This window comes from Durio zibethinus, chromosome 20, assembly GCF_047325235.1.
Source record: "Durio zibethinus cultivar Kanyao isolate XHJ-2024 chromosome 20, ASM4732523v1, whole genome shotgun sequence".
Classification (NCBI taxonomy): Eukaryota; Viridiplantae; Streptophyta; class Magnoliopsida; order Malvales; family Malvaceae; genus Durio; species Durio zibethinus.
The window spans coordinates 3,182,341-3,293,683 of record NC_143181.1 but is presented as its reverse complement, the minus strand read 5'-3'; the positions used below and the strand labels follow the sequence as shown (position 1 = coordinate 3,293,683).

Sequence of the window (111,343 nt, the reverse complement as noted above, 5' to 3'; positions counted from 1 at the left end):
TGGGCAGACAAATGGACAATTGGAAGAAAAATAATTGTCTTTCCCACACTTCTCCGTCCATCATTCCCTTTTTCTACTCTATCAAGGCAGATAATTTTTCAGTGATTATCCTAACTTGGTTAAAAAGGCATTAAGGGTCAAGCAGGGCATCATAGAGGATGGTTCTTTCTTTGTTCCTAGGAGCACGTAACATCAAAGTTCATTCAATGATCTAATAATTCCTAAAACCCTATGAACTATGGAAACATTTCGAACTGGAAATCTGAAATCTATATAATCAACAAATACTGCCAATTTCTACCAAATGGTTCCTTGATCTATTTATTAACCATTGCTATCCGGATTGTGTAAAATCATTGTTTCATATTAATTCAGAATTGAATAGTCAATGTCTATAGTTTGAACTCAAATTACTGGAGGACATATAAAATTATTATTAAAGCTATGAAAGTCAGTGAAAGCTCTTCCCCCTACCTGATTTTGCACGTATTAAAAAACATTTGTTTTGAAATCAAAGACTCGTAAAACAAGCTCTGAACATTAAAATCAATGATTAGAACAAAGGATTTTCTTCGACGTAAGGCAACAAATATAATAATATAGAAGTAATATATCGTAATAAATTTATAACAATAAATAACAATTAATTATATAGAAAAAATAAATCACATCAAAATTTTCGTAAAAAACCTTTAAATGTATGAGAAAAAAATCACATACCATCATAAAAAATTTTATTATTAAATAATAAATATACAAAAAAAATTTCTAATTAAAACTAAAATTAATCGATAATTAAAAAAATAATTAAAAAGATCTCAACAAATAATTAACTCAATAAATATTTTTTTAATTTATTTTTAAAAATTTTAAATACGATCTTCATCTTTTAAAATATAAAATTTTAAATTATAAAATTATCGATAAAATTTTAATTCAATCAAATCATAAATCGATTTTCGATCAAACATCTCTTCTTTTTTCTTTTCTCTTCATTTTCTAACTTTTTTTTCCCTTTACAGCGCACTCTTTCACTTTCTCTTCACGCTAAAACTGTCACACCCTTTATATGTAAGGCTTTATTTCATAGTCAAGGCAACTAAGGCTTAGGGCTTTTAATTGGTTAATCAATTCGGGCTGGACCCACAGTGCTAACACACTCCCCATCCTTTAAACCGTCTAATCCAATTCAAGCATACAAATGCAAATTGGGAAGTTACGAGGTTTCCCCATTCTGCAAGACAAAGCAATGGCAAATAAAATACCCATTAGAGAACCATTTCTTCTAAGAAAATGAAAAAACCAAGAAAACAGGACAAAACATTGGGATTAGAAGTAAAGAGATGGTCTTATTTGGATTAAACCCCGACAAAACTGAAGTGGGTCAGAGTGTTCACTGGCTTTTTTTAAGCCTGAAGAGTGAAGAGGTTTGATTGGTTGGTTGAGTTAGTTAGGTCCCGCGCTTTTCTTAGACTCCACGTTTAAAACGCTCCCCAAAAGGGTTCGCCTGCGTCTTATAAATGAGGAGGCTCTCCATTTGCTGCTTCACAAGTCGAAAGCATAAGCATCCTTCTCAGGTTCTCTAGTTACCCTTCTTCTTTGTTTCTTTACAAAACGTGAGAAGTTCAATGTTTTATTTGATTGCCATTTTGGTCTCTGTCTTTGTTGATGGTTTTCTTTTATTTTTTTGGTGTTTATTCTTAGAGATCCTGAGAAACTATGGAGAGCCCACAAATGAAGTCTGACAATGGCAAGGCTGAGGTTTGAGCTCTTCACTTTTGGAATGTTTAATTATAATTTGCACCGCATTGGGTGTCTTTTGTTCTTTCTCTTTGGCTTTAATGGGTATCTATTTTCCTATTATCCCCTCCATTTTGATTGTTTCTGTTTAGCCTCCTTCCTCTTCCACAATTTTTTTGGGATGATTCTCCCCTCTTTTTCATAATATAATATCAGCGAATTTGAATTTTGTTGTTAATATAAGATATTACTTGTTTTCGGATGTACATTTCGTTTGTTTAGCGTTGGAGTTGGAGTTCATTTTGGGTTATGAACTGTTTAAGGTCATATAAAATCTATGCCTCTAAATAGGGATGCACAATTAATGATTAAATGGTGAAAAAATTAGAGTAGTTGGGTTGTCGAATTGTGATTGAGGTATTTTCATCTCCTAAGTTTAGATTATATTGTTAGATTTCAGTCTTAGTGAATATTTTTATCCATTGCCCTTTCTTGATCTTTGCTGTTTTAAGCTTAACCAATACAACTTCCATGGCCGCTTCTTTTCCTGGCAGAACTTGAACCAAAAGATGATCAGTCCAAGTGGCAATCCAGCTGCTAATATCATAGTCAATTATGACTTCTCCAATGGGCTGCATTCTTGGCATCCCAACGGCTGCAATGGCTTTGTAGCATCAGCTGATTCTTACAATCCAGGTGGATTGTCATCAAAGTCAGGTGGTAATTATGCAGTTGTTACAAATCGAACGGAATGCTGGCAGGGTCTTGAGCAAGATATCACAGGAAGAATTTCCTCAGGTTCTACATACTCATTTTCTGCCTGTGTTGGAGTATCAGGGCCTCTTTCAGGGTCGACTGATGTCCTGGCAACTTTGAAGCTAGAAAACCACGGCTCAGCAACTAGCTATCTCTGCATTGGAAAGTAATGGTGTTTTTTAATTGCGTTAGATTTCTCTGAATATAAGACTTGACTTTATGAGGAAATTTTTGTTGATGACATTTGTCACTGCAGAAGCTCTGTGTCAAAGGAGAGGTGGGAAATGGTGGAAGGTACATTCTCATTATCAACCATGCCTGAACGGCTTGTGTTTTATTTGGAAGGGCCTTCTCCTGGTGTTGAGCTGCTTATTGATTTAGTGGTTATTAGCTGCTCCAGTTCAAGCAAGTCTGAGGTAACATCGCCTGACAAGTCTTTATCCATTTCTTAACTGAATATTATATTATGTTCGTTTTATCATGTCAAAGAGGTCTATGAGTTATTTAATTTATTTTGTTAACTACTCCACCTTCCGGCTAAGAGGAAGAAAAAAAGAAAGAAAGAAGCCAGTTTCCGTAGTCTTACACTGGTTGTTTTGGAATTTTTTGCATCCTCTTTATTATGAAAGAGTATAAGCACAAGATGCGACATTACTGGAGATGAGAACATCATCATAAACCCTCAATTTGAAGATGGTCTCAATAACTGGTCTGGAAGAGGCTGCAAGGTTGTTTTACATGATTCTATGGCAGATGGGAAGATAGTCCCACAATCTGGAAAAGTTTTTGCAGCTGCAACGGAGCGCACGCAGAGCTGGAATGGAATCCAGCAGGAGATCACTGGAAGAGTACAGCGAAAGCTTGCTTATAATGTAGCAGCTGTAGTACGGATATTTGGTAACAATGTCACAACTGCTACTGTACAGGCCACATTATGGGTCCAAACACCAGATCTCCGAGAACAGTACATTGGAGTTGCCAAGTAAGTTCTTTATATGTTTTACTGTCTTCAGAACTAGTGTTTTTTAATGTGGAATCTCTGAGCCTTTACACATTGGTTTTCCATGGCTTTATTTGGCTTATGAAGATCCCATCTTTACATGTGGTGTTGGCATCTTGATCCTTGTTTTTTCATCTAAAAGTGTGCAGGCAACCGACAAGGATTGGGTGCAATTGCAGGGAAAGTTCCTTCTAAATGGTTCCCCATCAAGAGTAGTCATCTATTTAGAAGGTCCACCTCCCGGCACTGACATTCTTATCAATTCCTTAGTCGTAAAGCATGCCGAGAAAATCCCACCTTCAACTCCACCAGTTATTGAGGTGAGTTGAATAATTCTAATTTGGAATTTGGTATTGTTTTTCATATGCTTTAGAGAAGATATTGGATGCTTGGATTTGCTGCATGCTTTAAGCATAAAAATTTTAGAGTCAATAGTTACAATTAACCAATTAAGGGATGGTTCCCTGATGTGTTTTTACTTTTTGTAGAATCCTGATTTCGGAGTTAATATAATTACAAACAGCCAACTAAATGACGGCACCAATGGATGGTTTCCTCTTGGTAACTGCAATTTGAGTGTTGGATCAGGCTCACCGCATATACTCCCCCCAATGGCAAGAGCTTCCCTTGGTGCCTATGAACCTCTAAGTGGCCGCTATATCCTTGCGAAAAGTCGCACACAAACTTGGATGGGCCCAGCTCAGATGATCACTGATAAACTGCAACTTTTCTTGACATACCAAGTATCTGCTTGGGTTCGAATTGGTTCTGGAGCTAGTGGTCCTCAAAATGTGAATGTTGCTCTTGGTGTGGACAGTCAGTGGGTCAATGGTGGACAAGTTGAGATTAATGATGATAGATGGCATGAAATTGGTGGTTCCTTTAGAATTGAGAAGCAACCATCCAAGGTTATGGTTTATGTCCAGGGTCCAGCTGCAGGTATTGATCTGATGGTTGCTGGACTTCAGATTTTCCCAGTTGATCGTGAGGCCAGGTTTAAACATTTGAGGAGGCAGACTGATAAGGTAATATCTAGTTGTGATATCTGTAGTATTTGCTTTATCAAGGCCATGAAGACATTATGATTTCAAACAGAGAAAATGGAGATTGAAATTTTTGTAACCCTATATAAGTGGGAATTCGTTGCCTTTTATCATACAAAAGGTCAGAAAATTACAGATAAAAACTGCAAATCTTTTCCCTCTTACAGCATAGGCTGCATTTGACCATAGAAACAAATTTGGAAACAAATAGTTCCTATTTACCTTTGAAGCATTAGAAATTTCCAATTATAAATTCTCTATTTCACCGATTTCTCTGGAATTTTGATTTACTGAAATTTCTGTTTTTCTTTTCCTCAGTTAGTATGAAACATTGGGAATGGTTTGGTTGGTTTCTCTCTTAAGTTAATTGGATGAGTTGTTTTCCTTCAAACATTGGGATTCTTTTAAGTCATGATATTCCTAGCCCCAGCTCACTTCTTAGTTGTAATGATTTTTATTTGGCTCAAATACAGATTCGAAAGCGTGATGTCATCCTCAAATTCTCAGGAGCTGGTTCAAGCCTTTTATTCGGCACCTATGTGAAAGTTGTACAAACACAAAATAGTTTCCCTATAGGCTCTTGCATTAACAGAACAAATATAGACAATGAAGACTTTGTTGATTTCTTTGTGAAAAATTTCAACTGGGCAGTGTTTGGAAATGAATTGAAGTGGTATTGGACAGAACCGCAACAAGGAAATTTCAACTACAAAGACGCTGATGACATGTTGGCTTTATGTCAAAACCACAAAATAGAAACCCGAGGCCATTGTATTTTCTGGGAAGTACAGGCCACAGTCCAGCAGTGGATTCAAGCATTGAACAAAAATGACTTAATGAAAGCTGTTCAAAATCGTCTAACAGTCCTTCTTACTCGGTACAAGGGAAAGTTCAGACACTATGATGTGAACAATGAGATGTTGCATGGATCATTTTATCAAGACAGATTGGGCAAAGATATCAGAGCAAACATGTTTAAGACTGCAAATCAGCTTGATCCATCTGCCATCTTATTTGTGAATGATTACCATATTGAAGACGGATGTGATACCAGATCATCTCCTGAAAAGTATATCGAACACATTCTTAGTTTGCAGGAGCAAGGTGCACCTGTTGGAGGAATTGGAATTCAAGGACATATAGATAATCCAGTGGGAACAATTGTGTGTGCTGCTCTGGATAAATTAGGTATCCTCGGTCTTCCAATCTGGTTTACAGAGCTTGATGTGTCTTCTGTCAATGAATACGTTAGAGGGGAGGATTTGGAAGTTATGCTTAGAGAAGCCTTTGCCCATCCTGCTGTGGAAGGTGTAATGCTGTGGGGCTTCTGGGAATTGTTCATGAGCCGGGACAATGCACATTTGGTCAACGCAGAAGGGGACATCAATGAAACTGGTAAAAGATTTCTTGCTCTTAAACATGAGTGGTTGTCTCATGCTCGGGGACATTTAGATGAACAAGGACAATTCGAATTTAGAGGCTTTCATGGGACATATGTTGTTGAAGTCCTTACCGTCTCCAAGAAGGTTTCCAAAACTTTTGTTGTCGACAAGGGTGACTCCCCACTGGTTGTGTCCATAGATTTGTAAATTCTCCATGGCTGCTATAAACCTAATAAAGGAGTTACCATCTCCTTTTCTTGGATCATCCATCATTTCTGTAAAACCAAAAATATACATTATACAAAGGCTTGTGATTATCAGTTACATGTGATGTTTGCATTGTAACATACTGGGAAAGAAATAAAAGTGTAATTTTGTATATGGAAAATTTAGCTGCTCTACGCATATTCGAGCGGTAAAAGTCGGGCCAAGGAAGAATTTCAGGCTGTAATCTGAGTGGTTTACGGAAGGCCCAAAGGTTCAGACAAACAAAATACTTGATTTTTTTTTAACCTTCCTGCCTTCATATTTATATGATTAAAAAAAGTTACTTGCATAAAATCATTCAAACTCGTAATTTAGTGACCTAAAAAGATGAGAAAATGACTGAATGTATGTAGCATCGAAGTCAAGGAGGTAAACATTTTTTCTATGTATAAAATAATGAAAGGAAGAAAAGGAAAATTCTTGTGAGGTGGCCAGCAGCCGAGAAGTAAGGTGCAAAGGAACAAGAATTGGATTTAGACAAGTTCTCCAATTAGGTTGAACTTGAGAGAAAAAAAAAAAAAAAGTTAGGTGGGAGATATGGAAGTTCTTGCCTTCTTGGCCTAAATGGGGACCCATTCTTGATTTTGCATTAGATTCCACCATCATTTCAGTTAAGATCCATTGGTCGTCTCCTTCAAATTTGATGTGAAAAACCAATAAAACTCTTTGCCCCTCAAATCAAAAATACAGTTTCAAAACTATAATATTAATGGCAGCATATCTTCTTACATTGAAATGATAAATTTAAAATTTTAATATCAAAACATTGTCGATAAATTTAATTTTTTTTTAAAGGTTGAAGTTCTGACCACAAGAAGTAGCATATTACTATCTTATTCAAAGAATTGCAATGTAAACTGTAGCTGCAATTACCATCATGCCCCCACAAATGTTTCACATCAATTTGATAGACTCTCATCATCAACTCCTACTAGACCACCACTAGTTGACGTTATTGTACAACACTTTGTTTCCACCTTTTTTCTCTTCGATAAGTGATTTTTGTTGATTTCGTACAGAGTATAAACTTAGTGTACATATTTGTCATCATTGTTGTGACATTTTCGATCGTATATAAATAGTAATATTCATTCGGTTAATTTTAAATTAAATTATGTAAAATTAAATTAATTATTTTATTTTATTTTTATTAATTTAATCAAATTTTTTAATTTTAAAAATTATTCGATAGAAATTAATTTAATTAATTTTTTAAATTAAACAAATAATAAAATATATTAAATTATTTTTTTATTTTTTATTTTTCATAAGTGAAATAAATTAAATAAAATCATCAAAAAAAATTTAAATATCAAAGTATTAAATTAAAAACTCTAATAACTTAAAAAATAATAATTTCATATAATTTTAGTTTTATATATAAATTCTATAATATTTTGATTAAAATTTTGATTAATTTAATTTTCAAAGCAAATTAATCAAAAATAAATTATTTTAAATTATTTTTTATAATTAATTAAAATTAATTTAATTATTGATCTATTAATCAAATTAAATCAATTTGATTAATTAATTCAAATAAAATCAAATTATAAACATCTTTATATATAAACATAGCCGGGAACCATCGATTCACATCAAACAAAATTTTAAATTAGGCCGCAAACTTAGTTTCGTGGCTTCCCATGACATTTATTTATTATTGAGATTGAAATTTTGTTAAAACGGAATGAAAGAACAAGGACAATTACAAATTTTTACGTTATAAAAACGAACAAATTAAAAAAATAAAAAATATATAAGTATTTATGTTTTTTACCAGTTAACTCTATATGTAATCAACATTATATGAAAAGAGTTAGTTTATAAAAATCTAATTAAATCTAAACACTTAGTTTGTACAGGTAAGAAGGAAGAATAAGTTTGCTAAATCCAAACACAACTGAGATGGAAAAGAATGTATATGAGTTTGGTGAGCGATTGCAAGTAGCGTCGGTGTTGGCTTCTGCGTTGCTGAGAGATTCATGATAGGTTTGGTGTGTGTTTGATTGGACCGAAATACAGTCGCATCCATGTCCCAGGTTCCAATGGACCCCATTTCCCACATGGGTGTATACTGTAGGTTAGTGGCTTCCCTCCACAAAGCGCACGTTAGCCTCAATCACTGTAAAAACCCTCTTTGCTTCTTCGAAGAAGAGATGGAAATGGGTGTCTCTGTCAATTATCGAAAAGGAGATAACATTTGATGTGATCGGCAACAGACACCACAAAGTTAATAAAAAGAAAAAAGAAAAAGAAATTCTTGCGATGGGAGAGAAAGAGTGGGGACTGGCATGCAGTTATGATGTCTACTGCATCGGGAAACAGCTCCCGCGCTGTTTTCGCGCGCCTCTCACTGAAACGACACCTCGGAAATGGGACCCATGAAGCCAGAGCCAGGGCTGTGGGGGTGGAGTGAAGTTATGAGACTGAGCAATCTAATCCCACCCATATGGCTAGCAGAAGGAGTGTAAGTGATATTCCTAGTCTTCTCTTACAGACAACTGCACCTGGTTGTGTGGGTTAAGAGTGTCACGTTCAAAAAAATACAGTGAGAGTGAAAGAGAGACAGTGATTGAGTCAGTCAGGCAGTGGACCTGAGTACTGTTGTTTTAATATGGTAACTTTTCAGGCGTAGTATTTCTGTCTTGCCTATAATGTCCAATCTTTGTTATTTGGGGTTCCCAGCCTTTTTGTGTTTTACATATCAAACTTCAAAGATGATCTATAATTCTATGTGTAAAAGAAGTATTCAAGCATTTCAACAAAATATTAGAAGGAATGATGTCTTACTAATTGGTCTTTATAAGAGTAAAAGGCTACAATATTAAGCTGTCTTTCAACTTTTTTTTTTTTTAAGAAACTATTATTTACAAGTTTAATTTCTTATCATCTTTGAAAAAAATAAAGATCAAAAACAAGATCTTGATATGGTTACTAGAAATTATTTTTTTGGTGATCAAAGCAAAATGAGGTGTAAGCTGTTTCCTTTGTTTGAGAAAAAAAAATTTTAAAATCCATTTGAACTGAAGTTGGCACTAATTAAGGTTTGATTTATGTTGTTTCCAGATTGGGGTTTTAATGATTTAATCCCCAAATGGGACAAAATTAGATAAATGGCCAAATCAGAAAAGCTCCTATATAGCCATAGCTCTAGTCCCATAGAACATCACTACGTACAAAAATATTATGCAAAAGTTTTTCAACATGCAACAGTGTTATACACCTACATCACAATGACATTTTTTCTTTTCATCCATAAAATTTCATTTTGGTTTTTAGTATTTATTCTCTTGAACTCCTTTCTACATTCATTTGAATCAACGAACTTATCCCCATTATATTTAGGATTGCCATTTGCACCAAAGGCAAAGCATATTAAAAAAGGATTAGAGAAAAATATGAAGATTGAGTGGGTACCACTATATATAGAATAGGAATATTATTTTTGCATAGATAAAAGTATATATGAATATGTGTACATTTGCTGTGACTAATGGCTACTGACATCACTGATTAATTATTGTTTATTATGATGACGATGTGCATTCAAAAAATTTTCAAAGTGCAAATTAAAAAAAGGAAGATGATTCCCACCCTCTCTTCCTTTTTATTAACCTTTTCTTATATTAGTAATTCTTTTTATTTTACTACTATAATCTCTATCATGTTTTATGCATGGGAGAGACTACCTACAAAACTTTTAAGGCCCATACAAATTTAATATTTAAAGATTTACTTTCCCTCGATCTAAGGGATTAAATAAAAAAAAAAAAAAAACTCATACTTTTCTTTTTTTTTTATAAAAAAAATATTATAACTTTAAAATATCATAATGAATTATAAATATATTAAATATTATTTTTTAAATAATTATATAAATTAATTAAATTAAATCTCAAACAATAGTTATCATTTTTACAATAATACAATTAATCAATCATAATAAAAAATTATATAAAAATTTATCATTTAAAAGCATATGCTTTATATAATTTTTTGATGAACCTTATATAATAATAAATTATGATTAATTAATTACATTACACTCTTATATATGTCTCTATATATATATATTTTCTTTTCATAATAAAAAAAAAACCTTTCATTAGCAAAAGTTGATTTGCAACCCTAATCCCATTTCTTTTAAAAGGGATCCCAATTAGTTTCATTAAAGACATAAAGGTGCGGAATATTTACCTACTAAAGCAAAAATGCCAATATTAAATTAAATGCTAAGCAGCTGGCAGGCGGATCACAGACAAAAATTAATGATCCTATTTTGCTATCTCTACCGGTCGAATCTAAGTATATGTGTTCCTTATGATTCCACGTGAGACAATTTAAACTTGTTGATTAAGAATCACAAATCAATAAACCCAATTGCCAAATCGTATCACCTTGGATTCTTGTAGTCGCATGAATCTGATATTTAATTTAATTAATTTATATAATTATTTTAAAAAATATTTAATAGGTTTACACTTTAAATATTAATATTTGTAATATTTTTTCTATTCTCAATGGTCTCTTTTATATAAAAAATTTATTAACCACTTCACTCACCTTAAATTTAATGATTATATATATGATTTGATATGCAATTCTAAAAAAAAATAATAATAATTCAAAATTGTTAGGAATTTTGTTACTACTTATTGGATTAATAACGAGAAAAATTTATAATTAATAAATAGAAACATATATAGAAGATTAGTATAAAATTCATAAAAAAAAGTAAAGTACTGTTTTAGTTTGATCAATATTATTGAAATTTTCCATTTGCAATTATTCATTTCTTTTAATGTTCATGGATTGTTTGGTCAGTCATCTTGGAGACTTCAATATTTTGGATGATGTTAAAAATGTTATGTACTACTGCCTCTATCTTTTTTATTTTTTTTTTTTTAATATCTCAAAATTATATTTTTTTAAATATCTGAGACTCTTATTTTTTTATATTTAAAATTATTTTTACTTTTTAACATTAAAAATCATAAAATTTTAATTTAATAAAAAATTTTAATTTTGCTATTAAATAGATTAAAATCAAAATATTTTTCTTAAATTTCATAAAAATCAATATATGACAAGTAAATCGAAACGGAAAGAGTAATTAAAATATATATATAATAACGCAAAAGAAAAAAAATTAAGTAATGTATTGAATCAAAATAGTAATCTTTTTTTTCTATTTGATTGGATAATTCATATATATTTTACTTATTAAGTATTAACTTTCTCTCTCTTTTATATATAATATTTTTCATGGTTATTAAACTATGAAATTTGTATTACGATATTTATTTTTTAAAATAAATAAAAAATCCATTCAATTTTCGTCAAGCTTTAATTCTATATCAAAATCCAGTGGGACATGCAGCAACAATGGAAGGGGTCTCTCTCTTTCAAGATCGTCAATTAAACATTTTTGCTTGATTTCCAGAGGCAAACATAGGCATGTTAGTTTTGGCAATGATAACTCTCAGAAATGTTGGAGGTTGATTGTGTCACTTCATTCGTTTAATCAAAAGACATACATATATATATTTATTTATATGTCGATGAACAATCCTTTTGACTATTTCATTAACTATATTTTAGCTTTCTACAGCTTAAAAAAATGGTACGTAAAGATTAAATATTTTAACATTGTTAAATGGGTTACCATGATGCTTTTGTATTACGGGAACTAGTAGGAGTATTTTGGTTCTCTCACGGTAACCTTGCTTCTGGGTGACATGACAGGAACAGCTAGCTCATTCAAAAGATGATTGAAGATGATGATTTGACGGGCAAAAGGCAAACACCAATAATAGACATATACACTGTAGATGATGAACGCAACAGACACCAGCCTGTGTTTGAAGAACTAAGTCTAGTTTATGTATCAAAATAATGATAACTGATCAAAGTCTTAAGCCAATAATGAAACAATTAAACTTTCAAAATTGCCATGAAAACTGATGAGACAAAAGTAATCCATGACAAATCCCACTCCTAATTAATTTTTTAAACATATCAATCCATGACGGAGTAGCATTTTTGCTGTGGCATTGGCAACCAAGTGAGTGCATAGGGAAGAGGCGAGGAACTGCACCGTGACTGGATTCGGTGAATGACAAATGAAGATTGGGGGGGGGGGAGGGGCATACGTTAAGTACCCTTTCCCTGCAAGCAAGGTTTCTGTTGAGTTTAGACATGTCCAATCCACTTCAGAATCCTTTTACAATATTACTAAAAAAACAAGAAGAAAGGGCAAGCAAGGCAAGCAGAAACCAAATTGACAGCTCTCTCGATGATTTTTGGCCCCCACCCTTTATTTGTAGCGCGCAACTCTCGGGGGGGGGGGGGGGGGAGGCTGTGTTATGGCCTGTGGGTCTCTCTTTGTCACTCTAACTCTTTTATATTTGTAATTTTGTAGACTACATACATTTATGTAACTTAAATTAAATTTGTAATGTAAGAAAATAGGGGATGGGGGGGAGCGGGCATCAGCTATTTGCCTCGTTGCAGAGAGCCATAGGAGGAGGTCAGGCCAGGCCACTATAACAAAGCTCTTTTCAATTTTGCTCTCTGGGTTTACGTAACATACCTCACACGTTCTTTGCTGCCTAAATGGTCATAAAAAACAGTACAATCTTGGTCAGACTGAAGCCATTGGGAAGCTGCCTTTCACTGTTTACCGTTGAATAAACTTTATTTCGTACCATTAACAAAGATACGGATCTTCCGTCTTCTAATCTTCTTTTCGAAAGCTACCCACGACCCTTTCTGTGCTTCCAATTGGATAAAACCAACGACCTTTTTCAATAAATTTTAATTCACTTTGGTGGTTGGGGAAGAAGGATTGGAGGTGGATATGCTTGATGCAATTGCTATCCTTAAAAAAAAAATTTCATGATATTAAGTTAATATTTTATTCGAAAATAAAAAATTTCAAGTTTTGCTTTTTAAATAAAGGTATGGCAAATATTTGAGTTCACTTTTTTTATTTTTTTTAATGTTAGTTATAAAAAGAATTATATTTAGAAATGGAAACAAGAAATATAAATGCATACTGCTATTTTGTTATGTTTCTATAGTGATTGAGTGGTTGATATTTGAAAAATGAAATGGCATACTGCTTGTTCCACATTTAGTATACATAAAGCATGATAGATTTGCTATAGCATATGAATATAAAATAATAAAAAATTAAAGAAAATTTTTTTCATAATATATGATTTTAGTTGTTACTTTGTCCTATTGACTGATAATTAAAACTTTCAAAAAAAAAAAAAAAGCTGGATTATGATATGTGCTATGCAGAGAATATTATTTGTTTTATATGTATATATATAAATTAATATTTTTTTAAAATTAAATTCAAATTTTTAAATTTTATAACATATATAAAATTTTATATCTGACTAACTTGTTATAAAAAATAAGATAGTGTTTAGTTTCAAAAAATAGAGTCTTTTTCATTTTCATTTTTTAATAAAATAAAAAATATGAATGAAAACATGTTTGATAATTAAAAATAAAAATAAATTTTTAGAAAACAAAAATAAAAATGAGTTAAAATATGAAAACAAAAAAATATATATGTTTTCAATTGTGAAAACAAATGATTTATATTACTTTTTTCTTTACGTTTTGCAAGTTATCATATTTAAACATTTTTTAATATCATTAATTAATAAATATATATTATATTTATAATTAAATGACATTAATAATAATATTATTGAATATTTTATTTATTTTTGCATTTAGAAAATCATTTTTATTTTCGCTTACCAAATATATTTTTTAGAAAATAAAAACTATTTTATAGAAAACAAAAATAAAAACAAAAAACATTTTCTCAAACCAAACCGAGCGAATTAAATAATAAAAAAAGTATAGACATACTTTCATTTTTGAAATCTTATTCAAATTATTATACATAATATGAAAAATATTAAGAGATGTATGAAAAAAAAGAAAATTTAATTGAAAAAAATTAATTTTTATAAGAATAAATTTGCAATAGTAATAGAATATATATTGGAAAAAGAAAAATGCAAATGAAAAAAATAAATTGAAATAGCCATAGGATTTCAAAGAATTAGTATAAAAAATGATATAACACATTACATTATTTATAATCTTTAATTTGTAGAATAACTCTTGTATGATATTTATGATTGAATAGATAATTTTCAAATTGATATTTAAAAAAATTAAAAAGATATAATAAGTGATAAAAATTAAATCAAATTTCTTATTTTTTAAATATAAAATTGATAGTTAGAGTTGAGATGAATATAGGTCCTATTATTTAAGAGATTTAATATGAAAATATTATTTGAATTTTTAATATTTTATGTAAATTTTGTAAAAATAATTTTTGTTTGATACAAATTAATATAAAAGAATTTAGTGAGTTCTGAAAGATTCGGAAAACTTAATATTTCTAGTTTTAAAAATGATGAAATATTTTTATAATTAAATAATTTATAAAATAAAGTTATATAGTAAAAAATTAAAATTGTTAAGATAAAATCCATATATCAAAATTTAAATTTTATAACATATATTTCAAGATTAATTTGATTTGTAATTATAACTTAAATAAATTTGATATTTGAATAAATTTAAGATTATCCAATTTATAATTTAAAGAAGCAATACTATTCAAAAAAATTATCCTACATGCCATTCAAATAAATTATCCATGAAAAAGTTTATATGATATATTTTATTATATATTTATTTATGTCATAATATATGATGAGTGATACATCAAGTCAAATAAAAACAAATTAAAGCTCCTGAAAATTTCTGTTTAATCTTTGGAGCTGCTAATAATAAGTAATCAGATGTCTTTTATATTGCTTTGAATTTTCCCCATTTTGGATAGAAATTTTTCTAGCCAATGAATATTGTTCCATATCCCTATTTAAAAAAACAGCTTATCAGTAATTAAAGAAAACAAATAGTAATACCTGCAATTATGAAGAAATTATCTACAATATATATAAAGGGTTGTCAATTGATCAGGTCGAAATAAGTTTTTGTTCGTTTCGAACTCAATCAGATTTGAAATATGTTATTATTTTTTATATTCAAATTCGATCTAATCTGATTTTGTATAAATCGTATCTGATTTAACTCGAAATTAATAAAATATTATTTTAAAATATAAAATATTATTATTTTTAATATAAATATATAAATCTATAATTATATATAAATAAAAATTTAAAAATAATTAAAAAATAATTTTAAATACAAAATAACGGATCGAGTCAAGTTTGCCTAAAATTTGAACTCTACCCGACCTAGATTTTTTTGTTAATAATACCCAATCCAAAATTTGATTTTCAAAAAAAAAAATTGACTCTACGAGATCGAGTCAGATTGAAACCTGTTGAATTCGAGTTGGACTACCAACTCTATATATATAATATGCTTTTATTGTGAATACCTTTTTTGCTATAACTTTATAATATAACTTAAATAATTAAACAAATAAACACTTTTTTGGGGGAATATGATGGAAAAATTAACAGTTTTTTTTTTTTTAATCAACAAAGAATTTTGGTTATAAACTCTGTAAATAAAAGTTGAAAATGGGTTCAGTAGGTGTTTCCTGCTGGCATTGCGGTTTATATCTCAACATCCCAAATAAGTATACCTGTAAACAGCATTAAATTTATTAATACAACAACTAATGTTAGTTGTCCTAATAACTAATGAATTAAAAGAAGTTATTTTATTTACTTTGAATCAAAATTTTTATACTTTATAAACGAAATTAATAGGATGATATATATATGTTAAAAAAAATAAAATAGGGTTAATATATTAATTTTCTTAGGAAATTTACAAATTCATTGATAATATATAAAAATAAAATTTTAAAAAATAATTAGATTTTAGAAAAAATTTATTTACATAAATTTATTGATCTTAATAATCTTTTGATAAATAAAAACAAAATCTTGTTGAAATAATTACAAAATAGATCCATGCTTTAGGGTTTGTTTTTTTTTTTTTTTTCTAAAATGAGATTAAATAGGTTATCAGTCTCATGTTCTTCCCAAAGAGAAAAAGAAAAGAAAATAAGATTTACTGACAAAAGAATAATTCCATGCCGAAATGACTAATATATAAGTGATCAATGTTGCTAAATTTCATCAAATTGGTTTAGAGATAATCTATCTATTTAACAAATACCTTTTTTTATGTATTTTTAAAGGTATAAAATAATTAATTAAAATTTGAAAAAAACTTTAAGGGGATGTATGGTTCAAGAGAATATATACATTTTTCTCTGAACTCTTACTGTTGGATATTTGATTCCAACGTTTAATTCAAGATAATTTGATTTTGAGGGAAAGTGACAAATTTTCAATAGTATCCAAAGTCCTGAAATTAAAAACAAATCTCTTCACGTGATATTTTAAGATTTCGGGATGAAAAATTACGTTATTTTCAAATTTAATATGAATAAAAAATTATGAAATAGTTATTATTATTTTAAAAAATATATCCGAAAGTGACTGCAAATCAATTATAGATTTCAACTACTAATTTTTTTTTATATTGCAATTAATAGTGTTTGGCATGAAAATCGCATTAAATAATCTTGTTCAATTTTCTTTAGTATTATTTAAGGTATTTTTTTTTGGCTAAAAATGTCTTAACTAATCCTCTAAAAAAATTGAATGCAATTATTTAAAGCGTTTTCTGACTAAAAATACCTTAAGTAATATTTTAAAAAATTGATTAGCATTATTTTTATGGTGCTTTTTGGCTATAAAACACCTTAAATGATGTTGATCAAAAATTTGTTAGTTAATATGTTTTTTTGGTAAAAAACACTTTAAATAATTAAAAAAAAGTAATCTAAAAAAAATATACGCTAAAGGAAAAGATTAAACCTACAATCTTATGATTAATAACTCTATATTTTAATCAATTGAGAGCTATTCTAATTTTTTTATATTTTATCTCTTAAATCTTATAAGTAATGAAATTGATTATTTAATATATTTTTAGAAAAAAAGTCATAAATAATATGGTTCAAAAAAATAAAAGGGTATTATTTAATGTATTTTTTTAAAGGTCTTAAATAATCCCATTTAAAAATATTAGAGATTATTTAAGGTATTTTTTTTTATAAAAAACGTCTTAAATAATATCTTCTAAAAAAATTAGAGATTATTTATGATATTTTTTGGACAAAAAAACCTTAAATAATTTCTTTATATTTTTTAAATAATATTTATTTAAGGTATTTTTGAACAAAAAATACCTTAAATAATATATTTAAAAAAATAAAAAAAGATTATTTAATAATCCCTAACATTTTTTATTGATGATATTTTATAAATAGAAATAATAATTAAATAAAATATTTGTATTTTTTTGTTGTTAAAGGCATCATTTGTAATTTATATATTTATTATTAATAAAAATTAATAAAAAGCTATCATTATATATGTTAAATAGATTATAATAATTATTTAAAAATTAATATATGTGAATTTTTTAACCAAATAAATAAATTTAAATACAAAATATCTTAAAAATAAAAAAATCCTAAATATCATATTTTTTTAAAGAATATATTTTTTTCAACATTCAATATTTCACGAATCGTACACCCTTAAAAAAGAACTAACAATGATGAAATTATAGGTGTAATCGAGTCGAGTCGAGTCGATATAATGATAAGCTCGAGTTCGAGCTCAACTCTCAACTCGTGACTCGATACTTGGCTCGAACTCGATCAAGTTTCATTTTCCTAGCTCGAGTTCGATTCGTGATCGAAATCGAACTATTCGAACTCGTTTGATTAAGCTTGATTAATATGTAAAATAAACTCGATTCTTATACTTGATAAGAGCTCGATTATTTATGCTCAAACTCGAACTCGAATTTGAGATATTTTATTAATTAAAATAATTAAAAATATTTAAATATAAAAGCTCGATTAGGCTCCCGAGCTACTCGAATCAAGTGTAAGAATACTCGAACTCGGTTCGATCGATGAATCGAGCTACTTGAGCTCGACTCAATAATAATCGAACCGAATTCGAGTTTTATTCGAATTAAATCCGAATAGCTTGCAAGTACTAATATATCATTTACACCTCTAGATGAAATAAAAGATAGCAGAGTGAATTAGTTTGTCTACTTTGTTGTGATGTAAATATTATTACATTAATATAAGTTAAATTAATTAATATTAATTTTAATAAAATTTAATTTATTTAATAAAAACATAAAAATTCATTTATATTAATATAAAATTTAATGTTACATATATATTTTTAATTTTTTTTAATTAAAATTAAATTTATAATACTTACATTTAATCATTTTGATTTAACAATAAAAAATATAATACTTATACTGATATAAGTAAATTATTCTAAAAAATATGAAATTATAATTAAGTTAATAAAATAATTAATTGATGTAATTAATGATTACGATATTTATATAGATAGGGTGAAGAATTCAAATTTTTTAATAATTATAAGTGTCACAGACAATGCTTATAAATGTTTTACTATCATTATTTCTATTATAGTTTTTTATTAGTTTTTTTAAATAAAGTGTATTTAAATTTGATTATTTTTTTAATAAAATCATAAATTAAAAAACTTTTAAAAGCAAAATTGATAAAGTTTGAATTTTATAAATTTCAGAATATATTTTTTAAATTCTAATTTAATATAATACTCTAAAAAATTATTAAAATTAAAATTATTTATTAAAAAATTAAACATGAAATTATAAAATTAGACGAAAAAAATGACAACAATTCATGATTCAAATCTGCTGAGAGAAGCATTTAGAAATTCTTATAATTATGTATGCAAGGCCTATATTTAGGCTTATTTTGACCAACTATCTTTAAAAAATTCTATATCTGCAATGATGACATCCAAATTAAATAATTACTACTTGAATTAAATATATAAATTTTTATTATAAAAAAAGACCTCCAATCTGATTGATGGAACATGTTTCTTTTAAGTAAAAAAAATTCAATACTATAAAACTTTTTAGACATTGATGAATACTAAATTGAGTGAATAGTTTTCCTTTTCAGTATAAAAAAAAGCAAACAGATGAAAGGATGTGAAAGAAGAAACCCAAAAAGCAACTAAAAATATATAGAGCGAAAGAATTGGTACTTCCTTCTCACAATAATAGAAAGAGAGAGAAAGGAAAGGAAAAATCTACGAATTCAATTGCATTATCTCTTGGCCATCCTTTGCCTTTATTTAATTGTCAAATATATATTTCTTTATCTTTCACCAAAGAACGTCTTGTCAACGACCCAAAGTCACGCAGTTACTTGCCGGTTCCGGCATGAGCTCACCCTTGCTCTCATAGTCTCGTTTCCTTCATCGTTCAACCTGTTGTCAGATCACCTCAAAATTCTCAGTTTATGTCTTGCTTTTTTCGGATTTTTTTTTGGCTATCCTTTTTTGAACATCTTTGACCATGTGCAAGGCTGGGTGCAATTTCACTTCAATGCCACCTTGACATAAAACTGCAAAGAATTTCTATTTTCCCCTTAATCCAAAGTTCGAGTCTACTCGATTTGATGTGAAAATGAATTTTTTTGCAGTAAATAAGTAGGTCTTTAGCTCTACTCTTTAGGGTTTCTATTCCTTTAACTACTTTCTTTAGGGTTTTACGTTTTCTTTGTCTTGGCTTAGTTTCTATCTAGAGAATTATTTTTTAGCTGGTTTTCTCACTTGGGTTTTGTTGAAAAAGAGAAAAAAAAAATGGAAGAATATAATCAGCTAAACGAGAACAGTCCTCCGAGGGGAAATTTCTTGTACGCATCTCATGTTCTTGCAACAAATTCTTCTCCATATGGGAGAGCAAGTAGTGGTTCTAACGTGAGTAATCAGCAGACCCAGATGCCTTTATCTTCCTTTCATCTTCAATCAAGCGAGTGGTATCAATCCGAGGCACACCCAATTGTGAAAACTGAAGCCAGCACCTCACAACAAGGCAAAAAATTTCACTACCCTTTATTCAGAGGGCATCAAGCAATTCATCACCAACAAGAAGGCAATGAAAGCTCCAGTGAAGTGGAAGCTATCAAAGCCAAGATCATTGCTCATCCTCAGTACTCTGACCTCTTGGAAGCTTACATGGATTGCCAAAAGGTAAATTACCCACAAAAGTATATTCGATGAAGACAAAACTTACTTCAAGCTCAAGGGAATTCGATTAGCTCATTGACTCCCTCTCTCGCACAATTTTTTTTTTTTTTTCATGTTGTCATATAGGTAGGAGCCCCGCCTGAGGTAGTAGCTCGGCTAGCAGCTGCTCGACAAGAGTTTGAGGCAAGGCAGCGATCTTCAGTGACATCGAAAGACACGGCAAAAGACCCGGAACTCGATCAGTTTATGGTGATTTTGTCTCTCTTTGCCCTACTTCAATTTTGGACTCCTTTGTTTCTCTTGAATCTCTTCTCTTTGGCTTCTGATCACTTTTGGGGTTTAATGACAACTCCTTGTTCCGCTCAAGTCCTTTTTTCTGACTCAAAAATTGTGGATCCACAACCCAGGAAGCTTACTATGACATGTTGGTGAAATATCGAGAGGAGCTAACAAGGCCAATACAAGAAGCATTGGATTTCATGCGGAAGATCGAAGCTCAACTTAACATGCTCAGCGATGGCCCCGTGCGGATCTTCAATTCTGGTACCTTTTTCTCTTTTTTGTTTCCATTTCCCGCACGCTTTTGTACATATTCACACACTTCATGAAGATGATGATGCTTTGGCGGTTTGCTTACCTTTGCCTAATGCTTAGCAAGAGAAGGGAAACAGAAGAATGGAACAAGAATTATGTCGACCTTTGCAGAGATAGGATTAACTGTGCCGTTTTGTACTGTCACTGTAAAAACTGATAGTCTAATTTGCTCCTTAGGAAATTGTCGAGCTGAGTCTATATCTTTCTCATTCATTTATTTGCCATTGCTTCTCTTTTCCTGTGGAGATAAAGAAAGGTACTTTGACCCAAATCACGCCTTCCAATAATGAAGAGGAAAAAAAAAACCCACAAAAAATAGATCCATAAAAACGGAGAAGACCCAACAGTGAAGAAAACAGCTACATCATTTATTTATTTAGCTCGGCAAAACCCTAGCTAATCACGAGTCTGTCCATATTTGAAAGAATAAAGACAAAACGCACTTGGGTCTAAAGCTATTGCTGGCTGTAAACAATAATGATGAAAGCAATAAACTTCACACCTTGGCTTTTCTTTAATGTGGTTACCTTTTCTCTTATATCCTGAACGATCTCTGACAAAGCTATTGGTTTTTTTTCTTCCCGAAATCTGGATTCTCTATTCTATTTAGTTCTTCTGCTAAATCTGATTCTGTTTCTGTGGGTTTTTGTACATAAATACATACCTCGAGAGATGAATGTGTCATTGTTGTCGTCTTTTCTCGAGTTGCTCTTCGTTTAAACCATTAGTTGTATCTTTTTTTCCGAGAAAAAAATTAGGAAAAATTGGAGAACATAGGATGCTATTCAAATCAGTGCTACCCTATGTAGCCTGTACGACTTTGGCCGAAAAATATATTTCTTTATTTGTTTTGGGTTTTGTCACTCACAGTTGTCTTTTTTCTTTTCTTTTTTTTTTCTAATTTTTTAAAGCTGCCTCAACCTTTGAAGGAATATTAATTAAATCAGCTTCATTGCTACTAGTATGAAGCTTAGGTGGAATTTTGCGTTTAGCATTTGTTTTTCTTTGGGGGAAGTGTGGGAGGATTCTGATTTCTGGCGAAGCCTGAGCCATTGTAGCATGTTTTACTCGAATTTAACCTTATAGATGATGAATCAGTAAGATGCTTCAAAGCAAGTACAGGTTTTGGTGAGAGAAAATAAGTCTCAGAATGGTGCACAAGGGATCTCCATTTATGGTAAAACTTGTGTCAACATTTGTTAATGAACTATGATTATGGTCTATGTGAGTGACAGCATTTGTTAATTGCCTATGAATTATTTTGCAATTGTTGATCATTAAAGATATGTATGAATTTCTGTTGAATTTAGATGGATAGCGATGTTTTCTCTCTGGATTCTTAGTGTTAATTTATGGTCTTTAAACATTTGCCTGTCATACATTCTAAATTCATTGTTTCTTGGTTAATCTTTATTATGAAACTTTTCAAATCTTTTGGCGAGTTAGTAGTGTAGATTATGTTTTGGATTATGTTTGTTAGTGCCAGATTTTGCCTGGTAAAAGTTTTTGACTCTATTTTTCCCAATTTGAGAAGCCTGAGAAGATTAAAACCTTGAATGCACTATGGGTTCAAAAGTACTGCTAACATTTCCTAATATTTGCATGATAGCTTTGAGCCTTTGATGACTATTGAAATTTGAGTTTGAATGCTGGTGATGGTGTTAAAGCTTATAAGATTTTGAACAAGATATGAAGTGATTCATGAGAAGGGCAAAGATGTTTGTGCATCTTTGCAAGTCTCTCAAATTTGATAGCATAAATACTTCATGTTCATTCAATTTGCGAGCATCAACGCACTAAACTTTTTTAATCATCATCATCCCAACTATTCTATGATTTTCCTTATTTTTTTTTCTTCATGCTTTAGAATTCAGAAATTTGATGTGAAATCTGATCTTTATGTCTGCACTTGAATAGAAATTTGAGTTGGTTTACTTCGCTTCTGCTAATGGAAACATCTGTGCATGCTTAGATTGGTGAGAGTACCTTGTCATCTTAAGAATGGGATGGACTTGGAAGCAACTTGAGTTGGTTAATTCAGATATTATCTAGCTCTTTCTCTAACAGCATTCATAAACCTTCCTCTCCTTCTTCACTTTTGCAATGTCAGACGGTTCTTTTATTAAGTTTACTGTTGTAGATATCTTGGTCTAAGTTTCACTTCACTATAAGTTTGGTGACCTATAATCTTATTTGTTAAACTTTCACTAAATTGAATAGGCAATGCATTCGTTCTCCTTTACCTTCTTTCCACTATCCTACAGTAAGTCTGACTTCTCTATTTGTGGTTCCTGACATTTGTGCAAATTGAGCGACTGTGGATTTACATGTGCCATCTCTCTAGTAGCTATCTTTTGCAGGACTTCTGTTTGAACTGGTCACTATCCTTGTCCAAAAGAAATGGCAAAATGAAGTAACATAAGCCATGAATTTTAACCGATGGAGTTTATTTATGAGAAATAGATTTAGACATCTTTGCCCAAATTCAAAAGGATGATGATGTTTTTGAAGATAGTTATACTTGGACAGAGAATATTTTTGTTATGAAAATTCCCTAGGCAAGTGCTCATTTTTAGGTCAATGTACTTTTCTTATTAAAAATTGAACAGATGAGAAGTGTGAAGGTGTTGGTTCATCTGAGGAGGATCAAGACAATAGTGGTGGAGAAACTGGACTACCCGAAATTGATCCACGTGCTGAAGATCGAGAATTGAAGAACCACCTTTTGAGGAAATATAGTGGGTACTTAAGTAGTCTCAAGCAAGAACTCTCCAAGAAAAAGAAGAAAGGGAAACTACCCAAAGAAGCTAGACAGAAATTGCTTAGTTGGTGGGAGTTACACTACAAATGGCCATACCCTTCAGTATGTATCTGTATATCCTCTTTTTAAGTTAAATTCTTGACTTTCTACTACCTGCTGTAAATTGGTATCTTATTGGAATTTCCACTTGATTTTTTAGTTTTTATATTTTGGCATGCTAAAAATCAAGAGTGCTAATTAATCCCACAGGAGACAGAGAAGTTGGCGTTGGCTGAATCAACTGGTTTGGACCAGAAACAAATTAATAATTGGTTTATAAATCAAAGGAAGCGTCACTGGAAACCTTCTGAAGACATGCAATTTATGGTGATGGATGGTCTGCATCCACAGAATGCTGCTCTTTATATGGATGGTCACTACATGGGTGATGGTCCTTTCCGTTTGGGGCCATGATGTGCAATACAGCATATTATAGATCACCTGCCTCTGCAGGAATTTGTATCTTTCAGTGTTTGTTTAGATACATTGCAGTCATAGTATATGAGATCTACTAGGCTTCCGATGATTTTTTATTTTCATTTGATAGAAATCAGCAAACCCCCTATAACATAATATAGTATATTTGAATAACATTCTTATAATTTTGTTGTGATGATCATTGAGATTGGCTATTTTCGTCGGTGTCATTACATCAGATGCACTGATTCAGGATGCTTGCCCTGTTTCTTTTGTTAGAAGGTATGCTGTCGCGCTTCATAACTTTAATGCTGTCTGTTAAATGAGGGGTATTTAAGGTGCTAGTGCTGCAAGAGATCAGTTGTAATCGTGTAATCTTAAAGTTCTGTCTGTATGGGGGCATTACTAACCTGAATCATCCAAATGCTACATTATTCTTCTCTCATATATATATCAATATATATTACACGGAAAAACCGGTTGCAGTTTGCATTTTACTTCACTATTTTCAATATTGTACCCTAACAACATGCTTTCAACAAGCATAATCAGCGGCCTTCTCTTGTTTCTAGCTTCTCCAAAAATAGAAACCTACTACTATAATCGAAGCAGTGAAGGGTCATTTGAGACTTCCTTCAAGTATTTCCAATGGAACAGTGATGGAAGGGATTGACGAAGAATGAACCATTTCTGGACCCTGGTGCTCCGTCTGAAGAGTTTTTCAGAGAAAGCAACATTAAACGTCTTAAACGATGACCCATTCCTGTACCAAGTATGAGGCCCGTTAAAACTGGGTTTCAGGTTTGATTAATTATCAATCAAATACCAATTTGAATCTTATTATTATTATTATTATTATTATTTGGTAATATGACGATGAGCATTTCTCAAATTTTGTTTGCGCCTGATTCCTTTCAGGACGATTTTAAAAGTACAATCTCTCACATTAACATAACATATTCAAGATTTTACTTTCAGAATGTTTCTTGTAATTACACTAGTTGGTACTTTTTTTTACAAGTAGGAATTTATTTGAATTATTATTCAAAATTATTGCTTCCTTTTGGGGTCTTTACAAAATTAAAAAACAATATCCCACACTACAAATCATCCTACATATCATGGTCATGTCAACCCATTAAGTGTGAGAGATTGTGGAATATTGATTTCTTTATAGAAATTTCGTCATTGCCTTTTATGTCTTTCAAAATTCTAGTGCAAAAAGTGTGAGAACATTCTATATCTTAAAATCGACCAAATTATTGAAGGAATTTCAAATGGTTTTAGATGTTTATCCACCGCAAAAATTTAAAGCCCCACGACCCGCATGTTACTTCAGTCTCCGCCTATAGCAAAAGTTTTTGCCTTTTTTTTTTCCCTGAATGTCTCAAATTATTAAAAATATTTTAATTTTGAAAATTCAATACTTTTTTTTTTTTACTTTTGATATTAAAAATTATTGAACGAAATATTTTAATAATATTTTGAATATTATTAAAATAATTTATATAAAGTACTCTAAAATAGTTAAAGTTCCTTATTTTTGTGCCAAGTGTAACATGGTCTGAAACCTTGAGATGGTGAAGTATGAAACATAGAAGATTTAAGATGGAGTCAGTACATTCTTAATGAAAACGAAACTTAAAAATGGAAGTCTGTAATCTAATATATTTTATTGAATAGATCAACAATATATGATGGTATGTAAACACAGAATTTAGTCATTTGATGTTGAATAGTTAAATAAATAGTTATCATTTTAGCTAAAATGCCCTTTTAAAAATAAACTATCAAAAAGTTTATGAAATTACTTGAATATATATACATAGATTTTGCTCAAAAAATCTATCAATGTTTAGATTTTTTTTTTTTTGAGAGCTTTAGCAAAATTTACTTAAACAACTGCAGTGCTATTGGAGTCGACAATCAAATTAAAAGTTATCAATTTTTAAAGATATTGGAGTTGATTTTAAAATTAAAAATCTCGAGTTCAAATCTCAATTATAATTTAAAAGACAAAAAGAGGTATACCTTTAATTGGCTAATTATTAAACATTTTATATGTGGAGACTTATACCTAATTTATGATATATTATCTGTTTTAATCCAAAAATCTCATGATTTTATATCATAAAAAGTATTTGAATTTAAGCTTCTAATTATATATTACTAGTTGATGCCCCTTGCTTCGCCGAGGAATTTCATTTATATTGATATTAATATAATCATATTTTATTAATTAAAAAGTTAAATATATAAAAAATAATTATTTATAAATTATATAATACAAATGCATTGGCTTAAAAGTAAATATCAATTATTATTATTATTGAAATTTTATTTAAACTTTTCTCTCATTTGAGTTAAATTTAGAAAAAAAATTTACATAAAAATTTTCTAAGAAAAATCAATCATTTGTAATTTTTAAGAATTTCATCATTTGAATAATTATCATTTACTTTTAAATTTATCATTTAGTCTCTCTTCCTTGTTTTCTCTTCATTCTCTCTAAAATATGATGAATTTCAGGTCAAAAACATCAAACATTTTCAAATCCTTATGATATTTTCCATATTTTGGCAAACATTTGTCGAGGATTTTCATTTTTAAATTCCTAACATTAGTTTAGGAATCATTAGGAAATGGATTTATTAACTCTAGGTTGATGTTTCAACCTAGATATTTCTACAAACATTAGTTTAGGACTCAAATTAAATCAAATTATTTAATTAATATTTAAAAATAATTTAAATTAAATCAAATTTAACGTTAATTGTTTATTTAAATAATATTTTATTTTTATATGTTTTAATATTATTAATATTAGTTATTATAAATTACATAATAAATATGATCACATGATAATTATTTTTTCATAAAACTCTTTCCTTTTTAAATTTTTAATGTAAAAAAAAAAAAACTAAAAAGCATAAAAACAATAACAAAGTCAAATTCAACTATATTCATATAATTCTATACCTTAATTAACCCTCAAACCTCAAATCATTATTTATGGTAAGTGTTAATTGTTTAAAAATTAAAGCTCAAAAATCCAAATGAAAGTTTTAGATTCAAAACGGATAAATTTAATATAATGGTATTGATGATATTGGTTCTATCTTTGTTACTATTAAAGTAACATATAAAATAAATATATGTAAAAAAAAGATAAAAAAAAATATTTCGAATGAATTCAAAATGTTTCTAAAAAATAATAAAAATAAACTATTTATTTATTTTTTCATTAGATTAGTTTACTTATAGTGGACCAACCACTTTTATTAAAAAATGGGCTAACCTTTTCCTGCCATCATATTTTTTTTAATGGCCAACACAATAGATTTTTTTAGTCTTCACTTTTTACTTTTATGAGTTTCAATGGTACTGTTTAACCCTTTAACTAAAAAATCCTAACCCTTCATTTCTTTTCTCAGCTTTCTCCCACCACCATCGCTTCTCCCATCTCTCTAAAATCAAAATCAAAATCATAACCATAATTATATCATATTCTAATCTTCTTTGGCGAATAACTTGCATGAAAACTCTATAATTAACCTTTTTTAAAAATTATAGAATAAAAAAACAAAAAAATAGTTTTAATAAATTTAAAAATAAAAAAATGAAAGTTTAGTTCGATGGTGTCCTCCAACCTTGGACATGGTCAAGATCAATACTGATGGTGCTTCAATTAGAAATTAATTTAGGTGTGTTTTGGTGCTAGTGGTTTGATAAGGTCTTAATTACATGGGTGATTTTGGAAGTATAAATATTCGAATATTGCAAATGTGTAACAGGCTGCTCTATTCGATATATTTGCTGCATGCTTGGAGAAGATGTGTAATTTGAAATTAACCTCATAATTAATTGAAGGTAAATGGTAGCCAAGGCCTAAAGGTTATGGCACTTCAAAAGGGTTTGATCATCCCAATCTCAGCAGGCTATAGGTAATAAATTGAAAAAAATATAGGTTAATAATGTCATTTTGTTATAAAGTATAGCTGTCAATTTCTAAGACTTATAAGGATACTTTTTATATATAATTTATAGATAATAAATTTTCAGAATCTCCCGACGTGCAATTGAGGTGTTTCACAATATATAAGATTGATAGTATCGTGTCACCTTAATCAGCTTAAAGAGCCTTCAATGTCTCCCAACTTGACCGCCTAAAACATGCCAACCCATGAAAAATATTTCTAAGCAAAGAAACATGATTAAACATGCGTAAGCATTCATGTATAGCATTTTGTCTCTGGTCTTCATTTTAGTTAATTAATATATTGAAAAGTTAGAGATCATGTATGCAACCATGAAAGACTCCAAAATCCCAACTTGATCAACTTGTCGGGTGCGAAAACTCCAAAAAAAAATTAATCTTCTTATAATCATTATGATAATGATGATAATTTACCACCATATCGATTTGAATATCAAAATTCATCATCATGTCCAACAGGAATATCCTATTAACAGCTTCAAGATTAATTAACGAAGATAAGCTTAAAACCCCGATTAAGGGAAAAAAAAAGACAATGCTACATACATATGATTAATTATCGAACATGCCAACTAAGCAAATTAATGAGTATTTTGGCACTAACTATTTGAAGAAAAACGAAGAATTAAGCCAAAGTCAAATTTTATTTATAATCAATTATCACACACATGATTGTCGACACACTAATTGTCTTCAATGTATCTTAGTTTAAACGTTGCTTTCCATCACTCTCATTTTTCTTATTTGTACATCATTTAATTTTAAAACTTTTTTAAGGTTCTCTTATCTTCTAATGTGTAGCACTTCTTTTTGATTTTCGTTATCATACACGTATGAAATGTATATGCGTGCGCGTGCATCACTACTTCATCGTGAAATTAAGTGATTAATGAATAATTCATATATATATATAGAAAAGTTTTGGTTTATCACTGGTTCACAAAGATTTGAAAGTCATTTTCAAGTCAGGCAGTCCTGCCAGTAAGATGAAAGGACTCAAGAACCTTATTGGACTGAAAACGACAATGAAAGGAAGGATTAATTAGCATAATGAGCTGGATGAAAGTCTTCTTGAAATTAATTATTTTTTAAACTCATGTCTATATACAAAACTCCTTTTTCTTTTTCTTTGTGTCTGAGGTAATCCAATGGTAATCACATTTATTAAAAAAAAAGATTTCAAATCAGAATTCTCTTTCTCTTAATCTAAACCACTAAAAAATGGTTATTTTATGAGCAAAAGCGGTCGTCCTTGCATTCTTCTGTGTTTCTCTTTCTTGGTCATTAAGCATATATTGAGTTTGCTTTTCCACCAATACATCAATTTCTTCCTGACCAAATTCTATAGTAAAGTTAATCTTCAGCCACCGTGGGGGAAAGCTGAAATAAGACATGATATTGCTTGTGCCAACTCTGGAATTGTAAGCTGGATTAATTGCTGATTTCAACAGATAATATATATGGCAAAACAATCCAGAAGAAAAAAGAACAGAAAAAAAAGGAGAGATCATATAAAATTTGAGAAAAAGTTTATATTTGATGCATTATTAACATATACACTTTATGACATAAATTACAGTATCATTAATCTATTGAAAAGGAAATAATTCTCCATTTCTCTAGCTATGCGTCTTACGATATAGCCTAGCTTCACTAAATGAATCAAAATCAGTAAGGATAGTAAAAACAGATGAGAAGAACAAAACCTTCTCAGATTTGCTAGGTATATACATATTTTAATTTATACAAGAAATATATAGATATATGTCCAGTAAGGTTTTATTAATCCTTACAGATACATGTTTGACACATAAGCCTTGAACGAGTTGCCTAGCTAGTAGGCGGCAGATGGGTGAGTGAGGGGATTGAAGTAAGATTTCTGTCCCATTGTAAAAGGGCCGGTGGAAGGGCCTTCACCCCCATTGGCAACCCTCTCACAGGAAGGGCACATGGTGAGGGTGGCTGCAGGTAGCTTCATATAGTAAGATGCTGTTAGTTTCAGTGATTTAAGCTCTTGCAGTTCCTTCTGCAGCCTCTTGTTCTCTTCTGTTAGTGTTTCACAACATTTCTTCAGTGACTCACAGTCAACTTCAGTCTGTTTCAGCTTTGTCCTGCATGAAAAGAAGGAAAAGGAGGAAAAAAACTCATTCATGAAGAGATCAAAACTGAGAAAGACTCATTCATGAAAAGATCAAAACTAACTGCCAAGCAATCTATATATAAGGTCAGCAAAGAAACCTGGCTCTCCTATTTTGGAACCATACTTCCACTTGCCTTGGCCTTAGATTCAGCTGTTCTGCTAAAGCTTGCTTCTGTTTCTGTTAACATAAGAAAGAAGTACTAATACCAAATAAGAGAATAGAACTCACACACACACACACACACACACATATATATATATAGAGAGAGAGAGAGAGATTAAGTATATAAAATTAAATCGAATTAAGATAAAGAAAGATGGTGTACAGGATTAAGAGTGCTGTGTTCTTTGAATTTGTCTTCTAAAATGGCAGATTGATCTTTGCTAAGCCTAAGTTTCTTTCTGGGGCTCCCTTCTTCATCTTCATCACTGACCCTTGAAGAAACTCTCTCCAATTCTACCTCTTCACCACCAAAATCTCTCTCCTTCTTAACACTAGAGTTAGAAAAAGAAGATATTGCACTAAGCGAAGAGGCTTGTTGGTGCAAATCAATCGACTCGCCGTGTACTTTACTAGCATCAATCTTTGTAGCAGATTGGTATATGTCATCTGATGGACCTAAAGTAAGAGATGGGAAAACGTGATCATTTTGCAGGAACAATTTCTTCTTCTTCCGTTGATGATCGGACTGCGAAAATTTTTCCTGCTTAACAAGGCAGCCTAGACCTAGATCAAGAACAAGGCCAGTTTTACAAATATCATCAAATCCCATTGTGATTAAAACTAAATGTTGCTCAAGGCTGCTAACTAGCACAGAATCTTGACGCTAAGAAGAAGAAGAAAAAAAAGGGTTTTCTTAGAGAGAAATGGAGGAGGTGAAGGAGTGTTGATTGGGGGACTTATTGAGGGAAGAAGGGACGTGGGACGAATTATTAATCGAAGGAAATGAGTAGACTAACGAATCGCATCTCTCTTTGTCCCCATAGATTGACCGTTCACAACAAAACTCTCTTTCTCTCTGTTCCTCCAAGAGCCAAGAATACGGTGTATAAAGTGCATAGAATGGATTGCATACGTGGAATCGCATGGAAAGTGGGGATGCATACAAGAGCACATTAAAGAGATCGGAATAATTCGACTCTTTTTTACCATTTTTTCTTTTTGGACTTTTCTTCTGATTTTCACTTTGAATCCACCCCTTTACACACTTTGATTATAACGCAAATTTCTTTTAAAAAACATTGAGTGGTCACGTATACACAATTATAATTTTGGGAATTATAAATCAACATAGGGGTGGCGATAAATTAAAGGAAAGGGTCTGATAGGTAAACAATTATTGTCAATTACAGGCAAGGATGTTGATTTTAGTGAGGTAAATCAGAGGAGATAACATTTCATAATAAAATCAGACAGAGACCCATCATCAGCGACGTGTTTGTATGCATACCTAGTTGCAGACCACCCAAATGTCCCCCCACTATTACATGCCTTACTTCTCTAACAAGATATAGGCTCTTGTAAACTTGCCCAAAAATCCAAATATTCTTTCAGGACATCACCTGAACTTGATTCCTACCTCAGGACATAAGCAGGCAACTACAGCAGACAACTTGGGGTCATCAGATTTCTGATATGTCACAGTACCCTGAGAAAATTATTTAATCGTTAACCCTTTATAAAGGGTGTCAATGGTAACATGGGGCCTCACTACATCAAATCATTTTACATTTGGTATGGATGGACATATTGAAGATTCCATTTTATAAAATTTCAAAGATGATATAATTAATAGTACCCGAATACAATTCCTTAGCACAAACTTGCCAATGAAAAGTTGATGTTGAGTCTCAGAATTAATTCATTCATGTATTTTACATTTGTTCAATTTAATTTTGTTTTATTTTCAATCTTAAAACTATTTATTATAGTAACTAAAATTTGTGGTTCACAAATATTGTATCGTTTTGGATTTGAGATGTGAAATTTTCTTTCTGATGAGCTTTTTCATGTGAAACGAAGAAACAAGGAGGATTCCGAGAGATAGAAGACGCCAGGATTGTAATCAAGGAAATATATTACATCTTAACTCTAATACCTTGAATCTTTTCATCCAGTGGTTAGGTATAAAAATGAGGTTTGGCACTAAAGGTTATGGGTTTTTCCCCCAAACCCATTAATATATATGAAGATGGATAAAATTTATACGAAGTTATATAAGTGGAGTTTGTAAAGGTTTTTATTAAAATTAAGTAAATAAAAATTTTAATAAAAAATTTGAATTAATAGATTAATAGAGTTCAAAGTAAGAATAATAATATATGAAAAATATTATTAAAAATATTGTTTATAATATAAATTTGATCAAAACTAATTTAAGTATTTTTATTAAAATTATTTTTTAATAAATATATCAAAATTTATTAATTTTTTTTTTATATTTTGCATGTTTGATCTATGTGATGAGATATTTTAATTTATCGATTTTGATTTTAATTTTTATTTACTCATTTCTAATAAAGAATTTTACAAATTTCACTTACGAAATTTTATATAAAATTTTTTTTCCATATGAAGAGTTTTAGAATTGTCATAAAAAAATTTTCGAAGAAACCTTATAATAATGGAATTTGGGGATACAACTATCATTATCATTTGATCTTTATCTAAAATGTGCCGAAATTAAAGTGTTTAAGATTTCCTTTAACGGTATCTATTTTTCTTAGAACATATAAGACGGATTCGAATACTTCTTTTTTAATTAAAAAAAGAAAAATAAACTCATGAAATTTTAAAAGCATTTTTTTCTTGTCATAAACAAACACTAATGCCAATTAAGCATTAGCTCAACGGCCAACGCTCTACTGGCATCATATTTACTACACGTGGAAGGATATCAGGGTTTGAGGTATAATGTGCCCCATGCAAATAAGCCGGGTAAATAGATGGAATAAAGGAGTTCAAACATTGATTATAAATAAAAAGGGGGTAAATTACATAATTAATTACTTAATTATAATTATATTTTTAAAATGATAATTAAATTATTAAATTATTTAATTTAATTACTAAAGTTTGAGTTAGTTTTTTTTTACCCATAATTGTTAGTTTTTAACAGTGCATCGAAATGACAACATTATATCAATTATTAAATGCCATGTTAATAAAATTTATTTTTTCAAAATTTATAATGTCACATTAGCGATATTATGTGGCATATTGAGTAATGTGGCAATGCCTAATGATACCTAATAGCTTACATAGTATTATCACATCAGCGTAATGATTTTGTTTCTAGATTAAAAAAATTAATAGTTAAATGATCATTTAAAAAATATAATCATAATTGAGTGACAATTATGAAAAATTGTATTTAATTTGTGAGATATATTATTATTTTTAATTAAAAAATTTTATGATTTTATCTCATAAAAAATATTTCACAAGTATATGTTTAAATTTTTATTTATATATGATAATAAATTCTCAAAATATTTCAATATATGATTGGAATGTTGTAAACTTATTCGTTAAAACTTGACATCCCAATCATATATAACTTAAAAGCACATACAAAATCATGATCACATAAGACGTTATTAAGATCTTAAAAGTAACTTTTATCGTATTGCACTTAATTTTTTTGAGATTTCAAAAATGACTTATATGATGTAGTACTTAATTATCATTTAATTAATAATTTTGTTGATATCATTTATAAAAATTCGTATATAACTTATGAAATATTATTTGCTTTAATATAAAAATTTCATAATTTTATCTCATAAATTTAATAATAAAACCTTAAATATTTTTACGTGTGATTGGGGTGCACAAATAATGATATTTTCAAAAAAGAATAGATACTAATATATAGTTAATGGGGAAAGGATATAACGATAATGGTACGGTTAATCCACCGACGAATCTATAAATTCAATGCATCCTTTTGTGGGTCATTAGTAGAAAAATTTCGTTGATGAGACATTAAACCGTCGAATATATTATTGAGTGAATATGGAGAGTTAACGCTTTTCTTCATTAATAATAGTAGAAGAGACATGGACGTCAAAAGTATTTATATTTTTTTTTCCGATCATTAGGTCATGAAAAAACGTTTTAGCAGGCGTTAAGATATAGAATTATCGAAGCCTTAATAGCCAAGTTTCTGTCTATAGTACTGATATATAGATAGACATTGACTTTCAAACAGTGGGGCAATCCAAGGCATGATTAATTAAGAATAATAAATCTTCGTTCACAATAAATTAATATTTTTAATCAAATATTAATCAAAAGCAGAAAAAAAAAAGAAAAAAAGATAGCTTAAAAACGAAGGATGCTTACAGTATAGCACTAGCTACTTGTGCTCGGTTCACACAAGACAAAAGAATTTCCTAAGAGGGAATCCACGTGTCGACAGGATAGGGACGACACATAGGATTTGGCGGCAAAGGGATCGAGAGGTAGACCCCACAAATGATTTGGCATGATGGAGCATTCGATTCTAAAAGGATATGATGATTGTGGGAGCAAAAAGTAGGCAATGATGGAGGGGGAGAGGGTGGTGCCTTGGTGGAGATTAGGTTTCAGAGGTGTTCCGGACTGTTTAAGGCTATTAACCGACCAGTGGTAGTGAGGAATTGTGCTCTTTGTTTGGCTTTTCTACGAACCTCTTTTCCTCGCCATACCAACAGTCCATGTCAAGGAAGCCATCACTTTTGTCTGCATTTCTACTACAACTTGTTTTTTATTGATTGTAATCTACGTTATCACTAGCTTCACTTTAAGCATTATTTTTGGTATCTAAACTTTTTCGCTTATATTTAAAGATATTAAGATGGATCATTGATGCATGACGCATGCATGAAACAGTTATATATATTATCAATGTTTAAAAAAAATGAATGAGACGATATTAAAGATGAACAATGTAGAAAACTTGCATGTTTTATATTTGTGTTAGTGTGTAAAATGATTAATCATTAATGTTAATTATTTGATACAATCTTAAACATTCATCATGCTCATCCATTAATTAGTATTAATAAGGTCATGTTCGGTGTCCGATGCTATGAAAATTCATTCTCTTCTAAAACTATAGGGGTTTAACGATCCTGCCACTATTGACCGGATCTGATTAGAGACTAAACGGCACTGACATCGTGGGAAGAATGAATCTCATCATCGAACGAGACCGAAGCAGTGACATGATGTTACGTTAACATCATTACACAGGAACTTAATTTTATAATCGAATTGAGCTTATATTGAATGGTAAACCGATGGTTTAATTTGGTGTTAAGCTTTTGAAAAGTAGTGTAATTAAGGTAAGCAAGAACTTTAAAGGTTAGCAGTACATTTCTGTTTTATGCGAAAAGTGGCATGTTATGTTGTTTCTAAGAGTTTGATTGAGAGGTATTTATGTGGAACAAGTTTGGTAATGGGACAAGCTAGTCAAGGCAACATAACCACAATCCTTATGGACTTCCATTAGATAAGAGCATGATGAATGCACCACCGACTTTCCCAAAGCAAATGGTCGGCCTACCCCACTTGGGTTGTCCTGGATCTCTTCTCTGTCTCTCTTTCCCTTTCTATTTTTTGACACTTGATTTTCATTTAGAACCATCATGCTTGCGTTGTGCTTTAAATGGGAGGTGACGACCTACGAGAAATATTTAAATGAAGTTTTTTAGATGAAGTTTTTGAAATTTTTTGTTAGAAATGATTAAATAAAAATTAAAATTAAAAATCAAATTGATAAATTAAAAGATTTCGTTATATAAATTAGGTACGTAAAATTTAAAATTTTTTAATATATATATTTAGATAAATATTTTTAATAAAAATATTGACAGTATTTTTATCGTTGAATAATTATCAATTAAATTTAAATTATAAACAATATTTTAAATAATTTTTTTACATATTATTAATTTTCATATTAAATTTTATTAAATTTTCAATTTGAAAATTTTATTAAATTATTTAAAAAAATTTCACAAACTTTACTTAAAAATCTTTATGTAAATTTTGTACTATACCTAATGAGCTTCTTAAGAAAATGACAATTTTTGGATACTTATTGGAGCTATATTTGAACTATCGTTTTTATTGTTATTGAGTCAAAGAAATTATAAAAAAAAAAATTGAATCAAGCAAGATAGGCAATTAGATTCAAGGAAGTAAAATTATGGGATGATGGCGGTTCGAATACAATTGGAGAAAGAACATTCTACTCCATATGGGCTGTTTGAAGCTACGAGCTCTCCAGAACATTAGAATGTCGACGACACTCAACATGCTTTGTGCCTATGGGCTATGGCTACTCTTAAATGGAGGCCTGAAAACTAAAGACTAGGCCTAAGTTTACTACAGGCTTGATATGGATCCAATTGTTGATGGGCTAGTCTCACGGCATTACTCAGGTCGCGAGACATATTTGACCACATACAGAAACATAACTATCCTCAAAATTGTAGTCATGGTCATCGATTGCATTGGACGGACATTTCTATAACAAGGGAGAATAAAAACTCGTCGCCTTTTGCTCGATTCAGTCCCTTTTACAACAGGCCAACAAAAAAATAAATAAGTTTTTCTTTGGGGTTTGTGGAAATCTTTATGAAAATAAATAAGCTTGTTTTTTTTTTTTTCCTGAAAGTGTACCCATAATAATGAACTTTTAGTTCAACTTAATCTGTTTAATCACCATTGGTCAAGAGAATGAAGATAATAAGGTATGTGCCATAACTTAATTCATGATCATGATGGTTTTTTAATCAAAACACCCAAAGATTTGTGTGATTACAGTTGAAGTTCATTATCATTCTTAAAAAAAAAAAAATACTTGAGCAAATTTAATCTTTGACCCAAGAAGGGGCTCAATGGCGAACTGGGTTCTAAACTTTTGCATGACACCACTAAAATTGTAAGAAAATGAAAGACACAAGCTTTTTACAGCAAACAATATGATATTTTTCTTTTTATTTCTTCAATATATTGAACTTTTACTGACAAAGAGAAAAGAAAACTACACGCATTAAACAATGAGAAAAACTTTCGTGTCGAGTCTTCAAGTATCCCTAGTGGATGGAGAATATTTCAGGTGACGAACAAAATCATTGATATTGGGAATCTCACTGAATAATTGTAAGATCAAAACTCAAAAAATCCTGGCATCATTCCAAGGAAACGGAAAAAAGAACCGAGAAACAGAGATGCTCCTTGTTCACCTGAGCTTTACCAACGCTCCCATTGTCCAATTCTCCTCTTCTCTCAAGGTACCCACTTCTTCTTTTCTGTAACGATAAGAACAGCAAACCCAATTCAACTGACCCTTTTGATTAAACGAACAGCTTGATTCTTTCCAGGTCCACCATCAGCTTCGATTGGCTGCTAAATCTTCAAATGGCTCCTTGTCCTCTTCTTCTTCATTCCGCAGATCTACTCCATCGGCATCGGATGCTCATAGGTAAAAAATAAGTCTTGGTCATTTCAATGATGCTGTTTGATTTTTGGTGTTTTTTTTCCCTATTTATTGCATGTTGTAGTAAAACTCATTGATAAAGTATTTATTTAAAACAAAATGAGGGTATTATTGGTAATTTATGATTGATAAGATCAAAAGGAAGTTATGAAATATATATCGAAAATTTTGCTTGATTGTGTTTGTTTCTTAAACTCTTCAATTTGAAAACTTTCAGTCGTCAAAGAATTAATCAGATGAAAGAATTAAGTTGCTTTATAATGCTAGCTTGAGGCATTGAAGCATACTTGAAAATTGTTCAATTAGTTTGTTGCCTTATGGACTGCTTCATTGATGAAAACTCATAATACTTGTTTTGGCCCCAACTTTTAGTACCGTCTAATCTTTTAACTACTTCCAAGTTATTCATATTGGTTGTTGTGTTTACGATATGGTAATTTTTCACTGAAATGATTTTTTGATGAGTTTTCTTTAAAAAAATTAGTGAAACATCTGAATCAGCTGATAGAAGATGGGATAGCCTTGGATTCAATGCTGTGCAAACGGACTATATGTATGTTATGAAAAGTTCTGAAGATGGGAGCTTTTCAGATGGTGGCTTAAGACATTATGGGAACATAGAAATGATTCCATCAGCTGCCGTCTTGAACTATGGGCAGGTTTGCTACTTGAAACTTAATGGTTCAAATACTTAGTTTCTCTTCCGTGGATTTTATGTTGTACGCCATCTTGGATAGATGTGGGGTTTGAAAAGATTTCCTGCTCTTTCATTGTAACTGAAAGTGGAACACATAGCTGCTCTAGATTTTTCTTATACTTTTCCCATTTTACTTGTTTTTCTGTTAATTGAGAACTTTCAAATTTATTTTTACATTTATGTTTCGGGTGATTCATCAAAGGTGTTTTGGGATGAAAATATTATGATTCATAAGAACATCATTTCATCAACCATGAATTTTCTGTTTTGCCGCCTTCTAGTTTTATTCTTCACTGGTGCACTCATGGTGTACAAATGAAATCATCATTACATGCCAAGGCCCTGTCTGACCCATGTCTCTTTCTTCTTTCTTTTGTCTTATGGTCACTCATGTATGGGGTGAATTTGGAGGGTATTGAGGAAAAAGTGTGTTTTGTTCTTGCTATACTCAAAACATCTACCTGAGTGGAATCCTATTTCTATTTTATACAAGAAGCAATTCAATCCAAGATCATTTATGTTAAGGCACTGCTGCTCTCTCATTATTCTGTTAATGATTATTTTTTCTTCTAGGGGATTATTGAGGGCCTGAAAGCATACAAGAAACAAAATGGATCGATTATACTTTTTCGTCCTCAGGAAAATGGATTGCGGATGAGATTAGGTGCAGAACGAATGTGCATGCCTGCCCCAACTATTGAGCAGTTTGTGGATGCTGTAAAAAGTACTGTATTAGCGAATAAGCACTGGGTAATTGGACACTATGTTGGTTCTTTAGAAAAAGAATTTGCTTGCTGTTTGCATTTTATCACTTTCGCCACAGGCTGAATGCCATACTGCAGGTCCCTTCCTCCAGATAAAGGCTTTTTACACATTCGACCTCTACTTTTGGGGAATGGACCTGTTCTTAGTCTCACACCAGCTCCTGAATTCACCTTTTTGATCTATGTTACTCCAGTTGGAAATTATTTTGAGGTATGTTGTTGCTTGATTTTCTATTTTGAATTCATGAAATCAAATTCAAGTAGCTTGTTAGGATGAAAGGTCCTGTCTCTGAGCAGCTCCTTCCTTGCATAATTTGTCTAGCACTTCTAAAAGTTTCTGCTTCCAATTTGATCTTTTGTTTTTCTCAAATCCTTAATCATCTTGTTTTCCTTCTAAATGAATATTGAGTAGCTGGAACCCATTTTTCCTACCATTAACCTTACGTGATTATGATTTATTGTGATGATAGGGTGGTTTGAAACCAATTACTGTGGTGGTTGAAAATGCAACGCATCGGGCAACTCCTGGAGGAGTTGGAAGCATAAAAGCTATAGGAAACTATGCTGGGGTAATTCAGTTCAGATTTGGCACTTGTTTGATCAATTAGAATGCACTTTTTTTTTCCTTTTTAATGTCATGCACCATGGCTTTTTTTGCATTTTTCTATTATGCAGCTTATCAAGGCATTTTTTTTTTATAAGTTGATGAGGCTATAGTGATTCTTCTCTTTTCTCTAGTGCATTCTATCATAGCATTTCTAAAACCATAGACCATGTTTTAGCAACACATTCTTGTCCCAAAAATTTTAATATTCTTTATTATTGCCAACAGGCTTTATATGCAAGTTATTGAAACTCTACAATAAGGCAAATATTTAAGTTAAAAACTTTAATGTAAAATATAGTAATTAAAATATTTTTGGAAGTTCCAAATCTAATAATTCAGGATGCATTTTCATTTTAAATTTTCTTTGAGGAAGGATTGCTCGTGGGCAAAATTTATTGAAAGGTTAATTCCAAACTATTGCTTTTTCCTCCATCCTCTTTATATTTCATTTCTACATCGTGCCTTTCTCTGGTAATTTAATCTTCTTTTAGGAACATTGGTGCTATAATTTTTTTCCACAGATTATGAAGACACAGGCTAAAGCTAAAGCAAATGGTTTGTCTGATGTTTTATATCTTGACTCTATTCACGACAGATATCTTGAAGAGGTTTTTACTGCTAACATTTTTGTTGTAAAGGTATGACGGAGTTTTGAATCTGATAACCAATTTCTCAGGCATATCATAGATTTAGACCATGAAATATTCTTGCAATCTTTTTACTAAAAAGTGTAGAAATTATATATCAATTCTGTTTAGTTGCACATGAAAGGCTTAAGAGATGTTGTAAGTGTGGAAGTGTCAATTTTTTTTTAGTTTTGGAAATTATGCATTTGCCTTTTCACTAAGTTGAACTGGTCCGAGAATTGCCAGACAAATTGTTCCCATTTTGTAACATAGAAAATAATCTCTAGTCTTCATTTCTGTCAGGTTTTATATGACTGTTATGACGTGTTTATATATTTTTAAAGTGTGTGTTTCTTAACATTATTTTGATGTTAACCATCGGCCATGTTGCATAAGATGTATCATATTTTAAAGAGGAATTTATTAGTATCTGTTTTTAACTTGTCCACCAGCTGGTTTTGTTAGAAAAACCAGTGACGTGCAAGTTGTTTTTGCAGATGGATTCTTACGCATCTCCTAGCATCTCCCATATTATGCTCAACATCAAGCAATTCGATGTTCTCCTAATATATGTAAAAAAAGATTGTTTCTCCTAATCTCTATTGCATTCGATTGATTTTATTATGTTTTAATCGTATAAATTGCAGGATAATACAATCTCACTCCAGTACTAGGAGGAACAGTTCTTCCTGGGATTACAAGAAAAAGTATTATTGAAATTGCTTGCGGCCAAGGTTACAAGGTACTGGTGGCAGTGTGTCTAACCTAATTGTTACCAGACATGTTTGGTATCCTTTTTATTGCTATGATAAGAATTTTGTTCAATAATTTGTCTTTTATCATTTTTGTTCTCTTTCAAAAGTGCCTTTTTAATTTGAATGAAATCAATAATTTGCTCATTCTCTTATATTCTAAATCGGTCATGCATATAGATACCGTGGACATACTTTTGCTTATCTGCGCCATTATGTCAATTGTGTAAATCTGATGCAGGCCCTTTGCTTTTATAATCAGGTTGAGGGGTGACTCGTGTCAGTTGAGGAATTGTTTGATGCTGATGAAGTCTTTTGCTGTGGAAATGCAGTTTGTGTATTGCCTATTGGCAGCATTACTTTCATGGGAAAAAGGTGCATTTCTTATTTTGATCCCCTTAAGTTAACTTTTTGTGTATTTTCTTGAGAAAGTAAATCAAGAGTTAGGAATTAAAGTATTTGCATCAAGGATGATAGCCAAATCAACCTTTCTGCAACTTGGTGGCAAGGGTCTCTCTTTTGAAGTTTAATGAACTGTGGAAAGTTAAATCTAGAGAAACATCAAGGAGTCTTAGGCATCCTTACAATATTAGGTAGTTACAATAAAACATACTAGGTAGTGGTGATTTCATAACTCAAATAACCTTCATAATCAGATCTTTTTCTCGAAAGGCATTCGAATAACCTGTTGCAGGGTCTGTTATCTACTTAAAACATGTTCTTTACTCCTTACTGAGTCTGATTTTGCTCTTTTTTTTTTTTTTTTTTTTTCTGTTGGCGTTGTTGCAGGGTGGATTATGGAGAGAGTGGATTTGTGGTATCTCAGCAGCTCTACTCAGCACTTAGAAATATACAGTTGGGTCTTACAGAAGATAAAATGTGTTGGACAACAGTGTTAAACTAGTTAAAGAAGCTAAGAAATTCTTTCCTTGAGAACTAGACATTGTTGAATAAACACATGGTGGTCGTTCTTAAACAACCCTTTTATTTTGTTTTCTCATGTAGTTGCAGCTATTGGTTTAATTGCCCAAGGATCTCAAAACAATCTCTTTTTTCTTTTAAATTTACGTCTGGGTCTGTTTGCCAACAAAGTGAGGCAAAGAGTATCATAAAGATTTAAGTAAAAATGTTTGGGATAAGTTCTTAAGAATTTTTTTATTAAAAATGATCGAATCATAATTAATTTAAGTCAAAGGTTATGAATGGCAGGATTTAACAAGAAAATCCCTACTCTATATCTAAAGATTTATTAAAATTATTGTTTTATATTCAAGATGTAATCAATGTTTATCCAATAATGAAAAAAAGTCTTGGAATTAAAATATTTTAAAATTTTATCTATGTACAAGAGTTATTAGTTTATAGATTTAGATATTTTATTTTTTGGCCCAAAAAATTTAAGATTTTAATTTTTATTTAATATAAAAGCTTAAGAATTTGATATGAAAAATTTCCTAAATCTTATCCATGAAACTATGATTTTAAAATAAAGTAGTAGTATCTACTTTCAAGATGAAAATCATTATGACAGTAGGAAATAGTTATAAAATTAAAAGCAGTAATGGGCTGTAACAGCCGTGGGTTGGCTGCAAACTTCAAAACTTATCATTTTGTGGATTTATAGTTTGATTTTGTTTTAGCATATATGATATTGGATAACACAATGAAGAGTAATTTTTTTTTTTTTAAATAAAAATATTTTTAACACATTAGTTAATAATTTTTTTTTTTTAAAAATACGTTTTTAGAACTAAAAATATAAATAAATCCAATATAAACAAAATATTATTTGTGATTGTTTGATAAATGAATATAAAAAAACAAAAATTTAGCTTATTGATTAAATGAATATAAACGAATAGAAATCGAGTATATTTACGAATTATTTATCAAATATTTTGTAACAAATAAAATATAAACAAATTTTACTAAATTTGTATTATACTAATATATCTATTTAATTAATTAATTTTGAAATATTAATTAATCATAATAATTTGTTAAGTTAAATAAACAAAAATTGAATCTGTTAAAAAATTATTCCTTAAACGTTTTATTCATTTAGGCATTATATTACAAATTACTGGCGTTAATTTCTTCAAACGGTTTCCATTCTCATATATAACCATAGTCATTCTCATAAAATCATTAACCTTAATTTCCAATCATTGGAAGAGAATGTTATTTCAACTCATACAAGTGGGATAATTCTTCTGGCCATTACTCGTAAAAGTATCATTGACATTGCGGGTGGTCTTACTGAATAAGTTTTAGCTTCCCACAAGCTATCCAACTCTCTTCCTCAACTTTTTTTATAAACATAATTTAATTAAGACTTTTACAAAACCTATAGCTCTTCTGAATATATGCTGAAAATAAAAGGAAAAAGAATTTCTTAAACTGAGTCAGGTTGAGGAAAGAGCTGTATCAGTGGATGAATTGGTAGATGCTGACGAAGTTTTCTGCATAGGAACTGATATGGGAGTTGCTTCTGTGGACTCAACTCTTGTCGGCATTCAAACAGGCTTGATTGAGGATACGAAGGACTGGATTACCAAGATTCCCTAATTCTTTATCATACAAGTAACGCATTGCTTACGAAATAATTTCTTATTGATTTATTTTATTTTATATTATACAAAAGTCATGTACAAGCAATGAACCACAATCCAATAATTTTAGGTCGCATCATGTAAGATTTGATTCTAATATATTTTTTTGTTCATCTAATTCTAATAGTTGATGTGGACACTTAGTTTATCCGAAACAAATAATAATAATAATAATAATAATAAAATTAAAAATAATAATAAAAAAAAGAAAAGTAAAAATTTGTTTCAATTTGACAACCAGGAAAAAAAAAATTTTTCCCCCCCGAAGCTAGTTTTATTAAAACTGCACTTTTCCTACACACAAGGGGGACAAAAAAAAGAAAAAACACAAACAGAGTTTAGGAAGATGGCCAGAAAGAAAAAAGCAGAAAGAGAAATCTATGGAGAAAAATCAGAGGGAAAGAGAACACTGTTAGAAAAAATACAGAGCGATTTCTTTTTTTTTTTTTATTGGATCATAGCTATTAAAAAAAATGCACAGGCATCAAAAAAAAAAAATCACATCCTCAAAAGATGATACAAGCAAACAAAAAAAAAAACACTATGGTCCTCTCGTCAAAGAGAAACCACCAGCAAAAATATATTGTTTGTTAAAAAAAAAAAAAAGAAACTGGAATTTAGAAGGCTTAGGATTTTTTTTTCTTTAAGAATTCAGTGTGAAAAAGGTGTTTAAAAGGTCAAGGAGAGTGATTTAGAAATTTTTGAAAATTTTTAAAAGTTTTTTGGGTTGTCGGAACGTGGAAAACGATGAATTTTTTTGTAATCATTGTATTTTTCGACAACGAAAGCTAGGTAAACGGTCGGAACCTAAAATATGCTTAAATTTTTAGGTATCGATTGAAGTTTTTGACGATAACATGACAATCGACCAGAAATTGAGATTGTATGACGTCCGTCGAAAGAAACAGTTTTTGGTAGAGAGAAGAGAAAGGAAAATGATAAATTTTTTTTTTTTTTTGTCTTTTATAACATCTTCAAAATGACCTCATTTTAGTGTTTGAATCCATGCCAACCCATTTGGTTAGTTTTTTTCTTTTATGTTTATTTTATGTTTTGATTTTGATTTTATTTATTTTATGTGAATTTTTATTTTTATTTTTTATGATGATACTACTACTATTATTATTATTATTATTATTATTATGTTATTCATTTTTTAAAAATGAGTAAAAGTAAAATAAAATAAAAATAAAATGTAGATTGGGTGAAATAAATTTTTTTTTTACAAAAATAATTATTTAAAGAAAATTAAAAATTTTTTTAAAGCAAAATATTGCTTAAATTTCACCAAAATGTTGGAATAATTTTAAAAAAATAATTTTTGCTAAAAAATAGTAAAATAAAAAATAAGAACTAATGAATTGTTTATGTTAATTTTTTAAATGTAATTTTTAGAGAAAATTGAAAATTTTTTATTTTTTTAAATTATTACAAGTAAAAATATTTTTTGGATTTCACCGTAAATTTTGTATAATTTTAAAATTATTTTTACTAAAATAAATATTTACTTAAGCAATATAAAAATAATAAATAACAAATCAAAGTGTTTCTTTAAACAAATCTCTTAATTACTAAAAAAATATTTTTTGAATTTCACCAAAAAGTTAGGATAATTCAAAACAAAAAAAAAAAATAAATTATTCATTTAAATAATAAAAAAGATAAAAATAATAAACAGTAAATAATAACAAATATTAAAATAATTGCAATCAAAATTAATTAAATATTTAATTAAATCTTTTAATTATCATTAATAAAAAATAATTTTATTTAGGATCTCGTTAAAAGTTGAGATCATCCTAAAACCTAAATTTTTTTTAAATTTTTAAAATTTCATAAAAAAATTGGAATAATCCTAAAATATGTTTAATAAATTTTGGATTTTACAAAAGAATTGAGATAATCTTAAAATCAATTTTAATAAATAAATAAATAAATAAAATATTCTATGATGAATTTCGAGAATTTTATGAATGTTCAAATTTTTTTGAAATATTTTTTAAATAAAAATTTCGTCAAAACATTAAAAAATTTATAGAATACGAAATAATAATGATATTAGTTTCATAACAACAAATGTTTTTTAAAAATAAATTTTAAGAAATTAAATTTAAATATAAAAATACCACATTATTAAAATTAAAGGATTACATATGTTTAGTTGATATTATTTTTCAAACGAGCGACACAAAAGTGTTAATACTTTCTTTATTCGTAATCATATTTTCGGATACAATCTAATTTCGTAAATTTAAATTTTTTTTAAAAAATTTAATTAGTTTTAATATTTTTATTAAAAGATAATATTTTTAATTGATCAATCACAACTTATAAAAAAATTGATGATAATTTATAAATTTTTATCAAATCTAATAACCGAGTTCTTAAACAAAAAATCTTTATGACAAATGAGGAAGTGAAAAGTATATAATTCAAAAAGTAGATTGAAATAATCGAGTGAATTTGGTTGTTCAAATGGGTGAGAAGTTCAGATGGAACTAAAGCTCCAAAAGCTGATCTCTGACTCTGAAGGTAGATTTCAACCTGATGTGTATTTAATATTAATTTTGTTTTATGAGTTGTCTAATCAAATCTTTGAAAGTTAATTTATTATAATTAATAGTAATGGCTGCCCCTTGCTATCCTATGTAATCTAATCTAAGTGTTAGTTAAATCATAATAATATTATTAATCCCCGCAAACAATTTATTTTCACATCAAACTGTCCATAAATTTTAAATTCAACAACTACCATCACATCCTCTTGTGGAGTTAAAATTGTAAACAAAGTGATTAATTTTATATGAATGAGTTAAAAAAAAAAATCACACGTGAAAGGACTAAAATTTGAAGGTATAAACTGTAAGTTTTATATACTATTTATTTGCTTTATGTAGATTTATTGAAATTAGAAATTATACTTGAACAGTCATCACTCAAATCTCAATAATTTTAATTTTTTTTAATCATCATGATGCAATTTTTTATATAAAAAAAAATTAGGCTTTAGTGGGGGTGGTAATAACCTCTATCAGTGGCTGACAACCTTTGATGCTATGGTGTCTAAAAATTGGAAAATATGAAATATTAAAGGGAATTTTGAATTGGATACCCCAAAATTGGAAAATATGAAAGTTTGAAGGAAAATTTTTAATTGAACACTCTCAAAATTTCCCAATGAGCACTCCAAAAATTAAAAAACAAAAAGAAAATTTGAAGAAAATATTTCATTGAACACCTTAAAATTTTTTTATAGACATCTTTTTTTTAAAACAAAATTAGTAAATTCTGTCATTAAAATTGATAAATTTGTTCATAAATTTATATATATATATATATATTATAAGTGAATATCTTTGAAAAATTTTTTCTAAATCTGCTGCTGACCCAGTTGTATAATTAATATATCCATTGCATGAGATTGTACCAAATTAAGTAATCCAAATATATTGAATCAGAACATGATGTTCCAATAATTTATCAAATAAATTGCAATTAATTCATTGTTTAATACTCCTTGGTCCCAAAATAATTGTCCTTGGATAAAACTAACTCAAACAATTATTTAAAAAAAATTTTCAAAAACTTAAAATTAAAATATATGGTCTGCAAATTTTGTTTCAAAAAATATATATTTTAAAATTTTAATTCAATAAATTAATTTAAAAATAAATATCAAAGTCATGTTTGTTTGAAAAAAAATCAAACAAAGACCCATAAAATGGGATAAAGGGCGTGGTAGTTTTTACATTTTCAATTAAGATGTGAATAAACTTTAAACCCTTGTTGGAAAAGTGAGTCTCTTATTCCAAATGGGTTGTCAAAATTTTGATAATATGATTGTATATATATAGTGTATTTTTTAATGCTATAATTTACTAATATGTAGTATCATATTCAGATTTGGATATGCATAGATTCATCCATATATAGACAGACTTGACGGTTTGCCTTAACAACTCAACAATTATTTCCTTTCTTAGTTTTCAGCTTCTTTGCATCCCTGAAAATTCTCTTTCAAATCTTAAATATTTCAGCTGTTTTCTAGTCTGACTCTGAATTTTCTTAAAGATCCTTTCTGGGTTTTCTTTGTTCTTTGTTCAAAGGCAAATATAAAAGCAAAAAACCATGGTTCAGAGAAGTTCTTGCATACGCAATCTGGTTCAATCCTTATGGGCTGCTTCTTTTCCATCCAAGGTAAGGTATCCCTTTTTCATATATCTTTAATGTTTCTGATTGGTCGGATTCTTTAATAATATGCAGTTGATCTTTATCATTGTTACTGCTGTTGTTTGCGTGAAAAGTTGTCTCTTTCATTCTTCCTTTAAGAGTATCTGGCATCATTCTTCTATGTTCGTCGGTGGATTATTCCATGATTCTAATCTTCTGCCACTCATCATTCAACTCTGTAATAACTTATGTCTGATCTGTATTCCAGATCTTTATATGGGTGAATAAGTTTGACTTCAATCCTAGGATGTAAACGATAAGTTGGGGCTGAGAAGTGCAAGTAATTTGTTTTATTGATGTTTTATAGCTTCCATATTGCCGTGGGTACACATCTCAGGCTGCTTCTTCTCTGACAGTAGCGAGTCAACCATCTGCTTGCAGGTAATTCCATGAAACAGAGCAACAGCCTTTTCTCCTGCAAAATTCTGCTAAAACACGGTTGCAAGCCCCGTCAAGTTTTATCAATTATTCATGTTTTTTAATTACATGTCGTATGGGGGAAAAACTTTGATGAAGATGGTTCTTGAATTTCTTAATTAAAAGTAATTATATAAAAATGAAAATTAAAAATCAAAAGTGATAAATTAAAAATTTTTGTTTAGCTACAAAGTCCATGCATCTGTTATTAACTCAAAAAAACTGTTTTTGGTTTGTAAAATTATATATATAAAAAAAAACACATGAGAGTTGCCTTTCATAATGTTTCTAACATTGTCAGAGCTCTGGCAAATCTAGTCAACTTTGATACTTGTACAAGAATTTTTATACTTTGTTTTTCTTATCCTTTGCTGGAATATGAATATACGATGGAGCCAAATGCACGCCATGTGAAATTATGGATAGAAGATTGTGTTGTTCAGACGCTGAGGAACATGGGAGTTGAGGATTCGACTTCTTCCAGATAATATATTATATTTTGATAATACTATTATTTAAGTTTTTCTTAATTTCTCTCGCCCTCCAAATTATATCATTAGAACACTTGTATTTGTGATAAATTTTTTTTTTTAAGTTTTTAATTTATTTTTAAATTTTTTATCTTATTATATATTTAATTAAAGAAGATATTACACAGTTTAAATTCTCTTTAATTTATAATCTTTAAGTGTTATTTTTAGAGATATAAATAATACATCAGTACTCACAAGTTATTCGGATTCGATTAGAATAAAATTCAAATTCGGTTCGATTATTATCGAGTAGAGCTCTAGCTTAAGTAGCTCGATTTATCGATCGAACTGAGTTCGAGTATTCTTATATCCGACTTGAATAGCTCGCGAGCTTAATTGAGATTTTATATTTAAATAAATTTTTATTATTTTAATTAATAAAATATCTTAAATTCGAGTTTGAGCTTGAATATAAATAATTGAATTTATATCGAATATAAAAATAGAACTTATTTTTACATATTAATTGAATCTAATCGAACGAGATCGAGTAGTTCAATTTTTATCTTAAGTGGAGCTTGAATTAAAAAAATAAAATTTGATCGAGCTCAAATCAAATTTTTGAATTTTGAATTTCGAATTAAACTCGAACTCGAGTTTAATATTATATTGAATCAAATTTGATCGATTATATTTTTAGTTATTTCTAATGACATATCAATCTATCTAAAATATAATTAAAATAAATGATTTAAGTTTTTTATTATATTTAAAGATATCAAGATATAAATTTTGATTATTGAAATTAATAATTTAATATTTCATTAATAAATTATATGATTGTGGATAATAAAATGTTATTATTTTTTTTTTCTGAAGTGATTAATATTGATTTTTTATTTGAATAATTGAATATTTTCGATCATGACAGATTAAGCTGATTAATTTATTGTTGAATAGGGTGAATATTTTATTTTATTTTAGTGTGCCTAACTTTTTGTTTATTTTGGAAGTGGTGACAATGAGTACGCTGATGTGGATTTAGATAAACTTGGATTTGGTTTGACACCAGTTGATTTTATGTGCATCATGAGATGTTCCAAAGAGGAAAATTTTAAAGAAGGACGACTTACTCGCTTTGGTAATATCGAAATAAGTCCTTCGGCAGGAGTCTTAAATTATGGACAGGCAAGTACCCTCCATTTTCCTTTTTCGCCTAAAAAATTTCCTAATCAAATTGCAACTTTTTTATAATAAAAAAATTAAATTTTTTTAAGGAAGAGATTTGAAAATCAGATTCACATTTCTCAATTTTATTAGTAAAGAAAAAAAAAGTGGTTTGACAATCTTGGTTGTTGAATTTAAACTTTATATTAATTAATTCATGTCATCATTTAAAAAAAATAATATTTATTAAATTAAAATTTTTTTTAATCTTTTAATTAAGAACTATTTACTAATAATAAATATACTTTGACGATGTTGAATTGGTACATTGCTAAACTTTGACTAAAAATCCAGATAAAGATGATTAAAAAGGCCATAAAGCTCTTAACCAACTTAAAAAAAAAAAAAAAAAAATTTTGCCCCATTAGTTTAGAATAAGCTAATTCATTCTCAAAATTCTGCCCAGGGCTTATATGAAGGCACAAAGGCTAACCGGACAGCAAGTGGGCGAATTCTTTTATTCCGTCCAGAGCAAAATGCAACTCGCATGAAGCATGGGGCTGAAAGAATGTGCATGCCATCGCCTTCCATTGAACAATTTGTTGATGCAGTGAAAGAAATTGTATTTGCTAACAAGCGTTGGGTAATTAAAAAAGAGTTTATATTTGATACGTTATTAGTGTATAAATTTTATATATTATTAATAGATCAGATGATATCATTTTATTAATAAATAAAAATTAATTTTTAAAATAAATACATAAAAATTAATATTTTTTTAAAAATTTATTCATTAATTAAATAATATCATCTTATTCACTTTATTAATGAGATACATTATTTTTATTCACTAATAATATATATAATTTATATACTTATAATATATCAAATATAAAATCTATACATTATCAGTGCATTGTGCTTCTCTCTTTCTAGTCTCCTGAAAATTAGCCTTGAATTTCTTCTTAAAAGCGTATGAATTGATTCTATGATTACGTGCAGATTCCACCTCCAGGAAAAGGGTCATTGTATGTTAGGCCTCTGCTTTTGGGAAGTGGTCCTATATTGGGTTTGGCACCGGCCCCGGAATATACTTTTCTTATTTATGCTTCCCCTGTCCGCAACTATTTCAAGGTGTGGCTTCTTTATAATTCCATGATTTGTTTTTTCCAACTTTGGTTTCCCGTGAAACGCTTATTTACATTCTGATCATCCTGGATTCAGGAGGGTACTGCACCTTTGAACTTATATATTGATGAAAATTTTGTTCGGGCTTCTCCAGGAGGAGCAGGAGGGGTGAAGACAATCACAAACTACGCTCCGGTGAGTAACATTTCAATATCAATATTGAAGGTTTTTCTCATTAATTGCAAGTTCTATGAAATGACGGCTACTACTATATCCTATTGTAGATTTATGAAGCATTTATGCCTTTGTTAACAGGTTCTGAAGGCAATAGCCAGAGCAAAAAACAGAGGATTTTCTGATGTCCTGTACCTTGATGCCCTGCATAGGAAGTATCTGGAGGAAGTTTCCTCTTGTAATATTTTCATTGTGAAGGTATTGTTGGAATACAATTTCAAGCTAAAAACTGCCACCTTAGCACATTTTCAAGAGCCATTTACCATTTAACATTCCATCATAACAGCCTAAGTCATGGGCTTGGCCTAGTGCTAGGGTATAATGCACTTATTGCCTTAAAAAAAATCACTTATTTGAACCTTTTTCAGGGAAATCTTATTTCAACTCCTGCTGCAAATGGAACTATTCTTGAAGGGGTAACTCGAAAAAGTATCATTGAGACCGCTAGGGATCATGGCTACCAGGTGACTACCTGATACTTCTAAACTCCCATGTTCAAACTGTCTTCAAATATTGCAACAAGACAGGGAGAGGATCTAATACAAGACTAATGTGTTAGGTTGAGGAACGGCCAATTCTAGTAGATGAATTGGTTGATACTGATGAAGTTTTTTGCACCGGAACAGCTGTTGGAGTTGCTCCAGTCGGTAGCATTACACATCAGAACAGAAGGTAACTGATAGAATTGAACAAATGTTACCATTAAAAAGAACTGAGAGGAAGCTTATGACCCAAAAGATATCCGAAAATCAGTGTTAAATCTCTATATGACCCTACATTAACCCATGTAATTTATGCATATATTTGCAGAATTGAATTCAAATCAGAGGGTAGGTTGGTCAGCCAAGAACTGTGCTCGACTCTCGTGGGACTGCAAACTGGTCGCATTGAGGATAAAAAGGGATGGACGGTCGAGGTCCATTAAGCTCTTGAATGCTTACAACGTAGCAACTATGATTTGCTGTATTATGAACAGTTTGTAAATTCCTATCCCATTTCTCATGGAATAGGTTAAATGTACCTTTGGGCGGAAATCTCCAGTTCTTGTAAAGATTAAAGAACTAAATTCAATTAAGAATTTGGTAGTAATAATTTGTATAAAGACTAAAAAAATTTGTTGAATGTCATCAGACGACAACGGCATATTTCTTTCCTTTGGTCAAGGAAAAAAAAAAAAAACAATGGCATTTCACATTCTAGCACCATTATTTATCTCCATTTAGATGAAAACCAAAATAGAGGTTAATATGATCATCATTCTACTGCTAAAATTTTTCATGCAAGATTCATCTGATCAGCTTTTCTCCTGTCGGTCACGTCAAAGTCATTCCTTAATTAGTCAATCTAAGACATCTTCTTCCTTCTTCCTTTTCTTTCTTTTGCACTTCCGCCACTGGTCATTTGTACTTCTTTCCTCTGTATCTTTTGTTCAATAGAAGAGTCGAAAGGGCTTGTTTTTCAGCGTTGGCTACGAAGAAATGGCAAGGGCTGTTGTTGCAGCTGCTGCAAAGCTTCATGTAGAAGAAATCAGGACCAAGAAGTTTGCTATAGGCAAGAAAGAGCCCAACCCTTTAATCGAAGATCTCCATCATGCAGTTACTAGCCTCTCGGCTGAGTTATGCACTCAAGATGTTCACTTTCTAATGGAGCTTATTCAGGTTATTGCTTCTATTATTTTGAAAGCGTTTATCTTTAAGGCATATGCATATCACTTTGCTGGGTTTTTAATTTTTCCCTTGTGTTGATATAGAATGCTGAGGATAATGAGTACCCATCTGGCGTACAACCAACTCTTGAGTTTGTGCTAACAGCTAGAGACATACCAGGACTCGTGCACCATCAACTTTTTTGGTTTTTAACAATGAAGTTTGATTCTCAAGGAAGAACATGGAGTCTATTTGTAGTGTAGGCAGGTCCACAAAGAATGGAAAGAGACAGCCAAGATTTATTGGAGAAGAAGGTAATATTACCCATTTTCTTTCCTGCAAAATACTAATTCTAGTTCATTGCTTGAAATAAAGCATTTATAGATGCATAGCAATTGACTGTGCAACATGGTAGGCAGAATGTTAAATTACATATGACCCATCAAAGTAACATATTATATTAAGATTTTGCTTCCCCTTTGTACAGGGATTGGATTCAAAGGTTTGTTTCTTGTGAATACACAACCACACATTTTTAGCAATGGATATCAGGTCAAGTTTGGGGTAGCAACCAACCAGGATTGTGGTATTGGGTATATAGTTCCTGAATGGGTTGAGGAAAAAGCTATTGTTTTAGATGTATGTGAGATATACGGGGCCAATAAGATTTTACCTAGAGTGTAAATGAGACATATATATTCGTAAGTTATTTGGTTTCGATTCGAAAAAAATTTGAATTCGATTTGATTGTTGCCGAGCAGAGCTTGAGCTTGATAGCTCGAATTATCGAATGAACTGAATTCGAGTATTTAATATCTGACTCGAGTGGGTTCGCGAGCTTAATTAAATTTTTTATTTTTAATATATATTTTAAATATTTTATTATTAATTTACTTTTTTACCTTAAATATATATACATACTTGAAAACTCTAAGAAGGCGTTTGGTTCATGAAATTGTAGATTCCGAAAGAAAGTATGATCTTTGAAAAAATGCGATATCCGAAGTTTTCAAGGCATTTCGTGTTTAGATTTATTGGTTGGGTTAGGAGGAATCCACATATATTAAATGCTGAATAATTACTATAATTTTTTCGACATATATGATAGAAACTTAAATAATCCAATTTGTAATTGAAGTTTTGAATCATCCTTACAAAAAATTTTTATGAGGGGATTATTGAAAATAGTTTTGACAAAAAACGATTTCAATAATATCCTTCAATTTTTTTACTAGGAGATTGTTTAAGGCGTTTTTGGTAAAAACTGTCTTGAATAATCTCATACAATTTTTTGTAAAGGAATATTCAAGACGTTTTTGCTTAAAAAATACCTTGAATACTCCATTACAAAAAATTGAATAGGATTATTTAAGACATTTCTAGCAAAAAAATGTTTTGAATAATCTCCGTCAATATTTATGAGTGGATTATTAAAGGCGATTTTAACAAAAAATACTTTAAATATTCTTTTTATAAAATTAAATGGGATTATTTTAAGGCATTTCTGATAAAAAGCACATTTAATAGTCCTATCACAATTTTTTTTATAAATTATTTAAGGTATTTTTGGCTAGAAAAAATATTGAATAAAACTATACAACAAATTGAATAGATTATTATAGATGTTTTTGATCAAAAACACTTTCAATAATCTCGTTAATTTTTTTTTTTTCATTTTAAGTTCAACCAAGATCTTTAGTTTTCTTTTTTTTTTTTTTTTTGAAATAAGGCTTGAACTTCTCATTTTAACTTGGATAATGATTCATTTGGATATTAGTTCAATGGAAGTTGATTGCTTTATGGGTTATGCTTTCGATTACTTTGAACCTTGTCATTTTATCTTTCATTTGCATATTCAAGTTGGATTGATTGTTATATTAGGTTATTTATTTATTTTTATGATATTATTTGAAATATATCAAATTTAATTGATACAAAACATTTGTATTGAAAAATCTTACTTTAAGTTCGAATTTGAGTACTAATCATCAAGCTTAAAATCGAGTATGGAATCAAACTTATTTTTTACTGATAAATGAGTATATTCAAGCGAGTTTGAATAATTCAATTCGATCACAAATCGAATTCGAGTTAAGAAAATAAAATTTAATCGAATTTGAGTCGAGTATTGAGTCGCGAGTGGAGAATCGAGCTCGAGTTTAAATTTATCACTGTATCATCTCAACTTGGCTCGATTACATCCCTAATCTTACCCGCAACCACCATCATTCTTCCTTTGAAACCTAAGAAGGTGGAAGCTATAAAGACACAATTGTCGGAGCTGCAGTCTGAGCTTCTCTTGTTCTTATGCAAGATCAAAAGATTATCTGTACGTGCCAACAATAATGACCCAGAAGAAGCTGAAAATGTCTGAGCTATATTTATATACAGTTAGACGGATCAACAAGTCTTTCCGTCTGATATATAGAGCTCATTCATGTGTGGTCCATCTCTCTGCTAAACAAAAGCTCGAAGAAACTGAAGAAACATGTCAGTATTTCGTGTGGAGACAGGCATTCCAAGTGAAGTCTGAAAGCAATGTTAGTACGAGGAATGATGTAGATGACTGGATTGTTGAGCTTGCTTTCCTATTTGGGAAGCGACTAAAAGTGGAACATCTTCCATTGGCATCTTTGCTTTCTTGCCTACTTCAATGGTAACAAATTTCTTATTTATAATTCAGTCTGATTTCATACTTGCTTCCTCATAGGAAACCATATTACTAGACAACGAATAGAACATGGGGATTCTGAATGTGTCCCTTCTGCATTTTACAGTGCCTTCTCTTTTTGTGTGAAAATGGGCTCTCCTTTGTCGTCTGTGGCTTAAGCATTTGAATTCTTGCCTGCTCAGGCTTCATCAATCCCAGAGCTAAATAACACGAGAGAATCTATCAAAACTATGTTGCAAAAGACGCGCATTACCCCTTCTGAAATTTTCTATGATATAAAGCATAATCGAAAACCTGTTTCTGCCATTAGGATCCGAAGAAGGTTTTGTGACCTTGTTTCGATGTCCAGAAAGAAGGAATTCCCTTGAAAGGTATCTTCTCATTGAAGAAGGCTGTTGCGCATTCTTCTCTGGACTTTGAAAGACATAGTAAAGCTTTGGATTATCTTGGTGTGGCGTCTAATAGTGAAAGTCGATTGCAGTTTTTGAGACTAATAAGTCCATTCCGGTCAATTATCGACTTCTTCTGTGTCGAAGGAGTAGAACACTGGAAGCAAAAAGGAAAAAGATGGTTCTATGGGATCGAAACTCATACAGACTTGTTTTGGATAGATCATGTTTTGAAAATCGGAAAGCCAATAGAGAATTAGTTTCTGCTTTTGCTCAAGAAATTGCTGAAGGACTGCTATCTCAAGGACAAGCTGAAGCAATAGATAGTTTGAGCAAGTTTATACAAATTGGGTTCATTTTTTAGTGTAAGGAAGATGCGGTTGAGTTCTTGCTCATCAAAGAAAATCTACAACTGTTTGTTGAAGACAACGAGTTCCTTAATGCTGCATTTGAAAAGCGAACACATCCAAGGTCAGAACAATTAGGTCCTCTCACACCAATAGCTGCTAGTAAGAAGCGATGCAAATGATGGGTGTGTCTCCCCCGCTACTTTTTGGGAATGATAACTTGTATAATCAGGTCTGAAATTTTCTCATTCATGGTCTTTGTATGCAACTCTCCTGTTTGGACCTGAAATACATTAAGTACTGTTTATGATACTGAAAGTACTTCAGCTCTTTCAATATTATGTTCTGCTTGCAAAGTATATCATGCACACAACATAATGCCGTAATTCCTCTGCATGAATTGATCAATTTTTCAGGGCCAAACTGCATGAAGTGATCATTAGAAGTAGGTACTCATGACCTTAGACTGCGGGTCTAATATGCAGGTGATAGACGTTCTCTATGTTTTTGGGCCTTATCGGGTAGGCTGAGCTTGACCCTATACTCCTAGAACTCTACTTACAGTCAAAGTTTGTAAACAATCTGGGTTGCAAATATGAACAAGGTGGTTTGGAAAGGAGGAAAAATGTTAAAATGGTTTAATGGGTATTTACTTTTAATTCTTATGCTATTGTTTAGGCTATATCCATTTCATTTTATATTTTCATATATATATATATATATATTTTTCACTTCTGGCAAACTGAACAGAAAGGATATAAAAACTTCACTGTTGATGCTATAAAAAGCAATAATTGCCCTTAACATTACTTATGGCACTGAAGAAACAATCATTGTCTTTCAGCATGTTCATGTCTCTACCTTCTCTATCCCTATCACTCAATTAAATTTTGAAATTGAAATTATAACTCCCTGTCAAATTAGGTCATGCATCATCAATTAGAAAAATACTGATGAACTAAAAACATAATGGATATCTATCTATATAACTCCTCTTGAAACGTGGGAAAAAGGTGTCCCTATGTGTTAGTCATTGCAAATTCTGAACAAATACAATTGGTCTACAATCAAAAAGTCATCTGATGCATGCATGTTCCCTTAGCTAGGAACTAAATGGAGTTTGAATCAGCAAAATCTGAGAGATGGAATTACAACTGTCTAAAATGGACCACTTATGAACCGATGCAGGTCCAAACTTCTATTCTGTCCAGAAATCTATATGTAATTTTCTACATGTTGGTTCCTTGTTTGACATAGTCATGTCTTTTCTGTTGATTTTTTTGGAGAATAAACTTTTATGTTCCCTTTCACTGATTATAAGCCACAAGTTTAATTAGCACAATTGTGTCTGCCTTATTACTTTGGGGATGCTCCTTCACCAGGCGTGTCTATGCTTCTTGATGTCTTTGTCACCAATATACCCTTTATATACAGCCAGTTTTCATTGTTGAAATAGTGGAGTACTGATTGTCGTTAAAAGCGGCCACGTACGGATAAATTACCTACAGAAAAAGGCTAATGTACCGCGCAATAGTGCTGTCCATCTAAATTAGCCTATTAGTCACCTTATTTTTTGTATTCTTTTTCTTTTCCTTTTTTAAATTTTGAGGCTGAGGAAACTGAAAATAATCAATATATACTATCCTGCGCGTCTGGTATGATCAGCTCAGCAGAAAATGAATCCTGGAACTGGGGTGTTCAATAAACGACATGGTTAATAGTGTTCTCGTGTGTTGGCTAAAATAAAATGTAGGAAGAGATCTCACAATTTACATGAAAAAGGGTTTGATGTGAAACGAGGAGGAAAAAAAAATCTATGAACAGAAAATGTAGAACATCTTGTGTTTCATTCTGTCTGCGCATCATAATATATATAATTAACTAAATAGTATATAAATTTTTTTACATTTTGTGCTTGTCAAACAGGGAAAACGAGAAGAGAGCCTGGAGAAGAAAGTTGGCCTGAGCTGTACTGAGGAACATGATTGTCAAAGGAAGATAGATTTTTCCAAGGAGTAGGTCCATTCAAGCTTGGAAATGTTGCAAGAAAGAGAGGGTTGGGTTAACGGTGACCTACTAAATTGACCTTATTCCATGTGCACATTTTGGAAACTAAACCTATTTTTCCTTGGTACTTGGTAATATGCAATCTAAAACCAAAATGGATTATAGAACAAAATATATACTATTAGGATATTTTTATTAGATTTTTGCTCACTTTAAGAGCAAGTATATATATTATTTCATCTTTATGTGTAAGTAGAGATCTTTAAGGAGAAAGTGGGACTTCTTGGAAATGGGAAAACTACATCTATTCCATATATAGCTTATCAATTTGAAAGAAAATGGAATAGAGGGTGAAAGAATTGAAGTGCTTTTTTTTTTGGTCTTTCATGGCTTTGTTCAAGGATGTACTCCAGGGTTCTTCAGATTTGTGTACAAATCCTGGAAAAGGTTAAAAGTTGGATGCTTGGGGTTGGATATGATAACCGATTTGCTGCCTTCAAATATATCGGCGTCACTACATGAATAGTATTATCTGTCTTGCACTAATGAAACTACAAATATTTATGATCAGCCCTTCGGGCAGCCAACAACTAGTAAGGTCAAGCGAGGTGTGTGATGTGACGCTTGGCCCCCAAATACGTTGCATCTTCCCCCGTGCTAATTCTTTTTTTTTTCTTTTTTTTTTTCTGCATCTTTCTGATGCTCCACTCCAACGAAAAATTTTGTGAGAATATTATATATATATATATATATTTAAATTTATATTTGTGACAATTGAAATCTGAATATAAAATTTTTAGAATAAACTGTTAATGAATTATTTTTTTATTTATTAAGTTGTAAAATAATTATATTGTAATAAATTTTTACTGATTTTGAATAAATAAAAATTTAATTTATCCAAAAAAATATATTTAAAATCTCAATGAATAAAAATTAAGTGTTACATGATAAAATTACTTTTAAAATTACAATATTTGATAAAATCATAGTCATAATTCTATATTAAATTTAATGGAGACATCAAATTTTAACATCCTAACGTTTAGTATTATTTTATTCATGAATTATGTTGGGGTAAATAAAAATATTAAGTTTATATATATAAAAAACCTTAAATTTATACATATAAAATATTTTTTATAAAATAAAAATTTAAAATTAAAATTAATAATATATCATAAATTAGATGTGAGTTATTATCATCTTATTAACAAATTAATGTATATAGTTTCATTTGGACTTATCATTCCAAGGAAAACAGCAATTCTAATACGAAGAGAAACAAGTAGAAAAAATCCTATTCTCCTGATCTGGCATTTCCATTTTCTATTATTTTTTATAACAAAGTCTTTCTTTATGCCATACCCATTTTTAAAAACCACTGGAGCTTCTTAGAAACATGTTTATCCCTTTCCAGCTCTCTCTCTCTCTCTCTCTCTAATTCTTGCTTCACTGGAAAGATAGACAAATTAGCTCAAAAAGGAATACTAAGAAAAGTATGGGGAGAGCTCCTTGTTGTGACAAAGCAAACGTCAAGAAAGGCCCGTGGTCACCTGAAGAAGACGCCAAACTCAAGGCATATATTGAGCAGCATGGTACTGGTGGAAACTGGATCGCTTTGCCTCAGAAAATTGGTAATAATATATAGTTAAAGATAATCAATCAGCTGTGCTTTATTTTTCTCTTTTTCTGCTACAACAACCTTTAGTTACATGGTGTCTTGGGCGATTTTAAGAGGGTTGCTTTTGTATCTTAGGCCTTAAGAGATGTGGGAAGAGCTGCCGTCTCAGATGGTTGAACTACCTCCGCCCAAATATCAAGCATGGAGGATTCTCTGAAGAAGAAGATGGGATTATTTGCAGCCTCTATATTAGTATTGGGAGCAGGTATTTGTGGTCCTATAATGATTCATAAAGTTATCAAACCCTATATTTTGATTTCATTTTAAACAAATATTTGTATGCCTAACTACTTACTAAACCGGCATGATTAATTATAGGTGGTCTATTATTGCTGCACAATTACCGGGGAGGACTGATAATGATATAAAGAATTATTGGAACACGAGGCTTAAGAAGAAGCTTCTTGGCAAGCAACAGAAAGAGCAACAGTCTCGTAGAGGGAGCAGCCTAAAGCAAGATAAGAAGAGTTCAGGGAATGGAGAGTCCATGGTTCCTGATCACAATCAAAGCCCTTACTGGCCACAGCTGCCTGTGCTGGCGGCGCCCATACCATACTCAAGTCAAGAACAATGCATTGACAGCCAAGACTCAATGAGAAGGTTACTAATCAAGCTTGGAGGAAGATTTTGTGATGATGATCATGTGATTAATGATGGAACAACTCTTCATCATTTTCCAAATGATTCATCCTCCGCTGATCGGCAACTTTATGAGCAGACTGTCCATATGCCGTCTTATTCTTCTTCTCCCATGGATGCCTTAAACAATAATATTGGTACTCAGTTTGTGAACTCCCAGTACACTGTAAATGGAGCAAATCTGCACATGCTGCAAGGACAAAGCAGTTTTTCTTCAGAACTCCAGGAAATGGCACGTAGCAACCTACAAAGATTAGATGGAATGGAGTTTATATATGGGGAAGGCATGGTCAATAATAGAGCTGTAAATTCATGTGAAAGCATTGGCTGGGGTGATACAAGCTCTCTGGTTTGCCCTCCTGTTGCTTCAGAATATGAAGGGATACAACAACAAGGAATGTTGCAAGAATACGCTTTCAGTGAGTTGAGGTACCCAGGAGCACAATAGCATGCTGTAAATGGAATGTATTAAGTTGGAAGAAATAAGGAAAGAGAGGTGTTGAAATATTGTTAGAGAGAAAACCCTAATAATAATCTGGTTCAGTTATATATTTGATTTCTTTTGTTCAAGCTTATTCTATCAACGGTGACTGTAATTTATCTAACTATTATTCGTATCTTCGAGAATTCTTCTTTTCTTTTATTGTGTTTTTTATAGTCATTTTTCTTATGCTGATGCTGAACTAGGGAATTCTGAAGCTTCTTGTTTTTGCCAGCTGTGGGCTAGTTGATCAACATATCTCAGATGATTAACTGATGAATGCTATGCATTTTCTTACATTAATATCCACTTGTCATATTAATACATGTCAAAATGTTCCTTGGAGATCCAAACAAACCGTAGCCAGCATGCTAGTTTCCTTTAAAATCCATTGTAGCTAGGCTATAGCAGATCAAGTAAACATAAGTCATACTTCCTAGGCCTTATTGGTGCATTAATGGCTACTGGATAGAACTATATGCATGCTTCCAAACATAAATAAGATCTCCCAAAGCTAAAGCACAAGCGAACATTCCTTAATTCTATCGTCAAAGTGCTTAAAAGTTAAAAACATACTACTATAATTGAAGATTAGCTCTAGGGTTTAATTAATTGATTTAAAAGTTCAACAGCAACACTCAGATTTTGAAAATGATATAATCACATAGAATTCAATATTCATCCAAGTGTGTAATGATTGTTTGTTTGTTATAGTTAAGGAGCAGTTAAGGTAATTACTTTCTATTCAGGGAGTAATGAATATATGTATAGGAGTACCAATTAACACCTGCAACCAGCTTAATTCTTTCCAACATGCATGCATATATAGGGAGACTTCCAGGATTGTGGAATATGAAAAAAATTTTGAATCCCATTGTAAGTAGCAGCTCCTGATCATTCACGCCTCCACTTAAACCACAAAAGCAACTGAACATGTCAATGCCCAATTTTCAGGGCCTTCAGGATCCCCATCTGCGCGTGTGAAAACTGACAAGATGCTTCAGACACTTGCTCACCTCTAGACAAATGTGGCAGCAGTTATATACATCCTTTTGTTTGATTGATACATATAGTTCCAGACTACTTTCTATACCATCCAACATATATAAAACAAAAGCTTTGACATACATATTAAAGGGAAGCAGTAAGAACAAAAGCTTGCAGCTAGCCATATATATCTCAGACAAAACCAGCTAGCTAGCTGATCTGCTAGCTAATAATTAAATGTGAGAAACCAATTAATGCCACAGTTTGATGCATGTACTTTGAAGTTTAAAATTTAAAGGAGGGGAATGGATAAGTGAAAAAGTTCAAAATAGTTAGGGTTTTGTCACATTAATTTTTTATGAATGTCTCAATATGTGAGAGGGTGCCATTATTTGCTTGACATCCATTTTCGCCTAGCTAGTTCTAATAATTTTTAACTATTATTTCCATCTAACTGGGTTGCATTTTCTCATCATATATAGGCAATAATCGTTGATAACTTTCATTGCATTTGGTTTCCATCAATATAAAAATTAGAAGAATCCCATCTTCCTACCAGCCAATTTACTTTTCTAACTTGGCGTCGTCAAATTCTTGCGGTGTTTCTCTCACAGCTCATTACAACTAATCCATTTTGTTCAAAGAGAAATTGATATGAGTCAAATTAAGTTAGCAATTAAGTGCTACTATTGTGCTAGACTCATGTCATTTTTTTTTTTTTTCAAAATCAACTTGGCTTCAATCCCACATTTAAGTACTGCATCAGATTCCAAAACCCTCCAAGGTCAAAAGCCTTATTATTATGTTATCTTATGGACTCTTCAGAGGCTGACTATATGAGTAAAACTAGTTGATTCCAGTTGTAACAATTCGGATAAAAAAAATGCCTTAATTTTTCTTTACAAATTTTCTTGTTTGGTAAGCCATGGTCATGATATCTGTTAAAATTGATTGACAATTTCCAAAAATCCTACCTGTTCTGTTCTTTGTCAAGCTATTCAAATTTCAAAACCGTTGGCCCCATTACTTAAACCAACTTTCAAAACCCAGTTAGTTCGTAATAAATACTACAACAATATTGAAAAATACGTTAGCAAATAGCAAATAACTTTCACAAATCTTTTCACCCTTTTTCTTCTACATTTTCTCTATTTCCACAGCTAGTTTTATATAGAGTGATATTATAATAATAATAATTATTATTATTATATAAGACAGAGAGGCAAAGGGAAGTGCCATAGCATAAGCCAATAATTCTGAAAACCAATAAACAACAAGCATGTAATTAATATTTCAATCTGTAAAGCATGAAAGAATATCGCTGGTGAAGAAGAAGCAGAACAGAAGAGGTCCAAAACAAGAAACCAAGATTTCAAATTTTTGACTTAAATGAGAGCCACAATCCGTTAAAACGATGACGATAATAAAGCCAAAAGCATCCTTGATTAAGGCCCCTGTGTCTGGAAAGACTTCCCCCTAGCCATAACAACAACCGAACGACCACTTCTTTCCCTACCTTTTTCTTATATTTTATTATAAATCCTCTTTCATTAAACCCAATGTTACTAAATAATCACATTATCTTTCGGTTTTTATATAGTACTGACAATGACACTCACTAACATAAGAAAATTCTATAGCTCTTTTCCTATATTTTGAGGGAAGATAGCCATCGGAAGCCTTTCATTTAGCTTTGTCATAAGTGGGAATGAGAGATGATGATATATAGTTTCTCTTGGACTTCCACTTTGTCTGTTTAAATACACTAAATTAATAATTTATACATAGCTTGCCTGCAATGTACAATTGTACATATATTCCTTATATATAGTAAATTATAAGAGCAAGACTCAATTCTATATATATATATATATATATATATATTATTGTAGCTTGGAAGGCTAATGAAAATGATCAATTATGCTATATACTAATAAATACAAGTAAATTAAGAATAGATCTTTGCTAAATATTTGAAAGAAATTTTTTTTTCCAAAAGAAAGCATAGTTTAAAAATATAAAAATAGACTGCAGATGTTGAAATTTAAAAGCTTCTAAACTAACAATTATAGAGAAAAGACTAAAATGTATAAGTAATAAATTTAAATATTTAATCTTGTTACATTCAAGTCTATCTCTTAACCCACTTCTCTTTGAGTGGTGACTATGCAAAATGCTAAGGTTATAAATTTTGATAATAATAATAATAATAAACTTCAGGATTCTTTCATGCTTAGAGGAATTCAAATTATGATTCAACTCCAAAGATGCATCAATAGGTGTAAAGGTAGAATCAAACAAATTAAATAATCCTTTAACATCCAAAAATTTTTTTTCTTTCCAAACTGTTTCAGTTTCTAATGAAATTAAAACATTTGCTTGAAAATGGCCGGCTGTCATGCATGTTGGTGTTAGTCTTTTAAAGAAATTAAAAGATGAAATTATTATTATAAGCATTTGTTAACATCAAAAAGGGGATGTAGCTCAGATGGTAGAGCGCTCGCTTAGCATGCGAGAGGTACGGGGATCGATACCCCGCATCTCCACTTTTTTCTGTGTTTTGATCAAATTTTCTGACCCAAAAAGCCCAATTAGACCCAAAGTTTGTGGGTTTAGATTCACCCCATTAGGCCCACAATATCCAAAATCCATCTCTTCAACTTCAATTTATTCTCTCTGCTAAACCCTAGAGACAGAGGAAACCGATGAAGTAAAGTAATCTCTTGTGATTCCGAGGAAAGCCCATTTGTGTAAAACAATGGCGCTTTTGGCTTCCTCCGTATTGCCTTCAGCTCTGAATATTAAGGTACTGCTTCAACTTATTTGCTGCATTTCTATAATTGAAATTATAATCCGAACATGAATATGATGGAGCTTTAAATTGAAACAAACTTCAGTTTTTCTTGTCTTTGATACTTTGTCGAAGCTTAAATTAGTCAAATACTCGTATAGGTTAAGCGATTTGAGCACGAGCCTTCTTCTCAGCTTCATGGGTTTCTTTTGCAATTGAATTGTCACCGTCGAGTGTCTCCAAAATGTGGCATGAAAATAACAACGGCGCGGTTTCAGTTTGGCGAGCCAAATAAGATTAAGGAGCAACTCAATTTCATCAAGGAGAGGTTATGGGAGAAAACCCCTGACGCTGTCAAAGATTTTCCTTGGAAGAAAGCTGAGAATCTGCTGCTGCAGAGACTACTTTTTGTAGGAAAGAAGGCATTGAAGTTGTCTGTTGTTACATTTTTTGTCCTCAGCTGTCTGTCTGATTTTATATACTCTATATCCAGAAATCAAGAGTTGATAATACCCTTTGGTCTCATTGTTGGATGTTTGATGACTGATTTCTTAAAAGAGACATCCCAAGAAGCATTTCGCAGCTTTGAGGTATATATATTCTCTGTTCCTAAATATTCTATATCTGTGTAATTGTGTTTTATATGAATGTAATTTTGATTTGATGTTAAGCAGGGAAAGGGCTTGAAAATGAAATGGCTGCTCATGGCAATGGGTGGCTTCTTTGCTGTGGTAAAGTTTGTTTCTACATATTTTGCTATGCGAACTCGGGTGTTTCTTTTGCATGTTGCAAATGGTGGATTGATGCAAGTTTTGTGGCTATGGAGAAGTTTGCTGGAAGAAAATGGAGGAAGGGACGGAGGCAATTTATTTTCCATGCAAGATTGATCTTCAGCTGCAGATGCAGAAAGTTAAGTTCTTTAAGTGTGGCCAAATTCTTTGTTTTGTTTGTCAAACTACATTGTTATCAGTAAGTTCTTTAGGGGTGATCTTGCTTGATAATCTATAAAATCATATATCAATTTCACCTTATTATGATTCTGCTGTGTGGCATTTAATTGAACAAAAGAAATAGTATTTCAAAAAATGCATACAACCAATGATGAAATTCACCTTGTTCCAGATTGAAATGTTGTTAGTATGCTCTGAAATGTCTCCAAAATTGTACAAAAGAGAGAGTATTTGTCTTCGCTCTTTTCAATCGTGCACATCAATATCCACAAGATAGAACACTTTCCTTTAAAACTGTACAATGTAGAGTATACATATCATCGGGCTTTTTGTCTGATTATCTCTGCCCCATAAAGTGTGAAAAGTAAAACAGAAAAGTAATTCATTTGTACAACAAAAACTGTCACCTTATGTACTGCTTCCAATGCCCTATTGTCACCATTAACAGAGCCTCTATACGGATGTTTCTATCAATGTTTCCTAAATTAACAGAGAACTTGGTCCTGGAACGACCATAGATTGACTTTGTTTGCACATGATGGTAACAGAAGAATGAACAGGTTCACTTCGTTTTAGGCCCTCTCCTTCAGAAGTGCGATGAACAGCCCACTATTCATTTAATTTAACAAGTTGATTTCCGGAAAATGTAAACGTACAGATCAAATCAATTAGTAAATGATTCTGGAAGGAAGGAACCATCAAGCACGAGCAACCATACCTGGATTCAGTGACTCTGGATCTTGGGAACTCTTCTTATCTTTATGGTGCCCGGTGCTCCCGGCTGTGGACAAGTCTAGAGAAAATAACGGGGCCTGGCAATAGGCTGAACGGAACTGATTATAAATTTCATCCACCCTCCCCCACTGTTCGTCTTGTCGATCCATCTCTATAAGAACCTGTACAACCAAGCCATCACAGCAGAAAATTGGTTGGGGAGTTTTCTAGAGAGAGAGAGAGAGGGAGATTTCTGATGCTTACCTGTGCAGGACTCCTCTTAAAAACAGGGGAAAACCTCTGCCTACAGTACTCATTGAACAGAAGAGTGAAAAGTATCAGGGGAATGGTGAAACCAGAAGCAACTGGTGATCTTTTTATGCCAAAGACCCCAAGGGCAATAATTTGTGTCAACACTAAAGAGAATATTGTTGTGTTGTGAACAATGGGCCAGAACTTTCCCCCACTTTCGTATTTTGATACATATACATGGAGAATCTGAAAAAATAATGAACATTAAATTAAATGCATTATCAAAGTGTTAAGTTGAATTATTCTGAATCTATCTTCCACTTGACTCAATTGTCATCAACAAAAGTATGCTTTACCTAACAGTGAAAATGTAAATAAAATGCTTCCATAACATCACCATGTACTGAAAATACATGAAACATAAAATAGACACCAGGAACACCTTGTACATAATAAATCTGATACTTACACATGCAGATTATATATGCACTATTATAAGTATTAAAAATGCATAAGCTATTCTAGAATACTGAGGAAATTGAAGCTTAGAATGTAATCCGATACAACAGCTTTTCTGGAGTTGTTAATAAACAACTGTTCTGTTAACAAGGACCACATGTAAGCTTAGAGTATACTTTCAAGAAACAGCTGCTTTCAGTTAGTCTGAGATTTTTGGCTGTCGCCATACTAGGAACCATCATTCCTTTATTTGAACTTCCAATCCTTTTACCTTTACAGATGTTCCTTTAACATTTATTATTATTTTCATTGGGATCACTTTATTGGTGTATACAAAAACATTAAAATTAAAAAAAAAAAGGGAAAGAACAACCATCTCATGGATACTTCAGCAAGAGCTCAGTTCACTCTTCAGATAAAACTTAAAACTTTTTCAAGAACTGAATTCTGAATTGTTTAAGAATTTTAATCTAGACACTCTTTTTCGTCTTCATATTTTTGTTTTTATTTTATTCTTTCAAAATATGCATATCACTCCTTATAACGACTCTTTACCGGTATGAATGAACAAGGGCCCAATTCAATAAAGAACAGACTACATATACTAAGAAGCTTTGTGGGCAAAAACCGAAATTTCCAAATGAAATTGACTCAAGGACATCAAATTGATCAGCCAAAAACTCACCTGGTTCCGATAGACAAGGAAAGCGAGAAAGAAGTAAACCAGCAAGAAGGGCAATATTAAGGGTGCCATGACAGAACAAGTGAAGCCAATGAGTCCAAACAGAAGAAGTCGCGGAATTTCAGTATGGTGAGGGAAGGTTAGAGCACAATTAGATGGATCATCCTCAATTCTTAGTATAAATTTTCTGAACACATTGCAAAGAAGAGCAAAAAGTTGTATTACTTCACAGGACAAGCTTGCCCAACCTGATGATAACACGTAAGTCGTGAAGAACGTAGCCTGCAGGTACTCAAGAACAACAACTACAGTTAGAAGTAATCCCGAAGATTCACATTACACGACAAATAAAAGAGATAAGAAGCAATCGTTGTCCAATGTGAATGTGCTGAAAAAAGAGAGGGCATAAAAGTGTACTGCCATTTTTAAGACTTTGCAATAAGATATTAGGTCCTGCTGTGCAGGCTTGTCAAAACCAGAAGTTGGATATCCGCAATTTCAGAACTCATATAAAAAAAAGTTATCTCCAATAGACCAAGATAAATTCTAAATCTAAATGCATGTAAAAATCTTCCATGAAGTTGGAATAAGTGGGGTTTTATTAAACCAACTATTAAAGAGTCCATGGAAAATTACCTGGGTTGGCACTGCTTTGGCAAGTTGTATGGGTATGTCTCTAACACTTGAGAAAACACTCAATTGTCTGATTACGGATCCAGAAAGAACATTAACAAAGAAAACATTCCAGATTGTGAAGTACAAAACTTTAATGCATGCACTCCTTTTCCTCTCACTACGCGAAACATTTCCCTCCATTGTGGAAAACAGCATCATGGTTGGTGGAACAGTATACAAAAATAATATCAGAATCACACTTGGTAGGTAACCTGTTACCAGCCGGTTCATGAACTTCCTGCACAGAAGAACAAACAGGATAGGTTCACAAACAAGTCAAATCTATTCTAGATCCTCTTCAATAATCGCCAGATTTCCTCCTCTTTTAATTCCGCTAATAACCACGAAACAGCAAATTATGATGCATTCAAAGAATCAAACAAAGGGAGCCCCCATAAACCCAAAGACTTCCGGAGCTGATCAGTTAGGTGCCACTGGTATTAGCTCCTGAATAATCTTATTCTCCAGTGATTTTCTTTTAAAAAATATATACTCAATTAAACCCCAACGTTTCTGACAAGTTCATGAAATAAATTATTACTAAGCACAAAGTAAATACTGGAAAAAGGAGTCATAGAAAATTTCATGCAAAATCAGAAACAAAAAATTATCTTATCAACACATATTTTGCATTTACACAAGCATCAGTTGTCAGAAGCAAATATATTGCAGTCGGGTGAACAAAGAACAGAGACAGATATGCACCTGAAGGACATGCCATATTAATATTTATCCTTCTATCCACATGTGCTAATGCACAGAAAGAGCTTGGGTGAGCTAAATGCTGCGAAATAATAATAATAGTTCACTATAATAAGTTATATGTGCTTATTTATCTATTCTAGATTGTCCTTTCAGAGCCTTCACTCTAGGTCTGTTCTTACTTCTCAGTATGTGCCACAAACTATTCCATCTTCAAAATTTAAGCTAAGGTGCTCATGTCATACTAAGGCACATGAAATTCCAACCGTTCTAATTTCTATGTAATTTCCAAAAACAAGTGAAGCAAAAGCAGCACTCTATTCTTGGGTTCCTGATCTCCTTGAAGGAGTCAATATAAACTTATGATCACTTAGAATGAGCTTAGAGTGGTTTCATGACTATGACTCTTCTCATGGATTGTTTGTGTATTATTGGATATAGTCTAACATGTTGTAGCAATTTCCATATCCTAATTTGTTGCCTCAGGCATCAGCCATGACTGCAATGTCTAATGATAGCAACATAATTGAAAATAACAAGCTAACACTGCTTTTGCAATAAAATTTGTAGAATGATACTCAACTGTTTTAAAATTCCTTTAAGAAATGGAAATGCATGTGATAGCTGGTCTAGTTGAGTCAAGCCTTGCACAAATGTAACTGGAACAAGAAACACGAACATAAAAGCAATAGCACCTAAACGAGTTGCTAATTTACGAAGCCAAACTTGTTTGTACGGTATGGAGAGGTTTGACCAATAAACATCATCTGGCTCTGGGGCTAGCTGTGTCACCCATAACATGGGATTTGATGATTGAAGAACTTGTGCAGCAACAACAGCAGCATAGCGAGTCCTGAAGAAAACAAAAGCAGCTGGACATTCCTGTATCAGAGGCCAAAATAACATAGGATATCAGTATCACATGCCCATTTCCATCAAAGTTTTAAAAGTTATTAATCAATATTTGCTTTCAAACATCAACACCCAATTATGGCAACAGGAAATGATAAGAATGAAATCACATAGGGAGAAAGTCTCCATAAAGAAATAAAGAAATAAATGTTCAGAAATATAGAAGGCCACTACTATATTTCCATGTCCTTTTAATAGTTAGAATTATCAGTTAAAGTAAATGCTGGCATTCAAAAGATTGCTCAAATTTAGTAATACAACTTTCATGCATCATCATCATCTAGAAAAGGAGGTACCTAATCTAACAAAGGTACCTCATCATATAAATCATTAAGCTGGAACATTCATACCAGCAAAGGTTCAGAATGAGATTAATAACATGTAAACATCCGAAAGAGCATGCAAAATGCTTTTTAGCATCAAATGAGAGCAATTCCTAGGTGGCAAGATCAGATCTAAATCCACTAGAGTTCTTTGTTGTCAGAGGAAATACTAGATCATGATTAACTAAAGATGCTTATAACACATTAAAATAATCCAAAGGAGATATAAAAGTAAAACAACTTTGAAGACTGGAAACAATATCTGCAACAAGTTAACTTTTCGCAACAAACCACTAAAAGAGCCAACCATAAATGATATATTATTTAAGCATATATACTATGACCCTGAAATCAAAATTATTAGACTCAACTTTTTCCAAGATTTTCAACCTTTTCTCTTTGAGTTGGTTGCAACCCATCAACGCTGGTTTTACTCTTAACACTTTCTGCTTCATTGTTAAGCACCTTAAAGGAATGTGTCATTCCTCCACAAAGACAACATGGCATAGATCTCATTTTACACTGTGGCTCAATGGTTTTTAGCATTCTGTACATCTTCTCTGCATCCTTCTGCAAAGAATATATTAGAGAATATACAAAGAACTTCTCACAGATTATAAAACAAGCAGAACGTTGGGTTTGCGCGCAGCAGACTAGAAAAAACATAGAAAGGATGAAATACAAGTTCATTTTGACATTACTCAACTCAGTTCAACTTAAAATCCCCTAATGAGAACAACCAAATGGGAAATTCAACTTAATGCAATGCACCAGCATCGTCACACTGAGTCCTATCCTATTTTTTAAAATGAATAAAGAATAACTGTATGGTAACTAGTAGCAAGTCACAACCGTATAATAACATTGAAGAAAGTCAATGATATAAAGATTTAAAACATGATCTCAAATCAAATATAATAAAAATCAAGGTCATATCTTATACGTAGTATGCAACGGGCCCACTATCATTTACATCTCTTTAAGCTCTCATATCATGTGTTGAGTTGTGAATTCCATTAAAGAAACCATTTTATCTGTCTATAGAACACAAGATAAAAAAAGGAAAAGAAGAGCAAACATTTTCTGTTTATCAACACTAAGTACATCCACCTCTGATGAACACTAAATTCAATCATTAGATGTCAAGAAAGTAGTGAATAACTGCAATAAAGACACTAAATTCAAAATTAAAGCCTTTTCAAATAACAATTAACAAAATTCACATAAATTTATGTCACTAAAGATAGATGAGTACCATTAATTTATCAACTGTACCAGCCTGATATACCATCTGGTGGGACACATAGCTTGCTGGATAATAAGTTGAAAAGAACTTTTCCACTGAATCACTGTACGAATGATCCGGAGACCATGGGATGCCACGGACTAGAACTGTGAAATGACTTGGATTGGGAGGAGATCCAGTAATATGTGCTAGCCTCATTTTAGTGATACTTTTATATTCCTACAGCAAAGCAGTAATCTTTAAATGAATGCCGGAAGAAGTTTAAGAATGCATCAAAAACAGGTCTACTATATATGGGGTAAACAATGCAATTTGGTTTTTACATCCTTACAAAGTAAAGTAGAACACAAGCTGAGCAGGATATGACGTATAATGCAAGACAATGGGCCCAAAGCCTGGAAAATTTTAAACAAAAAGAAAATAATCAAATAGCTGCTTTTCTGCAATCTATATTACCATAAAAAAACATTATGTTAGAGTGACATCTCAATATCTCAGCCTGGAGAAGAAAGAGTTATTGAAACAAAGAACTTTAAAAATTCATTATTTTATACTTGAAATTAGAACTCTCCCAGGAATCTTATAAAAGTATTAAAAAAAAAAAAACACAAAGACTTGGATTCTTCTACTTGGTTGCAAATATGCTAAAAGTAGAATTCTAAAGGACATCCTAAAAACCAAATGTAGGACAGAACAAGTCCAAATTTTATTTCTGTTCATGACATTCATGGCTCGACAAGGCAGCATCCAGATAACATATCATTTTACAAAAAGAATTAAAGCAACTATCTCATCATAATAATGGGTCCAACAGAACATACCATTTTGAACCTTCTTTTACATTTCCAATTGTAAATACTTCCAGTGATTCTGCATGGATTTGCTTGTGCAGCATTTCTTCTTGTCCATAATAGTTTACTGGAAGCACTAGAAAAATGCAAATCATAGCAGCAATGATGAATACCCGAATACTGAAAACAGGAGGAAAATAGCAGTGCAGTTAGTAAAACCTGCAAAAGCAAACGCAGATACTGACCAAATATAATTGAAATACTAAAGCACTTCAAAAAGTTTTGAATATATTTGCAAGCTTAGACTGCGGGAGAAACTTGGTAGCAAAAATTTCACAAAGAAAAATGAAAGACTTCAAAAATTTTCCATATGGGAGACTTAATCACCTGAAAACAACTATTCTCATGAAAACTACAGCATCCACACCACCGACAGCCAATATTTCTTCATCAGTTGCTAGCCAGGCCCTCATGACCCAGCTTGCAGAGGGAACAAATCTTTCAAAGCAGAAAGGTTCATTGCGCTTTACTGGTTCTGAAACAAGCCTCCGGGTAAAATACACACTTACATTGCTTGGTTGTTTCCTCAGTATGGAATACAATGACAGAAGCACAACACATATGGCTATATTGATTCCGGCAGAAGTTAAAAGAGCAACAACGTCCATCCCTCTCCACTATATCCTTTTTTAAGCTTTAAAGATCCAACTACTCCGGCCCTTAGCCACAGAAGGACATCATATTACTTCCAATTTGCTGGAAACGAGGGAATGTTTTTGATGATAATGATAATGCAGAAACAAGTTTGGCTCGATTTGACACAGAACCAAGTGCTGCAAAATTGATTTGGGAATTGTCATGGTTCAGAAACCAAAGTTTTAATAAAATTTATCGCCCATCATATGCATAAAAAAAAAAACCCTTCAATAAAAATTCAAGTAACAAGCTAGTGAAAATTCTAAGTCTTTCGATGCCTGATGAAATTTCCAAACCCTTTTTTTTCTCTTTTTCTTTTAATTATTTTGTATAGTTCCAAGACATATATATACAAGAAAAACCAAGAATTTTCCCAAAAAGATATACAAAACCAAAAGCATTAAACATTAAATTTAAAATGAAAAACGAAAAATGCACCAAACAAATTCATCCAAAGAAGAAATTCAAACAAAATTAAACAACCGAAAAAAATAAAGATTAATTTAAAGAAAGTACCTGCGCAAATATCAGAGCCAAAAAAAAAAAGCGAAAGAACTTCGAAAAGGTTCCCAAACGTGGGGAGATTATGAAGAAAAACGATCGGTGAAAAGCAGAAAAAGTTAGGAAACCGAAAACAAGAAAATGTTGAGCCTGTTTATTACTTATACGCCAAACGCCACGATTTTGCTTCAACTTCAAATAGGAACAACAAAAAAAAAATTAAAAGGGAAAAAAATCGACCAATTTGCAGAGAAAGGAATCAAGAACCCTAATTTAGCATCTCATCTTATAAGGAATTTATTGAAAAAATTCTTACAAAAATTACACGTAAAATTTTGTTATTTATTTGGAAAAAGATTTCGGTAATGCGGAAACTAGATCGAGCAACGGAAGAACCACGTGGCGGAAAATAAGTGGACAGTACAAAAATGTTAGATCCTTCAACTAAAGTTTAACCGCCTTAACTGTCTGTGCGAATCTGGAATTCTTGGTTTTGTTACGGTGCACCGCGACCTAATTTATTTAAAGTGGAGTCTAGGTCGGTGACGAATGAGGATTGTTGACTAGTTCACATGTTTTCGGCGTGAAGCCATTTTTTTTTTTTTTTAGATTTAAATTTAGTTATGGCTAAATTCTATATTATTTTATATTAAAATTTTTATTAGGGTTCGTTTGTATTAAGCTTTCAACTTTATTTTATTTGAATTCTAAATTTTTAATATAAAAAAATGCATGATATTATCTTATTTTAAGTATGACAATTTATATATTTATATATTATTTATTTATTATCAAATATATATAAAATAAGAAAAATCATATCACATATTTAATACATATACAATTTTTATCAAAATTTAAACTTTATCATTTTTATATTTTTTGTATTATTTCATATTATATTATTTTTCTGTATTTAAAATCGTTAGATATACATATAACTTTATATTAGGGATTCCATGATTTTTCATCTAATTTTTAGATTAAAATATTGAAGCATGGGCCCTAAGGGTTGATACATGGGAAACATGTGAGTCCAATTTAAGGGTTGGGCCTAACTTAAGACACCAAACAAATGGGATGGACTTGCTGCCTGCACTTGTTCCCGATTATTTTAAAAACAGGAACAGTATAAGTTATGTTTTACACATTTGTTTAAATAAAATTATTTCAAATAAATTGCCTGATTTCACTAAAAAAAATATTTATTAATTGGAAACTTAGCATGGATCGGATCGATTTGCTACTCAAGGGTCAACAATGGATCAGGTTGGGTCGCAGGTTTTATCATGGGTTACCCAACTAGACCCACAATTGCTTTCACAAGTGATTCGCAAGAACCTTAGTTGCAATTATTAGTGGAGCATAACCTGGAGATTATTTTAGTTGATTAATACAGTCATCTGTAACTCCTTCCCCTGTTCCCAAATTGCAGCCTCTTTTATACCCAAAAAAGATATATATACCAATAGAGCAAAAGGATATGATGTATCGGAGAAATGTTTTGACTCACAATAATATCAATAAAGGAATACATCATATACTGGATGAAATTCAAAAGTAGGCTAATGAAAGCAAAGTAAACATTTTATACCAAGATTTAAACTATGCTACTGAACATTTAATAAGCTGCACTATGGAACTCCATGTAAACAAATCAGTGGTATGACCTTAGGTGAAAAATTTGGCAACTGGGCTTATATGAGTTCTTTTCTGCAGCCTGACTGAACTTCTTGCTGGCAACTTCGTTTTCTTCCAAGCTAGTCTGGACAAAATATCGTGCCCACCAAGACGAGCTCCTCAGTTTAGCCTTCAGAAATCAAGAAATTACTTCAGCATGTCACATTCATTTAAACTCTGCAAAATGTACTAATACATGATATGTAAAAGACAATACAATTAATACCAAAATCTGAGACCAACACATAAAATATGTATATAACTATATGTTTCAATGTTTGATATATGAAAAAGATGCTAAGACAACTCAAATAGCAGAAATCAAGCATCATTTGGTTCTACATTCCAACTCTTAACAAATATAGATAGATGGAAACTTTGATTGGTAAAAGCAACCTATTACACTGTTCAGTAATACAATTTTGAAGGTTGCCAACATTAATTAAAGGTCATCACATTTCTTAATTACTGTTTGGGTACAGAAATAAACATGCCTGCATGCATTCACATACATCTACACATTACACGGAAATCCAGGAAGCCATCTCCGTAATTCTAATTGGCCAAAACAAAATCTCGACAATTCTACATATTGACCCATGCAACAGATAAATGAAAAATGTATGGTTCAAACGGTAATGAAGGCAAGCAAAAGAGATGCTCATTAGATTTAGTGTCCCACCTCTGAATAATAATTTAGCTTATAAGACTTAAAACTTTAAAACAAAAAATTGCTTAAAACTAGCTGAAAAGTTTTACTTGACGACATTCATTTAAATGGCCTATCCAATAATAAGGATAAAGAAAGTGTCCATTTCATATTGATCATCAAGTCTTAGCAATTTAGAATAACAAGCAGTAATTAAGGAACATAGTAACAGCCACTTACCGCCCTTCCATATTTGGACACTTCTGCAGCTTTAGCTTTCCGCTGACCTGGAAAACCTACATTGCAACAATTAGAAAAGTCCTTGAATGACAGCTCAAAAGGTTTAAATTATTTCTTTGTAATCTCATACAGCATATTAGCTACAGAAACACTGTTATAAAAGCTTAATGCATTTTTTATAACGCAGACAGGACAATGACCTATTAAAAGAAAAAGATGGAGAAGAAGATGGTCATGATGACATACATACGGCACATAACGAGGGTGTAAAGGTTGGCAGTAGATCTAAACAAAGAATCAATACAAAGTCCACCAATATAAAAATGGCTAAATTTGGCAACAGAAAGCAAGTATTTGAAACCAAAAGCAAGAAACAAAGATCATTACGGGATAGGAAGGCACATATGACTTGCAAGTTCAGGAATCAGAACAAAACTTAAGCTGCTTTTACCTGTAAATACGACAACTCCATCAGCCGATACCCTTGCAAAATCTGGAAGTGTCTTGTTGAGATATCTTGGAGACAAATAATCTAATGCATCCGAAACAATTACAAGAGGGAACGATTTCGGCCTGTATGGAAGAGGAAATTTGATGTCAGACACACGCACAATGCCATTATGCACTAGTCCTTTGCAGTTAGTATCAGCATCCTCAATGTCATAGGGCTCCACACCCCAAGCTTCAGTTTCTTCTTCTTTTAACAAATTTGAAACCACTGAACAAGTATCAGGACCAACATGCAAAACCTTATGCATGCTGTCACCATATGCTTTCTTCAAAATAGGAATAGTCCGTTGAACCTCAAATGTGCAGGAAAAGTCACCTGCGCATGAAGATCAAATCGTATCTTAAAACTAAAGGTCATTTCTTAGTAATAGCATATCGACAAGAAAAAGGAAAGTATGCCTTAGCTGAAACATATAATAATAAAAAGCAGTAAGTAGAATATCATCTAGATTTCGCAGCTATAAACATACCATTAGCAAATCTAATTAATTCTAATTGAAGAAGAAGAAAATCCCAAGTTACTCTTTATAAAGTATCAACAAATGCATTCAAAATCCCCTATATATATATATATATATATATATATATATATATCCAAGATGCGCACTTTCTTCATATGCAATTCAAGGAAAAATGGAACAATGCTGTGTGGAAATATTGTTAAATAACATTAATTTTTTTCTTAAAGCAAAAAGAAAAAAAAAAATACCTTCAACTCTTGTAACAGGTTCCTTTATGCCTCCGGATCGACCTATTGCAAGAAAAATGATATGATCACCATAGACAAATTCATAATGGAATCATTTATTACAGATTAAGTAATCAATCAATGCTTAATCAGAAAAACAAACCTGAGCCACTATGAAAATACGCAACAATAAGCAATGCACCCTGACAAATAGAAACGAAAGAAATTCAGACAAAATTTATAGAAACATAAATAAATAAATAAATAAATAAATAAAATATTAAAAAAAAAAGTACCAGGACAATGAGAAGAATGGAGATAAAAGGAGGAGAGCGAGATTTGGAATACGAAAAGAGAGCAGCTCCCCCACCGGCGTCTCCGTATCGTCTAGAGGAATTCACTGGCCTCCTCGACATGCCTACAATTTTTTGTTTCGATTTTGATTCTTTTTGTGTTCAACTATTCTGATTCAAACCAATCAAATAAAAAAAATCATTTGCAATATTGCTAAACAACAAATCATTAGAAAATTAATTGAATCGCATTTTCTAAGTGTGGAAAGAATGATTCTTACCGAGAGACAGAGATTCAAGTACGCGCATTTTTGTGCGGGTAGAGGCAGAGTCGGATCTCAGGTTTTTTTTTTCTTATTATTATTTTGAAACAAAGAAAAAGAGAAAAGCTGTAGCGGTAAAAGGCGCGTTGGAGTCGGCCATGACATCCGGCGGTTTTGATTCCTTTAACGGGCAACTTAGGCCTTATAGTCTCGCTGGCCCAATTTTTTAGGCCCTGGTATTTAAAATGGCCTTTTAGGCCCATTAGATTAATGACACGTGTACCCATTGATTAAGTTTTGGAGTCCTTGCCATCACTCAAATTCCGGCTTTAGAGAGTCAAACTCGAAGGAGGTGAAAAAACATAAAGAGATTTAATTTTCTAAAAAAAAAACCCTAACGGTACGATTAGGGTTTAGGATTGAAATTGAATTGAAGAAAAGGGATTGTTGAAATTTCGGTATTCGGAAATTGGGGAATCAAAAGAAATGGGGGGCGAAGATGCTGACCAGGATAAGAGTAAGCAATGGTCGTCCTCTGCAAACAGAGCTTATAAAGAGAAAGAGGAATATCCCAAGCTTTGGGGACTTTTCTTCTTTGATTTAATTGGCGCCACGGAAACTACTTTCTCGGTAAGTTCTTCCATTAAAAGTTTCTATCTTTTCCACATTTTAATTGATCGTTTTAAATTTTTTTATATAAAGCTGCAGTTTTGATTTCTGGGCCGTAAATTATATTTTAAGACGAAAGGTTGGATTTTTGGGGGGAACGGAAACAAATGATGTTAAAATTTTCTTGCAATAATAAGTTAGTGCAGGTGGGAGTAGCTATTTGTTAGAATTGCCCATTTGATTGTAGCTGCAATCTGGCAGGTTAGTTAGCTGAGGACGTCTGTTGATTGGATATCTACTCAGGTATACAGAAAAGTTCTTTCACGATTCAGCTATCCATAATTCCTTGCTACTATTGTTGAAATGTGGACTTGTTGAGGAAAAATCTTTCCTTATATATTTCATCATCACTATGGTCATTGTTTTCTTATATGGAATGGTAGAAGGAATTTTTTTTTTCTTAGAAATTTCCAGTTGTTTTCTAGTGCTTTAATTTAAACAAGGATGCTAATTGAATTGCTTTTTGTGACTACAAATTTAGACTCATGGCTAGAGGTGCTATAATGTGCTATTTGAATTGCTTTTCTAGTATGGCTTTAATACTGTGAATGCTGCTATAATGTGTTAAAAGGGTTGAAGGTGATGAAAACATTTTATCAAGCATGAGTACCTCTGTTTTCATATGTTGATATTTTTAGATTTTAAGAATATGGTTGAGCTGTTTTATGTTTGACTGCTGCCTTGTTTAATTGTCTAATGGATCTATTATGTTTGCTGATATCTTATAGATTAACTTGATATCACAATCAAGTATTATGCACAGTGAATTTGTCCATTTATGCCTCAAAACGGTAGAATGTGTATTCACCAATGTGATCATGTCTGTACTTTCACCATGAAGTTAGCCAGGTCACAATCATCATGGAGACGAAGTTCTTTTTGGACATCCTTTCAGGAGGAAGCATGGAGAAGGTATAATCATTGAATGAAAGGAGTATGAGGAAGAAATGGACAGAGTGGTACGTTTTTGGTTATGTTATAGCATTCTCTGTATCTTACTAACATATTACTTTCTACAGGTCTTGCAACTTGGTTTTTGAAACATTAGTTTAGGTTGTTTTAAATTGTGAATTGCTAGAAGCAGTTATCTTTGAAGGAGTGTTAAGTTGTAACATTTAGTATTTACTATTTAGTGATGGTGAAAACTTGTGCCTCGGGAATTTTTAATCTCTGGGAGATGTACCCCTGCTTCATGTGACTATTTTGTGCAATCCTTCTGATGGAAGTTATCTGTTATGATATTTTTCAGAAAATCTTTTGTGATTTAGTATATTGGTACAGGGAGAATGTGATTGTGGTGGATGGCATGTCTTACGTGCAATTATCATTTTCTTCTTTTAACGCCAATCAAATCACTCTGTTCAGGATTACTATTCCTTGTCATTAGTATTTTCTAGCAATTTCAAAAGCTGCAGCTGAGGGATGGGGGTGCCAGCAACCTCCCCCCAGATTTTTAGTACACCATTGTTATATCATTATTTTGTTAATTAATTTCTGCTTCTCTTTATAGGAGCAACTAAGGCCCATGCAAAGTGTGTTTAACAGGGAGCAAAATAAATATTAAAAGGAGATATGAGAGCTGGAACGCAAATGGTCCTGGTGCTTATCATCAGCACTTCCAACGAGATGATTGGTATTGGATGGCAGACACATCATACAGAGATCAGAGAGCCAATTCCTGGCAACCTCAAAGAGATAGTGCAAGCTATCCATTATCACATCACTATTCAGTTTTAGGTCTTGACAGGTAATGCTGCTGTAATGCAGGGTTAATAAATGCCTTTCCATCCTATTCTTGTCAGTATAGCCAAGAGCTCAACTTTGTGATAATTGACATTTCTCGACTTCCCTTTCTCCACAGGTCCAGAACAAAACCATATACAGAAGATGAGATTAAGGTATACTGAATTTTCTTTAAAATGCATTTACATTGCTGCTGTTGTTTTGAGTTATAATTTGTTTTTCATTTGTTAAAGTGATACTTCATTTTGATATAATTAGTTATGTTTGTGACATGCTATTGGCTATATATCATGACATTTCTGGTACATCTTGATCAAAAGTTGACTTGCTATAACCTTATTCCTATATTAAATAACTGATTAGTGAAATCAAACCGGTGTTTGTCTTAGCTAGTTGATTCCTCAATCTTCTCAAGGTAGACAGAGTACTAATTTATGTTAATGTTCATCAACTTACCATCTCGCTTTTATGAATTAACAATATTTTGTCAGACTAGAAAGTCTGAAAATCTAAGTTTGTGGATTCCTGTTTTAAGCATGATAATCACATAAATTGTTCCTGTACTGCTCTGGGATATGTGCTCACATTAACTAAGTGGTCTGCTTCTTTGATCTGATACTGTGTGACTGAACTACATTTTGTCAACAGCCATATCATATTCCAGTAGATGAAACACTCTTGCAAAACTATAACTTATCCCAAAATAAAACACTCCTGCAAAACCCTTGTTATAAATACTATTCATTTAAGGGTTAGTTTGTTGCAATGTGTGCTGGTCTATGTCATTATTTCTGACTTGATGTATAGTTGTTTAATCGATGTTTGTTTATATGAATTAATATATCAATCAAAGAACTTAATTAGGAAAACTGGTATTATTATGTTTCTTCTTGTTACTGGATTTAATGTCCTGCCTGTGATGATAGACCGATTACATTATCTGTCTGCCGAAGGCATTGAGGGCCAAGGCAAAACAATTCCATCCGGATCAGAACGGGGATGATAAAGGTGAGATGTGTTCAACTGTTTTCCAAGAAACTTCTAATCTTAACAGCATTGCTTTGGATTGTTTATTTAAAGTTTATTCCTTGTGCTTTATTTCAGAAGTTGCTGAGGCCAAATTTAATGAGGTAATGACTCCTACGAGGCTATAAAGCAAGAAACGAAGAACATGAGGGTATGACAACCTGGTTAAATCTGCACAAGAATTGGGAAATGAAGAGCAAGAATAGATATGTAGAAATTCAAAACCCTATACTTCTACCTCAAGTTTACAGATGGAGAGTTCACATTCATCACTGCTGATCAATTTTCTTTTTTTTTTTAATTAACTGAGTTTATACCGATGGATAATTTTTTTCGGCCTTCATTTCGAGTTTCTTTATTTTGTAAGGAAAAATAATGAATTGTTTATTACACATCTCTGGCTTATTACAATTGAATTATTTGTAGAAAACAGTTATAACTTGACTCTAAAGGGTCTCTAATCAAAGTAAGTCAAATTCTTGGTAATTTGATAAAACAATATTAATACGAAGTTAATCTCAAAGTCTATTTGTTTCTCCAAGAAAATACCATATTTCGTCACAATAGTGCTTTTCCTTGTTATGATAAAATATTATTATGGTTAATTCTATGAATTTGAGAATTTATCAATACGGTTAATTCATGTGACATTAACCTTATCGGGTAGGGGATGGACCATGAGCTCGGACCATCTAAATACTGCCAAATGTTGCACGCTGGGTATCTTATCATATTTTCTTGATTAATCGGCTTAGACTAGGCAACGAAACAGATCTTTTGTTGCAAAATAGAAGTCCTGACCATATAATTGGCAGGTAGATTCGTGATGTCCGCCCAGCAGCTAGCGAAAATCTTGTTGGCACCTTACAAGAGCCTCTATGAAGTATCTGATTTTTTTTTTTTTTTTTTGGCCAATAGTTATCCGATGAATTTAAATATTAAAAAACCTGTTTCAATGGAGTACATAAGAAAGACGACGAAGAATGGGTGGCTGAAAAGAGGCTTTGCAATTCAAATTTCTCTTCTCCCAACCATGAAAGAACCCTTCAATGTTCGATTCATGATTGAGTCTTGTTTAAAAGAAAATGCAAATATCGATACTGCCAACCAAGATTAAAACAGAGAGTTTTCCCCAGCCAAGATTCATTTTAGAAGATTATATACTTTGATCTCAGATTTTTCCCTTTTAGGAAATAGTGGAAAAAGTAAACTTATAGACAAGCCTAAAGAATGAGGTCCTTACTTGAGCATTTGCTTTCCCCACTACTACTAAAATGGGGAAGACAAATGAAAATACAAAATAGTTTGTCATGGCGAAAGCTAAAAATTCTTCCTCTCTTTCCACGTCTTCTTATCAGGGGCTCTGTAATATGCAGGAACAGTCGCGGGGAAAAACATTTGCCTGACTCCTTCTGCCTTGATAATAGGGAAGATGATTCCTGATGCTCCCTGGAACAGCATGACAATATTTTATTAAAGTAAATAAAATATTGTTGTAGGCAGATGAAACATAATAATGATGTTGTTCTAAATGATAAAATTAATGAAAATGACAGGGATCAGATCTGCACCGAGATCAATCTAGCTCCAATCCAGATTCGCTTAGGTGAAGGGAACGGCAATAGTAAACGACCAACACCATATACTGCCACGGCAAAAAAGTGAAGAACCAAGCTCAAGGGGCAAGGGTTCAAACCAGAGAGCAAAGAGATGGGTCCTGTTGAGAATACACCACCAAGGCTTAGATAATCAAAGCAAGCTTGACGCATTTCTTTCCTTGCTTGATCCGGTGAAGCACAGAACACCTTATACAAGGCACCTGCCAAGGTATTAATAGTAGATGCCACAGGCTGCAAAATGTAACATTGAAATGAGTTCACTGCAGTAATATAAAATTTTACCATTTAAACAAACTAAGATTAGTTAAATTTTGAATTCAACATTGTGATAATGTGATTAGAAAATCTCGGCACATCAATACCAGTAACAAAAGGAAATCAGCTTATTAATGTAATTTACCTTACGCAAGGTGTAAAATGATTCAAGATATTTGCAGAGGGTAGGTGCATCATGGAGGTCTCGCAGTGGCCTTAGTAGATCACGGAGGACAACAATATCAGATAAAGCCACAGTCATTCCCCCACCAGTTAACGGATGGCGCATGTTGAATGCATCTCCCATCAATAGGGCTCCAGGTGTGGGATAAGGAGAAGCTGGCATGCTCCTGTTTGGCATTGTCCTAATATTTCCCTTTTCAACAGCTGCTACAAATGAATTGTAGATTTCAGGGGGGACCTGTTACATGCAGCACATTGTTAATCCAAGAGACAATTAAGCCTAAATTCAGATACCATGAGTAAAGAACAACTTTTACAAAAATAAATAAAGCCCTGAGGAGTTCAAATATGCAGAGCTAAAGCAGTTAACTACCTGAGGCGCCACGATGGTCTTCAGATAGTTTGCCATCTCTCCATTTGCAATAGAAGGAACCTTCTGACCAGGTACATCTACCAGACATCGAACCTCTGTGCTGCTGATAGGATAGAACAAAATGGGGGAAGGATCTGCTAGTATAACATGCCCATGATTTGAGTATGGAAGATGGCAATTCTCCAGGACCAATCCCACAAAACAAGAGGGTACATCTACCTGCATATTACAATTTAGGCCTTCTTAATTTTTCAAGTTAAACAATAAAAAAAAAAAAGGAATAAAAAGGGAATATGGGGAATTTGCATTTTCTTAACCAACAAAACAAAGGGTTTATCGGTCAACTCACCTTAGGGTTGCAAAGGGAGCGACGCAAGTTCGAAAAACAGCCATCACAAACAATGGTCAGAGGTGCAAAGGCTGTCAATTCCCTGCCATCTTTAGTTTTGTACTGCACTCCTCTGATTGTCCCCTTTTCTTCAAGTAGAGAAGTAACTGTCCCTTGCTCTAAACGTACACTAGTAAAAAGATGGGAAAAAAAGGGTATAACTACCTTAACAGTGAATTACTTGTTACCATAATGGCTACATTAGGCAGTTCAATTTTTCATAATATTGAAGAATCATGATAAGTCACTGTTTTTAAACACTCAAAGGTTTGAGCAATGAACATGAGGAACATAACAAATAGACGATTGATATCTCAAACGGGGAAAAGACGTACTTGGGTAGAGAAGCTGATTTCTCCCGCATGCTCTGTATGAAACGTCCATTGTGAAAGCTCCTACCAGATACATCTGAGTGGAACTTTTCTAAGGGGTAAGAAAGTCTGGTATTCTTACCATCCTTGAAAAGAGCATAACCAAATACCTGCTGAGCATCAATTTCCTCCACACAATCTGCAGTCAGAAAATATATAAGACTACTTTAAGTCATTCCTTTACATGTGAAAGTAATCAAGGACACTTAAAATATCAGCATATTCACAATCGAACACAGAACTTCTGACACCATGAACATCTACACCTACTCAAACAATTCAATATTGACCAACCTTCAAGTCCCAACTCAATTAACTTGAGATAGCCCCCTGGTTGTAGCAATTCCCCAACAATACGGTCAGGCTCTGTCAAGTCTCTTTCAATAACATGCACTCGACGCCCATCCTGTATTTTATACCAAATAATCAATTTTAAGTTGAAATAACTTTCAATAAGATTATCTCAAATACTTTATTAAAAACAAAACGCTATCATCTGAGTTGATGCTTAATTTACACATAAGCATCCCATTGAAAACTGAAAAGCAAGTTAAATCCCTAAAATAAAAAGAAATCGATGCTAAATGTCCATATATCAGTGAAAAATTTAAAAAACAAAAACAATTCTAAAACGGCGTATTACACGTATGTAATTAATACAGTTATATCAATTAAATCCGATATCCCCTAAAGTGGACATCAGAACAACGAGCCAGCGCATCGAGGTCGCAGAGGATAATAAGTACAGGGGAGTGGGAACAGAAAACTTGGAAAACCAAGAGTAAGGTATATTTTGTTATTACAACGACAAAACTAGTCTACCTTGTCCTAGGCAATGTTCAGTTAAAACCCCTATACAAGATTATAATTTATCGACAGTGACTAATTACGTAGAAATTGATGTCTGCAAAATTCCTAATAGCAACAGACGGTTCATTTTCTTTAAGTCGCTTTCGATACAAGCCTCCGTTATGATTGGTAAGTGGTAACTGGTAAGCCTTTTTCCTCAAAAAATAAAAAGCCAGAGACATGAACCAATAATTAAATTTTAAAAAGAAATTGTAAATACTGATTTACAATTATAAAGCTCATAAACCACTCCCAGAATCTATGGCGGATAAGCTTGTGAGCTTTTTTTTATATGACAATGCGCATTTAATAGTTGCAACATATTCGAAAAGAGAGACATAAAAAGTATAAAGGATTGTAAAATTATATAAACAAATGATAAAACGCATAAAAGAAAGAAAAAGGTGTATAGCGTTTTAAAAAGCCGAAGGTCCGAGAACATGCAGGCGTGACATCAAGGTAAAAAGGAAAAAAATCACCGAAACTTGTTCAAAAATGAAGGCAAAAAAAAATAGTGAAATGAAGAAAATTTAGTTCCTTATTGGTTACTGAGAAAATGAAAAAGAAAGTGGAGGAAAATGGAAAGGTGAAAAAGCACCTTGCCAAGAGTGTGAGCGAGGGCGGACCCAGCAACGCCAGCTCCAACGATGATGACATCAGCGTCGATGCCGTCAGCGGATCTGCATTCCCCGTTAACCGCTGGGACGCTCTTCACGGACTCAGTCCTCGCGGCAGAGATTCCGTTCCCTTTCCGTCTATTCAAAAATAAACCGTACAATGCAACCAGCGTCATCACGGAGCACAAGATCCATCCCCACATGTACGAACCCGCCATTCTTTTCCACCTCCGAATGCTAAACCAGAAAAAGAAACAGGGGCTCCGCCAGAAAAAACGACGACGTTGAGAGACAGAGAAAGAGAGAAAAAGTTTTGAATCTCTCTCTTTCTCTTGCTCTCGGGATTGCTGCTTTGTTTGTTTGTTTATTTTGGGCTGGGGTGGGATTGGAGCTGGGGACAATGGTGCTTTGATTCAAAACTTTTGGAATACGGGCAAGTACGGGGGAGAGGAATGGCCTTTTTATAGTCCACATAACACATGTTTACAACTTACAAGTCACCAGTCTGGCTCTTACGTGTTATTTCTTGCTAACTTGCGCCTCCTATGAGGTTATACTTAAACTACGCATCCCTCATTCTAATTTCCTTTCCACATATAATCTATAATTAACTTTTGTTTTGGTTTTATTTATTTATGGGCTTTAAAGTCTTTGTTTAATAGGATTAATTTTGAATTTCCACTATTCCTTGTAAAATGACATTATAGTGGCATTACAATGAAGGGATCGTAAATATTAATATTTAAATTTAAAAATGATTAACTATTATTTTTTAAAAAGAATTATATAAATTAATTGAATTAAATTTATTATTTTTAGTATATAATTTGTATGCTCTTCAAACTCTTTATTAGTATTTTTTTCATTATTTACAAGATAAAAAATTGGTTAATACACAATTAGTGAAGTTAGGGAATTACTATATGATATATTTTAAAAAATTAATAAATTAACATAAAAAATAATATATGATAATTTTTTAATCTCATTCATGAAGTTTAAAAGCTCCGTCATGATGTATGATAAAATAATATTTTACAAGATATATGTTTATTTAAATAATCGATATTTTAGTATCGATTAAAGATGTTGAAGATAATAATGTTACGTTATTTTATATTTTTATTATACTTTACGAGGAGGAATGAAAATAGAAGGAAATGTTATGTTATATTATGTGACCATTTCACGTGAAGAAAACTTCTGCAGCTTTAGCTAATGAACCAAAGCATGCATGATCTATTAGTATTTAGTATTTGATTTGCAACCTTAGTCGAATTTGACTTTAACAAGCAATCTCACAAAGTCACAATCATGTTACAACCCTAGTCGACTTTGACTTTAAAACAAACATCATAAATGATAATTTGACAAGTAATCACCTTAATTAATGTACTTGGTGATTATGGTTACTACTACTTCAAACTATCTATAAAGTCTCCTAAGGGAACTTCATGCCAATTACCATGAAGGGAACTTCTGTAAACTATCTATAAAGTCTCTTTTAGCTTTATAAAATAAATAAATAAATAAATAAAGTCTGTAAAAAAAATATATATATATATATATATTAGTCAATTTATAGGATAAAAGGAAGGCATATAAAAGTCTTTTACGATCAGAATTATGAGATTTTTTTTAATTAAAATAAAAAATAAAATTTAAATTTCAACATCTGTAATTCATTATTTTATTTTCAAACTTTAGCTTTCATTATTAAAAAAAAAAAATGGAGATAGCTAGTAGGTGGGTGTATAAAGCAAGTAGGACTATATTTTTATCAAATGTTTTGAAAAAACAAAAATCAAGAGCCAACCGAAACTGAATTTGTGTGCTATTTTGGAATATTATATAAATATATAAGAAAACTTAGTCAAAAGATTAACCCTCAAAGAAAATAACAAGCACTAAAAATTCCACAAATCCTACTTGATTTTTTTTTTTTTTGGGCCAATGATCCTACTTGAGTTAAAGCAATAGAGAAGGACCTTCATATTGATGTTGAGATTTGAAAACTAATGACTACAAAATATTTTGGATTTTAGTGATTAATCAAAATTTGATGTTTAATATGATCATATACTTGGGTGGATAATTTATTAATGAAATGTGAAACGAGTGCATCAAACCGTTGTTAGGGGTTGAAAATAATTTGTTTGAATGTTGCAAGTAAAAGTTACCAAGTCAATATCATATTTCATGGGAAGGCATTGAAAGATTATTTTAAACATCCATCAATATATATATTTCATGGGTGGAATTTAACGTTCAAATTTGAAGGTACATGCAGGCCTTTCTCACTTGACAATTGAAGATTAAGTGGACTACATTTCGATCAACATCCTTCCCTCCTCTTTTTTTTTTTTTTTCCTTGGACTATATGTTAGGTAAGAGAAAAAGAAAATACATGGAAAGGGTACATAAAGTAATTAATGAAGAAAATTCATCACACTGCAAATGGAAAGATTAATTTTAGTGATGTTTTATAATATTCCAACTAATGGAATGATTAAATAATTTTTTTTGTATAACAAAAGTCTTCACAATCTGAAAATAAAAGAAAAAATCGTAAGTATTATAATTTAAAATTAAATTTATTATATGTTTTTTTTTAAAAATAATTATATAAATCAATTGAATTAAGATATGATATCTATCTCTCAAATTCTTCCGGCTGTTTTTTTCTTCTTTTTTTTTATTTTCTTTGCTACCAAATTAACCTAGCAATTTCTTGGGTGTTACCATTAAGAACAAAGGGTAGTGGACGTTCAAAAGCAGGAAAAAGAAAAGGAGGGGAAGAATCTGACTTGCGCTTTGGTAGGTAATAAAGGAATCGGTACGACTAAAACAACGTCGTCATTCGCAGAAAAATTCCACACAATTTATGAACTAAGTCAAGCATGCATGGAAAAAATAAAATAATATAGCAGCAGCAGCGGCAAACGAAGAAATTATGTGAGAAAATAGGGTTTGTCAGTTGTGCGAGATCAGGTCAAATGAAGAATGGACCAATTACAAACTATTATATCCCAATCCTTTGAGTCAATACAGGGATTACTGCGTCACACGCAAACGTAGAAGATTTTGAAGTGTGTTATCGTATTCAGTATTCGTATGCCGGCGTGCAGCACATGCATGCGTGATTTTAGGACTCCACCGTATCTATGAAGTTGCTTACCGGTTACTTTTAGTAGAAAAAGGCAACAAAACGTCTTCAAAAGAAATCAGAAGTGAGCACGAAAGTGTTGCCTCCTTTTTAATTGGCAGTTTTCCTGAAATACATATTCATATATTTAATCACGGTTTCAAAGAAAAGGAAAAAAATGGCAAATGAATTTAATAAAATTAGAAAATAAACAGAAACAAGATGAAAGGTGTTTGGTGCCAAGCTTTGAAGTGAGGGTCAAAATTTTAAAATCACAAAAAAAAAAAAAAAAACAGTTAAAAATAAAGATAAACAGTGTTTTCTATATTTACATTTCAACGCTAAAGTCAAAAAATCGATATAAAAAAAGTTGGAATGAGAGAAAAATAATAACGTATGAGTAATAGAGAATAATATAATAGTACTTGATTATCTCTATTTATATATATATAAGTATTTATATATATATATAAGGTAAAAAATTTGTGAAGTAAAATAATAACATAAGCAAGCTAACATAATATTGTACGTGTTAGGTCAAATCAAAAGTTTAAAATGTCTCTAATTATCTATTGATAGTTTCTAATGAGAGAAATGATCTAAATGCCTTTTGGATCAAAAAAAACCTCTAACGAAAGGTAATACAGTTTCACGAATATCGTTGCTTGCTGGTGAAGATGGACTATCGACTATGCTGCTTATGAACGAAAATTAATAGCATATATACCAGCAATAACATTGATTGATTAAAGATGCTGAATTCCTGATCTTAACAATTAGTGACAACCTTTCTACTGTTGTCCTTAATCAGTGCCCTTTTTGGGCTCATTTGTTGGCTTTATTCATGGAAAAACAATAACTTCTCATAATATTCAAAAATATATACCTGAATGCTCTTGCATATCGGCATCTTATTTGCATAATGAGATTACAAGTGGTCAAAGTACCACCTGTTTGTTATATTGCAGGAATTAAGTTCCAATGGTGACTCCTTCAAGCCATCAGATGGAGAAAGGGCTACGTGGAGTTCAGCTGTACGGGTAAAGCTGCAATCTTCACGAACAGCTGATCTGAGAGGTGAACGATCTTTGGGCTTGGATCATATAAGATCTGGGTAGGAGATGAGCACAGACTCGAGCATGGTGGGCATGTACAAAAGCAAGCAACGAATGCAAGTGCAAGAGGCCCATATCACCTTAATGAGGGCCTTCTTTTTAGGCCTTCTTAACCCAAAGGACAACGGTCTCTTCATTAGTGGACAACCTAGCCGTTGCAATTGTTAAAAATGTACGCCAAACGTGCACCAGTGAAATTTCCATTTTAAGCATAAACTCGATGGCTGATAGGTGTCTAGTCGCCGTTCGCTTTCCTTCTACTTCCCGTAATCTTTGGCATTTCAGCACTTCCCAGTAACAAAGATTTAAATAAAGTTTTTTACGTAAAATTTATAAATTTTTAATAATAAATGATTAAAATTTATGGTTATTTGATTTTTTAAATAACTTTTAATAAATTTTGATATATAATTTTAGATAAATATTTTTAATAAAAATATTAACAAAATTTTTATTATCAAATAAGTATCAATTAAATATAATTTTTTTATAATTTTTTTATATATTATTAACCTCCCCAATAAATTTTATTAATCTATCAATTTAAATTTTTCATTAAAACTTTTATTAAATTATATTTTTAAAAATTTTCCCAAACTTCATTTAAATATTGTCCTTATCCTCATAATCTAAACGACACCAAAAGGAGGCCGTCCAACTGACGGAATCTTCAAACCAAAGACCCCTCGATGGTTCCGTTTATTATCCTGAAATTTCCCGGCTTTTACACGTGTCATGATGATATTGGCGACGTCAGTTCCCGCGTGAAGGCCTCCCTAACGTCCATATATTGTACACCGACTCATGGGTCATGGCTTTCTATCCTCTTCAACTTAAGTCTCTTATTCCATCCCTTCAACGGTCTTAACCACCAACCTGATAAAATGACGATTATGCCCTCGTCAGACCGTAAATACCGACGGAGTCCCCGAACGCCTCTCACACCTCGAAAGCTCCGAGACCAATTATTCGAGGCTCACGAATCCGGCTTCGATGGGGCGTCAATTTCAGGAGCCGTATTCAACCTCTCGACCACCATCGTGGGAGCCGGAATCATGGCGCTCCCAGCCACCGTCAATCGACTGGGCCTAATCCCTGGTCTAATCACGATCATATTCGTCTCTATGTTAACAGAATCATCCATCGATATGATTCTCAGATTTAGCCGAGCCTCCAAGTCCGCCACGTATTCAGGAGTCGCCGCCGACGCTTTCGGTGGGCCGGGCCGTAACCTCCTTCAAGCCTGCATTGTCATCAACAACTTGGGCATGCTTGTCGTTTACATGATCATCATAGGTAACTTGAAGCCAAAATTAGGCCACGTGGAACAATTAATAACCGTTTGATCACGACTGAATTTGAATTGTTGGCAGGTGATGTGCTATCGGGGACATGGGTGGAAGGGTTCCGCCACAGGGGAGTAATAGAAGAATGGTTCGGTGAACATTGGTGGACCACGCGTTCGGCTTTGCTCTTGTTCACCACACTTTTCGTATTTGCGCCTCTCATTTCATTCAAACGCGTTGGTAACGAACTCGTCAAAATTCTAAATTGATGATATAAAATAGTTAAGGTATTAACTTTTAATTTCTTTGGTCAAAATTTTCGTGGTTTTGTTTATTTTAGATTCATTGAGATACACGTCTGCATTGTCTGTCGGTTTGGCGGTTGTGTTTGTGGCAATAACAGCAGGAGTTGCAATTGTGAAGTTGATGGAAGGGAAAATTGGAATGCCTCGTCTAATGCCAAAACTTGTTAATCAAGCATCATTTTGGAAGCTTTTCACCACCGTTCCTGTTCTAGTTACTGCTTATATATGCCACCATAATGGTGAGTCATGACAGATCGACTGTTTCTATACTGTTTAGTACTTTCAATACTATTCATTTGCTATCATAATTGGTTTTGTTTAATTGTTGGTTCAAGTGAATTTCCATCCAAGTCGACCATTTATAGTTCAACATTACATAGAATTACAAATATGATGCGCTATTATTAAGAATGTTAGTTCGACGTATTTTGATGTAGTTATCATTATGTATTCTGTATTTTGATGTAGTTATCATGATGTATATCAAAATTGTTTGCTTATGAGACTACGAGAGACTTGAGTTTATATTATTAGTCGTTTTATATCTATCTTTGTGTGCATTTCTTGTGTAGCAAATTCATTGTTTTGAAAATAACTGTTTCAATTTTCAACTATCCTGCACAATCCTGTTTCTTGCATAGCAAAGATTGTTAAATGTTTAATGTATGATTGCTAGCTTATATGGAATTGATTAACCCTTGCAGTACTCCCGATAGAGAATGAACTGAAAGACCCTACACAGATGAAGTCAATAGTTAGAAAGTCCCTCACATTTTGCTCTTCAGTCTACATTGCTACCAGCTTCTTTGGAGTCCTTCTCTTTGGAGATCATACTTTGGATGACGTGCTTGCCAATTTTGATGGTGATCTTGGAATTCCATATAGCTCATTGCTTGATGATTTGGTCAGAGTGAGCTATGGTCTTCACCTGATGCTTGTTTTCCCAATTGTGTTTTACTCCCTTCGTCTCAATGTAGATGGTCTTTTATTTCCATATGCCATTCCTATTGCTTTTGATAACAGGAGGTTCTTCTCAATAACAGTAGCTCTTATGTTTTTTATCTTTATGGGAGCCAACTTTATTCCCAGTATCTGGGATGCCTTCCAGTTCACTGGTGCAACTGCCGCCGTTTGTGTTGGTTTTATCTTTCCAGCTGCAATCACACTTAGGTAAGTAATAGTTATTATGAACAAGTTTTATTGAATTCAGTGTCAAAAGAACTTTACATGCAACTGTGTGTTGGATATGATGTTATCAATGGCAACATTATGTTGGATGGTAGAGAATTATATGTTTAATAGAGAGTGTACCATAAATGAAAACTAGTATTAAAGGTTAGCTACTAACTCCTAGATCATGGTTTATGTTGGATGGTAATCAAATAATTAATAGTTCTGATGTGCACTTATACAGGGACACCCATGGAATTGCAACAAAGAATGATAAACTAATATCATGGATGATGATTTTTCTTGCTGTCTCAACAAGCACAGTGGCTGTGATTAGTGACATTTATAGCATTTTTAGTGTCGACGGAGTTATAACCTGATTTTATGGAAGTGTCTCCATCTATATCTAGTTTTCCTGGTGCATTGACATAGCTGGAAACTGAAGCTAATAGGCAAGGAAATAATCTGGGTTTCTTTCATGCAACTTATCCTCAAAGCTGAATGACGAATAGCTAAAGCGTGATCTGTTATCTCTACTGATATGTGAGCAATAGGCTGTGGACTGTTCCAGCGTCTAATGAGGTTCGATACGATCTTTTCTATGAAGACATTATGTTGTTAGTTCTATGCAGGTTCGATACGATCTTTTCTATGCAGGTGATTAAGTTGTTAGTTCTTGATTCTTTTTGAGAGTACAAATAGGAAAATTCTGAATATATATATTTCGGGAATATCACAATAGCCTACGTTGAATACTCATTTTTGCCGTCTTGTCATTTGCCTTCTCGTACAGAATGTAATGTTATTCTACGAGGGAAGACATTCTAATTGGGAGATTAAATATAGTATTTTTTTTTCTCACCCTTTTGAGGATTTAGCTTTTTGTTTCTTCGTCGTGAAAACCACGATGGATTGTCCCTATTTTCAAACGAAAGCTTTAAAGTACATATGTCCAAGCTGATAGGTCAAAGTGATAGACATGTTCATCAAAATTTTTTTATTATCAGAATAATAAATGCTTGTTACAAACATAATTAAGCGATTAGTTTTGAATATTATATTCAAATTAATAAACTGGAGAATGTAATTTAAAATTTTGACGGGTTTTTTTTTTTTTTAATTGCCACAATCAATTCAAAACAGGCTTATTAGAACAATAAATTTTGAAAGAATTTACCCTTTGTGGCGAAAGCCATATCCCAGACATGGCTTGTTGAGAACAGTTTTATAGTAATAAAAAAATAATAACACTATTCATACAAATTCAAATTCAAAATTGAAAAAAATGCCAGCTTAATTAGGAGTATAATTTTTTTGGAATAAAAAAAATCATAATTCCAAAATAAAAAAGAAATTGTAAGTTGACATTTCAATTTCGGATATGTTAAATTTTTCTATCACTCCCTTCTAAAATTAAAAATAAAAGAAAAGAAAATAGCAGTACAGCTTGCCATCTTTCTTTCTCCCTTTTTTTTTCCCTCCTTTTATAATAAGCCCATGCTTTGACTGCTTTTTTCTTGATGATAAAATGAAAAGACAGCACTAAAATATATTGTACAGCATAAATTGGGTTGTTTTTTGGATGCTTTGCCTTGCCTGAAGGAGAGTGAATTGAAACTATAATCTAATCTAACAACTAAAAAGAACACAATGTGTGGGAATGTGAGGTTTATTCTATGCTTATTTATTTGGCAACGTATTCTCACACACGCAAAATATGTAGTATTTTCAACTCAAGGTTTCACGTAATTAATTCATATAATTATTTTAAAATTTTAATATTTAATAAATTTATAATTCAAATATTAATAATTATAATTTTTTTATCTCTAAACTTTAAATTCTTTCATTAAAAAAAAAAAAGTAATAGTCCGTATTAAACTCTCACATTAAAATATCGGGTTAGTATACACTAGAACGGAAGAATGTATATCATTTCCTTCCACAATATTAGGCAAACTTTTTTTTTTAAATTCATGTGCCCATGATTTTTTTTTTTTTAATTCATTAAAGTCAATGAACCGTCCATTTATTTTAGGCATTTATTATGTGTATATGGAGATCAATTATGCTTATGATCACCAATGTTATTTAATCTCACCTGACCTTGTGTTTATATAATACAAATGTTAGGGGCCTACATGTTTTACAAATTTTAATGTCTTAAAGAATATTAATCTTTAGTATTATGATAATGTTAATTAATTTTACAATACTTACTCAAGAAATTTCTATAATTCCCTTTGGTTTCATTGGAAAATAATCAAAAGCAATCATATGGAAAGCTGTCTTCCATGAATGTTGTTGGTTTTATTCCTATATTAATCCACTTCCACACCATCCTTGAATTTTCTTAGTTTTAATTTGTTGACTTTTTTTTTTTTTTTTCATTTTCCTTTCTCTTTTCTTTGTTCTTGACCAAAAACTTTTAAACGAAATAACAAATTTAGTAATATATGATTTAAGCACAAAAACGTTGGAAGTTCAAAGTTTAAGATAGTAAAATCATCAATGACAAACCAACAAATTTATAACGAAAAAAATCTCTATGATTATCGAAATAATACTAAGAGTTGATGCAATGATGATATCATTTGTGTATAAAATTTTTCATGTAATTTTAAATTAATTGTTATGTTTTTAGTGATTTTAAACGTATTTATAATACGGAAGTTCAAATCCATTAACTATTTAATAATATATACTAAATCTAATATGAAATTATTTTTATGTGTGAAGTATTTTATTTTTAATTTGCTACTCAAGGAGTGAAAATTAGAAGAGCACGGCAGGTAAGCGAAGCTTGCACGACAGGCAGCTGCCGGCTGTGGTGGCCAGCTAGTGCTGTCTCTCTCTCTCTCCCTCACCGTCACTTGGCGTTGCCTTTCTCTCCTCTCATTTCCAATTTTCCACTCTTTCTCAAGTGCGGATCTCATATCGCTTCTCCCCACACGTGTCACGAGATCCAACAGACAGAATTATTCCAAAATTCTCCGTTTAAACCACAAAAATGAACGTCAAATTCCGATTGCAGCCCTTATCCTATGTTTAAGAGCTCAGACCTTACCACAGAGTCTATTCCAATTTGAGAGGGACTATTTGCATCCGGTTATTTCTCTTCGCACTCTTTTTTTTTATTTTAATAAGTAAAATTCTTTAATTATTTTTTGTATAAATTTCTTAAAATAAATTATTAAAAAGTTGTAAATCTTTTTAAAAATAAATTTTCAAAAAGTTATAAAGCTGTTTAAAAATAGATATTCAAAATTTTTAAAAATTTTTGAAAATTCATTTTAAAAATTTTGTGGGAAAGAAAAAAATAATAAAATAATTTTACTTTACAAAAAATTAAAAAAAGATTAGAATGTGAAGAGAAAAGGTTGAGGTACAAATAATTCATTTCTTTTTTTTTTACTTTAAAATATTAATGTTGTTCCTCACTTCATCATGTCTCACGTTTCCATAACCAAATCAATATACCTTATATAAAAAAATCTCTGAAAGGATTTTTGCTTGTCATGTATTTTTCTTATAATATTTTACAGTTTTAGTGAGATCAGTGGGATATTTTATTCGTACAAAAGAGCAAAAGGTTCTTTTCCTGTTTATAGGTGTCTTTTTATATATATATATATATATATATATATATTTTACAATTGTGTTTTAACTTCAACATATATGTTTAAATTTGAATTTCAAATGTTTTATTTTTGAGTTTTCATTATTGTTTCAAAACAGCTTCAAATAGTATAACTTTCATGTGAAAGAGAGCATTTTCTAGTTTGTGATTATTGATTTTTTTTTCTTTTTCTTTTTTGCTATGGTGTTTTTAGGTTAAATCTCCTTTTTTTTTTTTTGTTTAATTGAATGTCGATTTTTTTTTTAATTTTCTTTTAATGATTTTGATGTTACATATTTTTATGTTAAATGAAATTTGGGTTTTGTGGTTCTCAGGATTGCATATTGTTGTGAATATTTTTTTTTAATAATTTATCTTTATATGTATAGATGTTGGATGAAAATCAAATTGTTCTTTATAAAAACACAGTCTTTTAGTGCATAATTTGTATTTTTTTTAAGAGTACTTTGTTTTGTATGTTATTTGAATAAAATTGTTTGATTGATTTTTTTTGTCTCAGGGTTTTTTCAAGCTGTGATATTATATTTTCAAGTTAATACGAATTGTAATATGTGTTTTTCTTTTTATTTTGTATTTTGATTTGTTAGATTTTATGTATTGTTTGTTTTTTTGACATTGTGTATTCGATTTTTGCTTATTAATTGATTCATCTAAAGTTGAAGTTTTTTTTATTATTATTGAGTTTTATATTGTGTTTTCTTTGACTAATAGAGAAAATTAAATTATGTGATAGGAAAAGATATTGAATAAAAGTAGTTTTAAGGCAAGAAAAAAAGTATGAACATAAACAATTAAGTAATTGAATTAATTAGCAATAAAACGGATTTATGAGTGTATGGAATTTCCCAATTTTGAACTTTTTTTTTTCAAATTTCCAAAAGGATACACTTTATGAAAACTTTGATGTCCATTATTTAGAGGGCAAGTATTAGGGATTGTGGACTGACTTTTAGATGTATGACTGTGAGCTACTCAATTAATTTAGAGTTAAAACCAATTAGAGAACCTCGATATATTTCCAAAGACAATTTGAAAATCATAGAATCATCTCCATCTAAAAAAAACCTTAAGAGTAATAAAATATCGCAATTCTCAGTTGAAATAAATAACTCATCGTTGGAAGTGAACAACTTAAATGTGAATGAGTAATATAAAACACCCTCGGTGTCAACACTAGTTCATAAATTAACAAATAAGCAAAGCAAAATTGATTATAAAGAGACAAATGGCAATAAACCAGTTTTTGAATCTCCAATTCCTAAGAATAACTTCTCATCTGCTAGTATACTTGCTCCATTTGTAGTTTCTGCAGCTTTACAAGTTCATCAAATAAAAGTTATAATTCATAAAGTTGTTGATCAAGTTCAGAGACAAGTACTCGCAACCTTTTAAGTTTTGAAGATATTTCATTCTCATCGATATGATTGAACAATTCTAGTATAAACCCTTACAGATTATAAGGGTTTTTAGCCTATTGCTAAAATATTTGGATATTTTCTAAGTTACTAAGGTCGATGCTCAACATAACAAGCTATGTACACGTCGTGAGTATGTTCGGTGGTTAGTCTATGCAAAAATGTTTTTTCAAGGTATAGGAGACTTTCTTATTACTCCTATGTTTGGCAGTACGTGGGCATTTGAAAATAAACATCTATTTAGCAATATAAAATAGAAAAGTTTATACTTAAATGCATTTTTGTTGCTTGCAAGAATACAATATCAAAAGTTTATCTAAAGAATATTATTGAACTTGCATTTGATGACATCACACCAAAAGATCTTGATTTTTCATTCATTCGAATAAGATTTCATATTATTGGCCATAACATTTGTAGAGTAATTTTCTTTTTTGTTTTAATCATTGTTACTAATGGAGTTGGATATTTTAAGCTCGACAAAGACTGTACTTATTAAAGTAAGCTTTCAAATTAAAATCTGCTTAAGGAGGATCTATGACTATTTTACTTTTCTCTTGAAAGGTTAACATTTTTTATTTAGTTTTATATTAATTAACATTTTGTTGTCAATTATTTTAATAAACCTTTACACACTTAACAATACAAAATTTATATTAAATTATTTTAAATAAATAAAATATTATAAATTAATTTAACACATCGAAATTGGGCTTACACTAGTCAATTTTATTTTTGACATAAGGAGAATTAAATGCTCAGGCAAAGATAAAAGATTTCTTATACAAATAAAAACATTATATGTACTAAAATTTAAAATTATTAAATAATATTTTTATCAATTAAATGAAAATTCACAAATATTTTGGATATCTCTATTCGGACATTGATTTCTGAAGTACCACATCGTTAATTTCTCTTCCCTTGTCTCGCGTCCACCGGATTTCCCAAAATAACCCTCGTGACTTTCACGCTCTTTGACTCAAAACTGTCGGTGGCTTACTCTCGGAGAATGTCTGAGGCTAATTTTGACTATTTCTATCTATATTATTGTTCTCGCCAAAATAGTACACTAAATACTTTGATCGTCAGTTCGTCGCAAGGGAAACTGCATCTGCGGCGCGTGATTCTCTTTTGGGGTTAATAACAGTAGAAAAATAAGCAAATTATGGAGGGAATCTCAAAAACTCAATAAATTCAAATCTTGTTTTGGTTTCATCATAGTTGATTCTGACAAAAATTCAATCATAAAACATTGTTTAATACCATAAAATCTTTTAATCACCTTTAAATGGAATTTAACACGTGACAGAAAGTAGTCAACCATTTTATTTTGAGATTTATTAAATGAATTTTATTAAAAAGTCAGAATTAATTATTAAATGGATTTAATAAAGATTATAATAAAATAATTTATTTATTAATTAAAATTATTATTTTTTTAAATTTATATAATATAATTTTTAAAAATATAATAAAATATATATATTTAATTTTATAAATTAAAAATAATCGTTTTTACTTTAAAAGAAATGAATTATTTTGTAACAAAAAGATGATAATTTTTTTTATTAATCTTATTTTTTTAGATATAAATTAAATATAATATAAAATAATTATTATTTTATTATATTAATCTTATATGTATCAAATATGATCTCAATATCATTGAATTTCAATTTAGTTATTATATATTTAATCTGAAATATTTAGAAATATCATTTTAATGTATAGGTATTTAAATAAAACAAAATTGATATGCTTCGCCATTTAAGAGTGTTACTTGTTAGACAATGTAGAACACGCTTCCAAATGGAGCGTGACCGGTGCATTCTAAAAGACTTAAACTAAAAAAAATTTGAAAAAAAAAAAAAGAAATCATTTTCATTTTTTAAAAGAACTTTTTAACACATTTTGGTTTGTTAGAGAGATCGGCAGATCGCTTTGAACATTCTCGAGCATTGCCTGCATTTTCGCGTGTGATGAATTATTCGCAGATATTTCTTCTTTTTTTTTTAGAATAATAAATTATGTTTCAATTTTTCTTCTGTTTTCTTTTTAATCACACGCGAAATAACTACGCCAAACCCAGAAGAAAAGTCGATAGAAACTTACCATTTTTACACGCGCTGTACGATGATTTTATTATTCTAGGGTTAGGGCTCATGTCGTTGCAGGTCGTTGCTGAGATTTATTAAAATTTAAAAGCAGTAAGTGTAAAAGAAAAAACAGAGAGAGATACTCTGTCATTGTCGGAACTCCGCAAAGTTGTCTTTATTTTTCAAGATTTTCTTTGTAATTATGAACATAATCCTGTAATAATACAATTCCTTAGTTGCTGTTTTTCTATTTGGGTGTAAAATCTTTTGTGGGTCAAGATTTGGTTATTTGTTAAGCAAACAAAGAAAGATTATCAATTTTTTTTCTCTGTTTTGTCCTTTTGAATTTTTATTTGGACAGACACAGCGCTGTCGTGTTTCGTGTCTTAAAAAAAGTGTGTAGTTTAATGTAATGTGTCTAAATTTCGATTTGGTTTTTTTGAAATCATATTTTTTATTTTTATTTTTTGAGAAAATCAAAATCAAAGACGTGTTGAGCTGTTACTGCCTTTTTCCCATCTCTCTCTTTCCATCTCCTTTTGCAAGCTGTAATTGAACGAGAAGAGCTTGCTCGGCACTTCCTTAAATTTCCCACCTCAACAGGCTGAACTGAGAAGCTCTCTCTCTGTCTCTTCAAAACCCAAAGTTTTTTTTTTTTTTTCTATAAGTTTCTTTCTCCATGATTTAGACAGAGACGCCCTCGCTTCTTTGCTTTTAGCAAAATCCACGCGTCTGTATCTCCCCTTTGTTTGCTTCAACAATGGCGCCGTCCTTTGATTGGTGGGCAAAAGGCAGCCATAAAGGAACCCCAGTGGTTGTCAAAATGGAAAACCCAAACTGGTCAATGGTCGAGCTCGAAGGTCCATCTGAAGAGGATTTCCTTATCGGCGACACCCCAACCGGTGGGCGAGTAAAAGCGCGTGGCAAAAACGCGAAGCAACTCACTTGGGTCCTCCTTTTAAAAGCCCACCGCGCTGCCGGTTGCTTAACCTCCATTGCCTCCACATTGGTCAGCCTCGGTTCAGCCATCCGTCGCCGAGTCGCCTCTGGACGAACCGACACCGACAACGACACTGAAACCGACAGCACTTTCTCCAATGAAAACAAAACCGTTAAAACAAGGTTCTATAACTGCATCAAAGTGTTCCTTTGGTTATCTTTATTGTTACTCGGTTTCGAGATCGCCGCGTATTTTAAAGGCTGGCATTTTGGTACTCCAGAGCTTCAATTACAGTACATATTTACGGCACCGTTTGGTGTTAGAGATTTGTTCGATTGGCTATACTCTCGTTGGGTTTTGATTCGGGTGGAGTATCTCGCTCCTCCTCTTCAGTTTCTTGCAAATGTCTGCATTATTCTTTTCCTTATCCAAAGCATGGATAGGTTAGTTCTCTGTTTGGGTTGTTTTTGGATCCGTTTCAAAAAAATCAAGCCAATTCCCAAGCAAGAAGCTATCGCAGATCTTGAATCTGGAGAAAACGGTTTCTTCCCAATGGTTCTCGTTCAGATCCCTATGTGTAACGAAAAAGAGGTAAAACAAGAAAAACAAAAACTTTTTTCATCATTTTAAAAGAAACTCTTTTTTTAATTATGGTTTAATTTTAATTATTTATTTGCAGGTTTACCAACAATCAATAGCTGCTGTTTGTAATTTGGACTGGCCAAAGTCGAAAATTTTGATTCAAGTGTTGGATGATTCTGATGATCCAACAACTCAGCTGCTTATTAAAGAGGAGGTGCATAAATGGCAACAAGAAGGTGCCCACATTGTGTATCGGCACCGTGTAATTAGAGATGGCTACAAAGCTGGTAATCTTAAATCTGCCATGAGTTGTAGTTACGTTAAAGACTATGAATTTGTTGCCATTTTCGATGCCGATTTCCAGCCCACCCCCGATTTCCTCAAACGAACTGTTCCCCATTTTAAGGTAATTAAATTAACTGCTTCTGTTTTGAGTTGGGTACAATTTAGTCAATTCAAGCACAAAATAATTATGTTTAGGATTAGTTGAAGTGAAATTTTTTTTTTGGTTATATGCTTACAGGATAATGAGGATTTAGGATTGGTTCAGGCAAGGTGGTCATTTGTGAATAAGGATGAGAATTTGCTTACAAGACTGCAAAACATAAATTTGTCATTTCATTTTGAGGTAGAGCAACAAGTGAATGGTGTTTTCATTCATTTCTTTGGGTTCAATGGGACTGCTGGGGTTTGGAGGATTAAGGCTTTGGAGGATTCTGGTGGGTGGTTGGAGAGGACTACAGTTGAGGACATGGATATTGCCGTCCGTGCTCACCTTCAAGGATGGAAGTTCATTTTCCTCAATGATGTTGAGGTATAGCTCTAATGTAATCTGTCCTATTAGTAGTTGAATTTTGCAGCCATTCACTTTCTTGGGAGTTAATGTTTTTGGTTTTTGTTATGCTTTCAGTGTCAGTGTGAACTTCCTGAATCGTATGAAGCTTATAGAAAACAACAGCACAGGTGGCACTCTGGACCCATGCAGTTGTTCCGCCTCTGTTTGCCAGATATTATCCGTGCTAAGGTGCATACTTTTTCAAACCTCTCTTTGCTTAAACCAGCAGTTATGTTAAATTCAATAATGCTTGAGAGCGATCCTGATTCCTAACTTTGTTCTTGTTCTTGATTTTGATTAATGCAGATTAGTGTGTGGAAGAAATTCAATATGATCTTTCTGTTTTTTCTGCTTAGAAAACTGATCCTGCCATTTTATTCTTTCACTCTTTTCTGCATAATTCTCCCCATGACCATGTTCGTTCCAGAGGCTGAGCTTCCAGCATGGGTTGTCTGTTACATCCCTGCTACAATGTCATTTCTCAACATCCTTCCAGCCCCAAAATCCTTCCCATTCATTGTCCCTTACCTTCTCTTTGAGAACACCATGTCAGTGACTAAGTTCAACGCCATGATCTCTGGTCTTTTCCAGCTTGGTAGTGCATATGAGTGGGTTGTTACAAAAAAGTCTGGTCGATCATCTGAGGGCGATCTTGTCTCTTTGGTTGAGAAGGAGCCAAAACATCAACGTAGGGGATCAGAACCCAATCTTGATGAAATGAAAGCAGATCTTCAGCAAGAACAAAAGGCTACGAAAAAGAAGCATAATAGGATATATACGAAGGAGCTAGCTCTGGCATTCCTTCTTCTAACAGCTTCAGCTAGGAGCCTCCTGTCTGCACAGGGTATCCATTTCTATTTCTTGCTATTTCAAGGGATATCCTTCCTTCTGGTTGGTCTAGACTTGATTGGTGAGCAGGTTCTCTAAAGGACAGATTAGGGACTTCGTAGGAAAATGTGAAAGACATCAAATAGAAATTGTGTTACATGGACAGAAGAATGGCCTCAATTTGCACATAGGCTCACCTTAAAATGGTGATACTCTTCAGTATATGTAAGGGTTTTTTTTTTTTTGATTCTTTTGTTTTTCTGTCAATTCTTTTGTAAGAAAAAATTGTTGTTCAAAGATCAAACAGGAATTTACTTAAGAGCAAGGTAGAACATTGATCCCTTCTCCTTTTTCACTTATTTTCATGAGGATGATAACGGTGCTGATTTCCATTCAAGCAAAATCATTTCACCAGCCCCACCTTCCCCCCCCCCCCCCCCCCCACTTTTTTCTTCTTGTTTTTTTCACATTTAGCTATCTGGGTTTTTATACAGTCTAACCTTTCGTTTCACCAAATCCAGGAAAAAGTTTAAAACATATCTGTCTTTATTTGGTAAGGAAACTTCGATCTTTCATCACTCTTGTTTGCCCTTCATATTCGGACAACTAACTCTCTTTAGTCTTTACAAACCTTTACCAAACCCTCTCCTGATTTCATGAACAAAAACCACCTTTGTAATTATGTTTGAATAAGTTTCTTAAAAGGATCTTAAAGAATGAACCTTTTTCATTTCTCAGCACTTTTCAGGTGTGCAAATGGCAGTGTATTATTTTAGTTTAAGCATTTACTTTCTGTCAAAGTCTTCCGTTTCCTTATAACAGATTCAGCCTTACAGTTTAAAATTAACCAGAATTTAGATGGAGACATTATCGAGGAATTAAGATTGAGCTTAAATCTTGTCCTACCACCAAGCAATTACTGCTCATAAAGTACGTCCTTAAGTAGATGGGAAGCATGTGGGTGTCTCCATTGTCTGATTCTTGAGTCGTGGGGCCGTAGCCCATCACCAGAGCTGGCTCACCGACTTTGTTGTTCGGAAGCAGCAGGACCACACTAGGATATGGACCCCCTGAAATCAGTTTTCGCCCCTAAGCATCTTCAAAAAATACATATTATATTTTTCCACAATGAATTTCTCCAGGAAAGGACAAGAAAATTTTGAATTGATGTGTTTGAAGAAAAACTGAACATTTTTGTCGAGGACAGATGATGATAGAGTATGTGTGTAGTCAATCAACGTTTATTTGGAGAATGTTTTTACGGTTTTTACATTCTCAAGGGAGAGAGAGAGAGAGGCACTTGAAATTCCATGAAACTGAAATCTGAAAACCATGGTCCAGCAGCCAGCAGCTACAACATCCGTGAATTGATGGGCATGTGGCATTTGTTTCTCGTGGGATCCCCTTTTTACGTTAGGCTTTCGTTCATTTGGTTTGGCTTTGGTCCCATAAAAATAATATCTTCCATTCCCAATTTTTTAATTTCCTTTATTTTCCAATCTAGTTTGAATTTCTTTGCTCTTTTTTCTTTTTAAATTCCCATTTTTAAAAAAGGGCATGTATCAAAACAAATCGAGTACACCAACGAGAAATGTAACAAAAATTATTATTATTATTATTATTATTATTATTTTCTTTCTTCTTCATACAACATTAGTTTTGTCATTTCGTCATTTGTTGAATTTGTAAAACATGGACGTCAGGGCCAGCCTTGGGAATATGGGCAAATTTCATGCCATTTGTTAACGCTCCTCCTGCAATCTTTCAGGCAAATTTCAAAACAATGACATGGTATAAGAGTGGATAGAGTAGGAGAGTCCATGAATGAGCGTCCTTAGTAGTAACTCTATACATAATACTTTTTCTTGATTTTTCAATTAGTTCTAAATTTTTTGAAAAATTTTCAATAAATTTGTATGATTTATTGAAAAAATATTAAAATTTTAATTTTAATGATAAAATTCAATTGCCGCAAATATAAATAAAAAAAATTTTAATTTTTGGTAGAATCTTGAGCATTATTTTGTTGGCTATTTTAAGAACATATTATTTTTGTTTTGAATCTTGTAAAATCGATATCCTATTGATATGTTTTGTTCATTAGCATCCCAATCCTACTCATCTATAACTTTGAAAATCTAGCCTAGCACGCTTCCAAAATAATTGCTAGCCCAAGAAAGTAAAATAACAGAAAAAATAATACCAATTATACGGAATTTCTACTAATAAAAAAGCCAATTATATAGAAGGCTACCAGTTTTATTCATGCCAATGAATAATAAATTGGTCCTTTGTCCAAAAATAATTAAATGTTGATTCAAATATTTTGTTTCTTTCTACCAATTTTTTAGATCAAGTTCATATTAAAAATATATAAATATATATACACCCTACATAATTTCTAATAAAAAATAAATTTAAAATATTCTTTTCCAAATAAAAGAAAAGAAAATGGGCTTTTTTCGGCCCGTTAGAGAAATGGATCAATTGGCCCCAGATAAAAGATTTTATGTGCAGATATGCTAAATTTCTAAAAATGGGCTGACTTCTTCCGCTAATTCCGGCTTCTGTTGGCCAACAGCCGGAAAACCGCTTCAGTTGTTTCTTTCAATTCTTCTTCTTCTTTTCCTTTCCTGATGATCAGTTGTTCCCAGTCCTGATAATTCCTGATATTGTGTCATATAAAATATTATATTTATATAAAAATTATATATCATAATTTATATCTAATTTATATCGATATAAAATATAAAATTTTAATTTTATTAAATCTATTTATAATTTTTTTAAAATTTTAAATCGTGTTATTTTTGTATCATTTATTCGTATTATTTTTATATTATATTATCATATCGTATTTTAAATTATTAAATCTAATTGATCCTATCTACGAAACCATAGCCAAATACTTTTGTTTTTCTTTTCATGTTTCGTTTGTTCACATATTTGGGCAAAAGTAGCCAGGGAAAGAGTTACAATTGTATCCTAAAGCTTCATAATTGATACTTTCTTCTAAGCCTAATTACAAGAGATGGCAATTCATAAATATTTTTTTTGAATTCTCATTTACGTTATTAATAACTGCTTTATTTTAAACCAAATATACTCGTGGTAAGAAAATAACAAAGGAAAATGAAAATTTCTTTACAAGATAATTTTCTTAACACCACCTACAAAATACCAATTAAAACTCAAAATTCCATCAACCAACTCTTGCTTTGTTGTTTTAATATACATGATTTGTAATTCTATCGAGTTATATTCCTCGGCTAAAAATTCTGATAACAAACAGTTAGGAACTAAAAAACTGGCCCGGGAAGGAATGTATTGGACAAAGCCTAGAAATCCCTTGACGCTAAGATTAACCAAAAAAAAAAAAAACCTGTACAGCTGAATAATCCTGGTTTTTCCTTCTTTCGCCACTTCACCCTCAATTTTTTCCCCAATTTTCTTCTCTAGATGAGTTTATCTGCAGTCAACTTGAAACATTGGATTGCTTGGGTTAGAAGGAACTAAAAGCCTTTTTATTTCAACTTCTTGCACGTATCAAAGCTCTGATTTTAAACGACCTGCTGGAAAATGGTAAAGGCTTAAGGTGAGAAAATGGAGAACCAAGTTGGAAAATTTAACTCAAATACTTCAATAAATACCATTTGGTCCCAAACTGTCCATGGCTGAACTGGAATAAAATCCCATTTGAAAAAGATTTTGCAGCTCATTGTCTAGTACAGTCTGTAATCAACAGAAAAGTGTCGAATCAATATTCTGATGAGCAAGAGGTGAGAAAGAATGATATTTTTCACATCCTTTGATACCTGAGGCAAGGGAGACAATTGTGGATTTGTACTTGGGATGCCTGACATTGTTCCCTGAAAGATACCAGGGGAGAAAGAATGAGAGGAGTTTATCCCCGGACGAAATCCGAGAACTGCAGCAGCACTTTCACCTCGTGAATGAAGAATCTATATAGGAGGGAGAGTCAGGATTCATATTGCTTCCAATATATCAAATCATAATTGATTGTATAATTTCTCAATTTATATTGGAAGAATAACTTACTTCTTCGGATAGAATTCTCTCTAAATCAAGGTTTAGCTCTGGGTTAACAGTGGCAAGTTTCATTGACAAAAACTGAAAAGAAAAAGTACGTAAATACATCATTGAAATTTAGTATATGTTGATCCAAGTAACATTGTTACAAGCACTGATTCAATGATAATATATCATCAAATTCATTCATATTTGTAATTAAGTATGGCATGGTTCTCAAATTCAAGTCCTAAACCTTAGTATAATAGTGCAAAAACCGGAATGTAACATCCCCAAGGGAGGAGCCCATATTTAGTTACCAGCCCAATGTAAAAATGAAGTTGCCAGAAAAAAGGTGTCACCAAATCATGGAAATTTCAATCAAGGATTGAAATTCCATTAAAATTTCTTATCAAGGAAACACAAAGTTAAGCTGGTTATCCAATTGAAGAAAATTTTCCCCTAGATTTTGATTCAAAGTTCTCGTTAGCTTCTTGATTGTATTAGTGTAGACTAAAGGATTATCCCCCAATAGCATCTAAGGGAGCTCAAGCGCATGATGATTTTCATTGAACTTGTTATGCTGTTATGAAAAACTGAAGCACAAACACCTAGTTACAATCATGGTATCATACCTCAACCTGCTGTTGCAGTGACTGGACATAGTTGATAATCTCGTCAAGCATTACAGCTTTCCCAGTAATCTAAAACAATGACACCACCTCAATTAATCAAAACTCCCTTTTATTTTGAAAGAAAGAGCCTAATATGATGCTTTTTCACCTCTACTAACCTTACTGCATCCTGGTACAAGTTCTTGAAGCAATCTCATTCTCTCACTTATCTTTTCCCGTCTGACCTGCAAACAGGAAATTTCCAGATTCAGTAAGAAGTTAAGAACACAAAAACTGTTCATTCAATATGAAAACAGGAAGTTACCCTTTCTGCCAGGCTGTGACTATTTGTAGCCTGACCCCTTCTTGCTCTCACATGGACGTAATTTTCTTTATGAGCTTCTCCAGTTTGAGAACTGTCTTTAGCTTGTTTTGCAACTTGCTTACCACGTGAATTTGCGCCCGCATTTTGTTCAGATTTCTGTTTCTTCCCATCCTGTTCTTTTGGAACATCACAGCCCTCTCTGGAAGGATCCTTTCGAGGCTCCTCGTCAGCATTCTAATGCAAATAACAAAGCCAATTTCATGTCTGTGGAGTCATAGATTATCATATTGCTTCAAAGTTTTGAAACTATTGTGATCATATAATCAGATTAACAATATACCTGGTATGATCTTAGTTGAGAGTTTGACTCAAGGGCTCGTTTTCTGCTCTTTCCATTGGGCGGAGTGCCTACAGCTCGCTCTTCTGAGATTTGGTGCTCACCAAGAGATTGTGTACAATTTGTTGAAGCCCTTTCATTGCCAACCTTGGGGTTTAGAGCATAATTTGGGGGGCACCTGCTGTTGGCAATCTGGCTGCATTGCGGTAGACTGAAGGGACCAACCATTTCTGACAAATTTCCACTACCAAAATCCGAAAGCTTTGGCACCAGCTCAACAAAGCTTGGATTAGATTGAATCTGGGAAAAGTGGGAAGTGCCACTAATGCCCTGATCTTCCATTAGAAGAGGGTAATGAGAATTGGCAAATTCAGTGTGAGAAACCATTGAAGAACCTCCAAGGCCTTCACTCTGACTCAGTGAAACAACTGGATCCCAACCAGAACCAAAGAAAGGATCCGGTGCCTTTGATATTGAATTCATTGATCCATCAACTTTGTCAGACAAGTGGTTTGTGTTCATCTGTGAAGGTGGACAATTCATAAGGCTCTGGCGTCTGTGTTTAAATCCCACATCATCATTATCACCAGTAAACATGCTCTAGATTCCAAAGCTAAACCCCAAAGTCTAAGGAAACTCAACCTATCTATAATTGCAAATTTGAAATCAATCCCTGCTCAACAGCTGAACTAGACTGGGCTAAGAATAGATATTTAACAGAAGGGAAGTAGCATAAAATTAGAGGAAAAGTTGGTTTGACCAAATTAGCTGGGGATATCTTGCAGACTGAACAAGGAACAAGTAATCATGGCAGCTTTATAGAACTGAGGGGATGTTAAAGTAAAAGAAACCTCTCATTGCAGCATCCTAGAGACACAAAGTAAAAGGAGAAATCAATGCATCAGGCCCAAAATCTTACAGGGACCAACTGTTGACCTCTTCTACCAAAAACCCTAGGATCAAGTCCACTCGGCTGTAAGGCAAAAAAGAAAATGCTTCCCACAGACAAGAAAGTGAACCTTTCAGAGCATAAAGTGGACGTAGACAAACGATGGCATTAGCTAAGTAACAGCTCAACAGTGTAATAAAAGGAAAGCAGATTCCCTTTTTCCTTTTAACTTAGAGAAGAACTATTTTTTTAACAATCTCAAACTCTATTAAACATCAATGTGATTGATTATGTTAAGCAGTTTTGAATCTCTTCAACTCAAACCCAATTGAGGCGGATCAACTCAAGTCCTCAACTTGCAATCAAGTTTCGAACCACGACCTAACAACATTCCAAGAACCAAGAAAAGGAATTTGGAGAAACCCTTTTGAGATATTCTCATAATGGTATCCAAAAAAAAAAAAAAGCATCAAATTCTAACTTGAATTAGACAAGGACTGCAATGGGGCAGAGTCTCATTCACAGTCCCCCAAATTGGGTGTTTGACAGTACCTCTAAAAGCATCAAATGCTAAGCTTAAATTCTACAAGAGGAAACCAAATTCACCAATCACCAATTTGGCACTTGCACGAAACAGCAAAAAGAAGCATCAAATTCCAACCTTTTATGTTCACCCTATCAAACATGCAAGAGAGCTACAAGCCTAGAGAGATAAAGCACATAAGAGAGAGTGAAGTCAGAAAGAATGATAAAGATTGAAACTTTGCTTACCTGCCCAAGCTTACAGGTGACATGTATGTATGTATGTTCTTAAAAGACAGCCTAACCACTGCCAACTGTTCTCGTTCCTAAATAATTACAGAACCTAAGCTCCTTTCCTTTTCCCCTTTGTAAATTTTTTATCTTTTTATTATTTATAATTTATTTAACACTTTTTTCCTTTTTAATATTTTACAATTTTTATCTCAGATGAGATTGCGGAGGTTCTTCTCTTCAGGGCCAAGCTTGCTTGCTTCCTTCTTTGATATTATACTTTCCTTGCTTTTTCTTTTTTTTTTTTTTCCTGACACATTTTGCCATCAATTCTAACAGAACAGACCTCTCTTTACCGTTACACACATGTTTCTCTCTCACTGCCAACTAACTCTCTTCATTTCTTTTGGGAAACTCTCACACCTAAGCTCCATCATTCTCCATGCACCACCACCCTTTGCCCATCATTTGATTCACATTGTCCCCACCAAATCTCCCTTCTACACCATCCAATCTAATCTGTGGATTGGGTTCTATCCCATATACTTCCCTCTTACGCGGATCAAAA

The 111,343-nt window shown here is 31.8% G+C and overlaps 12 protein-coding genes, 1 long non-coding RNA gene, 1 other non-coding gene and 2 pseudogenes across 25 annotated transcripts; 11 read left to right on the top strand and 5 right to left on the bottom strand.

The window, feature by feature from the left end:
- Positions 1 to 1,496: 1,496 nt before the first annotated feature.
- On the top strand, positions 1,497 to 6,407 carry LOC111315484 (endo-1,4-beta-xylanase 1-like). Its single transcript, XM_022917220.2, has 8 exons — positions 1,497 to 1,577; positions 1,705 to 1,761; positions 2,295 to 2,662; positions 2,753 to 2,912; positions 3,126 to 3,478; positions 3,639 to 3,816; positions 3,985 to 4,521; positions 5,013 to 6,407. The coding sequence occupies exons 2-8, from the start codon at positions 1,720 to 1,722 to the stop codon at positions 6,126 to 6,128; spliced, it is 2,754 nt and encodes a 917-aa protein (XP_022772955.2). The 5' UTR covers positions 1,497 to 1,577; positions 1,705 to 1,719; the 3' UTR covers positions 6,129 to 6,407.
- Positions 6,408 to 19,316: 12,909 nt separating this feature from the next.
- Positions 19,317 to 24,366, top strand: LOC111315483 (homeobox protein knotted-1-like 2). The gene is made up of 5 exons (XM_022917218.2): positions 19,317 to 20,362; positions 20,486 to 20,608; positions 20,767 to 20,902; positions 23,563 to 23,816; positions 23,964 to 24,366. The coding sequence occupies exons 1-5, from the start codon at positions 19,973 to 19,975 to the stop codon at positions 24,165 to 24,167; spliced, it is 1,107 nt and encodes a 368-aa protein (XP_022772953.2). The 5' UTR covers positions 19,317 to 19,972; the 3' UTR covers positions 24,168 to 24,366.
- A 5,318-nt stretch (positions 24,367 to 29,684) lies between these two features.
- LOC111314904 (homeobox-leucine zipper protein HAT22-like) lies at positions 29,685 to 31,228 on the bottom strand. Its single transcript, XM_022916520.2, has 3 exons — positions 30,634 to 31,228; positions 30,406 to 30,485; positions 29,685 to 30,278 (listed from the first exon to the last, which is right to left on the bottom strand). Exons 1-3 carry the CDS (start codon positions 31,078 to 31,080, stop codon positions 30,002 to 30,004), a joined length of 804 nt encoding a protein of 267 aa, XP_022772255.2. The 5' UTR covers positions 31,081 to 31,228; the 3' UTR covers positions 29,685 to 30,001.
- Positions 31,229 to 36,792: 5,564 nt separating this feature from the next.
- On the top strand, positions 36,793 to 42,269 carry LOC111314903 (branched-chain-amino-acid aminotransferase 5, chloroplastic-like; annotated as a pseudogene). The gene is made up of 10 exons (XR_016330765.1): positions 36,793 to 37,594; positions 37,685 to 37,785; positions 38,285 to 38,459; positions 39,071 to 39,249; positions 39,343 to 39,472; positions 39,732 to 39,830; positions 40,390 to 40,506; positions 41,142 to 41,236; positions 41,509 to 41,621; positions 42,036 to 42,269. The product of XR_016330765.1 is annotated as a branched-chain-amino-acid aminotransferase 5, chloroplastic-like (transcript).
- A 5,352-nt stretch (positions 42,270 to 47,621) lies between these two features.
- On the top strand, positions 47,622 to 53,169 carry LOC111315482 (branched-chain-amino-acid aminotransferase 2, chloroplastic-like). Of its 2 annotated transcripts, none has more exons than XM_022917215.2 (10): positions 47,622 to 48,055; positions 48,396 to 48,469; positions 49,992 to 50,166; positions 50,612 to 50,788; positions 51,148 to 51,279; positions 51,370 to 51,468; positions 51,589 to 51,705; positions 51,876 to 51,971; positions 52,067 to 52,179; positions 52,318 to 53,168. In XM_022917215.2, exons 1-10 carry the CDS (start codon positions 47,987 to 47,989, stop codon positions 52,430 to 52,432), a joined length of 1,167 nt encoding a protein of 388 aa, XP_022772950.2. In that variant the 5' UTR covers positions 47,622 to 47,986; the 3' UTR covers positions 52,433 to 53,168. The 2 variants fall into 2 exon arrangements, with proteins under 2 accessions (XP_022772950.2, XP_089605652.1); XM_089749526.1 differs by having other exon boundaries at positions 47,623 to 48,055; positions 48,297 to 48,469; positions 52,318 to 53,169.
- Positions 53,170 to 59,842: 6,673 nt separating this feature from the next.
- On the top strand, positions 59,843 to 61,446 carry LOC111314902 (uncharacterized). Its single transcript, XM_022916519.2, has 3 exons — positions 59,843 to 60,204; positions 60,327 to 60,456; positions 60,570 to 61,446. Exons 1-3 carry the CDS (start codon positions 60,069 to 60,071, stop codon positions 61,336 to 61,338), a joined length of 1,035 nt encoding a protein of 344 aa, XP_022772254.1. The 5' UTR covers positions 59,843 to 60,068; the 3' UTR covers positions 61,339 to 61,446.
- A 3,385-nt stretch (positions 61,447 to 64,831) lies between these two features.
- On the top strand, positions 64,832 to 64,904 carry TRNAA-AGC (transfer RNA alanine (anticodon AGC)). Its single transcript has one exon. It is a non-coding gene; the product is annotated as a tRNA-Ala (tRNA).
- A 101-nt stretch (positions 64,905 to 65,005) lies between these two features.
- LOC111315481 (uncharacterized) lies at positions 65,006 to 66,180 on the top strand. Its single transcript, XM_022917213.2, has 3 exons — positions 65,006 to 65,164; positions 65,311 to 65,739; positions 65,824 to 66,180. Exons 1-3 carry the CDS (start codon positions 65,117 to 65,119, stop codon positions 66,034 to 66,036), a joined length of 690 nt encoding a protein of 229 aa, XP_022772948.1. The 5' UTR covers positions 65,006 to 65,116; the 3' UTR covers positions 66,037 to 66,180.
- Positions 66,181 to 66,364: 184 nt separating this feature from the next.
- Positions 66,365 to 74,485, bottom strand: LOC111315479 (hyperosmolality-gated Ca2+ permeable channel 2.1-like). Of its 5 annotated transcripts, none has more exons than XM_022917205.2 (12): positions 74,068 to 74,485; positions 73,243 to 73,688; positions 72,886 to 73,035; positions 72,396 to 72,459; positions 72,074 to 72,283; positions 71,209 to 71,388; positions 70,167 to 70,465; positions 68,843 to 69,119; positions 68,210 to 68,488; positions 67,078 to 67,311; positions 66,818 to 66,995; positions 66,365 to 66,708 (listed from the first exon to the last, which is right to left on the bottom strand). In XM_022917205.2, exons 2-12 carry the CDS (start codon positions 73,521 to 73,523, stop codon positions 66,686 to 66,688), a joined length of 2,175 nt encoding a protein of 724 aa, XP_022772940.2. In that variant the 5' UTR covers positions 73,524 to 73,688; positions 74,068 to 74,485; the 3' UTR covers positions 66,365 to 66,685. The 5 variants fall into 5 exon arrangements, with proteins under 5 accessions (XP_022772940.2, XP_022772941.2, XP_022772945.2 ...); XM_022917206.2 differs by having other exon boundaries at positions 73,243 to 73,574; positions 74,068 to 74,368; XM_022917210.2 differs by lacking the exon at positions 71,209 to 71,388 and having other exon boundaries at positions 74,068 to 74,368.
- A 1,056-nt stretch (positions 74,486 to 75,541) lies between these two features.
- LOC111315477 (putative pectin methylesterase CGR3) lies at positions 75,542 to 78,533 on the bottom strand. Of its 2 annotated transcripts, none has more exons than XM_022917202.2 (7): positions 78,394 to 78,533; positions 78,116 to 78,283; positions 77,983 to 78,022; positions 77,841 to 77,882; positions 77,073 to 77,447; positions 76,622 to 76,677; positions 75,542 to 75,862 (listed from the first exon to the last, which is right to left on the bottom strand). In XM_022917202.2, exons 2-7 carry the CDS (start codon positions 78,233 to 78,235, stop codon positions 75,710 to 75,712), a joined length of 786 nt encoding a protein of 261 aa, XP_022772937.1. In that variant the 5' UTR covers positions 78,236 to 78,283; positions 78,394 to 78,533; the 3' UTR covers positions 75,542 to 75,709. The 2 variants fall into 2 exon arrangements, with proteins under 2 accessions (XP_022772937.1, XP_089605362.1); XM_089749236.1 differs by having other exon boundaries at positions 75,771 to 75,909; positions 78,394 to 78,532.
- A 190-nt stretch (positions 78,534 to 78,723) lies between these two features.
- Positions 78,724 to 82,206, top strand: LOC111315478 (uncharacterized; annotated as a pseudogene). The gene is made up of 7 exons (XR_016330659.1): positions 78,724 to 79,005; positions 79,246 to 79,287; positions 79,886 to 80,003; positions 80,555 to 80,791; positions 80,906 to 80,942; positions 81,714 to 81,795; positions 81,892 to 82,206. The product of XR_016330659.1 is annotated as an uncharacterized LOC111315478 (transcript).
- On the bottom strand, positions 81,894 to 86,899 carry LOC111314901 (squalene monooxygenase SE1-like). Of its 2 annotated transcripts, XM_089749235.1 has the most exons (9): positions 86,450 to 86,899; positions 85,297 to 85,408; positions 84,967 to 85,141; positions 84,593 to 84,761; positions 84,244 to 84,462; positions 83,833 to 84,108; positions 83,385 to 83,663; positions 83,190 to 83,262; positions 81,894 to 82,019 (listed from the first exon to the last, which is right to left on the bottom strand). In XM_089749235.1, exons 1-9 carry the CDS (start codon positions 86,684 to 86,686, stop codon positions 81,979 to 81,981), a joined length of 1,581 nt encoding a protein of 526 aa, XP_089605361.1. In that variant the 5' UTR covers positions 86,687 to 86,899; the 3' UTR covers positions 81,894 to 81,978. The 2 variants fall into 2 exon arrangements, with proteins under 2 accessions (XP_089605361.1, XP_022772253.2); XM_022916518.2 differs by lacking the exon at positions 81,894 to 82,019 and having other exon boundaries at positions 82,960 to 83,262.
- LOC149513052 (uncharacterized) lies at positions 83,189 to 83,827 on the top strand. The gene is made up of 2 exons (XR_016330660.1): positions 83,189 to 83,291; positions 83,370 to 83,827. It is a non-coding gene; the product is annotated as an uncharacterized LOC149513052 (long non-coding RNA).
- Positions 86,900 to 91,530: 4,631 nt separating the features above from the next.
- LOC111315476 (amino acid transporter AVT6A-like) lies at positions 91,531 to 94,349 on the top strand. The gene is made up of 5 exons (XM_022917200.2): positions 91,531 to 92,024; positions 92,102 to 92,254; positions 92,355 to 92,558; positions 93,024 to 93,489; positions 93,734 to 94,349. Exons 1-5 carry the CDS (start codon positions 91,613 to 91,615, stop codon positions 93,867 to 93,869), a joined length of 1,371 nt encoding a protein of 456 aa, XP_022772935.2. The 5' UTR covers positions 91,531 to 91,612; the 3' UTR covers positions 93,870 to 94,349.
- Positions 94,350 to 101,254: 6,905 nt separating this feature from the next.
- LOC111315475 (putative xyloglucan glycosyltransferase 12) lies at positions 101,255 to 104,174 on the top strand. Its single transcript, XM_022917199.2, has 5 exons — positions 101,255 to 102,174; positions 102,263 to 102,571; positions 102,689 to 102,979; positions 103,076 to 103,189; positions 103,307 to 104,174. Exons 1-5 carry the CDS (start codon positions 101,404 to 101,406, stop codon positions 103,925 to 103,927), a joined length of 2,106 nt encoding a protein of 701 aa, XP_022772934.2. The 5' UTR covers positions 101,255 to 101,403; the 3' UTR covers positions 103,928 to 104,174.
- A 2,765-nt stretch (positions 104,175 to 106,939) lies between these two features.
- LOC111315472 (transcription factor bHLH74-like) lies at positions 106,940 to 110,923 on the bottom strand. Of its 3 annotated transcripts, XM_089749572.1 has the most exons (9): positions 110,794 to 110,923; positions 109,137 to 109,655; positions 108,797 to 109,030; positions 108,651 to 108,716; positions 108,493 to 108,561; positions 107,888 to 107,959; positions 107,644 to 107,790; positions 107,479 to 107,560; positions 106,940 to 107,400 (listed from the first exon to the last, which is right to left on the bottom strand). In XM_089749572.1, the coding sequence occupies exons 2-9, from the start codon at positions 109,653 to 109,655 to the stop codon at positions 107,375 to 107,377; spliced, it is 1,215 nt and encodes a 404-aa protein (XP_089605698.1). In that variant the 5' UTR covers positions 110,794 to 110,923; the 3' UTR covers positions 106,940 to 107,374. The 3 variants fall into 3 exon arrangements, with proteins under 3 accessions (XP_089605698.1, XP_022772932.2, XP_022772933.2); XM_022917197.2 differs by lacking the exon at positions 110,794 to 110,923 and having other exon boundaries at positions 109,137 to 110,787; XM_022917198.2 differs by lacking the exon at positions 110,794 to 110,923 and having other exon boundaries at positions 106,940 to 107,397; positions 109,137 to 110,787.
- Positions 110,924 to 111,343: the final 420 nt, after the last annotated feature.

Excerpts from the sequence above, each read along its gene's own strand:
- LOC111315484 (XM_022917220.2), top strand. The coding sequence starts at position 1,720 with ATGGAGAGCCCACAAATGAAGTCTGACAATGGCAAGGCTGAG. Across the intron at positions 2,913-3,125 it reads CCAGTTCAAGCAAGTCTGAG|AGTATAAGCACAAGATGCGA; the intron begins GTAACATCGCCT and ends TTATTATGAAAG. Across the intron at positions 3,479-3,638 it reads CAGTACATTGGAGTTGCCAA|TGTGCAGGCAACCGACAAGG; the intron begins GTAAGTTCTTTA and ends TTCATCTAAAAG.
- LOC111315483 (XM_022917218.2), top strand. The coding sequence starts at position 19,973 with ATGGAAGAATATAATCAGCTAAACGAGAACAGTCCTCCGAGGGGAAAT. Across the intron at positions 20,363-20,485 it reads CTTACATGGATTGCCAAAAG|GTAGGAGCCCCGCCTGAGGT; the intron begins GTAAATTACCCA and ends GTTGTCATATAG. Across the intron at positions 20,903-23,562 it reads CGTGCGGATCTTCAATTCTG|ATGAGAAGTGTGAAGGTGTT; the intron begins GTACCTTTTTCT and ends AAAATTGAACAG.
- LOC111314904 (XM_022916520.2), bottom strand. The coding sequence starts at position 31,080 with ATGGGATTTGATGATATTTGTAAAACTGGCCTTGTTCTTGATCTAGGT. Across the intron at positions 30,486-30,633 it reads AACACAGCACTCTTAATCCT|AAACAGAAGCAAGCTTTAGC; the intron begins GTACACCATCTT and ends TTATGTTAACAG. Across the intron at positions 30,279-30,405 it reads TTCCAAAATAGGAGAGCCAG|GACAAAGCTGAAACAGACTG; the intron begins GTTTCTTTGCTG and ends CTTTTCATGCAG.
- LOC111315482 (XM_022917215.2), top strand. The coding sequence starts at position 47,987 with ATGGTTCAGAGAAGTTCTTGCATACGCAATCTGGTTCAATCCTTATGG. Across the intron at positions 48,056-48,395 it reads CTGCTTCTTTTCCATCCAAG|CTTCCATATTGCCGTGGGTA; the intron begins GTAAGGTATCCC and ends GATGTTTTATAG. Across the intron at positions 51,280-51,369 it reads CTGTCCGCAACTATTTCAAG|GAGGGTACTGCACCTTTGAA; the intron begins GTGTGGCTTCTT and ends TCCTGGATTCAG.
- LOC111314902 (XM_022916519.2), top strand. The coding sequence starts at position 60,069 with ATGGGGAGAGCTCCTTGTTGTGACAAAGCAAACGTCAAGAAAGGCCCG. Across the intron at positions 60,205-60,326 it reads CGCTTTGCCTCAGAAAATTG|GCCTTAAGAGATGTGGGAAG; the intron begins GTAATAATATAT and ends TTTGTATCTTAG. Across the intron at positions 60,457-60,569 it reads TATATTAGTATTGGGAGCAG|GTGGTCTATTATTGCTGCAC; the intron begins GTATTTGTGGTC and ends GATTAATTATAG.
- LOC111315481 (XM_022917213.2), top strand. The coding sequence starts at position 65,117 with ATGGCGCTTTTGGCTTCCTCCGTATTGCCTTCAGCTCTGAATATTAAG. Across the intron at positions 65,165-65,310 it reads CTTCAGCTCTGAATATTAAG|GTTAAGCGATTTGAGCACGA; the intron begins GTACTGCTTCAA and ends ATACTCGTATAG. Across the intron at positions 65,740-65,823 it reads AAGCATTTCGCAGCTTTGAG|GGAAAGGGCTTGAAAATGAA; the intron begins GTATATATATTC and ends GATGTTAAGCAG.
- LOC111315479 (XM_022917205.2), bottom strand. The coding sequence starts at position 73,523 with ATGGACGTTGTTGCTCTTTTAACTTCTGCCGGAATCAATATAGCCATA. Across the intron at positions 72,284-72,395 it reads CTTGTGTTCTACTTTACTTT|GAATATAAAAGTATCACTAA; the intron begins GTAAGGATGTAA and ends GCTTTGCTGTAG. Across the intron at positions 66,709-66,817 it reads TCCAGAGTCACTGAATCCAG|TGGGCTGTTCATCGCACTTC; the intron begins GTATGGTTGCTC and ends TTAAATGAATAG.
- LOC111315477 (XM_022917202.2), bottom strand. The coding sequence starts at position 78,235 with ATGTCGAGGAGGCCAGTGAATTCCTCTAGACGATACGGAGACGCCGGT. Across the intron at positions 78,023-78,115 it reads CCATTCTTCTCATTGTCCTG|GGTGCATTGCTTATTGTTGC; the intron begins GTACTTTTTTTT and ends TCTATTTGTCAG. Across the intron at positions 77,448-77,840 it reads ACCTGTTACAAGAGTTGAAG|GTGACTTTTCCTGCACATTT; the intron begins GTATTTTTTTTT and ends CTTCATGCGCAG.
- LOC111314901 (XM_022916518.2), bottom strand. The coding sequence starts at position 86,686 with ATGGCGGGTTCGTACATGTGGGGATGGATCTTGTGCTCCGTGATGACG. Across the intron at positions 85,409-86,449 it reads TCGCTCACACTCTTGGCAAG|GATGGGCGTCGAGTGCATGT; the intron begins GTGCTTTTTCAC and ends TATAAAATACAG. Across the intron at positions 83,263-83,384 it reads TTGGAGCTAGATTGATCTCG|GGAGCATCAGGAATCATCTT; the intron begins GTGCAGATCTGA and ends ATGCTGTTCCAG.
- LOC111315476 (XM_022917200.2), top strand. The coding sequence starts at position 91,613 with ATGACGATTATGCCCTCGTCAGACCGTAAATACCGACGGAGTCCCCGA. Across the intron at positions 92,025-92,101 it reads CGTTTACATGATCATCATAG|GTGATGTGCTATCGGGGACA; the intron begins GTAACTTGAAGC and ends AATTGTTGGCAG. Across the intron at positions 93,490-93,733 it reads CCAGCTGCAATCACACTTAG|GGACACCCATGGAATTGCAA; the intron begins GTAAGTAATAGT and ends GCACTTATACAG.
- LOC111315475 (XM_022917199.2), top strand. The coding sequence starts at position 101,404 with ATGGCGCCGTCCTTTGATTGGTGGGCAAAAGGCAGCCATAAAGGAACC. Across the intron at positions 102,175-102,262 it reads CTATGTGTAACGAAAAAGAG|GTTTACCAACAATCAATAGC; the intron begins GTAAAACAAGAA and ends ATTTATTTGCAG. Across the intron at positions 102,980-103,075 it reads TTTTCCTCAATGATGTTGAG|TGTCAGTGTGAACTTCCTGA; the intron begins GTATAGCTCTAA and ends TTATGCTTTCAG.
- LOC111315472 (XM_022917197.2), bottom strand. The coding sequence starts at position 109,730 with ATGTTTACTGGTGATAATGATGATGTGGGATTTAAACACAGACGCCAG. Across the intron at positions 107,960-108,492 it reads CACTGCAACAGCAGGTTGAG|TTTTTGTCAATGAAACTTGC; the intron begins GTATGATACCAT and ends TTTTCTTTTCAG. Across the intron at positions 107,791-107,887 it reads AGAGAATTCTATCCGAAGAA|ATTCTTCATTCACGAGGTGA; the intron begins GTAAGTTATTCT and ends CCTCCTATATAG.